The 129,974-nt window shown below is 42.2% G+C and overlaps 1 protein-coding gene across 3 annotated transcripts; it reads right to left on the bottom strand.

Annotated features, from left to right (window-relative positions):
• Window positions 1-29,748: 29,748 nt before the first annotated feature.
• LOC120059182 (vitamin D3 receptor A) lies at window positions 29,749-107,197 on the bottom strand. Of its 3 annotated transcripts, XM_039008033.1 has the most exons (10): window positions 107,102-107,197; window positions 106,482-106,623; window positions 56,123-56,270; window positions 51,495-51,625; window positions 40,974-41,158; window positions 40,654-40,753; window positions 39,625-39,808; window positions 33,495-33,649; window positions 30,483-30,599; window positions 29,749-30,312 (listed from the first exon to the last, which is right to left on the bottom strand). In XM_039008033.1, the coding sequence occupies exons 3-10, from the start codon at window positions 56,266-56,268 to the stop codon at window positions 30,059-30,061; spliced, it is 1,272 nt and encodes a 423-aa protein (XP_038863961.1). In that variant the 5' UTR covers window positions 56,269-56,270; window positions 106,482-106,623; window positions 107,102-107,197; the 3' UTR covers window positions 29,749-30,058. The 3 variants fall into 3 exon arrangements, with proteins under 3 accessions (XP_038863961.1, XP_038863962.1, XP_038863963.1); XM_039008034.1 differs by lacking the exons at window positions 106,482-106,623; window positions 107,102-107,197 and adding an exon at window positions 97,278-97,343; XM_039008035.1 differs by lacking the exons at window positions 106,482-106,623; window positions 107,102-107,197 and adding an exon at window positions 69,897-70,073.
• Window positions 107,198-129,974: the final 22,777 nt, after the last annotated feature.

A 129,974-nucleotide genomic window follows, 5' to 3' on the forward strand; every position in this document is an offset into this window, starting at 1 on the left:
CAGTCTAAAACTTTGAACATACACTGCTGCCATCTAGCGGCCAATATCTAAATTGCGACTAAACTGGAATAATACATTCTGGCCCTTCTCTTGCATTTCAAAGATGATTAAAATATATATAACAAATACGCATGTTTTTTTCTTTGTATCATATTTTACCAGATCTAATGTGTTATATTCTCCTACATTAATTTCACATTTCCACAAACTTCAACGTTTTTCCTTTCAAATGGTATGAAGAATATGCATATCCTTGCTTCAGGTCCTGTGCTACAGGCAGTTAGATTTGGGTATGTCATTTTAGGCGAAAGAGGTTGGCTATTGGGAGAGCGCTCTCAGACAGACGAGTAGGAGGGTTTGGGTCTGGTATTATGTGATGAATGACTCCATGTTGACTGGTACCAGGGGTTAAGTACTGACTCTGGCCTCTCGGAGTGCAACCTGGCCTCAGAGCATTTCGTATTATTCAGTAAATGTGACCAACTGCCTTGATTCAGTCTTATGTAACAACATTTGAAATTGTGTTTTTTACATTAGATAAAAGCAGAGACACAGAGCTACATCCCCTAACCCGGATGACGCTGGGCCATTTGTGCACCACCCTATGGGACTCCCAATCACGGCCGGTTGTGATACAGCCCAGGATCGAACCAGGGTCTGTAGTGATGCCTCTAGCACTGAGATGCAGTGTCTTGGACCGCAGCGCCAACAATATTTGATCTGAGCATTCTGTTCTAACAGTCAAGTACTCAAGCTAACTAGCTAACGTGAGAGAACTGCACACGGACCGTTTTACTCACTCTAGCAGGCTGTTTTTATGTTATCCAGAGTGTTGGTGACTGCAACTGTGCTGCTGGCAACAATTTACGCTTTTTTGCCAACGTTTACTGACACCGGCCATATTCAACGGGTGCTGAGCATTTGTACATTTGTCAGTTATTCTGCACTCTGGCACACTCAGACGAGAGTGCTCTGATATCGGAGTAGATAGCCAGAGGGAATGTACGAGCTACCAGAAGCTCCCAGAAGACATTTCTGGCAAAAACTGCATTTTGATAAAAAATTTAAAAAAGTACTTTCAAATAGCTCTCCTGTGAAGTAGTGACATACGCATAGTTTCCTGAAATGAGTCACAAATGTGAGACATTCCATTTAGTATGATATATTTCGGTATGTCTTCATTTGTGTATGTGCATCACCCATTTCGTATTATATGTTAAGAATTTGCTAAATGTACTGCCTGTTGTGGCCCAATACTGTATGTGACAAATTCTAGCTAGGTGGCTAATGTTAGCTAGGCTAGGGTTAGGGGAAGGGTTAGTTAACATGCCAAGTAGTTAATAAGTACAAAGTAGTTAAAGTTGCTAATGAGCTACAATCCTAAAGTTGTCTGTGATGAGATTCAAACTCGCAACCTTTGGGTTTGCTAGACGTTCGCGTTATACGGCAACCCATCCACCCCGACCAACCATCATAGTTTTGTTTTTGACTTAAGTAACCATCTTTCTTATGCAACCATACCAAACATAAAATATCATACTAATTTGAGTGTCACGGATTCACTTTTACTATGTTACGTCTCGTCTATGAGACCAGGCTGGGGAGTAGAAATCAGTTCAATGTCTAGTTTTGATTTCCATTTGCTTCAGTTATCAACTAATGTGAATTCAACGTGAAATCAACAAAACATTTCACCATGTCATTGGATTTAGATTATAAATTGGGTGAAAAAATATAGAATGAAAAAAATATACAATTGTCTTACGTTGAATACTTTTTGCAAATCCAATTAGTTTTCCATGTCGATTCAACGCCATCACATGGATCTTTGGGGTTGAAATGATGTGGAAACAACACTGATTCAACCAGTTTTTGCCCAGTGGGTCATGTTTTTCTCTTCCCTACAGAGTAGTGCTAAACTAGAGCATGGTTTCTCTCGCCACACATAATACTCTCTCTAGCACGCACGCACAGACGCACCCACCTATACCGAAGATATGAACAAACACACCCTGTGCATACTCAATGTCCTACTGTCCTCCTAATATTGACGTATCTGACAGACTATTAATTGACCTTTATTGTTATTACGTCTGTGCACATTAGCTTCATTATTTCATACCAGTAGACATGGTGTAGTACTTCTGGTCAGGAGGAAAATCATTTCCCCCTGTTACTGAAATTCCCATGGAGTCTGGGAGAAACAGAGGAAGGAAAATGGCAGCAAGGAACCAGAGGCTGGATCTTCCAGGGGCCACCAGAGCCAGTTGTCTCAGGGCATGTAGTGGCTGATTGGATAGTGTTCTCCCCACCGTCCGGTCGGTCCAGCCGTAAATGTAGAGGAGGAACATGGAGGGGTTTTAGAAAGCCATCAGGAAAGGCTTTGGTTTGGTAGAGACAAATGTGCTTTAGACACAGTAAGGTATTTGTGTGAGAGACTGTGTGAAGGATTGTACGTGTGTGTGCGTGGGTTGGGGTGGGTGATGGGGGATTGCTGTTCCAGTCAGCTGTGGCCTGTCTGTCAGAGACACAGCTATTTCAGATCCTCAGCCAAGTAAACATTTATCTTGCAAAATAATTATAACATCATGCAAACATGGTGATTGAAGAGATTTGGCAGATTAACACAGTTGCTAAATGCCATAAGCATGAACACACACAAATGATAATACACAGTGCCACCTACGTACACTACATTACCAAAAGTATTTGGACACCTGGTCGTCGAACATCTCATTGCAAAATCATGGGCATTAATATGGAGTTGGTCCCCCCTTTGCTGCTATAACAACCTCCACTCTTCTGGGAAAGCTGTCTACTAGATGTTGGAACATTGCTGTGGGGACTTAGTGCCCGACCTCACTTAGCATTAGTGAGGTCGGGCACTGATGTTGGGCAAGAAAGCCTGGCTTGCAGTCGGCGTTCCAATTCATCCAAAAGGTGTTCGATGGGGTTGAGGTCAGGGCTCTGTGCAGGCCACTCAAGTTCTTCCACACCGATCTCGACAAACCATATCTGTATGGACCTCACTTTGTGCATGGGGGCATTGTCATGCTGTAACAGTAATGTTCCTTCCCCAAACTGTAGAAACAAAGCGTTGTCCTGGCATCCACCAAACCCAGATTTGTCTGTCGGACTGCCAGATGGTGAAGCGTGATTCATCACTCCAGAGAATGTGTTTCCACTGCTCCGGAGTCCAATGGCGGCGAGCTTTACACCACTCCAGCCGACGCTTGGCATTGCACATGGTGATCTTAGCCATGTGTGTGGCTGCTCGGCCATGGAAACCCATTTCATGAAGCGACTGACGAACAGTTCTTGTGCTGACGTTGCTTCCAGAGGCAGTTTGGAACTCGATAGTGAGTGTTGCAACCGAGGACAGACGATTTTTACACGCATTGCGCTTCAGCAAAGGTCAGTCCCATTCTCTGAGCTTGTGTGGCCTACCACTTTGCGGCTGAGCATTTGACCAACTAACTTGTAGGAAAGGTGGCATCCTATGACGGTGGCATGTTGAAAGTTACTGAGCTCTTCAGTAAGGCCATTCTACTTCCAATGTTTGTCTTTGGAGATTGCATGACTGTGTGCTTGATTGTAAACACCTGTCAGCAACGGGTGTGGCTGAATTAGCAAAATCCACTAATTTGAAGGGGTGTCCACATACTTTGTATATAGTGTATTAAACATACATATTATAACAACTGCCCCCCAAACCAAATTCTCTCTCTCATGCAGCAGCATGAGTAAGAGGAGCAGCTGCAGAGCTCAGGCAGGAGGAGTGAGGAATGTGAGGGGGGGACAGACCCAGAGGAGGGAGAGACAGGGGCCAAGGCTCTGCCCAGATACAGTCAAGTTCCCCATTCACTAGGTTAGCAGCAGCAGGGTCCCACAGGGCTTGGCTGGGGGGGTTCAGACAGCTTTGATGGTGTGAAGCTGCAGACAGAGACTGAGGCACTACACACATCCCCACACTGTCTCACTTCACATCACCAATTCTGCAACTGCATAGAGGCACTACTGATGAAGTAATCAAACGACCCTGTCACGTGCAAAGATACAGGCATTTTAAGAAGCACAGTACACGTGGTACAGGACTGTTTCTGTTTCCACACTGAGCTAAAGGCTAGAGCTGCCACTTTTAAGGAGCGGGACACTAATCCAGACACATAAGAAATCCCGCTACGACCTCCGATGAGCCATCCAATAGGCAAAGCGTCAATAGCCACAACCCATAAGATTGCTAAATAGTTCATCAAAAACTACCTGGACTATCTGCATTGACACCCCCCCCCCCCCCCCCCCCTTTGCACGTAACTATTTTGACTCATCACACGCTCCTACTAATGCTTATTATCTATCATGTTGCCTAGTCACTTTACCCCTACCTATATGTACATAGGCTATCTACCTCAATTACCTTGTACCCCTGAACCTCATGTATGTAACCAAGTTATTGTTACTCATTGTGTATTTATTCCTTGTGTTATGTTTTTTTTTTTATTCTCTCGGCATTGTTGGGAAGGGCTGTAAGTTTCACTGTTATTCTACACCTGTTGCTTACAAAGCATGTGACAAATAAAATTTGATTTGATTCAATTGGATAAATCCATTTTTTTGCAGACTATCACTGCTCCTTTTTGAGGGACTTGTCTGCAGACAGAATGCTTTCAGAGGGGGAGTCATCAAAACAGGAAACGTTTTATGTTGCTGAAACATTCCTTTTTTAACTCTCACAGGCGAACTAAAATAAATAACCCACTTTAGGCTGTCTGATGCTGAACTGAAGGATGCGGCCCAAGGGAGAGAGAGACCAGAGAGACCAACCCCGGAACAGGGTAGAGGTCCCAGCACCTCGTGAAGTCATTTCCTGTAAGACAGCACAGCCCTGACTATGTGGCTGCTGCAGCCTGCCGTCTAGTGCCAGTCATGACTGCAGTCCTCCATACTGTAACATGTCTGGGGGCTACACCCTCATCTTCAGACCTAGCAGTAGTAGCACCACCATCTAGTCATCAAATACATCTGACTGCTCTACTATAATCTATGACCTTATTTTACACTTCTACTCACAGACTGAAGCTGGCTGATATTCTTAAGGCACCTTCGATAATATTTCCTAGCCCCTTTGAGAGGTATCCATATATACTATATCCGCTATAAAAATATGAATACTTTTTTTTCTCCAGTTGACCAAAGTGGGATTAAAATAGTTAATTTTTTGGCAAACAATCTACACAAAATACTCTGTAATGTCAAAGTGGAAGAACATTTTTAGCATTTTAATAGGAGTTAAGATTAATAGGAATTAAATAACTAAAATAGTTGGTGCAGGGGTGTTCAGTGCGCTGAGTCAATACATGTTATAAAACACCTTAGGCTGTGATTACAGCTGTGAGTCTTCTTGGGTAAGTCTCTAAGAGCTTTACACACCTGCATTGTGCAATATTAGTCCATTATTCTTTTCATAATTCTTCAAGCTCTGTCAAGATGTTGGGGATCATTACTAAACAGCCATTTTCAGGTCTTGCCATAGAATTTCTAACAGATTTTAGTCAAACTGTAACTTGGCCACTCAGGAACAGTCACTGTCTTTTTGGTAAGCATCTCCAGTGTACATTTATCCTTGTGTTGTAGGTTATTGTCCTGCTGAAAGGTGAATTCCTCTCCTAGTGTCTGGTGTAAAGCAGACTGAAGCAGGTTTTACTCTAGGATTTTGCCTGTGCTTAGCTCCATCTCGTTTCCTTTTATCCTGGAAAAACTTCCCAGTAATTGCTGATGTCAAGCATACCCATACCATGATGCAGCCACCACCACACTTGAAAATAAGAAGGCAGTTACTCAGTGATGTGTTTAAACCTAAAAGTGTATTCTTTTGCAGTATTACTTTAGTGCCTTGTCGCATACAAAATAGTGTTTTGGAATTTTTCCTCTCTATATTTGTATTATTTTCACTGTCATTTAGGTCATTATTGTGGAGTCACTACAATGTTGTTAATCCATTCTCAGTTTTCTCCCATTACAGCCATTGAACTCTGTATCTGTTTTAATGGCCTTATGGTAACATCCCTGTCCTGCAGCTCAGTTCAGAAGTACGACTGTGTCTTTGAGCTGTCTGGGTGGGTTAATACATCATCCACAGCATCCTTATTAACTTGACCATGCTTAAAGATGTCTGATTTGTTATTGTTACCCATCTACCAATCACTGCCCTTCTTCATGAGGCTCACCCTGTTCTTCGTAGTTGAATCTGTGCTTGAAATTCAGTACTTGACTGAGGTACAGATGTTGTATGCGTGGGGGACAGAGGAAAGGTTAGTCATTAGAAAAATAATGTTAACCCCTATTATTTCCCACAGAGTGAGTCCATGTAACTTATGTGATTTGTTGAGCCAAATTTTACTCCTGAACTAATGTAGGCTTGCCTGAACAAAGGGGCTGAATATGTATCCATCAACTATATTTTAGTTATCAAATTTGTATTAATCAACAACTTTGACTGTTGAGTATTTTGAGTAATCCCACTTTGTAACACAATAAAATGTGAAGAAATCCCAGGGCTATGAATTATTTTGCAAGGCACTGTAAAGGCCTACAACTGGAGACAATGAGGACATGCGGAACAAAATACGCACACATACAGAACCCCTCTATATGAAATGGAGCGGCAACTGTGGAAATTATTTTCTCTTGCAGCCAATCATCTGGGCCATTCCCAGCTCTGGAGACACACAGGCACATCTTTGTTTGTGCACGCTGCATGATTCTGTGTTTTCTATTAGTCACAGTTACACTATCTGGCCGGCCCCTACAGAGGACCGGCCAACCGTCCGCACCCTGACGGACAGCGGACTGCTGCCGAATACTATGATCTCTGAGGGAGATGACAAGTCATTGAGGAAACTGTCACTAACAGAGACAAGCCTCTAGATGTGACACTAAGCCAATACGAACCTGTTATCCCCAGCCAGGTCTTCATCTCATCCAGGAGCAGCAGAGAGACTTGACTCACCAGAAGATCCAGCCACCAATCCAGCGGCGACAGCCACTTCTCTCCACTCCATCTCCCAGCCGCTGCAGTGATATGATGACAGGCTTTGGAGGCTGGTCTGCAATTTGGAGCTGGACAGAGAGGAGACAGACACACTGACAGACAGATGGACACACTGACAGACACTGGCATACACACAGACTACAGACATTCTAATTATGGATAACTAAGAGTGGAATGGGCCTTTGATTCCTATAGAATTCTCCTTTGTTAACTCAGAGGTAAACATGGCACACAGTCGGCCAGTCCCAGACTGCCAGTTATCCAGGCTCTATTGGTATTTGTTGTGCTGCTCTGCTTAATGTGCCCCTTGAGGTAGTGGCCATGGATTCCTGAAATTAATAAGGATCCGCCGCTTTTTTTCAATTTTTGCCTGAAATGACATTCTCAAATCTAACTGCCTGTAGCTCAGGCCCTGAAGCAAGGATATGCATATTCTTGGTACCATTTGAAAGGAAACACTTAAGTTTGTGGAAATGTGAAAGGAATGTAGAAGAATATAACACAATAGATTTGGTAAAATACAACAAACAAAAAAACAACCGTTCTTTTGTATTTTTTGTACCATCATCTTTGAAATGCAAGAGAAAGGCCATAATGTATTATTCCAGCCCAGGTGCAATATACATTTTGGCCACAAGATGGCAGCAGTGTATGTGCAAAGTGTTAGACTGATCCAATGAACCATTGCATTTATGTTCAAAATTTTGTATCAAGACTGCCCAAATATGCCTAATTTGTTTATTAATAACTTTGTTCAAAATTGTGCACTCTCCTCAAACAATAGCATGGTATCACTAATAGCTACTGTAAATTAGACAGTGCAGTTAGATTAGCAAGATTTTAAAGCTTTCTGCCAATATCAGATATCTATGTCCTGGGAAATGTTCTTGTTACTTACAACCTCGTGCTAATCGCATTAGCCTACGTTAGCTCAACCGTCCTGTGGAAGGGACACTGATCCCGAAGAAGTTTTAACATAGTTCAAACCAAAAGTCAGAGCAGAGGAGGATTTTCCAATGACAGAATTCCTCTCAACCCACACATACTTCCTACAGTTACAGCCGTCAACATGTAATCAGCTGGTATGAAGAGCAGTGCAAGTGAGAGAAATTGAGGAAAAAGAGCTGCTGTTCCATATGAAAGTTACGTGACAGTTATACGATAAATAATTGGGATATCAAATGGACAATTACAATGTTCCAGTTTCTATTGTCTTGAGGGTGAGTGTTTTTTTACCATTTTTTGTGGAGTGAGAAGAGTATGATTCCCCATCATGCAATCTGAGCAAACCCCTGGGATACACATTTCAATCCCAATTCCAGTCCCCAAAAAAGACGTCCTATTTTTACCAGCGTTACACTCCATAGAGGGAAAGCACCAGCCCTGAGCTTTTGGTTTCCCCGCAGATATGTTGTCCTTCCAGAAATGAAAATAAACACACGGAAAACCACAAGGATAAATTTGGCTGCTTGTGTGGAAAAGACGTTTTTTCTGTCTCTGTGAATGCTCTCTTGCATGCATTCTTAAAAATAGATAGTTGAGGGGAAATGTTGGGGGGGAAAAGTAGTGGATGATTAAGTACATTAATGGCTGGCATTGAGTGTCCACAGAGACAAAGAGGGAATCATTGATATTTTGCTTATAAACATGCAAGGAGGGAGGAATACGCCGCAAAGCATAGATCACCCAGAACAGCTATGGTATACATGTAATTCAAAACTAACAAATGCCAAGTAAGAATTTAGGATCATATGAGTATCATAAGTCATAGTGTAATGCAAAAGATAGAAACAGAAGTGATGTTAAATTACACATGCAAAACTGTGTTCATCAGAGGAGGGTTGGCGCTCACTGGCTAAATAGGCTGCTGATGTTTGTTCAATTCTGTCTGCTCAGCGTTGGCTAACGGACACAGTATCACCTGTTGCTCCATATCTAAATGGGAATCCCATTGGGTAATGTGGGAAATGTCTCGCTGAAATAACTGAAACTGTCCAGCTTTGGTATCACAAACAGATACATTTTTTGACAAATTCCTCCCAGTGCAAGCCAGTGATATAGCAGCTACATGTACTGCAACTGCCAAGATAAATGAACCACTTAAGTAAATGAGGGATACAAAGTATATTGAAAGCAGGTGCTTCCACACAGGTGTTGTTCCTGAGTTACTTAAACAATTAACATCCCATCATGCTTAGGGTCATGTATAAAAAATGTCTAGTTGACTATTATTTTTTACTATCCAGGCTAGAAGAGATCTCTGTGACTTTGAAAGAGGGGTCTCAAAAGGAGCATAGGGTGTGTGCCTGTCTGTCACCAGATCTCAAACCAACGTAAAACTTGAGCCTGAGAAAGCGTTTTCCACCACCATCAACAAAATACCAAATTATGGAATTTCCAAACACTTGTAGAATCTATACCAAGGCGCATTGAAGCTAGTCTGGCGGCTCAAAGCCATTTAAGACACTTTATGGTGGTGTTTCCTTTATTTTGGCAGTTACCTGTATATTGTAGCTGGTGTGCAGGGTGGGGCCGGTATAAAGTATAGTCTGCCTCTTGGCAGTGACAATGGATGCTTCGCTTCTCCAGCTGCAGTAACAGTTGTCAGCTGCTCTTCCCGGATCTCCACGGTAACGTGAGCCACGCTGTTATCGGATCCAGGGAGCTTTTCCTCCCCGGGAAAGAAAAATATGTAGGGGAGGAAGAGAAGAAGGAGAGAGCGAGAGAGGGGAGCAGAGGGTTTGGTCATGGTCCCATGTGGGAGTATTTAATAACAAACATTAAAAATACCACAGAAATCCTTAACCACATTCCCACGGTCTGACTGTAGCTAGGCCCTGACAGCAGGGTTAGAAATACCAGCCACTGGACCTGCTCCAGAGTGTGCAAGCGCACACGCACGCACATATACTGTTGAGCGTGAAAAACCCAGCAGGTTTGCAGTTCTTGACACAAACTGGTGCACCTGGCACCTACTACCATACCCCATTGTAAGGCACTTACAATGTATTCGGAAAGTATTCAAATCCCTTAAAATTTTCCGCGTTGTTACATTACAGCCTTATTCTAAAATGGATTAAACACTTTTTTCCTCATCAATCTACACACAATACCCGATAATGACAAAGCGAAAACAGTTTTTATTTTAAGCAATTTTTTATTTTTTAAAACAGAAATATCTTATTTATGTAAGTATTCAGACCCTTTGCTATGAGACTCGAAATTGAGCTCAGGTGCATCCTGTTTCCATTGATCATCCTTGAGTTGTTTGTACAACTTGATTGGATTCCACCTGTGGTAAATTCAATTGATTGAACATGATTTGGAAAGGCACACATATGTCTATATAAGGTCCCACAGTTGACAGTGCATGTCAGAGCAAAAACCAAGCCATGAGGTCGAAGGAATTGTCCGTAGAGCACAGAGACAGGATTGTGTCGAGGCACAGATCTGGGGAAGGGTACCAAAACATTTCTGCAGCATTGAAGGTCCCCAAGAACACAGTGGCCATTATCCCTTTATTTGTATTTGTTAATTTTTTTGTACTTTATTTATAGATTTTTTTATTTATAGACTTCCATTGAAAGAGGACAAGGCGGCGAGCTAGCAGCGAGGCAAATGCTATTGCATTCACCTGATGCGTGGTAGTATTCTGGTCTAGGGGAAGTACCCCAAAAATGGCAGTGAATGGGTTGAGGCTAACAGTTGTATTACACATATGTGAGAATGCCTCAAAATGGGGTCCCAGAAGCCACTCAAAGATTGGCATGACCAAAATGTGTCCCACAGTCACTGGACACTGGTGTCATGTCAAACACTTGGTCATTATTTTGATATATTTTTGCCAATCTGTCATTTGAGTAATGGAGACAGTGCAAAATGTTTAATTGAATGAGCCCATGCCTTATGCAAAATTATGAGATGTGGATATACTCAATACTTTGTTACCATACATCGTCAGGTAGCTTGTCTTGCTCCCATGCAGATTTAAAATTTGCCAAGGAAGGCCGGATTAATGTTCTGTATTATGTCATATAATCTGGAGATTGTGCCCTTTAGATACGGGTTAAGATCTAAGCACCTCTCGACTGGACACCTAGTGATTTGATTGATTTATTTAGTGGGCTCGATACCTGCAAAGCTGATTACAGGTATCTAAAAAAGTGGCTATTGGGAATATTATGGTCAACCCTCAGAGCATCGAATGAGACAAATGTGTCATCAACAAATAGGTCACAAAAAAACACCAGACCATTCCTGTCAGAACTGGAATGCCGTGTCAATCTGTGATGCTGGGAAGAGATTGGCCTATTTTATTGCCTTACCTCCTCACGCCATTTGCACACACTGTATATATACTTTTTTTTTCTTTCTATTGTGTCATTGACTGTATGTTTGTTTATTCCATGTGTAACTCTGTTGTTGTTTGTGTAGAACTGCTTTGCTTTATCTTGGCCAGGTCGCAGTTGTAAATGAGAACTTGTTCTCAACTAGCCTACCTGGTTAAATAAAGGTGAAAAAAAAATGATTACATGTTAATGGAGAGACGCAGCTTGCTTGTTTAAGGCTAAAGTGATTTCGGGAATTGGGACCAGATTATAAGGGAGTTCTTGACGGTGGGATTCAAAACATGGGTGCCAAGCTACCTAAGGCTAGACACTGAACTCTCTCTTTCCATGTCTTAATAGGATACCCTACTAACATACTGTGAGCATGTTAAATACTAACAAGTTTGTACTCCCAAAGGACCACGTGTATTATTCTTTACTATTTGACTGGTTGGTCCGCCTTGGTGCTGAGTGGCTGCTGGCACGGGACCACAGGTTGTACAGCCAGTAATTAATACTGCAGGACAGGTATTAATTACCAAGCATTTGCCAGTCATTTTTCAGTGTTCTGGCTGGTTAGGATGTTTAACCGAGGATTACATTTATACAAATGTTGAATTATGTGTTTTCCAATTATTGTATATTTTTATGGATTTTAAGTCATCCCAAGTGGATGGGGTTGGTCGGGGGGGACATACATAATAGTGAAGACATCAAACTATGAAATAACACATATTGAATCATGTAGTAAACGAACAAAAAAAGTGTTAAACAAATTAAAATATTTTATATTTGAGATTCTTCAAATGTCCACCATTTGCCTTGACAGCTTTGCACACTCTTGGTATTCACTCAACCAGCTTCACCTGGAATGCTTTTACAACAGGCTTGAAGGAGTTTCCACATATGCTGAGCACTTATTAGCTGCTTTTCCTTCACTCTGGTGCCCGACTCATCACAAACCATCTCAATTTGGTAGAGGTTGGGGGATTGTGGAGGCCAGGTCATCTGATGCAGCACTCCATCACTCTCTTTCTTGGTAAAATAATCCTTATACAGCCTGGAGGTGTGTTTTGGGTCATTGTCCAGTTGAAAAACAAATGATAGTCCCACTAAGCACAAACCAGATGGGATGGCGAATCGATGCAGAATGCTGTGGTAGCCATGCTGGTTAAGTGTGCCTTGAATTCTAAATGCATCACAGACAGTGTCACCAGCAAAGCACCCCCACACCGTAACACCTCCTCCATGCTTTACGGTGGGAAATACACATGCAGAGATCATCCGTTCACCCACACCACGTCTCACAAAGACACGGTGGTTGGAACCAAAAATGTGGACTCCAGACCAAAGGACACATTTCTACCGGTCTAATGTCCATTGCTCATGTTTCTTGGCCCAAGCAAGTCTCTTCTTCTTATTGGTGTCCTTTAGTAGTGGTTTCTTTGCAGCAATTCAACCATGAAGGCCTGATTCACAGTCTCCTCTAAACAGTTGCAGTGTGTTACTTGAACTTTGTGAAGCATTTATTGGGCTGGTAACTCTAATGGAATCATACTCTGCAGCAGAAGAAACTCTGGGTCTTCCTTTCCTGTTTATTTATTTTTTTCACCTTTATTTAACCAGGTAGGCCAGTTGAGAACAAGTTCTCATTTGCAACTGCGACCTGGCCAAGATAAAGCAAAGCAGTGCGACAAAAAAACAACAGAGTTACAACATGGGATAAACAAACATACAGTCAATAACACAATAGAAAAATCTATGTACAGTGTGTGCAAATGTAGTAAGATTAGGGAGGTAAGGCAATAAATAGGCCATAGAGGCGAAATAATTACAATTTAGCATTAACACTGGAGTGATAGATGTGCAGATGATGATGTGCAAATGAGCTGGGTGGTTAATGACAGTGTTACTACACACTAGGACAGGGTGGTTAATGACAGTGTTAATACACATAAGGACTTGGTCTTTTACCAATTAGGGCTATCTTCTGTATACCACCCCTTCCTTGTCACAACACAACTGATTGGCTCAAATGCATTAAGGAAAGAAATTCCACAAATTAACAAGGTACACCTATTAATTGAAATGCATTCCTACCTCAGGTGAAGCTGGTTGAGAGAATTGAAATGCATTCCAGGTGAGAAAATGGCAAGAGTGTGAAAGCTGTCATCAAGGCAAAACCGTGTGGCTATTTGAAGAATCGCAATTATAAAATATTTTGATTTGTTTAACAGTTTTTGGTTACTACATGATTCCATATGTGTTATTTCATAGTTTTGATGTCTTCACTATTATTCAACAATGTAGAAAATTGTAAAAAAGAAAGAAAAACCCTTCAATGAGTAGGTGTTCTAAAACTTTGGACCGGTAGTGTATATTGTTTTATTATCCTTCAAATATGCATATTGCATAAGATACATTAGAGAACTGAGTTGGATAGAGCTCTAATGAGGTTCGGTTTAACATTTTGCTCTAGTCTAGGAGAGGTAGATGCAGCAAGGCCAGCATAGGGGTCCAAGGTTTTCTTCTGGGTATTTTCTTGTTTTTCTTTTTATTTCATTACTCTGACCTTTTCAGCACACTGGCCATGTGATTAGAAATGAATGTTAGTACGATTACTATGACTATGCCTAATTCACAAACTCCAGGCACCACATGCTTTATCACCTGGAACTTAAAAGGAATTAACCATGTGGTCAAGCATAGCCGAGTGTATGCTTATCTTAAGTCTTTAAAATTTCTCCAAGAGACCCATCTCCAGTCCAGCGACCATGATAAACTAAAGAGAGGATGGGTAGACCAAATATTTCACTCAAACTTTGGTGCTAAAGCCAGAGGGGCAGCCATCCTTATCAGAAAAGGCACGGTGTGTCTCCTCCAAAGTAATTTCAGATACTAATGGCAGATATGTTATAGTAATGGGGAAATTGTTTAGCACACAGGTTATTCTGGCTAACCTCTATGGTCCTAATTGAGATGACGCTCAACCTCATCGCAACACTTCCCGACCTTATCTATCATCATTTGATATTGGGCGGAGATTTCAATTGTGTATTACATCCAAGTCTAGACAGATCCAGACCGAAGCCCAACAATGTCATTTCTAAATCAGGTTCAGTGATCAACTCATTCTAGAATCCTATAATTTGTCTGATCCATGGAGGAGGAGCTATCCCACTGCTAAACAATACTCCTTTTTACTCCAGTCCACCACTCATACTCTAGGATTGACTTTTTCCTGCTGGAAAATATAATTCTTCCTTTTTAAACTAATAGCCAATATCACATCATCATTCTCTCAGACCATGGCCCTGTCCTGCTAGATATCCACTTTCTGGACAGTACCGTGTCACAACGAGCGTGGCGACTTGACCCACTACTACTATCCTGTAGTGCCTTTAAAAAATACATATGAACTCACATTGATGTCTTTTTACAGATCAACTGCACCCCTGACGTGTCTCACTGTGTGGGAGTCGTTAAAAGCATATCTAAGGGGCCAAATGATTTCATACACAGCGTATGACCAAAAAAACACACTAAAATCTTATCAGAGCTATCTCAACTCATTCTAGATGTGGACAACAGGTATGCCTCTTCTCCGACTCTAACTCTACAAAGAGAGACTGCTACACCAATCGGAATTTGACAATCTTTCCTGAAAATCTGAAATCTGTTTAGCAGCTGATGTAACTTCTACCAGTCCCAAAGAAATCAATCAAATCAACTTAAGTAATTCTACTCTGCTCTGGACATCCCCGGTCTCAATTCAGATGAACAAACTAACATGGATGCCTCAATAAGTTATGAAACTACTCTGGCAATCCAGTTCATGCAGAGCGGTGAAGCTCCTGGGCCTGATGGCTTCCCTATTGAATTTTATGAAGAATGTCTCCTCTAAACTATCCCCTATCCTCAGCTCAATGTGCAATGAAATCCTTTCTGGTCAGAAGCTGCCCCAGACACTTACCCAGGTGACTATTTCGGTTTTGCTTAAAAGGACAAGAATCCCCTAGACTATGGCTCATACCGCCCTATAAGCCTTTTGTGCTGCGATTATACAATTCTCACAAGGTCCTTTCACACCATTTAGAGACAGTGATGCCTAATATAATTAACTCAGACCAAACCTGATTTGTCTCAGGTAGGTAATATTTCTATAATATGCGCCGGCTATTTAATGTTGTTTATTCTGTCCACTCAACTCTACAGCCAGAGGTTGTCATCCCTCTTGATGCTGAGAAAGGCTTACAACCGGGTTGAGTGGGAATATCTATTTACAGTACTAGGGAGATTTGGGTTTGACCCGTCATTCCTTTCCTGGATTAAGATTTCGTACTCGTCCCCAGTAGTTTCTGTTCACACCAACAATGTTACCTCCAGCTACTTCCCTCTCCACAGGGGGGGGGGGGGGGGGGTGCTGCTGTTTATCCCCTTTCCTATTTGATATGGTTATTGAGCCTTTTGCTATCAGCCTGCGCGTGGACTAGAGGTTTAAGGGAATACTAAGGGGCGACTTAACTCACAAGGTGTCCTTATATGCAGACGATCTTCTTTTATACATCTCTAACCCTGTGGAGTCCATACCGTATCTCTTGGACATTCTCTGGTTATAAGTTAAACCTAACAAAAAGTGTGCTCCTCCCCATTAATCAGTTAGCAGAAGGAATTGGGTATGCCAATTTCCCATTTAAGGTGGAGCATCAGGTCTTTACTTATTTGGGGATAAAGGTCACAAGCTCACTAGGCTCTGTTTAAACATAACTTCAAAACACTCCTGGCGCGCACAAAGAAGTATTTTACAAGGTGGTCGTCTCTTCCCATTTTCATTAGCAGGTCACATTAATTCTGTTAAGATAACTGTACTACCTAGGTTATTGCACTTATTCCAAATGATTCCCATTTCCCAAGTCAATGTTCAAAACAACTGGACAGCTAACTGGACAGCTAACTGGACAGCTAACTGGACAGCTAACTGGACAGCTAACTGGACAGCTAACTGGACAGCTAACTGGACAGCTAACTGGACAGCTAACTGGACAGCTAACTGGACAGCTAAGTCAAATCCATTAATGAGAAAGGTATATCCTTAAGCCCATAAGTTTCTACATTTGAAAACAAGGATGGTCCAACTTGGGCCATCATGGAGTTACAGTCAAGCCTTCCAACGACTAGGCTAATTAGTACCGCGCCACCTAGCACCGAGGCTATCCGGCTGCAGCTAGTTGGTAAAAGCTAATTGTGCCATGTACTGTAAATAAAATACTATTCAAACTATATTGTGATGCCTTACAGAGAACATCCTCCTTCCCAAGAAGGTAGTGGAATTTGACTACGATGGTCTGGGTGGCTCCCCATTCTTCGATGCGGACTGTAAGCTTCTGTGGGTACGGTTAAGGGTGGGGGTGTAAACGAGACCTAGAATTTCCCGTACATTAGCAGTTTAGTTATGAACAGGGTAGGCCACAATCCGCCTACAGTCTCAAGCTGTGGAACAAGTCTCTGAATGTCCTTGAGTGGCCCAGCCAGAGCCCGGACTTGAACCAGATCGAACATCTCTGGAGAGACCTGAAAATAGCTGTGCAGTGACGCGCCACATCCAATCTGACAGCGCTTTGAGGATCTGCAGAGAATAACGGGAGAAACTCCTCAAATACAGGTGTGCCAAGCTTGTAGCGTCATACCCAAGAAGACTTGAGGCTGTAATCGCTGCTTCATCAAAGTACTGAGTAAAGGATCTGAATACATTTGCACAAAAAAGGGGGTATTATGGGGAATTATGTGTAGATTGACGAGGGGAAAAAACGATTTAATCCATTTTAGAGTTAAGGCAGTAACATAACAAAATGTGAAAAAAGTGAAGGGGTTTGAATACTCTCCGAATCTTTTGTCTTGCCCATTCACCCACTGAATGGCACACATACACAATTCATGTCTCAAGGCTTAAAAAAAAGTATTATTTAACCTGTCTCCTCCCCTTCATCTACACTGATTAAAGTGGATTTAACAAGTGACATCAATAAGGGATCATAGCTTTCACCTGGATTCACCTGATAGGTCTGTCATGGAAAGAGCATGTTTCCCAAATGTTTTCTATACTCAAGTGTATACAGACTGATGAGTTTGTCAATAGAAACACACAATCACTAAAGAGAAAGCAAGAACATACTCACAACACAACATACAGTTGAAGTCGGACTTTTACATACACTTAGGTTGGAGTCATTAAAACTCGTTTTTCAACCACTCCACAATTGTTTTGTTAACAAACTAGAGTTCTAGCAAGTAGGTTAGGACATCTACTTTGTGCATGACACAAGTAATTTTCCCAACAATTGTTTACAGATTATTTCACTCATAATTCACTATATCACAATTCCAGTGGGTCAGATGTTTACATACACTAAGTTGACTGTGCCTTTAAACAGCTTGGAAAATTCCAGAAAATTATGTCATGGCTTTAGAAGCTTCTGATTGGCTAATTGACATCATTTGAGTGCACTGGAGGTGTACCTGTGGATGTATTTCAAAGCCTACCTTCAAACTCAGTGCCTCTTTGCTTGACATCATGGGAAAATCAAAAGAAATCAGCCAAGACCTCTGAAAAAAATTGTAGACCTCCACAAGTCTGGTTCATCCTTGGGAGCAATTTCCAAACGCCTGAAGGTACCACGTTCATCTGTACAAACAATAGTACGCAAGTATAAACACCATGGGACCACGCAGCTGTCATACCGCTCAGGAAGGAGACGCCTTCTGTCTCCTCGAGATGAACGTACTTTGGTGCAAAAAGTGCAAATCAATCCCAGAACAACAACAAAAGACCTTGTGAAGATACTGGAGGAAACAGGTACAAAAGTATCTATATCCACAGTAAAACGAGGCCTATATCGACATAACCTGAAAGGCCGCTCAGCAAGGAAGAAGCCACTGCTCCAAAACCGCCATAAAAAAAGCCAGACTACGGTGTGCAACTGCACATGGGGACAAAGATCGTACTTTTTGAGAAATGTCCTCTCGTCTGATGAAACAAAAATAGAACTGTTTGGCCATAATGACCATCGTTATGTTTGGAGGAAAAGGGGGGAGGCTTGCAAGCCGAAGAACACCATCCCAACCGTGAAGCACGTGGGTGGCAGCATCATGTTGTGGGGGTGCTTTGCTGCAGGAGGGACTGGTGCACTTCACAAAATAGATGGCATCTTGAGGGGGGGAAATTATGTGGATATATTGAAGCAACATCTCAAGACATCAGTCAGGAAGTTAAAGCTTGGTCGCAAATGGGTCTTCCAAATGGACAATGACCCCAAGCATACTTCCAAAGTTGTGGCAAAATGGCTTAAGGACAACAAAGTCAAGGTATTGGAGTGGCCATCACAAAGCCCTGATCGCAATCCTATAGAAAATGTGTGGGCAGAACTGAAAAAGCGTGTGCGAGCAAGGAGGCCTACAAACCTGACTCAGTTACACCAGCTCTGTCAGGAGGAATGGGCCAAAATTCACCCAACTTATTCTGGGAAGCTTGTGGAAGGCTACCCAAAACGTTTGACCCAAGTTGAACAATTTAAAGGCAATGCTACCAAATACTAATTGAGTGTATGTAAACTTCTGACCCACTGGGAATGTGATGAAAGAAATAAAAGCTTAAATAAATAATTCTCTCTACTATTATTCTGACATTTCACATTCTTGAAATAAAGTGGCGATCCTAACTGACCTAAGACAGGGAATTTTTACTCTGATTAAATGTCAGCAATTGTGAAAAACTGAGTTTAAATGTATTTGGCTAAGGTGTATGTAAACTTCCGACTTCAACTGTATGTTGTGTCAAGATGGATCACACACACACAATAGTAAAGTGAGGAAGTGTTGATAGCGGTAGGTAGTACTGGTTAGCAATATCTTCCCTTTAAGGGAAGGCTTTTTGGCACTGTTTTCTCAAGCAGACACTTCCACCAGGCCACGTCCTGTCCTCCCTAGCTACAGATAGGAAGGCCGGACGGTGGCTTCTGTGCTGTGGGGTAGGAAACGAAAAGGTCCATTACTTTCCGCTGCTGAAACAATGCGTCTCAGGAGAGGCATGCTTGTCGTTTGTCTGGAGTCGGTCTCCCCAGCTCGTGCTGCGTGCTCTGTTCACCCATCATGCTACAGTTTAATAAACCCTCCATGGAACACAACATTCTGGGTTGAGGGTCCCTAGCATATACTGTAGACAGAAGAAAATAAGTAATTGATAGTTATCAAACCTTTAACAAGTGCTAGATGCTATCCCGTTTCCCTGGAGTACTTAGATCAAGTCAAATAATTAAATAGGTCATTGTTAGTTATCGGCTATCAGAGTGCTAGATTCTCCCCCCCCCCCCAAGTGGGTTGCAAAGTACATTCACGCGGTCGCCAGTGGCTCCATGACCCAGTAACTGGGATTAGAGATTCCTGCCAGGGATTCCATTTGCCCTCCCTTCATGTTTCAAATCGTGCGTCAGTACTGTTACAGTAGGCCTTTTTTCTCCCCTAACCCCCTCTACTCCTTAGCTGCACTGAACCACCCAGCGCCCCTCTCGCTCTGGTCCCACTCTGCTCTCCACAGCTCAAGGTCAAGGACAACCTCCCTCAGAGCTACCAAACTAGCCCTGTGAAACTCAAACTAGCCCATCTGGGCCACTGCGAGAGGAGCGATCAGGAGGGGGAGCCATAGGCTTTAACCCCTTTAGGCTACATTCTCCTCAGGGGTATTTTGGCACACTGCGAGGCATACTCCCCTGTAAAACTACTTCATGTGTAGTCCAGCGGAGGAATGTTGGACATACAGTGCATTCAGAAAGTATTCAGACCCCTTCTCCACATTTTGTTACGTTAGAGCCTTATTCTAAAATGGGATACAATTATCCCCCCCCCCCCTAATCAATCTACACACAATACCCAATAATGAAAAAGATGAGATGTTTCTACAACTTGATTGGAGTCCACCTGTAAATTAAATTAATTGAACATGATTTGGAAAGGCACACACACCTGTCTATATAAAGGTCCCACAGTTGACAGTGCATGTCAGAGCAAAAACCAAGCCACGAGGTCGAAAGAATTGTCCGTAGAGCTCAGAGACAGGATTGTGTCGAGGCACAGATCTGGGGAAGGGTACCAAAAAATGTCCGCAGCATTGAAGCTCCTCAAGAACACAGTGGCCTCCATCATACTTAAATGGAAGAAGTTTGGAACCACCAAGACTCTTCTTAGATATGGCTGTCGGGCCAAACTGAGCAATCGGGGGAGAAGGGCCTTGGTCAGAGAGGTGACCAAGAACCCTTATGGTCACTCTGACAGAGCTCCAGAATTCCTCTGTGGACATGGGAGAACATTCCAGAAGAAGAACCATCTCTGCAGCACTCCACCAAACAGGCCTTTATGGCAGAGTGACCAGACAGAAGCCACTCCTCAGTAAAAGGCACATGACAGCCCGCTTGGAGTTTTCCAAAAGGCATCTAAAGGACTCTCACCATGAGAAACAAGATTCTCTGGTCTGATGAAACCAAGATTAAACTCTTTGGTCTGAATGCCAAGCGTCACATCTGGAGGAAACCTGGCACCAGCCCTACAATGAAGCGTGGTGGTGGCAGCAGCATCATGCTGTGGGGATGTTTTTCAGCGGCAGGGACTGGGAGACTAGTCAGGATCGAGGGAAAGATGTATGGAGCAAAGTACAGAGAGATCCTTGATGAAAACCTGCCCCAAACAGCTCAGGATACAAGCTTGGAGCATCATACCCAAGAAGACTGGAGGCTGTAATCGCTGCCGAAGGTGATTCAACAAAGTACTGAGTAAAGGGTCTGAATACTTATGTAAATGCGATTAGATTACATTTTTTGCAAAAATGTCTAAAACCCCGTTTTTGCTTTGACATTATGGGGTATTGTGTGTAAATTGATGAGGGGAATTTAAAAAAAAAAAAAAAATTTAGAATAAGACTAACGTAACAAAATGTGGAAAAAGTCAAGGGATCTGAATACTTTCCGAATGCACTGTATTTATTCTGTTATACTCAGCGATATTCCAGGGAACATCTGAATCTCTGAGCAGAGCAGGATATGACTAATCATCTCAGAAGGGGACTGAATCAATAACTTGACTGTTAGCGGTTGGTTAAGCAATACGCAGGAATGTGATTTTATAAACACTTCCGAGTGAGTCCTTCATGAGGCAATCATGACGCACACAGATAATTAGCAATCAACACTGTGTTTCATAGCATCTGGCTAGTGTTTAAGGCACTCATAAAAACGAGATTATTGCCAACCCAAAGGCTTCAGTCATATGCTAGGGACCCTCAACCCAGAATGTTGTGTTCCATGGAGGGTTTATTAAACTGTAGCATGATGGGTGAACAGAGCACGCAGCACGAGCTGGGGAGACCGACTCCAGACAAACGACAACATGCAACAAGGCACCATCCAGTTCGACGTGTCCACTTCAGACCCCTTCAAAATCTGAGGTGGAGTTAAACAAGGAAGTGCTGGCACCCACCTCGCCAGCAACTTCACTTACCTTGGGTCCACCATCACCAACAGCCGCATAGGAAAAGCAGTCTCCACCTTTGGTAAACTGGCATACAGGGTATGGAACCACCACAGTACACACAAAGGTACAGGTGTACAAAGCTTGTGTCACCAGCTCGCTCCTGTATGGCAGCAAAACCTAGACACCATACTCACAAGAGCGAAGGCAAAACAACTTCCACCTGCACCGCCTGAGGCGAATACTGGACATCAACTGGAGAGAGCACAGCTACCCAGTATGTTCTCTCTGAGGCAGCGACGACTTCGCAGGCTGGACCACGTTCGTCGGAATTAATATTCTCTATACAGAATTGTCCGCTGGAAAGAGACTAACTGACCACCCACAGCTACGCTATAAAGATGTCTGCAAGCAAGACCTCAAGTCCTTTGCCATCAACGTCAACACCTGGGAAGATGCCGCCTAGGACCGTCTACACTGGCAGCAGGGACTTCGCAGAGGGCTGCAGACAAGCGAAACTAGCCTTAGCTCAACATAGAGAAGCAAAGAGGTAACAACAACATTCGGGCCGGCCTACAAATGTGACATCTGTGGCCGAGTCTGCCTCTCATGGATTGGACCTTACAGCCACATCAGACGCTGTGCTGAGACCTAACCCCTCAAGCCTGCGATGCCGACAAGTCGAGGCAAAGGAATTATTTTTTCTCTTGCATCTCAAAAGAAATATCCCAGAATTGTCTCTCCTTTTCTTCAACCATCTCTCTGCCTCTCCCAGGAAGTACAGACTCCTGTACATCGAAGTCATTCTCGATAGTCACATGGCAGAGATTGGCTTAATGATGTTTGGATGACTTTCATAAAAGAAGCCAAACAGCCGGCCTTCTCCTCCTTGTGAGTGCATCTGCTCAGCGATAATGGGAACCAATTTGAATGTGTAAAGGGCGAAAAAAGAAAAAAAACACCCACACACACTGAATTGCACTTACAAATCTCACATGTTAAACTTTCAGAAGGCAAGCCATATGATCACAACCACCAACCAACTACGTATGTGCACTGACAAACAAAACCCTCATTCATTTTCCCCACTCGGCCGTTTTCCCCACTGCTGATCCCTAGAACCCATTCATATATGCATGATTCACATTAGTCCCAAAATGACTGGGGAGGAGGGCCAGTTGACTGAGAGAAAGAAGTTGACTAAGCAGGAGACTAGCTCTCTCTACTGGCCAAATGGGACAAAACAAGAGCAATTATTTTGGTGAGGAAGGCATCAATAAACAGCAAGAGCTTTTGTGCCATGTATACAAATGAATTCAATGTTCAAGACTTATACAGGCCCTCCTTGAGGGTAACAAATATAGTATGTTTCTTCTTGAGAAAATAGGAAAATACACATGATCTTTGCATTATCTACAGCGGTTTATTTGTGATTTTCCAAAACATTATATACTACATACAATGCACATAAATCAATGTACAATGGATCAACTTAAGAATAAAAGAAACGTAAAAGATACAGAACGGGCGGTGATTGAACAAAGACAATGATAATACTATCAATTAGATCAATGACAAGGCTATGTTGAAAGACAGTTTGAAGCATTGAGTCTTGAGAATTACATGGTGTGCATGTATACAAGTACTTATCTTGGGACTTTGAGATCAATTACAATGGTTGATTACTAATGAGAAATGGTCTGGCTAGCAGAAGTCACAGTCAACAAAATTCCACATCCAACTAGTCCAAGAGTTTACCAGTTTACCATTTTTGGACCAACTTTTCACAAGATCAATTTAGATGCTACTTCATAAACTCAATAGTAACATATTGTCCTTTGAGAACGCATCAAGGAAAACGGTTAGGATTATAAACAAACATACAAAAGGAGAACTCGACCACTAGTGCTTGCTAACAACTATTTACTGGCATCCAATAGGAGTAAAGATTCAGAACAGTTCACACCGCCTTCCATTCCAGTGACACTTTCGCTACATACAGCGTACCAACTGTATTTGGCAGAAGTATACATAGGCTCTAATAACAACTACGTTAGCATAGTATGGCACTTAACATAAATGAGGAAGAATGGCCATTTGTTATATTTCACACAAATATACTGAACCACATCCTCTCTGCAGAGCAATGCACTATGATGGTCTATAGTAGTAAATAAAAACTGTCAGGTGTGACATGGTGTCTATATACATGTTATGTTAGCCTTACGTACGTCCCTAAATCATCACCTATGTTTTAAGAAATCTGTCTAAAGAGAGCCCCATAGCTTTAAAGATGTGAAGCATATTTGCGTCCGGTGGATCATTATTTGACATGTGCTTCCCAGAAGGGGTGAGCTGATAGTTATTCTCTAAACCACTAAAGATTGATTTGACAAAAGGAATGTAGTTGTGAAAAGCCACTTGAACAAGGTCTTAAAACAGAAAAAAAAAGTCATTTGTTTCATTAAACCCCTGATATTGTCCTAAAATAAGGCTCTGGGTTCTAGGCACACCAAGGTAACGGAGCTAAAATGTGCATTCAATGTTAAAAGACAAACTGTTTAATGACCCTGCGATGCCTACATCACTGCAGATTTGCTATAGTGATCATCAGTAATAGAATTCAGACGTAAGTCAGAGCACAGAGACAGAAACATGAGTATATCATTGGCAAAAACTGCTGGTGAAAGTGTGGACACCGAGTGTGTGCACATATTGTAGTTCTGTGTTTATTTGTGACATGTGTGTGAGCAAGCGCATATTAAGAGGTAGCAGATAATGATCACAGCAAAACGAAAAGATTCCAAAAGTGACCAATATGACTACAGACTAAAAGAGGCTTTCCTCCTCAGAGATATACACATTCCATCATCTCTTTTCTCATCGCCCTCTAGCCAAATAAAAACTTTGCCTCAAGAAGAAAATAAAGACATAGGAAGGGGGGGGTGAACGTATGATTATACACACACATCTTCCTTGAGTCCGAAACATTTAAACAGCATGCTTTGTTGGTAAAGCACTGTGCCACCATAGGGCTGTGTCTTGTACGTCAGCATTTTACAATAAAGACCTGGATTCCAGAACGATGAGCTATGAGTAAGAGGGGCAGTAGAACACTTTGCTGAGAGCAGCCCGAGCAAGCAATGGCAAAGACGCAAGACAGAGACAACTAAAACATCAAGACATGAAACGGTTATGTTGGGATCCTAAAACCTTTCATAAATCTTGACACTACATCATACACCTACTAACTGTGTATGATGTATGATTGCTAACTGACGCTAACTGAGGCCTCTAGCATGAGGAAGCAATGTCATAATATCCCAGCTACAAGCTGTCCAAACCAAGTTGTTAGCATAAATGCATTGAAGGCGACACTTAACAAGAGGGGCCATTTCAACCCCCCCAACACTAAGAGACGTGGAGTGGCGACAGCCCCCTCTTGATCTGTAGGCTTATTTTGAGATGTGTTGAGGTAAATCATCCAGCATTTGAGAAGTAAAAGGAATAAATAAAATGAATTAGTGTTAAAATAGATGAAACAATCATGCCAAAAATACATGTGCGGATGGGAGAGGTAGTTTGTTTTGGTTAACACAGCGCCTGGCGGCACAACTCTGTATACAATCAACTCTAACTGGGATTCAGGATCATGGTTGCAAAATTCCAGGAACTTTCAATAAAAGTTTTTTGCAACTCTATTCAGAATTCAGCTGGCTTCACACGTCACCAGAGGAATACAACAGAGCCACCAAAAACGTAGGCTGGACCGCTGTGAGCATCGCCTTATCAGGAATCTGTCTGCAACCATTTACAGAGCTTAATATTACACTGAAACAAGACATTTATTCCTTCTATGTAATATTTTTACCAAGTCAGGTTATTTCATGTCGGTAAACCTGACAAGGCACTGATCACAGAGACACTGCCTCAAATCAGCCATGGTGACTGCATGATATATATATTATTAGTCATACCTCAGCATCACCTATTCCTCTCAATAACAATACTGATCAGGACTGGACACAGCGGGAACCATTGAGTCAGACGCACTATGACTCATAGTTTTTTATGTGAAATGTTGCGGCCTGCCTCTTGTACACATGATTGTCTTGCTGTGATAAAGAAAAACAGACCGACACCCTGTGTGTGAAAACAATGGGATCCCTCTATACTGGGTCTGCAACGCATCTCTCTAGGCAGTTTCACATCAAACAAAGAACTTGACGAAAAACAGAACACTGCAGAGGTTTCCGAAGAGAAAGTCATGGCGTGTGTGTGGATGTATGCATGTGTGTGTGTTTGTCACTGTGTTACGTTTGGTTCCCTTCTATGCTATTATGAACGTTTTCAGCTTCAATGAGGTATCTGTTAAATGTTGAACTGAGAGTTTTGTAAGGCTACCGAGGTGAAGTTGCTGACCTGCGTCGGGAGAGAGGGGTGCAGTTTTTGGGGTGTGTCTTTCTGAGCCAGCTTGGCAGCAGGCAGATCGCTCTTGGAGGAGTTCCTCCCATTAGAGCCCCTGACCCCATCTTCCCTACATTCCTTTACATTGGTTTATGCATACGTGATAGGTAAAAAAAAAGCCAGCTGTCTCCACATGACCTGGCTTACACACAGTGGGGTCTGGACAAGGGCTGCAGTGTGAGAAAACCACTTTGGGCCGGGAGGAGGACCCATCAATATACGCTCTGCACACCGGTATTCTATGATTCTTATTCTAAAATTCATCATTAAATTTGCTATACAGTCTCAGGGTTCACTCCCGAGTCCAACTCCCCAAGCGCTCCTCGCTAGATCAGTTCAGTGTCAGTCACTTCCTAGGTAGGGGACGTCACCTATCGGAGTGACATATTCAAAGCCACTACACACGAATTCAGTCCCATCAGCCCTTGGTGCACTACAACCATTGAGTTGGGCCTGAATGGCTGCGGTCACGTTAAAGCTATGAAGAGTCCTGCGAGGCTGGCTGCTGTTCTACTGCAGAAAAAGAGGCGTTGGTTGGCTTGCTGAAGAGAGGCATGCCCGTCGCTACGGTGACTGATTGATTGGCCTGTATCCTTGTCAGTTTGAGTTGAGGCAGTGTTAGTAGTAAAGCGCATGATTGTGTTGTCTTTTTCCTGGTTCCAACGGTATGGTAGCTTTACAGAGCAGCTTTATAGAGCAGCAGGTTGAGTCAGAACGTCTCCTTGGTATGTGAGAAGGTCTTGACGCAGCTGAATGAACGCTGATTTTAGGAAACAATCTTGATTAAAATCAAACCAGTCCAAAGTAATGAGTTTGCATCAAAACAATTATAGATATATAGTTGTCAAAGCTTATTGAGATGTCAAAGAGACGTACAACATAAGAAAATAGTCCATCTCATTTTTGCATATATCTCCAGAGCATTCTTCTCAACTGAATTATCTTAGTATTTGCCATCTTTTTCCCTTATGTACAGAAATAACAAGTGGTATTTACAGGCAATGACCACAAGAGGGAGAGCCAGACCTGCAGAACACTACTGTGATACGCTGACCCTTCGACCTACTAAGCAAAACCAAACGTCTCTCAAAACAAAACTGGTGGGAGTGAATTTGTGATTGTATTTTATTGTGATTATAATTTGATCTAGCCTTAAAAGCATCTTCAAATTTGATTTAAAAGTTTGTGTAATTACTACAGTAATTATTACATCCTGACAGACAGGTTTGACTAAAGAGGACAACCGGTTTTTTCCTCCACTGATTGTAGGCTTGCATACAGTTGAAGTCGCAAGTTTAAATACACTTAGGTTGGAGTCATTAAAACTAGTTTTTCAACCACTCCACAAATTTCTTGTTAAACTATAGTTCTGGCAAGTCTGTTAGGACATCTACTTTGTGCATGACAAGTAATTTTTCCAATAATTGTTTACAGACAGATTATTTCACTTATAATTTACTGTATCACAATTCCAGTGGGTCAGAAGTTTACATACACTAAGTTGACTGCATTTAAACAGCTTGGAAACATCCAGAAAATGATGTCATGGCTTTAGAAGCTTCTGATCATTTGAGTCAATTGGATGTGTACCTGTGGATGTATTTCAAGGTCTACCTTCAAACTCAGTGCCTCTTTGCTTGAGATCATGGGAAAATCAAAAGAAAATTAGCCAAGACCTCAGAAAAATATTGTAGACCCCCACAAGTCTGGTTCATATTTGGGAGCAATTTCCAAATGCCTGAAGGTACCACGTTCATCTGTACAAACAATAGTACGCACGTATAAACACCATGGGACCACGCAGCTGTCATACCGCTCAGGAAGGAGACGCCTTCTGTCTCCTAGAGATGAACGTACTTTGGTGCGAAAAGTGCAAATCAAATCGCAGAACAACAGCAAAGGACCTTGTGAAGATGCTGGAGGAAACAAAAGTATCTATATCCACAGTAAAACAAGTCCTATATCGACATAACCTGAAAGGCTGCTCAGCAACGAAGAAGCCACTGCTCCAAAACCGCCATAAAAAAAGCCAGACTACGGTGTGCAACTGCACATGGGGACAAAGATCGTACTTTTTGGAGAAATGTCCTCTGGTCTGATGAAACAAAAATAGATCTGTTTGGCCATAATGACCATTGTTATGTTTGGAGGAAAAAGGGGGAGGCGTGCAAGCTGAAGAACACCATCCCAACCGTGAAGCACGGAGGTGGCAGTATCATGTTGTGGGGGTGCTTTGCTGCAGGAGGGACTGGTGCACTTCACAAAATAGATGGCATCATGAAGGTGGATATATTGAAGCAACATCTCAAGACATCAGTCAGGAAGTTAAAGCTTGGTCGCAAATGGGTCTTCCAAATGGACAATGACCCCAAGCATACTTCCAAAGTTGTGGCAAAATGGCTTAAGGACAACAAAGTCAAGGTATTGGAGTGGCCATCACAAAGCCCTGACCTCAATCCTATAGAGAATTTGTGGGCAGAAGTGAAAAAGCGTGTGCAAGCAAGGAGGCCTACAAACCTGACTCAGTTACACCAGCTCTGTCAGGAGGAATGGGCCAAAATTCACCCAACTTATTGTGGGAAGCTTGTGGAAGGCTACACGAAACATTTGACCCAAATTAAACAATTTAAAGGCAATGCTACCAAATACTAATTGAATGTATACCTTCTGACCCACTGGGAATGTGATAAAAGAAATAAAAGCTGAAAGAAATCATTCTCTTACATTTCACATTCTTAAAATAAAGTGGTGATCCTAACTGACCTAAAACCAGGACTTTTTACTGGGATTAAATGTCAGAAATTGTGAAAAACCGAGTTAAATGTATTTGGCTAAGGTGTATGTAAACTTCCGACTTCAACTGTACATATGTATTTAGCAAAGGCTAACTTCTCCCTGAGGCATGGCCGTTAGCCACCTTACTAGGTTAGTTTAGCTCATTTTATTTTAGCGAGCCAATAATCCATAATGAAAATGACCCAAAAACATGTTGCTCTTTCCTCTTATGAAGGCAAGAGCTTTTAGAGTGGCAAATATGTATATTTTGAAGGGGGCAACAGATCCAAATAGTTTCCAGATTTTCCACACATATTCCGTGTAGCCTACACATTAACCGATCCATTAATTGTTACTTAAACACAGATGTTAGTCCCACTACTAAACACTCAGTCAGAGCCTGTGCACAACACCCTCTTGTGGTCATTCAATATACAAACTTCAAAAATAGAAGGCCCTTCACACTCTACTCGGGGTGTGTCTGTGCGTGTATACATGCATTTCATTTTTTACAATTGAAACACCATGTCAACACATACACACATTCATATGCACACAAATAGGGCCTACATATCCTATAATATACATTAGATTACTCATCCTTTTGTTTTAATCGAAACAACCTTTTTTTTTTTTTTTTTTTTTTTAATATAGATATTAGCTTATGTATGTATATATATTTATAAATACATTCTGTTTGAAATTCCCTTTTCTTATCAATGGGAAATTCCAACCTTATCAAAGCCCCTCACTCCTCTCTTTACCCATTATCCCCTAATTAACCCCCCAAAACCTTCTCTTTGACAGTGTGACTATCAGGTCCTTTCAGCTATCCCCCTTCAGATACCCTTCCATCGCTGAACCTTCCATCCAGCAACTCAATGCCATCTAGGGGGTCCCTCATGGGGAGGGGTCAGAGGGGCTGCTATGACACCTCGCTCCCAAACACCTCCAGCACCAGCGGGGTGAGCTGCATGCTGTGCTCTGGCTGGAAGGACAGCGAGCGGTACTGCTTGGAGTGCTCCTCGTTGAGGCTGCGCAGGTCGGCCAGCTTCTGGATCATCCTGGCGTAGAGCAGCCGTCCTCCTGGGTGGTTCACCCTGATGTAGGCCTGGAGCACCTCCGACAGACGGTCCTGGAGAACCTCGATCTTAGCGTGATCCTGCACCCCAGGTCGATCTACAGGGAGGGGAGAAGTGAGGAGAGAGAGGCCCTTAAAAGGAGTGGTGGAGAGAGGGGAATGCACACAAAAACACCATACAAACAGATGCTGCACATGTGCGCACAAACATGTACAAAAGCATGCAAAGCACACCAACAAGCACACATGACAGCAAGCGGGTAGATACCTGGAGACAGCAGGCAGATGGCCATGAGCAGCACGTGTTCCTCCTCTTGGAGCTTGAGTTTCTTCAGGCCCACCTGGAACTTCACCAGTGGCTCCAACAGGTCCAGAGTGTGACCCGCTACAGGGAGGGGCCGACAGTGGGTAAGTGTGTGCTCATGTGGTTTGACACGGTACTCCATATTTATTTGGACAGTGAAGCTAAAATTTTTACATTTGTCTCGATACTCCAGGTACACCAAGTACTTGGACAAATTCACTTAGTGTATTAAAGTAGTCAAAGTGTAGTGTTTGGTCCCATATTCCAAGCACAAAATGACTACATCAAGCTTGTGACTCTACAAACTTGTTGAATGCATTTGCAGTTTGTTTTGGTTGTGCTTTGTATTATGCTTTGCCCAATAGGAACTGAATGGTGAATAAGTGTCATTTTGGAGTCACTTTTATTGAAAAATTAAATGTGGACATTAATGTGGATGCTGCCATGATTAGGGATAATCATGAATGAATCTTGAATAATGATCATTATACCCCAAAATAATAAAGAAAATTTCACCCCCAAAATGCTAACCTCTCACCATTACCAATAACAGGTGAGGTTAGCATTTTTGGGGGGGGTATGGTCTTTGTGCCTCTAACATTCTCACTCATCCGTGTTGCGTTGTGCCGAAAAGCTCTTAGCCGTGGTATATTGGCCATATACCACACCCCCTCAGGCCTTATTGCTCAACTATTCCTAATCAAGGTAGCATCCACATTAAAGCTGCAATATGTCCGTTTTTGGGTGACCCGACAAAATTCAACTTAGAACAGTGTGTTATAGATCTGTCTGTCATTCTCATTGAAAGCAAGTCTAAGAAGCGGTAGATCTGCTTTATGTGCGCTATTTCTATTTCCCGTTCTTAAGTTTCGTTTTTGCGTCTTTTACTTTCGGGTTTGTACACCAGCTTAACAGCAGAAAATACTATTTTTCTTTATGGAAAATATAATTCACAGCGGTTTACTTGGTACAATGAATTTTCGTCACAAACAAAAATTTGTAAAAACTATTCGAATTTTAGCAACAAAGAAATGGTGGAGCAATTTCTTTATAGTGCATCTTTAATGTAGAAGCATTCAGAAACATCATCTATTCTTATTTGTAATAAAAGTGACTCCAAAATGAGAATTCCTTATTTGCCATTAATTTTTATATTGGGCACAACCAAAACGAACAGCAAATGCATTCAACACGTTTGTAGAGTCACAAGCTTGATGTAATCATTGTGTGCTATGAATATGGGACCAAATACTAAACTCTTGACTAATTTAATTCACTGTTTTGTTATGTTACAGCCGTATTCTAAAATGTCAATCTACACACAATACCCCATAATGAAAAAGCGAAGAGGTTTGTGGAAATGTTTGCAAATGTATTAAAAATAAAAAACAAAAATACTTTTATTTACATTTATTTGCTATGAGATTCAAAATTGAGCTCAGGTGCATCCTGTTTCCATTGATCATCCTTGATGTTTCTACAACTTGGAGTCCACCTGTGGTACATTCAATTGATTGGATTTGGAAAGGCACATACCTGTCTATATAAGATCCCACAGTTGACAGTGCATGTCAGAGCAAAAACCAAGCCATGAGGTTGAAGGAATTGTCCGTAGAGCTCCGAGACAGGATTGTGTAGAAGCACAGATCTGGGTAAGGGTACCAAAACATTTCTGCAGCATTGAAGGTCCCCGAAGAACACAGTGGCCTCCATCATTCTTAAATGGAAGAAGTTTGGAACCACCAAGACTCTTCCTAGAGCTGGCCGCCCGGCCAAACTAAGCAATCGGGGGAGAAGGGCCTTGGTCAGGGAGGTGACCAAGAACCCGATGGTTACTCTGACAGAGCTCCAGAGTTCCTCTGTGGACATGGGAGAACCATCTCTGCAGCACTCCACAAATCAAGCATTTATGGTTGAGCAGCCAGACAGAAGCCATTCCTCAGTAAAAGGCAAATGACAGCCTGCTTGGAGTTTGCCAAAAGGCACCTAAAGGACTCTCACCATGAGAAACAAGATTCTCTGGTCTGATGAAACCAAGATTGAACTCTTTGGCCTGAATGCCAAGCGTCACATCTGGAGGAAACCTGGCACCAGCCCTACAGTGAAGCGTGGTGGTGGCAGCAGCATCATGCTGTGGGGATGTTTTTCAGCGGCAGGGACTAGGAGACTAGTTAGGACCGAGGCAAAGGTGAACGGAGTAAAGTAGAGAGAACCTTGATGAATACCTGCTCCAGAGCACTCAGAAACAGACTGGGGCGAAGTTTCACCTTCCAAGAGGACAACGTCCCTAAGCACACAGCCAAGACAACGCAGGAGTGGCTTCGGGACAAGTCTCTGAATGTCCTAGAGTGGCCCAGCCAGAGCCCGGACTTGAACCCGATCAAACATCTCTGGAGAGAACTGAAAATAGCTGTGCTGCGACGCTCCCCATCCAACCTGACAGAGCTTGAGAGGATCGGCAGAGAAGCATGGGAGAAACTCCCCAAATACAGGTGTGCCATGCTTGTAGCATCATGCCCAAGAGACTGGAGGCTGTAATTGCTTCCAAAGGTGCTTCAACAAAGTAATGAGTAAAGGGTCTGAATACTTATGTAAATGTTATATTTCATATATTTTTTTAATTAGAAATTTGCAAACATTTCTAAAAACCAGTTTTTGCTTTGTCATTATGGGGTAGTGTCTGTAGATTGATGAGGAAACTATTTAATCCATTTTAGAATAAGTATAACGTAACAAAATGTGGAAAAAGTCACGGAGTCGGAATACTTTCCAAATGCACTGTGCATAGTGCTTCCATTTCTAAACGGTAAAACAGATATGAAAATACCCTAAAATAAAAGGTGACATTCTGCACAGTTGCTTTATATGAAACATTTGATCTCAAAACCAAAAAGCTGGAGTATAGAGCCAAATTTAAACATGCAGAGGGGAGTGTACATCCAGTGTGTAGAGTGTGTGTGTGTACATGTATTTCACCCTTGGTGACGTCGTTGACGCAGTACTTGAAGTCAGGACCACCACCACAGCTCCAGGACATGTCCTCTAGGTTGAAGGACTGGTTGGAACGCAGCATGATGATCTCGATGGCACTGGATTTCAGCAGGGCGATCTGGTCCTCAGCAGTCAGCCCTCTGGAAACACACAATACATGTATTGAGCCAAACATGCAGATTGACAGGGTGCCCTCACCCCTCATCGCATCAGACACAGAGGGCCTTATCTGCTTTTATTTTACCTGATGAGAAACTGTGGCAATAGCAACCTATTTCTCTCAATGTAAAATTCATTCCAGATTTGATGGCAGAGGCGTAAAAACAGTGTTTCATTGGTACCAAAAGATGAGGGAATCGGCATAACAACAATCAAAGGCTGGAATCTTACAGCACATTGGAAATAGAAGAATGACATCGCACAAACTAAACAAAGTAGTTCTTATCCTTGAAACTGGAATTGCCTCATTGTCTGACTTAAACAAATATTTAATTGCCATCTTTTGCTCGTTTCAATTTTTTGTACACAGATGAATGAGCACTGTTTTCTAGAATTTTCTAAGGGAGGGGGAGACCGGAAAGGACAGTTGGTACAATGCATTTTATGGTTACCGGGACAACAGCGTTCCATAGTGCACTGCAGCGTGTGCTTCACTTAAATGTTGCTATTGGAGGCATGAGCACACAGGCTTTACCTCATCCAACCTTCCATATTCACACACCGGTACGAAGGTTAACACCAAATTAACGGGAAACTCTATCCGCTCTGACTCTGTGCCTATTCCCTTCTTATGATGAGTCATCATGAGCCACACTAACAAAGGCTGTCAGGCTAACACACAGTCAGCCAGGTTATTCTAAACAGATCCTCCGACACAATGGGAATCCTGAATACATGCAACACTGACTGACATGGCTGGAAATGGAGATCTGTTTACACCTGTGATATAACCCTTCGTCACAAATACAGGATTCAGCCATGAATGCTTTCTGAGGCCGAAGTCTAAATAACGTTTCTTACCCATTTCGTTTCATTTGATTAAAAAACAAGCATATGCTTGCCCAATGCAAATCAAAGTCACCTGTGTCGAATACAACATGTGTAGATCTTACCGTGAAATGCTTACTTACAAGCCCTTAACTTTTTTGAACTGCACTGTTGGTTAAGAAAATATTTACCGAAATAAATATGAGTAAAAAAATAATAAATAAAAAATATTATTTTTTTAAAGTAACAATAACGCGGCTATATACAGGGGGTGCCGATACGAATTGGAGTGGGTCTAGGGTAACCGGGAGGATGCTGTTGATGTGAGCCATGACCAGCCTTTCAAAGCACTTCATGGCTACTGACGTGAGTGCTACGGGGCGGTAATCATTTAGGCAGGTTACCTTAGTGTTCTTGGGCACAGGGACTATGGTGGTCTGCTTGAAACATGTAGGTATTACAGACTCAGTCAGGGAGAGGTTGAAAATGTCAGTGAAGACACTTGTCAGTTAGTCCACGCATGCTTGGAGTACACGTCCTGGTAATCCGTCTGGCCCCGAGGCTTTGTGAATGTTGACCTGTTTAAAGGTCTTGCTCACCTCGGCTACCGAGAGCGTTATCACACAGTCGTTCAGAACAACTGGTGCTCTCATGCATGCTTCAGTGTTGCTTGCCTCGAAGCGAGCATAAAAGGCATTTAGCTTGTCTGGTAGACTCGCATCACTGGGCAGCTCGTGGCTGGGTTTCCCTTTGTAGTCCGTAATAGTTTTCAAGCCCTGCCACATCCAACGAGTGTCAGAGCCGATGTAATAGGATTCAATCTTAATCCTGTATTGACGCTTTGCTTGTTTGCATCCGGATTAGTGTCCCGCTCCTTGAAAGCGGCAGCTCTAGCCTTTAGCTCAATGCGGATGTTGCCTGTAATCCATGGCTTCTGGTTGGGATATGTACGTACGGTCACTGTGGGGACAATGTTGTAGATGCACTTATTGATGAAGCCGATGACTGATGTGGTATACTCCTCAATGCCCTTTGATGAATCCCGGAACATATTCCAGTCTGTGCTAGCAAAACAGTCCTGTAGCGTAGCATCCGCGTCATCTGACCACTTCCGTATTGAGCGAGTCACTGGTACTTCCTGCTTTAGTTTTTTCTTGTAAGCAAGAATCCGGAGGATATAATTATGGGCAGATTTTCCAAATGGAGGGCGGGAGAGAGCTTTGTATGCATCTCTGTGTGTGGAGTAAAGGTGGTCTAGAGTTTTTTTCCCCTCTGGTTGCACATGCTGGTAGAAATGAGGTAAAACGGATTTAAGTTTCCCTGCATTAAAGTCCCCGGCCACTTGGAGCGCCGCTTCTGGATGAGCATTTTCTTGTTTGCTTATGGCCTTATATAGCTGGTTGAGTGCGGTCTTAGTGCCAGCATCGGTTTGTGGAGGTAAATAGACAGCTACGAATAATATAGATGAGAATGCTCTTGGTAGATAGTGTGGTCTACAGCTTATCATAAGGTACTCTACCTCAGGCGAGCAATACCTTGAGACTCCTTTAATATTAGACATTGCGCACCAGCTGTTATTGACAAAAAGACACACACCCCTGCCCCTCGTCTTACCAGACCTAGCTTCTCTGTTCTGCCCATGCATGGAAAATCCCGGCAGCTCTGTATTATCCATGTCGTCGTTCAGTCAAGACTCGGTGAAACATAAGATATTACAGTTTTTAAATGTCCCGTTGGTAGTATAATCTTGATCATAGGTCATCCATTTTATTTTCCAATGATTGCACGTTGGCCAATAGAACAGATGAGTGGGAGTTTACTCACTCGCCTACGAATTCTCAGAAGGCAGCCCGAAACCCCCCCCCCCCCTCCCCTTTTCTCCATCTTTTGTTCACGCAAATGAAGGGATTTTGGCCCGTTCCTGAGAAAGCAGTATATCCGTTGCGTCGGACTCAAGTAGCCAAGACTATCGATAAGGGTTTGGCTTGTGACACCTCTTTGAAATAAGTCTTAATCACCAAAACTTTATTAAACTAATCAAGTTTTGGATGTGCATAAAAACCCCTTGGGAAAAGTATTCAGACCTCTTGACTTTTTCCCCACATTTTGTTACATTACAGCCTTATGGACTGTCGTTTCTCTTTACTTATTTGAACTGTTCTTGCCATAATATGGACTTGGTCTTTTACTAAATAGGGCTGTCTTCTGTATACCCCCCTACCTTGTCACAACACAACTGATTGGCTCAAACGCATTATGGTAAGAAATTCCACAAATTCACTTTTAACAAGGCACACCTGTTAATTAAAATGCATTCCAGGTGACTAACTTATGAAGATGGTTGAGAGAATGCCAAGAGTGTGCAAAGCTATCAAGGCAAAGTGTGGCTATTTAAAAAAATCTCAAATTTAAAATATATTTTGATATAATAATTTAACGGATTCATACACGAAAAAACAGCACAAAATGTAATCAAAATGTTGTTTTAAAGTGTCCTATAGCTTTCTTATATAAGTACGATCAGGAATGTATTTTTATTTTTTTTAAACATTGAACCATATTTAACAAAGTGCTAACATTAAAAAAAAAAACTGTTACCGGGCTACCTTCAGACGGGTCTTGTGAGGCTTGTGGGCATCCTAGAGCAAAACAATCAACGTACGTGTTGGTGAAAGTCTCACCTTTCCATAGAGGGGTCATATTAGTGTGTAGCCCAAACTGTTCGGACGCTACAGACAGAAGTTGTCAGAGTCCCGTGACGCTTGTGGGGGTTGTAGAGCAAAATGGAGAACACCATTGTGTGTGTGACACGTAGGCCAAACCGTTCGGATGTTTTGATGAGAAGACCGATTTTCGGCACAAACACCACTGTAGCTTGGCCACCTTCCACCGCAGATGTGAAAGGCCGCCATTTGCGGATGCGGTGGATTGAGACGCAGCTCATGCAAAAAAACATAACTAGTTTAGACAGATTTTGTTGGGGATATTTATTATAATGCTAATTAGATTTCCACTTTAGATGGTGTAGAAATATACCAAGTCACTACAAAAATAACTTGAGTTGCTGGAGACGAAGGAAACCGCTCAGGGATTTCACCATGAGGCCAATGGTGACTTTAAAACAGTTACAAAGTTTAATGGCTGGGATAGAAGAACCACTGAGGATGGTTGAACAACATTGTAGTTACCAAATAACACTAACCTAATTGACAGAGTGAAAAGGGAGCCTGTACAAAATACATATATTCCAAAACATGCATCCTGTTTGCAACAAGGCACTAACGTAATACAGTGATCCCTCGCCACTTCGCGGTTCACTTATCGCGGATTCGCTATTTCGCGGATTTTCATAATGCATTTTTTTTTTTTTTTTGGTGCATTGTGCTCTGCATTCTGATTCGCTAAAAACTCACTCCCGCTTCTTGTATCAAAACATGCTACGAATTGTGCTATCATTTTGTCGTCTCGTGCAGTTATGTGTACGTACATAAAACAGCTTGGCAAATTTACATTAAGTTGTAAAAACAGCTGCCTATCACTATGTTCTTCTCCCGAACAAACACACCTGCACCGCGGGCTTCAGAAGAAGAGAACACTGCAGAGCGCAGTCAGGATGCAGCGGCCCAGTCTGAAGAGCAGTGAAACGGCCTACACGTGAGTCACTGTATTTGTATACATGTAATAGTTGCTAATTGTAAAAAAAAAAAAAAAGTTTTCTATTTCGCGGATTTCACTTATCGCGGGTCATTTTCGGAACGTAACCCCCGCGATAAACGAGGGATTACTGTACTGCAAAAAATGTTACAAAAAAAAAAATTACAAAGTGTTGTATTGGATTTGCCACAAACACAACACATTACATATTTTCAAGCATAGTGGTGGCTGCATCATGTTATGGGCATGCTTGTAATCATTAAGGACTGGGGAGTCTTTAAAAAAAAAAAAAAAAAAAATGGAACGGACCTAAGCACAGGCAAAATCCTAGAGGAAAACCTGGTTCAGTCTGCCCTCCAACAGACACTGGGAGATGAATTCACCTTTCAGCAGGACAATAACCTAAAACACAAAGCCAAATCTACACGAGTTTCTTACCAATGAAACAGTGAATGTTCTTTAGTAGCCAAGTTAAAGTTTTGACATGGAAATCTATAGCAAGACCTGAAAATGTTTGTCTCGCAATGATCCACAACCAACTTGACAAGCTTGAATAAATTGGAAAATAGTAAAATGAGCAAATGTTGAAAAATCCAGGTGTGGAAAGCTCTTAGAAATTTACCCAGAAAGACTCAGATGTAATCTCTGAAAAAGGTGCTTCTGGAAAGTATTGACTGAGGTGCGTAAATACTTACGTAAATTAGATAGATACATTTTCAAAAATGTCTAAAAACATGTTTTCACTTTGTCATTATGGGTTATTGTGTGTAGATAGGTAAAAAAATAAATGTTTTTATCCATTTTGAATTCAGGCTAACATGTAGAATAAGTGAAGTATGAATACTTTCTGAATGCACTGTGCATCTGGGGAGCAGATGGATAGGGAACCTTTATTGAACTGGCGTTGCACCTACTCTGTTCCAGTGTATTCCAGGAATACCACTGAACCATAGGTCTTTATTAAATGCCGTACATACTTTTATTTTATTTATTTTTTTCACCTTTATTTAACCAGGTAGGCTAGTTGAGAACAAGTTCTCATTTGCAACTGCGACCTGGCCAAGATAAAGCATAGCAGTGTGAACAGACAACACAGAGTTACACATAATAACACACTGTACCAAAGCATGTAGCTATGCAATTACCGAAGTCATCCACCCACAAATAACTATTACAAGCTTAATGGACAGTAGAAGCCTGACTAAGATCCAATTTCAGATTGAAAGGTTGTTGTGTAATGGCCTAATTAAAGATATATGGTGGAGCAATCATACGTCCTACACAATCCTTTTAATGTACTATATTAAGGCTCCTGGGCGAAGTTTCCACTACGTACAGATATAGGATCAGCGTCCACTTTCCCAATCCTAACCTTTAACATTAGTGGGGGGAAAACACAAAACTGAACTAAGACCAGAATCTAAGGGCAACTCCACCCTACACCTAGTAGGCACACAATATGCTAGAGTCCCACCTGAAGCCAGGAATCATCTTAGCGAAGCCGATGACCTTCTGGATGCTGTAGCTGACCAGGTCAGCCAGGTGGGGCAGCATAGAGAGCTTGGAGCCATCATCCTCACTGGAGTCTGGGCTGCCTGCACTGTCCTGGTACATCATCAACAGACTGCTGAAGTTCATCAGCTTGGTGTCCACAGACTCTACATACACAGAGAGAGAGTGAGAGAGAGAGCGATACAGAAACACAGAGAGAGCGCAAGAGACAGAGCGAGAGACACAGAGAGAGAAAGAAAGAGACCGAGAGAGCGAGAGACACAGAGAGAGAAAGAAAGAGACAGAGAGCGAGAGACACAGAGAGAGAAAGACACAGAGAGAGAAAGAGACACAGAGAGAGCGAGAAAGAGAGACAGAGAGCGAGAGACAGAGAGAGAAAGAAAGAGAGACCGAGAGAGCGAGACCGAGAGAGCGAGACCGAGAGAGCGAGACCGAGAGAGCGAGACCGAGAGAGCGAGAGAGCGAGAGACCGAGAGAGCGAGAGACCGAGAGAGCGAGAGAGTGAGAGTGAGTGAGAGAGTGTGAGAGAGAGAGAGAGAGTGAGAGAGCAGAAATATAATAGTTCATGGGGAATGTGAACAAATGCTTGCGAAAAGAAGCAACAGGTTTACAATGAAAGGTACAAAAGGCTGCAGCCAATTATGCCATTATGTAGTGTAGGAGTAAGGCAGGGACACACGTGTTGTTAAAGAACCTTGGTACACCTGGACAGTATGTTTGAGAGATTTTTCAAAAAGACACCCAGGCAGGCATTTTATAAAAGCAAATGTATGGTACACAGCAACTGTGTAACAAACATTGGCGTGGTGTGTGATTGTGAATTTTTCCACAGCCAAGTTACGGCCTTTGGTTTTACCCTATCACTGTAAGGAGACCTTTGAGACGTTTAATGCCAACACATCCGGCTAATGGAAAATGTGATTGTGGTGCATGTATACTGTGTGTACGGGTGCTATATGTGCGTGTGCATGCGTGAGCATGTGTCCCTCACCTGGTGAGTGGTTGAAGGAGTCTGAGGAGGCATCTGACAGAGAGTGAAGGGAGGCTGCACGACTGGCACTGCGTGTTACTGGGCCCTCTCGCACTGGGGGCTGCAAACACAACACATACAATTAACATAATGCAACATATTTTGATTTGTCTTGGAACGTGCACATAGAAGTGATTGATAAAACAGACCCATAATCACTTGAAATGAGAATGGCAAAACATTACATTAACATCATGCAATATCTGTGATTTAGTATATAAAAACAATATTGCAAAAGAAATGAGAACGTGAGCGGCTCGGCTAGTTTGACCAGTACTGACCCTGAAGAGTGAGAAGTCAGAGTAGGAGTCATCATAGGTCTTGTGGTGGGCCTCCACCAATGAGGCGATGACCTGGCTCTGCTCGTCATTCAGCCTAGGTCTCAAGGCCTCACGCGCCGCCTCTTCCTCCTTCCTCTTCTGGATCAGGTCCTTCTTCCTCTGCACCTCCTCATCTGTCAGGATGACTGGGGCAGAGAGAGGCGAAGGGGAGACGGGTGAGAAGAGGAGCGGTGGGGGAGAGAGAGAGAAGAACACAGCTAGCTTGATTGCCTCACACAGGAGCCTCAGATCTACTGACAACCGTGCTCGTTAAGTGACTGTCACTTGCTGATAGTTTTCTTCACACAAACAGCAGCTAGCTATGAGAGACTCTAGAATGTGTAGGCTTCTAATCTTCCAAGGAGAATACCATTAACACCACGAGTGCTGCAGTGTAATCTGAGCCGTGCTGTTTCTCAAACTAATCTGACAGACAATAATTTGACATGCCAATACACCATGTGTCAAACTCATTCCACAGAAGGCAGTGCCCACGGGTTTTTGCTCCTCCCTTGTACTTGATTGATGAATTAAGGTCAATAATTAATAAGGAACTCCCCTCACCTGGATGTCTAGGTCTTAATTGAAAGGAAAAACCAAAAACCTGCAGCCCTCCATGGAATGAGTTGATACACCAAAACTAGAAGATGATGAATCAAATCTGTACCAGACAGAGGCTAACAACTACAAAATAGAACTGTACCAGACAGAGGCTAACAACTACAAAATAGAACTGTACCAGACAGAGGCTAACAACTACAAAATAGAACTGCACCAGACAGAGGCTAACAACTACAAAATAGAGCTGACTCCTTTTAGTCGACTGATCGATTGTTTGATCGATAGGGTGCTGGTCGACCAAGATTATTTTAGTCGAGCAGTTGTTAATATATATATATATATATATATATATATATATATATATATATATATATATATATATATATATATACAGTACCAGTCAAGTGTGGACACACCTACTCCTTCAAGGGGTTTTCTTTACATTGTAGAATAATAGGGAACACATCAAAACTATGAAATAACAAACGGAATCATAACCAAAAAAAGTGTAAAACATAAGTAGCCACCCTTTGTCTTGATGACAGCTTTTCACACTTGGCATTCAACCAGCTTCATGAGGTAGTCACCTGGAATGCATTTCAATTAACAGGTGTGCATTGTTAAATTTGTGGAATTTCTTTCCTTATTAATGCGTTTGAGCCAATCAGTTGTGTTGTGAAAAGGTAGGAGTGGTATACAGAAGATAGCCCTATTTGGTAAAAGACCAAGTCCATAGTATGGCAAGAACAGATAAGCAAAGAGAAACGACAGTCCATCATTACTTTAAGACAATGATGAAACTGGCTCTCATGAGGACCACCACAGGAAAGGAAGACTCAGAGTTACCTCTACTGCAGAGGATAAGTTCATTAGAGTTAACAACCTCAGACATCGTCAATTAACTGCACCTCAGATTGTAGCCCAAACAAATGATTAAGTAACAGACACATCAACTGTTTAGAGGAGACTATGTGAATCAGGCTTTCATGGTCAAATTGCTGCAAAGAAACCACTACCAAAGGACACCAATAAGAATAAGAAACTTCCTTGGGCCAAGAAACCCGAGCAATGAACATTAGACCGGTGGAAATCTGTCCTTTGGTCTGATGAGTCCAAATTTGAGATTTTTGGTTCCAACCGCCGTGTCTTTGTGAGACGCAGAGTAGGTGAATGGATGATCTACGGATGTGTGGTTCCCAACGTGAAGCATGGAGGTGTGATGATGTGCTTTGCTGGTGACACTGTCTGTGATTTATTTTGAATTCAAGGCACACTTAACCAGCATGACCACCAGAGCATTCTGCTGCGATACGCCATCCGATCTGGTTTGCACCTAGTGGGACTATCATATGTTTTTCAACAGGACAATGACGCAAAACACACTTCCAGTCTGTGTAAGGTATATTTGACTAAGAAGGAGAGATGGAGTGCTGCATCAGATGACCTGGCCTCCACAATCACCCAGCCTCAACCCAATTGAGATGAGTTGGACCAGAGTGGGAACTCCTTCAAGACTGTTGGAAAAGCATTCCAGGTGAAGCTGGTTGAGAGAATGCCAAGAGTGTGCAAAGCTGTCAAGGTAAAGGGTGGCTTTGAAGAATCACAAATATACACTGCTCAAAAAAATAAAGGGAACACTTAAACAACACAATGTAACTCCAAGTCAATCATACTTCTGTGAAATCAAACTGTCCACTTAGGAAGCAACACTGATTGACAATAAATTTCACATGCTGTTGTGCAAATGGAATAGACAAAAGGTGGAAATTATAGGCAATTAGCAAGACACCCCCAATAAAGGAGTGATTCTGCAGGTGGTGACCACAGACCACTTCTCAGTTCCTATGCTTCCTGGCTGATGTTTTGGTCACTTTTGAATGCTGGCGGTGCTCTCACTCTAGTGGTAGCATGAGACGGAGTCTACAACCCACACAAGTGGCTCAGGTAGTGCAGCTCATCCAGGATGGCACATCAATGCGAGCTGTGGCAAGAAGGTTTGCTGTGTCTGTCAGCGTAGTGTCCAGAGCATGGAGGCGCTACCAGGAGACAGGCCAGTACATCAGGAGATGTGGAGGAGGCCGTAGGAGGGCAACAACCCAGCAGCAGGACCGCTACCTCCGCCTTTGTGCAAGGAGGAGAACTGCCAGAGCCCTGCAAAATGACCTCCAGCAGGCCACAAATGTGCATGTGTCAGCATATGGTCTCACAAGGGCTCTGAGGATCTCATCTCGGTACCTAATGGCAGTCAGGCTACCTCTGGCGAGCACATGGAGGGCTGTGCGGCCCCACAAAGAAATGCCACCCCACACCATGACTGACCCACCGCCAAACCGGTCATGCTGGAGGATGTTGCAGGCAGCAGAACGTTCTCCACGGCGTCTCCAGACTCTGTCACGTCTGTCACATGTGCTCAGTGTGAACCTGCTTTCATCTGTGAAGAGCACAGGGCGCCAGTGGCGAATTTGCCAATCTTGGTGTTCTCTGGCAAATGCTAAACGTCCTGCACGGTGTTGGGTTGTAAGCACAACCCCCACCTGTGGACGTCGGGCCCTCATACCACCCTCATGGAGTCTGTTTCTGACCGTTTGAGCAGACACATGCACATTTGTGGCCTGCTGGAGGTCATTTTGCAGGGCTCTGGCAGTGCTCCTCCTTGCACAAAGGCGGAGGTAGCGGTCCTGCTGCTGGGTTGTTACCCTCCTACGGCCTCCTCCACATCTCCTGATGTACTGGCCTGTCTCCTGGTAGCGCCTCCATGCTCTGGACACTACGCTGACAGATACAGCAAACCTTCTTGCCACAGCTCGCATTGATGTGCCATCCTGGATGAGCTGCACTACCTGAGCCACTTGTGTGGGTTGTAGACTCCATCTCATGCTACCACTAGAGTGAGAGCACCGCCAGCATTCAAAAGTGACCAAAACATCAGCCAGGAAGCATAGGAACTGAGAAGTGGTCTGTGGTCACCACCTGCAGAATCACTCCTTTATTGGGGGTGTCTTGCTAATTGCCTATAATTTCCACCTTTTGTCTATTCCATTTGCACAACAGCATGTGAAATTTATTGTCAATCAGTGTTGCTTCCTAAGTGGACAGTTTGATTTCACAGAAGTGTGATTGACTTGGAGTTACATTGTGTTGTTTAAGTGTTCCCTTTATTTTTTTGAGCAGTGTATAATATATTTCGATTTAACACTTTTTTGGTTACAAAATGATTCCATATGTCTTATTTCATAGTTTTGATGTCTTCACTATTATTCAACAATACAGAAAATAGTAAAAATAAAGAAAAACACTTGAATGAGTAGGTGTGTCAACTTTTGACTGGTACTGTATTTTTTTTAATTTTAAAATGGGACAAGACACCCGTCTGATCCACGCCTGGCTCAGTGGACTAATCCATTGTGGAGGCCGCGGGGATGGCACACCAACATTGACCGTTCCTATAATTTTCTAATCTACAATGTTTGTTTGGTTACGGTAATTTCTGTTAATGCATTCAATATATTATTAGTATTTTACCGTTGTCATTGTCGGAGTGAACACGTTGTTCCAGGACCGCACAACCTAGGCTACACTTGTGAGGAGCAAGTTGGTTTATTTCATTCCATTTAGGAGTTGTCAATATATTCACTGACTTTTGTTTGTGGTGCTCCTGTCAATGTTGAGTAAGGACGCGCAACTGATTATGCATAGAAGTATGCCCAGGCTACCTGGCTTGCGTACAAATGTGTGCCCATTTGGGGATCTGATATCTGTCCAGCTCTCTTGGTAACCACTCGGCGTGAAAGGAGAAAAAAGTATTGCTCTTATCTGGTGGAAACATCATAAAATAGGCCTACCCGATTACTTCTTATCGCTGGCGTAAATAGCCTACAGCTATGTCAGGAGCTCACTGGGCAGGAAACTCTGAGGGACCAGAATATTTTATACAAATGTTGCAAGTTTGCTAGTGCCAGCTTCAGGCCAGACCCAAGTTCCATGTTTCAGGCCATGTGTAGCCAATGTTTTTACCAGGATATTTTCTACCTGCAGGCTGCAAGGTTTATTATTGTTGGCTTTATGCAGGCTATTTTAACATAGTTGGCAATGACAATATACGTTTTAATAAAATAACACATAGGGTGTGTCTATATAGGGAAAAATACACATTTAAAAATGTAGATCAATCGATTGGTCGAAAGAACAAACTACTCTAGGTCGACCAGGACATTTCCTGAATGTGAATAGGGCTGAGAATTGTCAGGGACGTCACGGTATATTATTTTTATTTCACCTTTATTTAACCAGGTTTAACCAGATATCACAATACTTAGGTGCCGATATATGTATTGCGATTCTCACGATTCTATGTGTATTGCGATTCAATACTGTTATTTTATTGCGATTCTGCTGCTCTTGAATTACTTGTTACTTTAATTTCTTATCCGTATTTTTTAAAGCTGCATTGTTGGTTAGGGGCTCGTAAGTAAGCATTTCACTGTAAGGTTGTATTCGGCGCATGTGACTAATAAAATTTGATTTGATGTTCCAAACACCATATGTGTGCTGCACATGGACAAGATACAATATGAGAAAACGAGTCTCTCAGTAATGGAAATAAAAGTGCTGAAAACAAATTGGCTCTCTATGAAGGAAAAATATGGGAGTTTTGTTGCAGGTACAGCCAACTAGCGCAAAAATTATATTGTGATTGTCAAAACGATACAATATATCGTCAAAAATAACACCCCAATATGCAACTGTATCGATTCCCCCCCCATCACAAAATGTGAATCATCTTCATGGCAGGGCAATCTTGTCGTGCATGATGTTTTCTACAAACTCCTGCACACTTCATTAGCAAAAAATGGCTTTTACCACCCTCAGAAAATGTATTACGCAACAGTAAAACAAATGTTGCCTGTTTCACACATGGACAGATCGAATTCCTGCTAAACCAAGTCTGCCATTAACAGCAGCTGTGGTAAAATACATTTTATGTTTATGTCTATCACTTGCCAATAGTCTTCATTGAACAGCAGATTGAAGGAAACGTACATGATGTAGGTGATAAAACCAAAAGACTTTAGGAGCTGACTAACCACAACCAGGCATCTGGTTTGTGTTATATGCTAGCTTGTAGCTACCTATTGGACTATTCCACTGTGGCTAAACATTTTATTTAATCTATTGCCATATTTAAGGATTATCAACAATGGAGACAACAACATACAGCCACACTGTTCAGAACTAGAGTTGGACCAGCTTTACTCTATGATAGAATCTTATTTTACTACTGCTGCCTGGCTGACATCAGGCCAGAATGGGACACCGAGTAGCCCATCTAGCATGGCATAGTCAGAAGGACCGCCGCCGCAGCCAGGCAAGCGTGTGGTAATTTCCCAGAGTTCACCAGCAATCGTCTGCTGTGCTGTCTTGATAGTATTTCACAGTGCCTTTTTGTTTGGATGGCACAGCGGTGAAGTGTAAGACAACGGAGGCCAGAAAATTGAGCTGTTTACCACAAAATTGTCCATATTTATTAATTAGCCTCATGCCTGGATCGACATGGCAGAGGACTGAGCTGCAGGGTGAGAGAGAGAGGATTAAGAAAGAACAAAAGGAGAGAGAAAGAGGAGATAGGAAGGAGAGCGAAAGAAAGGAGGAGAGGAGCATGAAAGAGAGAAGAAGCAGAGAAAGGAGAAGGCAAAAGAAAGGAGGAGAGAAAGGAGAGAGAAAGAAGAAGGCAAGAGAGAAAGATGAGAGAAGAGAGAAAGGAGAGAGCAGAGAGAAATGAGGGAGAGGTGAGAAGGCGAGAGAAACGGGAGAAAGGAGAGAGCAGAGAGAAATGAGGGAGAGGTGAGAAGGCGAGAGAAACGGGAGAAGTAGAGCGGGAAAGAGGAAGGAGCGAGAGAGAGAGGAAGGAGCGGGAGAAAGAACGAGCGAATGAGGAGAGAGAAAGAAGTATAAATAGGAGAAATAAAAGGAGAGGAAATGAGAGCAAAGGAGTAAGAGAGCAGAGGGAGAAGGACATAGGAGGGAAAAGGAGAGCAAGAGTAGAGAGAAAGGTGAGAGAGTGAAAGAGAAGGAGAGAGCAGAGAGAAAGAGGGGGAGAAAGAGAGGAGAGAAGGTGAGAGACCTGGTCAGAGCAGTGAGGGAAGCAGCAACTTTAAAAGATGTGAATTTGTAAGCTACTTTATTAACAGAGCTGATAAAGTCCGAGGGAGAGACGCTCTAGCAGGTGTAAGAGGGGCCTTGTGGTGTGAGTAATGTGAGCGAGTGATACAGGAGCAAGGATGAGGGAGAGACAGCAACCAACCATACCAAGCAGACTCGCGCTAGTGTACTAACTTCTAGTTTGTCACAGCTAGGTTATTTATCATTCAATATGATTATGTGGTACCTGTTTTGACTGCATCAAACCGAGAGAAGCTAGCTAGCTAGTCTAACTAAGGCGTCATGCGCTTTCTCCCTGTCCTACAGATCCAAATAACACCTCCATTCAGATTATTAAGTAGCAGCGTACCTGTTGGCTCTTGGTTGTTGTAGCATATCTTTCATTTTAATTCATTTTCCATTGATTAGATAATCTTGTAACTTGCTTTGCCACTCAGGGAGGCTCTATGACTGTAGTTTCGCTTTGACTTGTGAGTGGCCGACAACAAGCCACTGCATAGGATATTCTCGTTGAGCAGTGGCGACATGCAGTTAACGTTTTATCCACAACTCTGTCCATCGCCATTGTAATCTGTGAAGCCAAAATGTTCCCAAACAGAACATTTTAATTATTTTCTTGGGGTGCGGACATCGACTCTAGGGTGTTAATACTCTGGGTCAGGATATTGTTAATATCACCACAACTACTACAATCCCTCTATTACTCAGAGAAAGTAAGGTAGGAGGCACCTCCATGCAGAATGAGCACAGAGGCGCTATTGCTGGCAACCCTTCAGCTTAAGGGAGCATGAGTAATTGTGTACTGCTCACTGATTTGGCAGGCTGCGCCGAGTGGGCAGGCCTGCTCTGTTGTCTTGGCACGAACACTAACAACTGCGGACAATGTGGCTGGATCCTCAGCCTGGCAGCGGTGCTTTGAAGAAGCAACAAAAACCTTTGGGGGCGAGGCTCGGATTGACCAATTACAGTGTTAAGACTACACCCACGGGTCATCAACGTCAACTGTCATTAACACACACAAAAACATGATTTATTCATGTGTACATACAGTGCTAAATGAGACACATACCGTAACTGTAGCAGTCCAAAAAAGAGGACCAACATGCAACATTTAAAGAACATTTTAACACTTTAAATAACCGCCTCCGCTTGTATCCACATCAAGCTTAGCACAGCTCGACAATTGCTCAGTCACCATGCTCATCCAATCGCAAGTCTCATTCTGTGCCACACCTCTGCCTGAAATGTTTCGTACCACATTGTTTTTTACATGAGTGAGGTCCACATGACTGGGGCATGCAGCGCCAGGCAGCTCCCTCCTCATCCATGACCCCATGGCCTGGAGCTATAGCACTTGTGCAGACAAAGAGGCCATTTTAGCGGTTTGGATCCTTTATATTTTCCAGGGGGCTCATTTAGGCTTGTGACTGTTTGCAGGCTAGGCTACAGGGCAGCAGCACCACTCTGTATCGGACCATTGTGTAACGGGCAGGAGAAAGAGTATCATTGTTGGACTGGTCTTTATTTCTCTCCCATCCCCTCCCACTCTTTCCCCTTCTCTCTTTGTCACCTCAAAATGCACAACTTGCCCATTTTCATAACCATGCGGATTTGTCGGTGTTCCGGCACAGTAAAGTGGAGGGTATTTCTTAAAGCAGGATTAATATAACTAAGCCAGTAAATTTGTCTAAATATTCTGAAACCACCACATATTTTCTAATACGGTACAGAATGTAAAACAGTACAACCCTGGTCTATTTTCTGGCTGAATGCAACCCAAATGTGACCGACCTCCTTGATTCAATCTTGTGTAGCAAAATTAGAAAGTGTTTTCACATTGGATAAAAGCAGACACAGAGAGCTACAAAATGGTAAATCATACACTATATTTGAGGAACAATGGGTAAGTAATTCTGCTTTGAAAGTTGCTAAACTTGTATCTTCACTTCTGAGAAAATGACCTTTGAACGTTTTGGTATCAACTGGAGAGCTCTTCTTTGTCTACACCCATTCACCATCGTTCACACCCTCTTAAGCTTTAGCCCGACCCATCTCTAAGGTTTGACACAAGCGTTCTATACTAACAGCAGCAGTCAAGCACCCACGCTAACTGGCTAACTACTTCCAGACACAAATGAGAGAACAGTTCACTGAACATTACTCACCCTAGCAGAGCTGGTTAGGCTGTTTTTATGTTATCCAGAGCGTTGGTGGCTGCAACTGTGCTGTCAGATTGTCCGTTCGTAAATTCAGAGCATTTCTCTCTCGGAGCTTTCAGAGCACACACTGGACACTATTTGATGAGGTGATCGGAGCCTTCTGACCTCACAACGGCAGTCAAGCACCCAAGCTAACTGGCTAACATTGGCTAGTTTGCTAGCTACTTCCAGACACAAATGAGAGAACACCCCACTCTGACCACTTTACTTGCCCTAGCAGAGCTGGTTAGGCTGTTTTCATGTTATCCAGAGCGTTGGTGACTAACTGTGCTGCTGGCAACAATTTAATTATGCTTTTTTGCTGGACGTTTACTGACACCAGTCATATTCAACGAGTGTTGAGCGTTTGTAAATTCATCAGTTATTCTGCGCTCTGGCACAGTCAGACGAGAGTGCTCTGAAATGGAAGTAGATGGCAAGACTGAATTTACGAACGCACCCGAAATCGTTTCTTGCATAGTGGAGTCTTTTGTTAAGACATGTAGCTAGCTAGGTAAACAATTAACCATAATCCCAACTCATGACGTTACTACCCTGCATGAATCTGCATGTAGCTAACCAACCAGGTTCAGTGTTAGCTAGCCAACATTAGGCTATAACTAGCCAAGCAAAATGGCTCAGATACGAATAATAAGATCATACACGTAACGTTAGCTAGCGAGCCAGCTAGTTAGCTTGTTAGCTAACAGTACACTTTAACTTGAAAGAAAATACTGTGTCAATTTGAAATGTCTAAAATCTGAAAATGTAGCTAGCTAGACTATCTTACCCATATCCATCATGGATGGACGCCTCTTCCTGTCACAGATGCCAAGGTTGCCCTTAGTTTGAAGATGTAATCCGGAGACAGGTGTTCTTCATCTCCTTAGCTATCATACTCTAATTCCACTGATTTCAAAACTCGGTCCTCCAGAAAATGGAGAGCAACACTTATGCAGTTCTACTATGTAAACATTAAAAATAAAAATAGCGTTAGACAGGATTACCTAAACATACTGACCAGCTCAAATAGACAGAAGCGTGCTATATGGCAGACCAATCCGAACTCATCTCTCGGCATGTCCAGCCCACTCATTATCTCAGCCAATCATGGCTAGCGGGAAGGTTGCTGCCTTTTTCTGTGGCTAAACCAACTAGGCTTATAAATTTAGTCATTTTATTCGTATTTACAGATGGCATACAAGTTTGTTATTAAGGCACATGAAAGTTCACATGTTCCAGAAGGCATTTCTGTCAAAAAAGGCATTTTGATTAAAAAAATTAAGATTATGTTCAAATGGCTCTCGTGTGAAGTAGTGACCCGCGACATACGCCTAGTTCCCTGAAACAGGTCAACAATACAGATATCTAAAACATAAAGAACATGTCCAGGCAACAATGACTATGCATGAATGTACAGTAAAACAGATTCTACTAACATTCTGTACAGTACACTGTACTGCTTTTTTACATTAGGCCTATATGAGCCAGCATGAGCCTAGCACTTAAAGTGCTGAAGTTACTGTATTTATGACCATTTAGCAATCAGTCTCTGAGCACTCACACTCCTTCATCATGCCGATGTCCACGCAGCGTTTGAGCCGGCAGGCCTGGCAGTGCCGCCGGTTGTCCTTGGTGATGGTGCAGCTGCCGTTGAAGGGGCAGGTGAAACTGGCCTTACGCTTCATGCTGCGTCTGGTGGGGGCAGCGAGACGGAGACATTGAAACCTGGCTCACTGACACGTTCAAATATACACAGACATATTAAAAACACTGGAATTTTTTTGCAAAATGGAGTCAGATGGGATTATTACTCAACTGGATTACATTTGCAGACACACAAACGGAAAAAGAAAGACACACTACCCCTCTCACAGAAAAAACTAAAAAAACATCATGAGCAGTCACGCAGCGTGTCCTTTGAAGATATTTGTTTTTTCCCCCATACAGCCTCCCATTTACAGCAAGCGCGCACGCACGCACACACACACAGGTAGACACACACACACAGGTAAACACACACACAGGTAAACACACACACACACATACATAGGTAAACACACACACACAAAGTTAAAAAATAGATCAACACACCAAAAGCATAAATAAAACACACCCATAGATAAGTACTTGAGTCCATATTGTTCCCACATATTCACACACTGGGGTACCTACAGGTGTCAGCTGACCTTTCTCCAAAATAACAAATTGGGAACGACAGACATGAGAGGACAGCTGACTTAAGAGTTAATCGTTGAGTTTAATGAGAACAGCATGATGCCTGAGAAAGACAGTCTGGCATTTTTCCTTCTTTCTTGTAGGAACTTTCTCTCATCCATATAAACTCAGCAAAAAAATTATACGTCCTCTCACTGTCATCTGCGTTTATTTTCAGCAAACTTAACATTTGTAAATAAATATTTGTATGAACATAAGAATCTACATCAGACAAACTGAACAAGTTCCACAGACATGTATGGAATAATGTGTCCCTGAACAAAGGCGGGGTCAAAAAGTAACAGTCAGTATCTGGTGTGGCCACCAGCTGCATTAAGTACTGCAGTGCATCTCCTCCTCATGGACTGCACCAGATTTGCCAGTTCTTGCTGTGAGATGTTACCCCACTCTTCCACCAAGGCGCCTGCAAGTTCCCGGACATTTCTGGGGGGAATGGCCCTAGCCCTCATGCTCCGATCCAACAGGTCCCAGACGTGCTCAATGGGATTGAGATCCGGGCTCTTTGCTGGCCATGGCAGAACACTGACATTACTGTCTTGCAGGAAATCACCCACAGAACGAGCAGTATGGCTGGTGGCATTGTCATGCTGGAGGGTCATGTCAGGATGAGCCTGCAGGAAGGGTACCACATGAGGGAGGAGGATGTCTTCCCTGTAACGCACAGCATTGAAATTGCCTGCAATGACAACAAGCCCAGTCCGATGATGCTGTGACACACCGCCCCAGACCATGACGGACCCTCCACCTCCAAATCGATCCCGCTCCAGAGTACAGGCCTTGGTGTAACACTCATTCATTCAACGTAAAAACGCAAATCCGACCATCACCCCTGCTGAGACAAAACCGTGACTCGTCAGTGAAGAGCAATTTTTGCCAGTCTTGTCTGGTCCAGCGCCGGTGGGTTTGTGCCCATAGGCGACGTTGTTTCCGGTGATGTCTGGTGAGGACCTGCGTTACAACAGGCCTACAAGCCCTCAGTTCAGCCTCTCTCAGCCTATTGCAGACAGTCTGAGCAGTGATGGAGGGACTGTGCGTTCCTGGTGTAACTCTGTCAGTTGTTGCCATCCTGTACCTGTCCCACAGGTGTGATGTTTGGATGTACCGATCCTGTGCAGGTGTTGTTACACGTGGTCTGCCACTGCGAGGACGATCAGCTGTCCACCCTGTCTCCCTGTAGCGTTGTCTTAGGCGTCTCACAGTACGGACATTGCAATTTATTGCCCTGGCCACATCTGCAGTCCTCATGCCTCCTTGCAGCATGCCTAAGGCACGTTCATGCAGATGAGCAGGGACCCTGGGCATCTTTCTTTTGGTGTTTTTCAGAGTCAGTAGAAAGGCCTCTTTAGTGTCCTAAGTTTTCATAACTGTGACCTCAATTGCCTACCGTCTGTAAGCTGTTAGTGTTTTAACGACCGTTCCACAGGTGCATGTTCATTAATTGTTTATGGTTATTTGAACAATGGGAAAGTGTTTAAACCCTTTACAATGAAGATCTGAAGTTAATTGGATTTTTACGAATTATCTTTGAAAGACAGGGTCCTGAAAAAGGGACGCTTTTTGTTGTTGCTGAGTTTACATCGGTTACATTATACGAAGCTGCATCAAGTAGCCTAGACTGAGTTATGATATGGCCGACCCATTGATGGGGTGCTTTCTGCGCTGCAGTAGTACTTTTATCACTATGAACCCTATAGGGGCTAGAAGTCGACCGATTAATCGGCATGGCCGATTTCAAGTTCTCATAACAAATCGGTATTTTTGAACGCCGATTATGGCGAATTACATTGCAATCCACGAGGAGACTGTGTGGCAGGCTGACCACCTGTTACGTGAGTGCAGCAAGGAGCCAAGGTAAGTTGCTAGCTAGCATTAAAACTACCTTATAAAAAAACGATTAAATCTTAACATAATCACTAGTCAACTACACATGGTTGATGATATTACTCGTTTAGCTTGTCCTGCGTTGCATATAATCAATGCGGTGCTTGTTAATTTATCATTGAATCACAGCCTACTTTGCCAAACGGGTGATGCTTTAACAAAAGCGCATTCGCGCCAGGGTATATGCAGCAGTTTGGTCCGCCTGGCTCGTTGCGAACTGTGTGAAGACCATTTCTTCCTAACAAAGACAGTAATTTATTTGCCAGAATTTTACATAATTCTGACATAACATTGCACAACCTTCAATGTAACAGCAATATTTAGACTTAGGCTTGCCACCCGTTCGATAAAATACGGAACGGTTCCGTATTTCACTGAAAGAATAAACGTTTTGTTTTCAAAATGATAGTTTCCGGATTTGACCATATTAATGACCTAAGGCTCGTATTGCTGTGTTTATTATATTATAATTAAGTCTATGATTTGATAGAGCAGTCTGACTGAGTGGTGGTAGGCAGCAGCAGGCTCGTAAGCATTCATTCAAACAGCACTTTCTTGCGTTTGCCAGCAGCTCTTCGCAATGCTTGAAGCACAGCGCTGTTAATGACTTCAAGCCTATCAACTCCCAAGATTAGGCTGGCAAAACTACAGTGCCTATAAGAACATCCAATAGTCAAAGGTATATGAAATACAAAATGGTAGAGAGAGAAATAGTCTTAAAATTCCTATAATAACTACAACTTGGGAATATTGAAGACTCATGTTAAAAAAACTAAAACAGCTTTCATATGTTCAAAGCAAGGAACTTAGAAGTTCGCTTTTTTACTTTTCTTCTCCAACACTGTTTTTGCATTATTTAAAGCAAATTGAACATGTTTCATTATTTATTTAAGACTAAATAGATTTTATTGATGTATTATATTAAAATAAGTGTTCATTCAGTATTGTTGTCATTATTACAAATATATATATATATATATATATATATATATATATTATATATATATATATATATATATATATTATATATATATATATATATATATATATATATATATATATATATATATATAAATAAAAATCGTTTTTCGGTCCTCCAGTAAATCGGTATCTGCGTCGAAAAATCATAATCGGTCGACCTCTAATAGGGGCGGCAGGTATACCCTATAGGGGCGGCAGGTAGCCTAGTGTTTAAAGCGCTGGGCCAGTAACCGAAAGGTTGCAAGATCGAATCCCCGAGCTGACCAGGTAAAAATCTGCCGTTCTGCCCCTGAACAAGGCAGTTAACCCACTGTTCCTAGGCCGTCATTGTAAATAAGAATTTGTTCTTAACTGACTTGACTAGTTAAATAAAAAATAACTATAAAACCTACAACCCTACAGTTTTTTAGATGTTTTTTATGTTCTTCATGGTTTCAAGAAATCAAAGGGAAAGAATTGAAGGGAAACCGCTCAGCTTTGAATTCAGCAGCGAACTGGTCGTCTATGACAAACTTGATTTTACTTGTAAAGATATACAGTGGCGTTGGACTCACTGATTACGTGCACTTGTTTCTATGATCGACTAAACTGGTTTACTGTAAACAAGTTTATAACAAGGCTGTGGTTTCTGACATCGTGTGCTGTAAAATAACAGCCACAAACGACAGATCTTGGCCACATTAATAAAGTTACACCCTCTCGGCCTATTCCTTGTCATTAAACAAAAATACATTCTCCCGTTCCTGCTCAAAAGACCAGCTTGCTCTAGCTTTAAAAAGATTCCAGATAATAAGCTTCCATATGGACAGCACTTTAGTTTGGCTTGGATCGGAGGCTGTCAGATCATTTCAATATTGCCTAATAAACGACAGTTTTTATTCCCGGACAGTGTGGTATGTCCTCCGCTGTGTGGGAAGTTTTGAGCCATAATAAGCCCTGGAGCGCCACAGGCTACTCCACTACATTGTGTTCATTAGGGCAAGCAACCGGAAATAAAAGACAACCCTGGATAACCCTTTCTGTTCCAAGTCAAACTGGACCCTCCAGCAAACCCATCCCATGCATAGTGTACCTGTCCTGGTCAGTACCCACCTGAAGAAGCCTTTGCAGCCCTCACAGGTCATGGCGTTGAAGTGGAAGCCTGTGGCCTTGTCGCCACAGACGCCACAGATGCGCGGCGCGTTGCGGTCAAACTCATCAGGCCCCACCACAGACGTGCTCACAGCCATGGTCTCCATCACTGCAATGAGAGAGGAGAGTGTGTTTGGTTAGCAGTGGTCTGGTGCAGTCCATCCTTCCCATGTGTGTGAGCAAGGCTGTATCAGACAGGTTGCATGTGTTGCAACTCAAATTATAGAGACAGGTGTTGGGGAAATCATCATAAGACACAAGACAAGAAACAGCCCAATGATTGTTCCTGTTATTAGCTCTGTAGTGAGTTAACGTCATTTGTCCCCGTCAATGAAAAAAACTGAAGTAATGCCCACCAGAGGTAACACACCCGAACCCCTTTTCAATCTCACTCTGCCTAATTTCCTTTGACAGCTAAAGATCCTCTGGCATTGTATGGAGAGAGAAGAGCAGAGAGACATTATATCCTAGTAGTGGTGTTACATATAGGAATTAGGGACCTCCCAGGAGGATGAAGCAGATCTAACACGGAACAGAAAGCTGGACCAAAGAAAAGAGAACCGGGAAGAGGTTGTGATTGACGGGGCGTGAGAAAGTGTCAGTCAAATCAGTCACATGGCCAAACTGGGTTTAGCCTGCCTGTAGGGCAGGGTTCCCCAACTGGCGGCCCGCGGGCTGAATTTGGCCTATGGGTGATTTTAGACTAAAAACACCAGCAAATGAGCTCCAAGTGGTTTTACATTTTCATAATCTGTTCCAATGTATTCCCACGCATAATTAGAGATGTGATTGAATATAAATGTAAGATTTTAAATAATGTTTGTAAAATTTTATAGCATTTATAATTTGTAATCATGTTCTGACCGCTGACCATCCGCACAAGAAATTTAAAAGATGTGGCTGAATGTAGTTGATCCCTGCAGTAGAGGATGGAGCAGGGAACTGGGAACAGGTCCAGGCAGGCAGCGTAGCGGTTAAGAGCGTTGGGCCAGTAACAAAAAAGTCGCTGGTTCGAATCCCAAACCGACTAGGTGAAAAATCTGTCGATGTGCACTTGTGCAAAGCACGTAATCCTAATTGCTCCTGTAAATCGCTCTGGATAAGAGCATCTGATTAAATAACTCAAATGTTAAAGGCAAAAGTAAAACCAGGGACAAAAAACATGGGATAAATCCATTCACCCAGATTAGCAGGGCAGGGTGATATGGCCTAAAAATCACCTCTCAATTTTTTTCTAATTTAAGAGTGATTCACAACATTTTTTAACTGTTCTCTAAATAAACGTTGCTATACTATTAAAAAGGTAAAATACACAGCATTTCAAACAGTCACCAATAATCAAATTAATTCTGGGCTTGTGACGTTACACCTAGGCTAAATATAGGCCCAAGCCTTCCACAACCATGAGACCCAGTAATAATTTTATCATTTTAACAAGCTATTTTTTTCAATATTCACTGATCTGGTTTTTAAGAGTCTATAAAAATGATCTTTTTGTTACAAATTTAACCAGAACCATGCATAACTTCTTAGAATAAGCATGAGGCTATATAAAATGAACACGGGTATTATACTGAACAAAAATATAAAACGCAACATTTAACAATTTCAAAGACTTTACTGAGTTACAGTTCAAATAAGTAAATCAGTCAATTTAAATGAAGTCATTAGGCCCTAATCGATGGATTTCACATGACTGGGAATACAGATATGTATGTCGGTCACAGATACCTTAAGATTTGCCTCATGCAAACATCTCCTTCGTATAGAGTTAATCAGGCTGTTGATTGTGGCCTGTGGAACGTTGCCCCACTCCTCTTCATTGGCTGTGTGAAGTTGCTGGATATTGGCCGGAACTGGAACACGCTGTTGTACACGTCAATCCAGAGAATCCCAAACATGCTCAATGCGTGACATGTCTGGTGAGTATGCAGGCCATGGAAGAACTGGGACATTTTCAGCTTCCAGGAATTGTGTACAGATCCTTGTGAAATGGGGCCATGCACTATCATGCTGAAACATGAGGTGATGGCGGCAGATGAATGGCACGACAATGGGCCTCAGGATCTTGTGTTTGTTGTCTGTAGCTTATGCCTGGCCATACCATATCCCCACCATTGGGCACTCTGTTCACAACATTGACATCAGCAAACTCCTCACCCATACACCACCGTATGCCCAGTACAGTTGAAAACGGGAATCATCCGTGAAGAACACACCTCTTCAGCATGCCAGTGGCCATCAAAGGTGAGCATTTGCCTACTGACGTAGATTACGACACCGAACTGCAGTCAGGTCAAGACCCTGGTGAGGATGAAGAGCACGCAGACGTTTTTTGACAGTTTGTACAGTAATTCTTCAGTTGTGCAAACCCACCGTTTCATCAGCTGTCCGGGTGGCTGGCCTCAGACGATACCGCAGGTGAAGAAGCCAGAAGTGGAGGTCCTGGGCTGGCGTGGTTACAGTGCGGTTGTGAGGCCGGTTGGACATAGTGCCAAATTCTCTAAAACAACATTGGAGGCGGCTTATGGTAGACAAATTAACATTAAATGATGTGGCAACAGCTCTAGTAGACATTCCTGCAGTCAGCATGCCAATTGCACACTCCCTCAACTTGAGACATTTGTGGCATTGTGTTATGTGACTAAACTGAACATTTTTAGTGGCCTTCTATTGTCCCCAGCACAAGTTGCACCTGTGTAATGATCAGCTGCTTGGTATGCCACACCTGTCAGGTGGATGGATTATCTTGGCAACATAGAAATGCTCACTAACAGGGATGTAAACAAATATGTGCACAATATTTTAGAGAAATACGCTTTTTTTTGTGGAAAATGTCTGGGATCTTTTATTTCAGCTCAGTATATAAAACAACCTCTCAAGCACAAGACCACCTGCTAGTGAGTAGCCAGCTAATCTTTATATTTCAAGTTTAGCCAATTTAGAATTGTTATGAACACACCCTTTGGTCCTTCCCTAACTGTCTGAACAGCATGTTACCTTGTCCACTTTGTTCAGATGTAGGCCACTTGATTTTAACCTTATTTCTCAGAATAACAATGAGTTGCCAATTCCTTATAATTGTGTTTATTGTTGCACATTTATAAAACACAGACTAGACAGCTAGTACAGTCTTCAGCTAAAAATCTGCTAACAGCACGTGGTACCACAATGATGGACGCGACAAACTGAGCATTTATTTTCCAGAATCAGTGTTCACTGATAGTCTCATTTTAGTAGTGTCTGCTCTGCTCGCAATTTGAAGAGTTGAGACATAAAATGGTTATCGATAGAAAAGGTTAACTTCTCTATTACAGTAAAATAATTTCTCAAAACGTTTGTGTCCATATGACCAATTCTGTTGGACCAAACCTCAAATTCAAATAGTTGAAACCGCTCGTCAGAGAGGAAGAAGAGATCGCTCATCTTTGTTGTTTTGAGTGGCAGGGGCTTAGTGTGTGTGTAAACCATAGAGGAAGAAGCAAAGCGAGAGGTTTCACTCTCACTATAATCTGTCCAAAATAAACCCAATGTGTTTCTATGGGCTTATTTTGGGCCTAAGCTTGTTGCCTGCCTTCCCGCCTTTGGACAACGACTCCCATTGTCAAGGCAGAGACATGAGCATCTCGTCAATATATACAGATCTCTGGTGTAAATGGGAAGGTATACAGAGAACAGAAAGAGCATAGGAGATGAGACCAAAAAGACAACACGAGAACAAGTGCACAAAAGCTCATAAAAACATTTAAAAAATATTACAGGCATTAGGAATATCGCACAAAAATAGATTTGAACTAATTTCATATAGGTCGCCCAACCCTACTGCTTAGGCATTCCCATCAAAATGCCAGACACCAATAACCCCCTTATACATAGAAAACAAGGACATGCCATTTCTCAATAGACAGTACTAGCACATTCTGAACCATAAGACTGAAAAACAGCAATAATAAAATTCTTATTTAGCAAGTAATGACCCATGTGTAACAGGGGTGTGTGTACATATGCATGGGGATTCAATGCAGACGCAGGATGTTGATTGATAAACATGGGCGACACACTATCAAATCAAATCAGACCATAACATAATTCATCGTTGTACTAGAGAAATCAACAAGGTTTAGCCAAGATGTGAATAATTGAACAGCTGTCATCTGTTTCTCTGCTGACAAAGGCACTGGTTGGTTTGAGCATTTTGTTCTTTCGTCCACGGCTCACCACAGGGCCAGAACAGAAAAACAAGTTGTTTTTCTTTAGCTGGAAGCTGAAAACATAATGCAGACTGGCGAAGCGAGTCCCTCTCTATTCCTGGAAGCAATCATTAGGTTGTTGGTCTGACTGGCAAAGAATTGCATAGAGACAGAGGTGCCTAATTTAAAGCCAGGCTGCCCCAATGGTAGACTATTCCAGCGTTGCCACTTGCCTGTCTCATATGAGATAGAGGACCAATCCCAAATCAAGCCAGGCCCCTACACCCTAGCCTATCAGAGGGCAAGATGGAATGATTACCATATTTCTTACACCTGCCAAATCCACTCAGATCTCCACAAGTGCATAGGGAGTAGGGCTTAGGGTCGATTTAGGATTGGGCCAGGGCTTCCCCATCATTGTGCCAATCATTGAAACAGGCTTTTAAAGCCCCATCAATCCCCAAACACAGAGCTGAATGGAAACTAGGACTAACTTTCCTAATAGTGCTGGGTCAATGTCAGTGTATGTGCAATTTCAACATCAGCTGTATTTTTGTTAGCTTGGCTGGTAGCTTGGTTTAATTTTCATTTTGACATGGATAGTGCCGGTTGTCCCATAAAACAATTCTCTGCTCTCTCCACAACATGGGGATAATCACTTTCTTACGAAACATGATCCACCCGCCAACAGTGCTGTGTAATGAATAGAGCAAGAAGTCAAATCTCAGTCAGGTCAATGCCATTTAGTCCTTGAGCAGATGCTCAACAAGACCCAGTAAACATCCAACTATCAACACATGTGGTGCAGCAATGTATGCTATTTCGCTGGATGGGGGCTCTTATGTAAACAAATGGAACAAGTGCAATAAAGCAACAATATTAAGCTAGTTTCATCTAATCTATGGAGGCCAGGAGACAAAACATGGATCCTCCACCCTGCTTTGACTGCATCTGTCTTCTGGTCTCTTGGCACGCACCATCCACTAACAAGTAGTACAGTGCCAGTCTTCTCTTTGTGAGTTCTTGCCATCACAAATCTGATGTTCCACAACAGACCTCTGACAGTGAACGACCGCCTGCCTGGAGTCTCACACTGAGAAGATAATGAAAAGAAAGGTCAGGGCTCCAGACTAACTTTCTCAGTTGGTGGCACCAGCCCATTAAATTAGTAATCACCTTATAAAATGCATTCAGCGCAAATTTTTGTTGTTGAAAAATCAACTACTGAGATGGTATGATAGATTTTTTTAAGCAAACATGTCCAACCTAAACGAGTGATTTTAATATATTTTTGGTTGACAATTAGGTTATTCTTGATATATTCTGTCAAAATAGCACTCCAGAATTTAGATTTTCTTTTTGCTCAATAGAGATCCATTTGCCTAAATGTTTTTGTGCACTAGCTAATAGGCTAATCCATTTGGGGATAATTCAAGACCTGAGGAAGTGGAAACTGAAAACACATTAGCTAGATCGGCAACTTTAAATAGTGCTGATAGTTAGCTGTGTAGTTGATTCATCTAGCAGTAATATCCTAAAAACATTTGCACGCTCTACAGCTCAAAGACATGCCAGAAACGTTGGTTTTTAAAACTGTGTCAATCGCACAATATTGAGTTGAGAAAAGACACTCCTCTCTCCAACTAACAGCATATTTTATTACTTATTTTTAACAGTTTTTCCCACAATTGCATTTTGAAGAATGCATTTCTTTCCTCAAAATGCATTGCACAGGGGAGGGGGAGGGAGAGGGAATGTGAGTAGCTCTCATCACAGCAGGCAGTCAGAGGCAGGGCAGGCACTTCCATTGCAGGAATCAATGCACTTTAATTTAGGTGTACGGTTTGACCAAATCATGGTTTTAGACGCCAAATGCTCGACATTAATGGTTGTCCGGGACAAGAAAAAAAAAAACAGACAAGAACATAGATTTAAGTTGTCCGAATGGCTACATGTCCAAAACAAACACAGACATGAAGCGCCAGAAAATGTAGCCAAACTTTAATGAGACTTTTAATTATATAAATATAGGCTAGACGCCAGTCATGTTTGACAAAATATAATGAAGGATAATTTACATTAACGTCGAAAAGACTTCATTCTGTCGACATGCTTGAGGCACAGTTCGTTCAGATCAAATAGTCACAAGACCGGAGAGTGAAAGACAGCGCCTCTTGTGCACCACACGTCACCCACATGGAATCTGGGCAGAGGCAAATCAGCATTTTGAAACTTTAACCATAAACGTAATTGTTTAAAATCGACATTTTAGGTCATTTTATGATGCATGTCTTACCTTGTTTCAAAGTAGCCTAGCCAAAATATAACTATAGACATGTTGAGGGCATTTTCTATTTTTTTTTTATAAACAATATTCAATATGTCATTGAAACCAGCATTTCTCTCATGTTCTATAGGTTTTCAAATCAATGTTACTTTATTGTCCAGCAGCCAAAGGCACAATCCTAATCATATTAGTAACCCATGCCAGTTGATGCATCTTTAGATCTCCCCTCTAACAGATATCTTCATCACATGAAACCGCTCACACGTGTGGTGAGCTTTTGAGAACTGTCAATATTTTAAGCTAAATGGTCTGATCTGTTGCATCAACCTCATTGCTTTACAATATTTTGATGTGGAGTGGTTGTATGATTTTTGGATCTGTCATCCCAGAACTGTCCCAGAGTGTGTTGGTCTTAGCCATCTTTTTTTGTAATCGTCCCAGGGACGACGGGACGCCCTTAATTTCAAGCCCTGGAAGGAATTATTTTATCAAGAAAAAAAAATTGGGTTGTACATTGTAATGTTGCAATATTTTATAGGCTTCCAAGGGTGTCCAACCATCCTCCAGGAGAGCCTTAAAGGGGAAATGTTGTATTTTGAGACGGCTCCATTTTGCATATTCAAGCCTAATAGGCAGAGTGTAACCTACATTTGTCTGGTTCTATGGAAAAAGGATAGTAAAGCATTGTATTTTGTAAAGTGGTTCCTTGGGTCATACAATGCAGCAAAAATGGTTTTAGACTTCAGCTTTCGGACAAGTTAAGAAATATATATATATCTTTCCTACTTGTCCAAAAGAACAAGTGGCAAAAAAAAGTTCGCTTCAAGCCTTGGTTTTGAGTGAGGTGACCAGCGAATTTGAAGCCTGCACTGATGCGACCAAATAAACATTTTACTCGCAGAGCCATGTCAAAGGGTCGCAAAATGCGACTAAATGGTCGCAGCCTAGAGCCCTGGGCTAGGTTGAATGTTACGTTGCTGTGCAATAGAGTTTGCTACTCAGGGACCTAACTATTAATCAGGATGATTATTTTAGTCACCAGTCACTACACGTTGTTCCTATTGTCGCTCCAGACCTGAGAAACAACCAACCTCAGTGCAGCTACAGGACATCACACAAGAGGGAAGAAAGCGCTGATGTTATCTAACCGGACGCTCGCTCATAGAGCAAACGACCCAGAAACCATTAAGATGGGGGGCCATAGGAAAGGGGCCATGTGAGAGTCGCATTTAGTCACAGACATAAAACCCAACAACGGGGCGAAGCCTTCCCCAGGCTTTACCCAAAAAATACACACAATGATCAGATTGGCTAACACAGCTACCGCGCCCCCCCCATGGACGCATTGCTCTGATAAGGTGCGGTTTCATTGGCCAAAGTTACACGCAAAAAAAACAAAGACCAGGTCACAGCACCATTGCGTGCTGCCTCACTTGTTGTGCATGTTATTGAAGCAACAATCATAGGGGCAGAATTGAGCTAAAGGGCCCAAAAAAAAGCAGGTGGGCGGCCTCCTATTCTTAGTGAGCTGAGGGCAGACAAGGAGCAGGCGAGGGTAAGACCTGGGTGAGACGCACACACGTGACACGCCAAAAAACACATGGTGGCATACGGGCCAAGTCATCAATCCTGGGCACTTCTGCAGCAGAGACATGGTTGTTTAACGATGGGCACCGTAAGCAGGGTTCAACACATGCCCAGCTGTACAGTCGTGGCCAAAAGTTGAGAATGACACAAATACCAACTTTCACAAAGTCTGCTGCCTCAGTTTGTATGATGGCAATTTGCATATACTCCAGAATGTTATGAAGAGTGATCAGATGAATTGCAAAGTCCCTCTTTGCCATGCAAATGAACTGAATCCCCAAAAAACATTCACTGCATTTCAGCCCTGCCACAAAAGTACCAGCTGACATCATGTCAGTGATTCTCTCGTTAACACAGGTGTGAGTGTTGACGAGGACAAGGCTGGAGATCACTCTGTCATGCTGATTGAGTTCGAATAACAGACTGGAAGATTCAAAAGGAGGGTGGTGCTTGGAATCATTGTTCTTCCTCTGTCAACCATGGTTATCAGCAAGGAAACGTGTCGTCATCAATGCTTTGCACAAAAAGGGCTTCCACAGGCAAGGATATTGCTGCCAGTAAAATTGCACCTAAATCAATCATTTATCGGATCATCAAGAACTTCAAGGAGAGCGGTTCAATTGTTGTGAAGAAGGCTTCAGGGCGCCCAAGAAAGTCCAGCAAGCGCCAGGACCGTCTCCTAAAGTTGAGCTTGCTCAGGAATGGCAGCAGGCAGGTGTGAGTGCATCTGCACGCACAGTGAGGCGAAGACTTTTGGAGGATGGCCTGGTGTCAAGAAGGGCAGCAAAGAAGCCACTTCGCTCCAGGAAAAACATTAGGGACAGACTGATATTCTACAAAAGGTACAGGGATTGGACAGCTGAGGACTGGGGTAAAGTCATTTTCTCTGATGAATCCCCTTTCCAATTGTTTGGGGCATCCGGAAAAAAGCTTGTCCGGAGAAGACAAGGTGAGCGCTACCATCAGTCCTGTGTTATGCCAACAGTAAAGCATCCTGAGACCATTCATGTGTAGGGTTGCTTCTCAGCCAAGGGAGTAGGCTCACTCACAATTTTGCGTAAGAACACAGCCATGAATAAAGAATGGTACCAACACATCCTTCGAGAGCAACTTTTCCCAACCATCCAGGAACAGTTTGGTGACGAACAATGCCTTTTCGAGCATGATGAGCACCTTGCTATAAGGCAAAAGTGATAACTAAGTGGCCCGGGGAAAAAAACATTGATATTTTGGGTCCATGGCTAGGAAACTCCCCAGACCTTAATCCCATTGAGAACTTGTGGTCAACCCTCAAGAGGCGGGTGGACAAACAAAACCCCACAAATTCTGACAAACTCCAAGCATTGATTATGCAAGAATAGGCTGCCATCAGTCAGGATGTGGCCCAGAAGTTAATTGACAGCATGCCAGGGCGGATTGCAGAGGTCTTGAAAAAGAAGGGTCAACACTGCAAATATTGACACTTTGCATCAACTTCATGTAATTGTCAATAAAAGCCTGACACTTATGAAATGCTTGTAATTATACTTCAGTATTCCATAGTAACATCTGACAAAAATATCTATCTGAAGCAGCAAACTTTGTGGAAATTAAATTTTGTGTCATTCTCAAAACTTTTGGCCATGACTGTACAAACGGATAATATGCTAATGAAATCACCAGACTTCCCTAAGTATCCCTGGATATGGGCATCCGAAACTGGATAACTAATATTATTCTCTTGCTCATCAAAGCAATATAATAAAATAAAATAAATAACATTATCCCTTTCCCCAGATCCACACTGCTGCAGCGACTCTGAACTTTGGACCTTGTTTTCGGCATTGGCTGGAAATGAATAGGCCGCCGTGTTGTTGGCAGGCTGACAAAAGTGAAAAGGGAGAGAGAAAAAAAACAACTTGTGGTTTAGAGTGGTATGGGGGGCCCCAAATCCCTTCGGCGAAGCCTCGTAGGGATGAATAACAGGAACATAAACTTGCATAGCAGCATAACTGAGCTGAGCAGTGCTGAGCTTTACGATGCCGACTGTCCACACCCCTCTCTCGCAACCATGGTGGAATGTATATCTGAATTCTACTAGCTATGTATTATTAGTAACGAAGCCAACTTTCCCTTTGATCAATCTTTTATTTACTTCAACAGTAAGAGACTGTCATTACATTAATAGATACATTTAAGAGCAAACTTTTAAAAAAGAACTGTAGTGCTTATGGTCTCCGAAACTGGACAGGATGAAGTATGGCATCTCTGACTGGGGTCAAGGTGTGTCATCTTGTGAGCACAAATTAGAAGAGTTGTGACCACACAAAATCTAACCTCCCACCCCGTCCCCTCTCTAAAATATGTTTTCAGCCCATCCTCCATTTGCCTTGACTTAATCAAGAGAGGGCTGTAGTTCAAAGTTCAGAGGCGCAACAACAGTCAGAGGATGCACACAGACAGAAACACAAATCAGATTACCACAGCAAAGAAATCCCTCTCTGTGGGAATGATTGCCTGAACTCTGATAAGTGCATAAAGCAGTTAACAAAAACAGACTGGCTTGTAACCTTTGGGATTTAAACTAGCGTGAGACATGTCCAACGGTATAGCCTATCGGGATGACAGGTTATCACAGTGCGTGATGAGCTGGCGGGAGATGAACTTCCTTATAGAGCAGCAAGCCATTTGTTACTCAAGACTGATATGTCAGCCATCTTACTCAGGCAGCTTTGACTGACAATTAGAGAGAATGGAGGGCAGACCGATAAGGTAAAAGGAGAGATGACTTGTATGTTCCCCACAGGGCACTAATAACATACCTGGTCAAAGGTTTAGATGTGGCAAAACCTCCTACCTTGTGGAAACAACTAGTCAAATAACTGCACAAGAGCACAAGCATGTACTACAGCCCTGTGTAATGCAAAGACAAGTAGTGTACTTTTAAACATCTGGGAAACAGGATATTGTTAATGTGTAAAATAACAAGCAAAAACCAAATAAGGCAAATTACTAGAGCCCGACCGAAATGTGATTTATGGGTCTGATACTGATTTTAGGGGGGCAAAAATCACCAATTACATCTGCCGATAGTGTGGAAAGAAAAAAATACTTTAAAATATTTTTCAAAATTGTGCTCCAAATGATTCACAGAATTTAAATTATGTTTTCTTAACATTACAATTACATTATTTAAAGAACATTTTGTGGTTTACATGATAACCACCAAAAAGCAACTTTATCCTCTATAAATATGAAAGTAAATACAAAACACTTCTTCAGTTTACCTTCTTAGACACATCTTTAAGTTATACATATCTATGGGGGTAGATAAGAATGTAGAAGTGTTTGTGCTGATGAACCACAAGCACACTAATAAACAAGGGCTGAATTAATTGAACTTGGTCAAAAGTAAACCTGAAACTTCACTTTTCACAAGATCAAACTATGCAGTGAAATCCTGTAACATGCGGTTCATAATGCCACCACTTTGCATTGAGTAGATTTACTAGTGCTTTACAACAGTCAAAGGTCATGTAAATAAACACTTTACGCTTGTTCGGAGATACTTTCGAGAGATGGGAAACTCCATTGTATTAACAGCCATTGTGTACGTTTCCCATGCATCGTGCAGTGCATTCTGGCAATTCTGGAACAAGGAGAGCTCTCCTTCAAGGACTGCATGGGAGTCAATTGGGCACTAGCTCAAAAAAAACTTTAGCATTAATTGTCAACAAGAAGTACAACGCATTTTTCAGAGATGAGTTAATTAACTTGTTCTCTGTAATATCGCAGAGTTCTGGAATTGTGACATTACGTACTTGAGGAAAATAGGCAGGTTTCTTGACTCACCCTGACAGACGCAATTGCCTGGCGATTAGCTCAGCAACCACGCAACACAGCATGACAATATGAACGCGACTGATCGAAAGTGCTGTGTGAGGTGTTTTACGTTCCTCCATTCATTGCCCAATGGGATTCCTATCACCTCTTTTCTCTCCCTCTCTGGCTTGTTATCACAATGTACTGTGTTATGACAAGCACAGGCTAGCTGTTCATTACAAAAAAATATTCTTACTGAAACCATAAATTACACTGTTATTCAATACAAAATGTACTGGCTATATATATTTCAACTGCAAATGGCATGCACTGATGACTGAAAACGTTAATGCAGTAAAATGCTTGCCTGCCACACTGGTTTTAATTTAGTTCTAATTTAGCTAGCTAGCTAACTTTCTCATCACTAATAATGCACATGGGCTGAATGATTTATCTGCGCCATCTAAATAAGCACACTAACATAACAGGCCCAGATGGTAACAGTGTTATTATTGTATGAAGGATGAGTCAGCGTTGACTTTGGCAGCAGTCTAGTGTTCGCACATAAGTAGCACAAATTGCAAGCTAGCCTGGCTAACTACCTTGCTGGCTAGATAGTGCCTAACTACCTTGCTGGTTAGTTAGTCAGCTAATGTTAACCAAGTGAGCATGTGATGACAGGGCTGCTTGTTTGGTGAAGTGTACTTTTGTTTATTTACTTATTGAAATACGCTGTCGCTGGCTGTGGCAAGCTAACCACCATGCACCACCGTCAAACCACCATGCCCACTGAGTCACGTTGGGACTTACGGGCTGAATGATGTTCATTGAGCAGCAAACGCACATTTGTTCATTCTAAGTAAATAATAGTTGTGCTTTATCGGTGGAATAAAGACGGATACAAATATTTCTGTGAAAGTCTAATAATCAGCCGATAATATTGTAGCGACCCGCATATCATAAATCGGTTGGGCTCTACAAATGACACAGCATTTCTGAACTCCTCATTTAGAGCAGAACTAGTAAAGTAGCCAATTTTGTTAGGAAAGGAATTTCAAAAACACCTGAAAGAGATTTACCAAAACTGCAAAATACAAGGGACTAGTATATTCATATTTTGCCGTTCTTGCAAATCCCCTTGACGTTGTTTGTTAACATATGTTAAGACTGTTAGTAAACAAAATAGCTGCTCATCATCAATATAGGCCTGTTGTAGTAAAGTGATCCTCCTGTGGGGAACAATGCCCCCTCTGCTGGAAAGCCACGTGGGGTCTCTTCAAATCAGATTTCAACACCAGTGTGACAACTCAGCTGCTGAGGTCACGCAAAGATCAATGGAATTCTGTCAATTACAGAATTGCAGTATAGAACCAAAGCATCAATGAAACACCCAGCAGACAGCTGCAGTGCATGAAAAATGAACTGAACTGACACACTTATAGCTAATGTCCGACTAGGCTAGATTTTACTATGGCCACCATCACTTTTCCCTGAAGAGTCACATTTAAAAAAAACTTGCCCATTAAAACCCAAGAGGCTAGGTACTCACATTCAAGTATTAGATGGGCTCACTAAGCATTCACCGAGTGGAGCTGTCAATGAGTGCTCAGTGCTCACCGTGTGGTCTTTTTCTGTCGACAGCTTGTGTTCACACATTCATTGGCCGGGCATTGAACACAGGCTAATTTAATAGTCCAATGCACAAAGATAAGCTCCCAAAGAAACTGCTCGAAAAGTGTTCACCTCCTAAAATAAAAGCTAGAATACCTTACATTACTAGGCAGAAACTACAAGAAATCCTTAAATGACTATAAACATAGAATTGATAAGTCAGACTTCGTCAAACTAGGTAAAACACAAGAGCACTGACCTGAGCGACTCAAAGAGGGGTCTGTGGATCCATTTCCTCTGAATTAGAAAATACAGTTTCCAGACAAAATCCCCCAAGGTCTGTGAGAAAAAGAGTATTATCCTCTCTCCTCTGCCTAACACTCCTTTTGGTGGCTCTCTTATTCTTTCAACCCCTCAGGTGCAGTAATGTCTCTCTGTACCGGTTCAGTAGTGATGCCAAAGAGGTGAGTGGTGTTAGTTAATGTTTAACATACTCATGGGGTCAGCAGTGCAAACTCCAGGACTGGCGTGGGCAAAAGAGAGAGGTCCACCAACATATGAGATGTGGCCCACAAATGTTCTCATAACATCCTGACATGCAATTCCATTCATCAAAATAAAAAGGACCATGAGCAAGGAAAGGCTGTAGTGAAACCGCAACAGTTAACAGACCAGCCTTTAAAACAAGAGTATGTACTTGACATTCACTTAAGTGGGGAAATAATTACATAAACACAGTAAGTAGGATGTGTGGACAGATCAAAGTTAGCATTATATTAACATAATGCAGCGTAACGGTATTATGGTGCTCCGATAGTTACGGTGAGATTGCTTTCAACCAATATTTGGCAAAGTAAAACTTACATTCTAGCTGAATAAGCCCCTTTGATTTAGATTTTTTTCTATGGAATCAGCTATAAGCTGGAACAGCCCACATGACATTGGAATGTTGTAGGTTAGCAGAACCATGTTCTGAAATGTCTGAAGAGTTTAGCTCTGCTTGTCGTGTGCACTGAGCCACCGACCAGTATGTTGTTACATCACCTGACCAATGGGAGTAGGGCCTACATAAAAATAAATTTAAAAAAATCACTTGACAGGAAGGTTTGGATTTTATTACAGTACTGCATTACAAAAACACAGGTGATGGAAAGTGTAGGGGAGTGCACTTAACCTCAAGACAAGACATGGCAGATGAGCCCTTCAAAAGAGAATCATCAGGCTATGCATCTCTATTAAAACACTGGCAGTGACATATGACCTTGGGAAACGCCACATTGTCTGTACAGCACCGAGACGTCAAGTTTGTGAGGGGGTTGAGGAAACTATACATTAAGTTCTCCTCAGCTAATAGGGGTGGACTCAACAAGAACATTGAGATTATCAACTTGGTTTAGAAGGGGAACAGATTAAGATCTGAGCTTTGTCCACTGCCAAATCTTCATGTTTGGCAAAAAAAAGGTGCCAAGCGTAACATATTAGCCTGTTGAACAAAAAGGTGCCTAATATGGCAGTAATAGCCCTACAGGCAACATGAGGAGATTTATGATTAGGAACACATTCATCTTCACTTCAGCCACTCAAAATAACCTAATTTAAGAAATTCCCTTCATTTTAGATCGGTAGATTATTGAACAATTACTAAATTGGTTGAGAGTTAGGGTAAGCATACCTATTAACCCTTGTGGTGTTCATGTTTTTGTTATTCACCCAATGTTCGCAGGTCTGACGGACCCACAACATTATTGGGTTTTTAAAACAATACAGCCATAACAATTTACGTAAGAATACTTAACTTAGATGTTGACTTAAATTACAAGCAATATAGACAGCATACATGGTTCCTATTTGCCATTTACCTCTGCTAGATCACATTTATCAATAAAAGCGCTGTTTGAAAAAACATTGGTGGAATAAATCATGTTATCATGAACAAATATAAATGAAACAAGGTTTATCACTATTGATGTTTATTGCGTTGAAATGAACAAATTGGAAGGACAAACTGTACATATAGTATTTTATGGAAATGATTAAAAAAAGTCCCATTGAACAGAAATTAAGGCCAAGGGACAGAATTTTACTGTGTGTTGCAAATGTATTTCTTGCACTTGACGCATGTGTATTGTGTCTTCCTGTCCTTCTTGGGTCCACACACGTCACAGCGCTTCTTCTTGTTGCTACCGGCTGCAAACTAGAATAATGAACACTTAGTTCAGGAATTTTACTCTCACACACACACCAGGGTAGGAGAGTTAGACACACACGCAACATCACTCACACTTACTTCTGGTATTGTTGTTGTTGGTTCTGTGGGTCGGGTGGATGGGGCATCCTCATCCTGAATCCTCCTCACGATGGCTGCAGAAGCTGGGGTCCTTGGGATATGTTGCCTCCTCTGGATTTGAGGTCTTACCAAATGCCTTACCCAGCTTCTCGAGAAAGAGACATTTCCTCCGGAGCTTCCCTCTGTTCCAATCTGGGTTCAACACCTTCCAGATGACAAACGTGTTGTTTGCCGAGATGTTCAAGATGTTGAAGAATATCACAAGTGGCCAGTGCAGGGTTTTCCTTCTTTTGCAGTTGTAGCCAGTCACCAGCTTGTCTAAATTATCCACCGCTCCTTTTGTGGCATTATAATCCATTATGATTTCAGTTTTTTGTTATGTTCCTGGCCACAGATTCTCCCATCACTATGCAGAGTACTCACGAGTACCACATTTCTGGCTTTCTTTGGCACGTAGGACGTGTCGGCCGTGAACACAAACTTAGAGGAATTGATAAGCCTGTTCCGTGTATTTAACAGCTGAGGTGGGAGCTCTGGCTTGTTTTTTCGTACTGTTCCTACCATCGCCAGCTTCCTCTTGAGGAGCTCCTGTCCCAGCTTGTGCTAAGTAAAAAAATAAATAATAATAAGTTATTGCATGTGATGTTGTGGCCACGGAGTCCCTGTGTCACATCCAGGACAACCTGCATCCTTTGGTTCTTCTCAGGGGCTCCTCCATCTCGCTTCCCCGTATACACTTGCAAGTTCCACGCATATGAAGCAGCATCACAGGCAGCCCAGATCTTGATTCCATATTTTGCGGGTTTAGACAGTACGTACTGCCTGAAGGGGCACCAGCCACTAAATAGCATAAGCTGCTCATCAACAGTAACGTTGGGCCCAGGGTTGTAAAAAAGGGGAAGGCCGACTAACCACACTGACCTGATTGCAGCTAGCTGGTCTCTCTGCCGCCGAGCTGGTCTGGTGTCTCGGTTATCTAAGCGTATAATCCTGGAAATAAATGGAGGTTTTCCAGAGACATTGTTGCACTGAAATGTTCTCTGCCAGTTTCTGCATCCCACAGGGATTCTGTGGATTCCCCACTGGATTTGAAAACACCAGCAAGGATAAGAACCCCAAAGTATGCATGTAAATGAATTTGGCCCATAGCTCTCCAAAAACACACATTCCCTCCAAATTAGAGCAGTGCAGAATGATTTTTGGGATGGTGTCTGGGATGAACAGTTCAAAAGAAGACTATGTCCTGCACATGAGTAACCGCCATCCGCGTTGGCCCTGGTTGTATCCTTATCCCATTGGTAGCCATGCGGGGTGGCTCATTCCTTCAGCAAGAAGACCATTACATTTCACAATTTTTTTGACATCCATATTTCTCCTCCTTCAGGCTGTTGATAAGCTGGTCCTGGGGCTGGCTGCTGATGGGCTGGTCCTGGCTGAGGGTCACTCTCATCCTCTTCTTCCAACTCACTTTCAGACTCCGAATTGACAGAGACACGATCCTCATATTTGGAGAATTCTTCATCTTCCAAAGTGGAAGACGCTCCTTCCACACCAGCTTCTCTCTCTGCTGAATTTTTTTTTTTTTCTCCCATACCGATTGATTGTGGTAAGGAGCCACACATGCTAATCTATTTATTTGTTGTCCCTCCCTCAATTTGCACCTGGCTGGGGTAGAGTGGGAATATACTGCATTTTTTTACAATATATCAAAATAATATGTTGTAATAACATTGTGCAGGTTCCCGCAAGACTGTGTAGTTTCACACACTACAAAGGTTAGAGTGTGAGAAAAGCGGGAGACAGGCAGGTTATTGGTGCTATGTTGAAACAGCCGGCACAGGGAGGAGGAAGACCGTGAAGGCAAACCTTTTTGTTTAATTTTTTACTTGTTTTCACCTACACACACACACACATTTTTATTACCGTCGGATCGATTGGACCTGAACACCACATATGTAATATAAATGTGTAGGGAGGTGCATAGTGTGCACTCAATGAAAATGTGTTATTTTGAATGTTCTTCACAGAAGATGAGCCAAGGCCAATGTGTCTCAGATTAATTATTTCTTCAATTGTATCATTTTTCTTTTAGTAATAATTGGATATATGTCCCACAGAACCAAACACCACACAAGGGTTAAGCCCATTTCCATTTTTGGATTTAAAAAAACTAAAATATAGGAACAAAAATCTGCTGTTTAATGTTTCAATTTATTCATCTGGTTATTATATCCATAACTGGTGTTATTATAATAAGCCAATCAGAAGTTTTATTATTAAGTTACTGATCATTGGTTAAGTTCCCACTAATGGCCAATTTCAAAGATGAAAAAAATAAAATAAAAACTTAAGACCCTCAGATACACATTACAGATATTTTTATACTCTCAGATATGTGATCATACTTGGTAAATTATTATTATTATAATAATATTATTATTAAGAGATTCATGTGCTGATACAGTAAATTCTCATGATAGCATATATTACTACTTCCTGCCAATTGAAAATATGGGTTTTTCATACCTGCATATCACACAGTAGCAACATAACCTGGTGAACTACAACAACATATCAGGCATTCACAGCAACTTTTTTTTAATGCATTTTGAACATTGCATTGTTATACATAGATGCCATTTTGTAAATTTGACATCTCTCAGGTGCGCTTAAAGGTACAGGAGCACAAAAAGCACTCCCTCGATACAGAATGTAAATGACAAAATACATATTTTTCAATACTAACTTTGCATAATATTGTAGTCTATAGTGTATATTTATACCCTAAACCATTGGTTTCCAAATATTTTATGAGTAGACTGCTATTCTGTATTTGTCACCATAAAATCACTCCTATTAAGCCCGGTTTGCATTGAAACACATGTCGATAGTGTATGATATCCCTAATATTTCAATGAACATGAGCTTAAATACTGTATCTTTACCAAGATTAGAAACAATTATGAAAAATGTGAAACCTCTGTACTCTATCCAAGACTGGGTGGACAGGTAGTCGATGCAGTGGGAAGAATATGATCAGGTTAGAGGGACAGAAGACCTACAAGTGAGGGACAAAAATGCAAACAAGTGAGGGACAAGAGATGACTATTGGGCAGCTACTCTTGCACTTTTGGGTGGGGGCATCGTCATATTGTTGTCCTTCATTCATCCAGGTGATTTTTTGTTGTTGATCTAGCACCGGTACTTTTAATACACAGTTGATAGGATTTAGGAAGACAAGTTGAACTAATTAAGAAGAAAAGCAGTACAGCAAATGTGAATCACCTTCCAGATAATTCATTTAAAGTTATGGTCTTTGTTGCATGGCTTCTTATCCACAGAGCGCCAGTGTGGGTACAGGGTTGTGTTCTGACCAAGCAACAGACCAACACCGTTCCACTAATCAGGTCTTGATTGAAGTCGATGATTAATTGAGTCAGGTGTGTGTGTGTACTGGTTGGCAAGAACAAAAGCCTAAGTCCACATTGATCTCTGTGGATACGATTGGACACCCCCCTCATAACTGCTACCTTCATGATGAACAGCAATGACCAGTTTATTTTAATACCTTTGGGGAGATTAATATACATTTGGATTATATTCATCTCACCATAAGAAATATAAATTTGCAAGTTTTGAACATCTGGAAATTACAAAAAATATATATATATTTAAGAGGTTGGCTTATTTGGAATACCTATGGTCTTAATACCTATTAAATTCAATCCAGACTTGTCACATTTTTTATGTCTTATTAAAATATGTCACATCTTTTATGTCTTATTAAAATTTGTGTATATATAAATATATATATACACACACGTCATAATACTAAGTCATGACTAATGTTTAATTTTATATCCACTTCTCTTAAAAAAATAAAAATAGGGTTATACCTTAGAAATGTCTAAACTTACATTTGGGCGGGCTTTAAAGGTACTTAGCTATCATTTTATTATGCCTCATTTAGGTTATGTACAGCTATAGGGCATGAGATGTACAGGATGCAATGTACATCAGATGGGCATTTGGGTTCCCATGGGGAGATGGGCCTTGGAAAGCTTTTTGTTACTTGAGGTCCCTCATCGCTCTCGTTGTCCCAGAGTCAAATCAAATTTTATTTGTCACATACACATGGTTAGCAGATGTTAATGCGAGTGTAGCGAAATGCTTGTGCTTCTAATTCCGACAATGCAGTAATAACCACAAGTAATCTAACCTAACAATTTCACAACAACTACCTTATACACACAAGTGTAAAGGGATGAAGAATATGTACATAAAAATATATGAATGAGTGATGGTACAGAACGGCATAGGCAAGATGCAGTAGATGGTATAGAGTACAGTATATACATATGAGATGAGTAATGTAGGGTATGTAAACATTATATTAAGTGGCATTGTCTAAAGTGGCTAGTGATACATTTTTTACATCAATCTTTCCATTATTAAAGTGGCTGGAGTTGAGTCAATATGTTGGCAGCAGCCACTCAATGTTAGTGGTGGCTGTTTAACAGTCTGATGGCCTTGAGATAGAAGCTGTTTTTCAGTCTCGGTCCCTGCTTTGATGCACCTGTACTGACCTCGCCTTCTGGATGATAGCGGGGTGAACAGGCAGTGGGCTCTGGTGGTTTTTGTCCTTGATGTTCTTTATGGCCTTCCTGTGACATCGGGTGGTGTAGGTGTCCTGGAGGGCAGGTAGTTTGCTCCCGGTGATGCGTTGTGCAGACCTCACTACCCTCTGGAGAGCCTTACCGTTGTGGGCGGAGCAGTTGCCGTACCAGGCGGTGATACATCCCGACAGGATGCTCTCGATTGTGCATCTGTAGAAGTTTGTGAGTGTTTTTGGTGACAAGCTGAATTTCTTCACCCTCCTGAGGTTGAAGAGGCGCTCCTGTGCCTTCTTCACCACGCTGTCTGTGTGGGTGGACCAATTCAGTTTTCCCGTGATGTGTACGCCGAGGAACTTAAAACTTACTACCCTCTCCACTGCTGTCCCGTCGATGTGGATAGGGGGGTGCTCCCTCTGCTGTTTCCTGAAGTCCACGATCATCTCCTTTGTTTTGTTGACGTTGATTGTGAGGTTATTTTCCTGACACCACACTCCGAGGGCCCTCACCTCCTCCCTGTAGGCCGTCTCGTCGTTGTTGGTAATCAAGCCTACAACTGTAGTGTCGTCTGCAAACTTGATGATTGAGTTGGAGGCGTGCATGGCCATGCAGTCGTGGGTGAACAGGGAGTACAGGAGAGGGCTCAGAACGCACCCTTGTGGGGCTCCAGTGTTGAGGATCAGTGGGGTGGAGATGTTACCTACCCTCACCACCTGGGGGCGGCCCGTCAGGAAGTCCAGTACCCAGTTGCACAGGGCGGGGTCGAGACCCAGGGTATGTGTATGCACTTCATACGCCTTCCACTAGATGTCAACAGGCAGTAGAATGTTGAATGGGGTGTCAAGCTTGATGTGAGACCGAATGAGAGCTTCTGGAGTGACAGGTCCGCTCTATTGGCAGTATTCAACTGCACACCAGGGAACCTCACATTGTCTTCTGAAATGCGTTAGCATTTCGTTGTGTATACCTCTGGCTCGGATTTTATTGGATACATATGAGAAAAACATCATAAAGTTGGATTTTCAACCGAGTTTGACCAGTTTATTAGACGTTTATTGGGACTTTTGGAATTTTTCGTTCCATGCGCTAAGAGTTCTTGGAAAAAAACAAAACAACGATTTATTCTGGAACTAGGACGCCTTGCACAACATTCTGATGGAAGATCATCAAAAGTAAGAGAATATTTATGATGTTATTTCGTATTTTTGTGGTTTGTGTTGGCTCCAACAAGGCGGAGAATTGTTGGGCGCTGTCTCACAATATTGCATGCTGTACGTTGTACTAAAGTTATTTTTTTTAAATCTAACACAGCGGTTGCATTAAGAACCAGTGTATCTTTCATTTGCTGTACAACATGTATTTTTTAGTAAAGTTTATGATGAGTTTTTTTGGTTAGATTACGTGACTGTCCAAAATATCTCCGGACAATTTGGTGCATTATGGCTACGTATTCACAATGTAAAACCATGATTTGTACCTCTAAATATGCACATTTTCGAACAAAACATAAATGTATTATATAACATGATGTTATAAGACTGTCATCTGATGAAGTTGTTCAAAGGTTAGTGATTAATTTTATCTCCATTTGTGGGTTTTGTGAAAGCTATGTTGGCGGTGAATAAATGGCGTTGTGTGTTTGGCTATTGTGGTGAGCTAATATAAATATATATTGTGTTTTCGCTGTAAGACATTTTAAAAATCGGAAATGATGGCTGGATTCACAAGATGTTTATCTTTCATTTGCTGTATTGGACTTGTGATTTCATGAAATTATATGATATCCCTGTGGCGCTAGGCTAGGCTAGTCAGCTTTTTTGATGAGGAGGATCCCAGATCCGGGAGGGTGACTCGTTAGAGGTTAAAATGCGTCGCGGAAGTTAGAATAACAATGATCCAGGGTTTACCAGCCCTGGTAGCACAATCGATATGCTGATAGAATTTAGGGAGTCTTGTTTTCAGATTAGCCTTGTTAAAATCCCCAGCTACGATGAATGCAGCCTCAGGATGTGGTTTCCAGTTTACATAGTCAAATAAAGTTCATTCAGGGCCGTCGATGTGTCTGCTTGGGGGGGGGGGGGGGGGGGGGAATATATGCGGCTGTGATTATAATCGAAGAGAATTCTCTTGGTAGATAATTTGGACCTGGATGGAGTGGTGACAAGGTTACTCTGATCTTTCCAGTAGTAGCCTATGGGATGGTCTGCAGAATGCATTTTAGATTTGGAGACTAGAGAGACATGGAATCAGAAGTTGAAGTGCAGAGGTTTGAATATATATCAAACTGACTACAAATGCATAAGAGACAAAGAAATCCAGTGATTGAGCGGAAAGGTGGTGAGACGAAAAGCATTCCTTGGGAACAAAAATTGGAATATATGCTTCAAAACTGTTTTAATCACACCAACTGAGAAATGTTCCTGGGTTGCCTCAGAACAGTATCGACATATACAATGACTCGGTGACTGAGTTAGCAAACCATGGATATATGGTAGCATTTGCACAAAACTGAAAGCGCAAACCACCGTATTTAACCACGACAAAGTGACTGGGAACGTGGGCGTGTACAAACCAGACCAGCTATGACCCCAATAAGGCAATCAAAACGGTACAGGGTCAAAGTGGAGTTGTAATTCATCGGCTCAGATACGGAAAGCATGTGACAGACTCCATACAATCACAATTACCAGACAAGCTTAACATCTTTGCCCGCTTCAAAGAAAAAAAGGCCACCGCTGCGCACAAAATCTGTTAGCTCTCGTTCTCCATGGCCAATGCGAGTAAGACATTAAAGTACAATAACCCTCGCATGGCTGCCGGCCCAAACAGCATCCCAAGCCACATCCTCAGAGCATGTGCAGACCAGTTGGCTGGAGTGTTTAGACATATTCAATCTCTCCCTATCCCAGTCTGCTGTCCCCACTTGCTTCAAGATGCCCACCATTATTCCTGTACCCAAGAAAGCAAAGTTAGGGGCCTCCAGAGTGGCGCAGCTGTCTCAGGCACTGCATTGCAGTGCTTAAGGCATCACTACAGACCCAGGTTCGATCCCAGGCTGTGTCACAAATGGCCCAGGGTTGTCTGGGTTAGGCCAGCTGGGAATTCTTTGTCCATTCACACTAGCGACTCATGGTGGTCCAGGCCCCTGCAAGCTAACTTCGGTCGCCAGATGGACTGAGTTTCCTCTAACACATTGGTGCGTCTGGCTTTTGGGTTAAGCGAGCAGCGTGTCAAGAAGCAGTGCGGCTTGGCAGCGTTGTGTTTTGTAGGATTCATGGCTCTTGACCTTTGCCTTTCCTGAGCCCGTAGGGGAGTTTCAGCAATGGGACAAGACTGTATGGGGGAGAGAAAGCAAGTGAACTAGAGGCGAAATAATTACAATTTAGCATTAACACTGGAGTGATAGATGTGCAGTTGATGATGTGCAGGTAGAGATACTGGGGTGCAAAGAGCAAGAGGATAAGTAACAACATGGAGATAGTAGTTGGGTGTGCTATTTACAGGTTGGCTGTGTACAGGTAGTGATCGGTAAACTGCTCTGACAGCTGATGCTTAAAGTTAGAGAGAGGGATATGACTCCAGCTTCAGTGATTTTTGCAGTTCGTTCCAGTCATTGGCAGCAGAGAACTAGAAGGAAAGGCAGCCAAAGGAGGTGTTGCCTTTGGGGATGACCAGTGAAATATACCTGCTGGAGCGTGTGCTACGGGTAGGTGTTGCTATGGTGACCAGTGAGCTGAGATAAGGCGGGGCTTTACCTAGCAAAGACTTATAGATGACCTGGAGCCAGTGGGTTTGGCGACGAATATGTAGAGGGCCAGCCAACGAGAGCATACAGGTCGCAGTTGTGGGTAATATATGGGGCTTTGGTGACAAAACGGATGGCACTGATAGACTACATCCAGTTTGCTGAGTAGAGATGTTTCTACAACTTGGAATTCACCTGTGGTATATTGATTGGACATTTGGAAAGGCACACATTGGTCTATACAAGACCTCACAGTTGGCAGTGTATGTCAGAGCAAAAACTAAGCCATGAGGTCAAAGAAATTGTCCATAGAGCTCAGAGACAGGATTGTGTTGTGGCACAGATCTGGGGAAGGGTACCTAAACAAAATCTGCAGCTTTGAATGTCCCCAAAAACAGTGGCATCCATTCTTAAAATAGAAGTTTGGAACCACCAAGATTCTTCCTAGAGATGGCCGCCCAGCCAAATTTAGTAACCAGGGGCGAAGGGCCTTGGTCAGGGAGGTGACCAAGAACCCGATGGTCACTGACAGAGCTCCAGAGTTCCTCTGTGGAGATGGGAGAACCTTCCAGAAGGACAACAATCTCTGTAGCACTCCACCAAGCACACCTTTATGATAGTGGCCAGACGGAAGCCACTCCTCAGTAAAAAGGCACGTGACAGCCCACTTTAAGTTTCCCAAAAGGCACCTAATGGACTCTCAGACCATGAGAAACAACATTCCCTGGTCTGATGAAACCAAGATTGAACTATTTGAATGCCAAGCGTCACATCTGGAGGAAACCTGGCACCATCCCCGTCGGTGAAGCATGGTGGTGGCAGCATCATGCTCTGGGGATGTTTCTCAGTAATAGGGACTGGGAGACTAGTCAGGATCAAGGGAAAGATGAGATCATTGATGAAAAGTGCTGTGGAGCAGACTGGGGGCGAAGGTTCACCTTCCAAGAGGACAACGACCTAATCACACAGCCAAGACAACGCAGGAGTGGCTTCGGGACAAGTCTCTGAATGTCCTAGAGTGGCCCAGCCAGAGCCCGGACATGAACCCGATCAAACATCTCGGGAGAGACCTGAAAATAGCTGTGTAGCGATGTTCCCCATCGAACTTGACAGAGCTTGACAGGATCTGCAGAAACTCCCCAAAATACAGGTGTGCCAAGCTTGTATCTTCATACAAGGCAGTAATCGCTACCAAAGGTGCTTCAAAGTACTGAGTAAAGTGTCTAAATACTTAAGTAAATGTGATATTCCAGTTTATTTTTAATACATATGCAAAAATCATACATTTCTACAAACCTGTTTTCACTTTGTCATTGTGAGGTATTGTGTGCAGATTGCTAAAATAAAAATCCTCACCAATTTTAGAATAAGGCTGTAACATAACAGAATGTGGGAAAAGGGTCTTAATACACTGTAAATAGTTTCACTTTCAAGAGTAGAAACATCGACACTTATACAATCTACATTTGTAATTTTATTTTCCAAACGATTTGTCGCTCAGTGAACATGCCAAGGCAAGAATAAATAATAATTGTAAGCAAGCATGGGCTTGGATCACGACATAAGACGTCGTCAGTAATGGAATAATTATACAGTGAGAGAAAAAGTAGGCCTACTAAACAACGCCAAGAAAACAGACAAAAAAACAACCATATGGCTTCAGCAACGTGTACAGAAAATAATTAGATTGAACAATGTCTAGCTACAGATTCATACATCATCTTTTGGAGAAGGGGAGGCTTGTGCCCTGAGATAAGTGACTGAGTGAAACGGAGTCGCGTGTGCCTGTCTTTGGAAATGATGTTTGTTTTTGGCAGGCATAGGGCTTACATGGTAATTTCAATAATCGTGTAACCGACGATTATGGATGAAGACCATAATGAAAACAAAATAAGTCATAATCGTTATGTTTTCTGGACTTCATTTAAGACTAACTTTACCCCAAAAGCAGTTAAATTACACCTGGTTCACATGTAACACCTGATAAAAGGAGAGAAGGAAAAAACAACCGGTTTTTTTTTGGTATGAAACAAACGGCTGACTTTAGACTACTGCAGCTGTGCAGTGGGGTCCATTTTCCATGGTAACAGACACTTTCTAACGTGACGAAACTTTGTTGCTCCTTGTTCAGCAACGTTTTGTAGCAAACGAGTATCATGAAATTCATGCACCAAAAACAGGGCACACTGACAGTCAGGAGCAGGAGAGAGTGAAAATGTGTGTGTGTGTGTGTGTGTGGGGGGGGGGGGGTTGCAATTCTAATTATTTAACTTCTCTAGGGTATGTGGGACGGTAGCGTCCCACCTCGTCAACAGCCAGTGAAACTGTAGGGCGCCAAATTCAAAACAGAAATCCTATAATTTAAATTCCTCAAACATACAAGTATTTTACACCATTTTAAAGATACACTTGTTGTAAATCCAGCCAAAGTGTCCGATTTCAAAAAGGTTTTACGACGAAAGCACACCAAACGATTATCTTAGGTCAGAGCCAAGTCACAGAAAAACACAGCCATTTTTCCAGCCAAAGAGAGGAGTAACAAACACTATAAAAATCAAACGTTCATTAAATCACACATGAAAGATACCAAATTAAAGCTACACCTTGTTGTGAATCCAGCCAACATGTCAGAATTCAAATAGGCTTTTCGGCGAAAGCAAACGATGCTATTATCTGAGGATAGCACAATAGTAAACAAAGACAGAGAAGCATATTTCAACGCTGCAGGCGCGACACAAAACGCAGAAATAAAAATATAATTCATGCCTTACCTTTGACGAGCTTCTGTTGTTGGCACTCCAATATGTCCCATAAACATCACAAATGGTCCTTCTGTTCGATTAATTCCGTCGATATATATCCAAAATGTAAATTTGGCGCGTTTGATCCAGAAGAACACAGCTTCCAACTAGCTCAAACGTGACGACAAAATATCTCAAAGGTTACCTGTAAACTTTGCCAAAAAATTTAAAACTACTTTTGTAATACAACTTCAGGTATTTTTTAACGTTAATAATCGATAAAATTGAAGACGGGATGATCTGTGTTCAAAACAGGATTAAAACCAACTATAGCAAGCGTTCCGGTTACGCACTTCTATCTAAAAGGAAACGTAATGGACTCTCGTTCAAGATGGCCGTACTTCTTCATAACACAAAGGAATAACCTCAACCAATTTCTCTAGACTGTTGACATCCAGTGGAAGCGGTAGGAACTGCAAGCATGTCCCTTAGAAATCTGGTTTCCCAATGAAAACTCATTGAAAAGAGTGACAAAAAAAAAAAAACATCTGAATGGTTTGTCCTCTGGGTTTCTCCTGCTAAATAAGTTATGTTATACTCACAGACATGATTCAAACAGTTTTAGAAACTTCAGAGTGTTTTCTATCCAAATCTACTAATAATATGCATATATTAGCAACTGGGCCTGAGTAGCAGGCAGTTTACTCTGGGCACCTTATTCATCCAAGCTACTCAATACTGCCCCCAGCTATAAGAAGTTAAGAACAAATTCTCATTTACAATGACGGCCTAGGAACAGTGGGTTAACTGCCTTGTTCAGGGGCAGAATGACAGATTTTTACCTTGTCAGCTCGGGGATTCAATCTAGCAACCTTTCGGTTACTGGCCCAACACTCTAACCACTAGGCTACCTGCCGCCAGTGACCGTGGTAATTTGACAGACAAATCACCGTCATCCAAAATTCCATGACTGTCACAGCCCTAGGCAGACAGGGGTAGAGTTTGTTGCACTGAAGTAACCGTCTGGGCCAAGACATCAGAGGTGGTTACAAAAACAAACAAGGGAAAGTTAATCAAATAAATGTGGGTTTAACCAAACAAAGTTGTGGCTGCACTCAGCAGTCTACAACAGATGCTGCCCCCATGGAGCAAACCAAACGGTCACGCCTCTCCTAATGCTTTACCACCGTCAGGACCCCCAGAGCCCCTTAGTTCCAACTGTCAAATTACCCTCAATATCTCCATGTTGTCATTGATTGCAACCATACTGATCTCAGGAACACTGGCCTCCAAAACATACTTAACACAATCCATCCCAAAAGATTAAGCTTTAAACTTGACACCTCATATCCGTCCACATCAGACTACTGTTTGGCAGAAAATGTGACCCATTTAGATAAGGTTGTAACGTAACAAAATGTGAAAGTCAAGGGTCTGAATGTTTTCCGAAGGCACTGTAAATGTCATGTGATCTGTGGATATGGTGCATAAGGAGTAGAGGATGGAGAGTAGGAAGGAGGGGCTTGGATGACTAAGGTGACCCACTCTGCCCTGATACCTATTCCTATGCTAGCCTGTGTGCTAGTGAGGTATGGTACACTTAGTACTACCATTTGCATGACCTCAACATTTTTCTACACTTTTTTTCCAAGATCTTTTTTCTTCCACATTTGCCTATCCCTACTCTTGTTTCTATTTCATCCTTTTAGGAAAATGAAGGAATTCATTAGCAATTCATTCAAGTGAGCTGCACTGGCAAATCTGAGATCGTTTCGATGAGAGCTTCATATCGATCTTTGTTTTGCTTGTTATCAGACTGCCTAGCTAAATGATGAAATCAATCTCCTAGCACCCCACTCCTTCAGTCAATGGCACAAGGCAGAGAGAACCAGTTTTCATGGTTGATCGTCACCTTTGCCTGGGGGGGTCTACATGCTTGGCCTCGTAGACCGGAGGACTCAGAGTGCTCCCATGATCATTAGTGGTGATACTTAAGGTAATGTTGCCATCATTACTTTCAACAACAGCATTTGCAGCAATTCAGATGGAATTAATTAGCCAGCCTTCACACTTTGTCTACGAGACAACGAGTCAGGTGAATGAGTCGGGAGGCAAAAATCTGCATGACTCAATGAAGGTATAGGCTGGCCTAGCTTATGCATTTGTATGGGCACTATTTGGATGTGCTGATTTGTTGTTTGTAGTCAAGCATGCCTACTATGTGGGTGCACTCTGCTGATATGTTTCTTGTGTTTAGGTACCCACATATGACTGTCTAGGCCTGAAACCGCTTTCCTCAATTTCCTTGCCAGTATCTGTTCATTCAGATGTGGACAAAATGGGGGATAAACATGTTGCCTTTAGACAGTTCCTGGTCGGAACAGAAGATGGGATAGAGTTGCATAGAACTACCTGTTGAGGTTATCCTCTGCTTTTGGCCTCCCCACCACACAAAAAGACCAGCTCACAAAATGCTATCTAAAAATGGACTAAATAGTCTACAATCTAAACACAACACCCCATAATGAGAAAGTGAAAACAGGTTTAGACATTATTGTATTAAAAATAAATACAGAAATACCTTGTTTACATAAGTATTCAGACCCTTTGCTATAATACTCAAAATTGAGCTCAGGTGCATCTTGTTTCCACACAGTTTCTACAACTTGATTGGAGTCCACCTATGGTAAATTCAATTGATTGGACATGATTCGGAAAGGCACACACACGTCTAGATAAGGTCCCACAGTTGACAGTGCATGTCAGAGCAAAAACCAAGCCACGAGGTCGAAGGAATTATCCGTAGAGCTCCGAGACAGGACTTTGTAGAGGCACAGATCAGGGGAAGGGTACCAAAAAATGTCTGCAGCATTGAAGGTCCCCAAGAACACAGTGGCCTCCATCATTCTTAAATGGAAGAAGTTTGGAACCCCCAATCAGACATTTATAGTAAAGTGACCAGACAGAAGCCACTCCTCAGTAAAAGGCGCATGACAGACCACTTGGAGTTTGCCAAAAGGCACCTAAAGGACTCTGACCATGAAACAAGATTCTCTGGTCTGATGAAACCAAGATTTGGCCTGAATGCCAACCCTCACGTCTGGAGTAGATGTCGACCGATTAATCGGAATGGCCGATTAATTAGGATCGATTTCAAGTTTTCATAAATCGGTAATCTGCATTTTTGGATGCCGATTATATTGCAATCCACGAGGAGACAGCATGGCAGGCTGACCACCTGTTACATGAATGCAGGCAGCAAGGAGCCATGTTAAGTTGCTAGCTAGCATTAAACTTATCTTATTTAAAAAAATATATAAAAAATCTTAACATAATCACTACTTAACTGCACATGGTTGATGATATTACTAGTTGAACTAGCTTGTCCTGAGTTGCATATAATCAATGCGGTGCCTGAAATTGTTTCACTTCTCATACGTTCAGTGTAAGCAGAGTCTGGGTATATGCAGCAGTTTGGGTCATCTGGCATGTTGCAAACTGTGTGAAGATCATTTATTCCTAACAAAGACAGTAATTCATTTGCCAGAATTTTACATAATTCTGACATAACATTGAAGGTAGTGCAATGTAACAGCAATATTTAGACTTAGGGTTGCCACCCGTTCGATAAAATACGGAACGGTTCCGTATTTCACTGAAAGAATAAACGTTTTGTTTTCAAAATGATTGTTTCCGGGTTTGACCATATTAAATGGCCTAAGGCTCGTATTGCTGTGTTTATTATATTATAATTAAGTCTATGATTTGATAGAGCAGTCTGACAGAGCGGTGGTAGGCAACAGCAGGCTCGTAAGCATTCATTCAAACAGCACTTTCTTGCGTTTGCCAGCAGCTCTTCGCAATGCTTGAAGCACAGCGCTGTTTATGAATTCAAGCCCATCAACTCCTGAGATTAGGTTGGCAATACTACAGTGCCTATAAGAACATCCAACAGTCAAAAGGTATATGAAATACAAATGGTATAGAGAGGAAGTCCTATAATAACTACAACCTAAAACTTCTTAACGTGGAATATTTTAGACTCATGTTAAAAGGAACCAACAGCTTTCAAATGTTCTCATGTTCTGAGCAAGGAACTTAAACGTTAGCTTTTTTTATTTTTTATTTACATGGCACATATTGCACTTTCACTTTCTTCTCCAACACTGTTTTTGCCTTATTTAAACCAAACATGTTTCATTATTTATTTGAGACTAAATTGATATTATTTATGTATTATATTAAGTTAAAATAAATGTGTTCGTTGAGTAGTTTCATTATAGCACACACACACATTTTTTTTAAAGCCTTTTTTTGGTCGTCCAATAAATCGCTATCGGCGTTGAAAAAACATAAAATCGGTCGACTTCTAGTCTGGAGGAAACCTGGCATCATCCCTACGGTGAAGCATGTTAGTGGTGGCATCATGCTCTGGAGATGTTTTTCAGCAGCAGGGACAAGGAGACTAGTCAAGATCGAGGCAAAGATGAACAGAGCAGGTTCTTAGACCGGGGTGAAGGTTCACCTTCCAACAGGACAAAGATCCTAAGCACACAGCCAAGACAACACAGGAGTGGCTTCGGAACAAGTCTCTGAATGTCCTAGAGTGGCCAAGCCACAGCCCTGACTTAATCCCGATCAAACATCTCTGGAGAGGCCTGAAAATAGCTGTGCAGTGATGCTCCTCATCCAACCTGACAGCTTGAGAGGATCTGCAGAGAAGCATGGGAGAAACTCCCCAAATAAAAGGTGTGCCACGCTTGTAACGTCTTACCCAAGAAGACGAGGCTGTAATCACTGCCAATGGTACGTCAACAAAGTACTGAGTAAAGGGTCAGAATACTTACGTAAATGTGAGTTCAGTTTTATTTTAATGACAAAGCAAAAACTGTTTTTTTAGAAATGTTTGCAAATGTATTATGGGGTAATGTGTAGATTGAGCTGAAAAAACAATTTAATCCATTTTAGAATAAGGCTGTAAGGTAACAAAATTTGGAAAGTCAAAGGGTCTGAATAATTTTCGAATGCACTGTACACATCAGAGCACTGATCGCTTTACTTACTCCATAGCGTTTCTATCAGATAACGCCAGCAGGCATTAGCCTATATATCAAACGCAGCTGGGAAAACGTTACGACAGGGAGCGATTCAGGTCAGTGAGTGGTATGCTGGGTAATTATGGGGCAATTCCACAGTAAGAGTGACAGACTCAGATCTTTCACTTTAAAATGTATGTCTAACAAAATCCAATGATTGCCAAGGTAAGCCATACAACTCAGTGGAAATTGTTAAAAGTAAGCATTGTGCATAGAGTTACGGGTTCTTTAACTTTGCAATCATTGCTTTTTGTGACAGATTTTAAAGTGAACAGTCAGTCTCAGTGTCACTCTATAACGGTGGAATTGCCCTATAGTATCACACACCAGAAAACTTCAAGCGTGAGAGTAGTATGATTTATAGCCAATCAGTTAACTAATCAGAAACTTTTGTTAATCCAAATTGCGATCAATGTTTAGGCTATGCATATCAGAGTGTCTAGCCATGTCGTACTGGCCGTGTACAGTAGGTTTGGTAAAGGGGCAAAAGGCCACCGACTATCTTCATGTACTTTTTGGAAGGAAATGGTTGTGATTGGTACTCCAGATAAAAAGCTGTTCCGGGCAGTCTAAAAATGGTGAAAAGTAGCACCCTAGAGGCAGAGCTCCTTGAGGTCCAGGGAGACAAAATGTATACAGGCTCCCCACCGAGCCTCAGTCCCTACCATCGCCAATTTGACACCCCTTGGCCTTCGATCTGAACGCACTGAGATGAACAGCAGGACAACTTGAAAAGGGAAAACCTGCACTCACTGAAATATTTGTTTTAATGTATTTTTTTTTTAGCAGCAGAGGTCAGAAGAAACGGGCGCATTTAGGCGGCAGCCTTCGTAAACGCTGGTGAAGGATACTGCCAAAACCTCTATTTTTTCTTACCTCGCTGCTAAAACAATAAATTAAAATCGAAATAATATTTCAGTGAGCGCAAGTTTATCCCTTTTTTTATTTTATTTTTTATGTATATTCCTTTAGAACCCAGCACCTGAAAACCTCCTGTCACAACAGACATTTGAGCAGAACACAATATTTTTATTAACAGGACAAGGCATCTTCAGTGTTCCCCATATTTCATTTAGCAGCAGTGAGCTGCTAAAATATTTTTAAGCCTTGTGACAATTGTGACATGGATTATGTAATGTGTGCCATTCAGAGGGTGAATGGGCAAGACAAACGATTTAAGTGCCTTTGAACATAGTATGGTAGTAGGTGCCACGCGCACCGATTTGTGTCAAGAACTGCAACGCTGCTGGGTTTGACACTCCCCAGTAATCACAATTGGTGATTACATAACTATGCATTGTTCACTTCCCCTCGCTCATCAACTCACCCATCATACTTCACTTCATTAATTTCATCTGTTGATACAGAAATTAAAATTACTGACGGTATAGTTTAGGTTCAGTTGAGGCAACTTGGGAGAAGGTGCAGATCGGCCCTACTGTCGGGAAGGGGGCAATTAGGGAAAACCATAAAAAAAAAAAAAATGACATACCCTCCTAAAACTTGTTATAACTCCAGTTCTGTTTGTGATATTAACATTTAAACAGCAGCGTGTTGAAATATTTAGGAAAAGTCAAGGACAGAGGGGGTCATGAGTTTAAAAATGGCAGAGAAAATGTTTTATAATCATGAGCAGTCAGAATGACTGCTTTAGTGGTTCTAGTGTTAAAGGGGCACACAAATTAACCATCATGAGTATAAGAAACTACGAAAATATTTCTAATAAACCCCATTTAAATATTTTTTAATTCTTAGAAAATAGATGATTTGCAGTAGGTCTGTAATTGGCTTGGAGTACTTTGCTTTCCACTCACTTTGTAGAGTTCACCTAATTTAAACCCTTCCTGGAGTCACGTGTCCAAACCCACATCTTCAGCAGACACACACCACCACTCCATCTGCTCAGGGATTCAGCCTGCCCTGAATCTCCCTCCACACAGCTCCACATTACATAAAAGAACAGGAAAAAAATATCTATTTCACCACGCAACCCTGGCATTAATTAATGATATATATATATATTTTTTTTTAATAGATGTGGAAAAAAGGCCTGCTACATCCGTTTAAGAAAAAAACACAAATCTACAGCCTGTTCAAGAAACTGACAGCGAGGAAGAGCGTGAGTGAGCGAGTGAGTGGGTGAGCAGACACAATCATGCTAGCTCAAATGTAGCCCACAGCTGAACTCAGGGGAGGAGATTTATAGCAAAACGTGGAAGAGGGCAAGTGGGGAAAGCACATAGATGCAACTAATTCAAGACCCACTTGCTGCACTTACCACACTTGACTAGGACAGCAGAAAAAGAACTCACACAGCAAGAGTCAGAGTTCATTACTGTACAGTGTGGGAGGTACCTGCAGGGAAGGCTACTCTGCTCCACACAGCCAAGCCCCAGACTACACATACACACTGGTGAATCCAACCACTGCTGCCTGCCATGGAGACAAATAGTTCTCTATCACAGAGGAATTAAAATCAGATTGACCCATCAATTAAAAAATAATAAATCAGGTAACAGTAAAACATTTGTTTGAACAGTGAATATCTGACTGTAAAATCTGGTACACCACTCTCTATCCAACAGAAGTGTAAACAACAAGGCCTTATGGACAGAATGGGCACAGCAGCAAACAGCTACATTGTCCCTCCAGTCCAGAGAGGAGCTGGATGTTTCTCTGTATTCCTCAGCCAGGCATGAGTCCCACATGAAACCTACGTGAGGGAGGAAAAACAACAACCAAGTCCATATGGGGAAAATAATGAGAGCGGGAGAGAGGCAGTTCCGAAAATCATTACCTCACTCTTATTTGGTGTTGGCTTAGTTTGTTTCTCCCTCCCGCCCTCACTCAGGGAAACGACTGATTGTCTGTGTTAATGCAGCAGCAGGAGAAAAGGGCACAGTTTTGTTGGCTCTCGGCAGGTACTGCAATGGGGGAGTGTGCTGCAGCCTGCCATCACATCATCCACTACTACTGCACCACCATTACACTACCGCTGTAGCCTACATCTCATAAAGCTGACCAGACCCAGCTGGCACACAGGACAGAGTTATGAGTGCAGATCCATTGAAGGATTTCAATTCCTGGCTAAGGGGAATTAAAGGAGTAGTTTACTATTTTACAACATGTTAGATGGTTCCTCACCCTGAAAGTAGGCTATGAGCCAGAAGAAATTCTACTCCATAGTTTGGTTCTTTAAACCGCCACTACAATATTCAGCTAAAAATCTAAAATGGCAGTGATGGGGGCCTGATATCACCTGTGACCACAATCACTGGAAATCAACTTCATATTTGGTTTGATGTTACTTAAAGGTGATTTGGCCATTTTAAAGCTTCAATATGTCAACCTGACCAAATTCACATAGAAATTAATGTTATAGATCTGTTACATGCACTATTTCTATGCTTCCCGTTCTGAAGTTGAGTTTTTGCATCTTTTACACCAGTTTTAAACTGCTGAATAAACAAAAATATTTTTGGTTATGGAAAACATTTCACAGCGGTATAGATTGTACAATGATTCTCTACACTATACTTGCTTGTTTTGTCACAAACTGAAATTAGGCAAACTATTTGAACTTTTGCAACCAGGAAATTGAGTGATTTCTGCATTTTGAATCAAAAAATAAATACGTGTTCACATGCTCCTATCATTACCATTTCATTTTAGGTAGGGTTGGCTAGAGTTAGCTGAAGTTTGTAGTGACTTTTTAAAGAAAACCGAACCATGGATCACAATTTCTCCCGGCCCATAGACTACTTTCAGGATGAGGTACATCTAACATCATGTAGTAAAATAATGAACTACTCCTTTAAAATACCTCACCTCCCTGCTGCATCTGGGTGAAAGCCATCCTGAGGCCTGCTCGCATGGTGCCTTCTATACTTTGACTCATATCCACGGGACGGGCAGTTTCAGGGTCATTAAATAGTGTGGATGAAGGGCAGGTGGGTGGCGGGCATGTTGAATAAAAAGGGGGGGGAAAAAAATGCTAAACTATAAATGTATAATCTATATATACAGGCTACATTTAGGTTTTTCTTTCATTATTTGTATCTGGTGTTAAAGCTTAGGCTACGCACTAAGGCCTAACTGTACACTCTCCAAATACACGCCAATTGACAAATGCTTTAGGGAACTTGGTCAGCAAAAGTGAACGTCAATCCACGATAAGAGAAAAGCTGCAAAGTGAAAAGTTGAAAATAAATAGAAGGGAGGGAAGGAAGGAAGGAAGGAAGGGACAGAACAGTAGCCTAATGTTTGGGAAAGATTTGGCGAACTCGTAAAAGATGATAACAGTGCCGGCCGGCTATGTTACTTGTGATGATTGTGAGGCGCTATACTAATTTGACAGTCAAAACGGGGACTTCAAAATGGCACATCAAGGGAACTATAGGCTACTGTTGAGATGGGTTAAATGAAATAGTAGCTTGAGATCTGGACACCGACTGTAGGCCTATAACCTCTCACATAGCCCAATATAATATTAACTCCAAAAAAAAAAAAAGTTACATTTCTTGCAGTAAAATGATAAATCAAATGTAAAATGACACAGGGACAGGAGTGGAGAAATAGGATTTATTCAAGGCATCTTGGGAGAACGAATGTGCATCATAAAAGCTGAGAATATTTCAACCACATAAAATTTGCATCTAAATCTCACTGAAATATTATCAGAAGAAAGTTGAGTCGTTTTCATAGCTTTTAATTTTCCTTAGAGGGATAACCCACTCGAAACCACAAATTATTGTGATTTACATGGTTAAATAAGGAAAATGAAGTAACATACCATGTTTTTTTTTGCATTTAATTGTGATAAGGTAGGAAGCAAAAATAATGACATTATAATCTCCCTCGATCTGGGGCTCCACGCAAGATTTCACCCCGTGGGGTCAAAATGATCACAAGAACGGTGAGCAAAAATCCCAGAACCACACGGGGGGACCTAGTGAATGACCTGCAGAGAGCTGGGACCAAAGTAACAAAGCCTACCATCAGTAACACACTACGCCGCCAGGGACTCAAATCCTGCAGTGCAAGACGTGTCCCCCTGCTTAAGCCAGTACATGTCCAGGCCCGTCTGAAGTTTGCTAGAGAGCATTTGGATGATCCAGAAGAAGATTGGGAGAATGTCAGATGAAACCAAAATATAACTTTTTGTAAAAACTCAACTCGTCGTGTTTGGAGGACAAAGAATGCTGAGTTGCATCCAAAGAACACCATACCTACTGTGAAGCATGGGGGTGGAAACATCATGCTTTGGGGCTGTTTTTCTGCAAAGGGACCAGGACAACTGATCCGTGTAAAGGACAGAATGAATGGGGCCATGTATCGTGAGATTTTGAGTGAAAACCTCCTTCCATCAGCAAGGGCATTGAAGATGAAACGTGGCTGGGTCTTTCAGCATGACAATGATCCCAAACACACCACCCGGGCAACAAAGGAGTGGCTTCGTAAGAAGCATTTCAAGGTCCTGGAGTGGCCTAGCCAGTCTCCAGATCTCAACCCCATAGAAAATCTTTGGTGGGAGTTGAAAGTCCGTGTTGCCCAGCAACAGCCCCAAAACATCACTGCTCTAGAAGAGATCTGCATGGAGGAATGGGCCAAAATACCAGCAACAGTGTGTGAAAACCTTGTGAAGACTTACAGAAAACGTTTGACCTCTGTCATTGCCAACAAAGGGTATATAACAAAGTATTGAGAAACTTTTGTTATTGACCAAATACTTATTTTCCACCATAATTTGCAAATAAATCCTACAATGTGATTTTCTGGATATTTTTTTTCTCATTTTGTCTGTCATAGTTGAAGTGTACCCATGATGAAAATTACAGGCCTCTCATCTTTTTAAGTGGGAGAACTTGCACAATTGGTGGCTGACTAAATACTTTTTTGCCCCACTGTAAGAGCTGTTGGGTTTATGGAAACCGCTGATTTGTCTGCACAAGGAATCCAACCCCTGGAGTTGGATCCCACTCTGTGTGTGGGTTTTTGTTTCGATGGCGCTTCAGTCATGTCAGGGAACATGTCCTACTAAAGCAAACATTTATGCAAACGGAATATGTGCATTGCAACTCCCACCGTTTCAATCTGGTTCTGTGCACCGCGGCAAAAGTGTCGGGACATGTCAGTACTTTTTGTGACACAGTAAACCAGCTACACACAATTATGATTGGATCCCACTGACATGCTCAATTCATAGAAGTACAGAAAGAGTTGCATCCCGATAGACCATGTATTGAGCTAGAAAAATCCAGATGAACTTTGGAGTTCAAAATCAGGGTCTGTGAGTAAAGTGCTTCTAGAGGTTCTTGCAGATTTCAGAGGCTTGTGGACAAACCAAATTAGAAGCCGATGCCCTCTTACGACAAATCCAGAACAATACGTTTTTATTCCTGTTAGTCACGTTTAGCAAATTGTTTGACACTAGTGATTTTGCTACGAAGTGATTACAAAGCTCTACATTATCTGTGACGGACTGTATTGGTTTAACTGAAATCCTCAAAAGCAGCTTTTGTACGTTCAGAGATAGCTTGAACTTTATCAAAGTCTCCCCTGAGTTAACTGAAGAGATGATTAAGCATGATATTAGTCATTTGGATGTGAGCGCATCACGGCAGCAAAAACTGCCTGTAAAATTGGCAGACAGTGTAGTCACAACTTCAATAGGGAAAACATCCAGCATCAAGAGTGAGGCAACTTTGGAATAATATTCTAGACAGACAGATTACAGAGTTAAACTCAAGATTTCAAGAAGACACATATGGGATCATGCGAGCGGCAGTCTCCTTTTCCAAAGAATCCCAAACCTCCGGCCTTAAAGAGCAGCTTGAAGACCATATGCGATCATTATGCAATATCAATTGAGGATGCTGAATTCACTGTTTTTATTCAGCAGTTGAGTCGCAAAATGAACATGGGAGAGTGACTTTTCCTCCATAATGAGTGTACTTGACAGCTGTCCTGATGATATTTTCCCTAATATAAACTGTTAAGGATCACTGTCACACTTCCAATGACATCATGCAGTGCAGAGAGACTTTTCTCAACAACTAGGATTTTAAAAAAATTGTCTTCGCACATCAATGACAAGCGCCCGGCTGAACCACTTCAGTTTGCTGTCTTTTGAGCGTGAACAGACAGATACATTGGATTATGAGGAAATCATCCCTATTGTCAACTCAAAGCCTCGCCGTCTGCGCCTTGTGATGTAGGTCACGCCTTATGATACATCTACTAAAAAGGTAAGGTACCATTTTATAGTACTACTGCCCGCCGTGGTATACCTGGTAGCATCAAATATAGGCATGTTTGCCCATCAAGATTAAAGTGCGCCTGAAGATCAGTTTTATGTTGTTGGCAACTGTCTTATTTTAATATGCTGGGATATGTAATTATTTGTATATGTAACGAGTTTGCTCCAAGTACTATGCACTAGTATAAAACGATTGTATTACGAAATAATATCGGTACACGTCGCAAAATAAATGTAAACAACAAGTAGGGGGAAAAAATGCCTTTACAAATTTTTCTAGGCCTATCCCCAAAAAGAATTCTGTCTACGCCCCTGCATCAAACACATGTGTTTGATACCATTTCACTTATTCCGCTCCAGCCATTACCACAAGCCCATCCTCCCCAATTAAGGTGCCACAGAATTCCTGTGCTTGGGTCTCATGTGTCCCTTTCAGATGGTTAAGGATTGCAAATGTACTAACATTATTGTAGGCCTACCTCAATTCCACGTCGCAAAGTTTACATTTCTTTCTCATTAAAACTGCCATACAGGACTTTGTTGCTGTTGCTTGCCTTTCCTCTGCTATTTTTCCAACGGATAACAACGTAGTGGTGGTGAGTCGACTTTAAAAATAATTGATTCCTCAACTCCTTGCACGTCGACTCACATGAGTGTAAAGATTAGTTTACGCTAGGAATCGACACCTAAGATTCAGTATTTTTGGAACGGAGGAGACTGTTCTCTGAAGTACGGCAGCTAATCAAACACATGTATCTTTCATAAGAGAGAGAAAGAGAGGCACAGTATAGCGTCTTGGTAATATGTCTTGCATGCTTCGCAAAATTCACCAAAGTAGCCTAAAGTTAGCCTTTTCCTCTCTGGTTTTATTTAAATTACACAACTTTCCCAGGCCTTTATAGCCTATTGTCTAGTTGGGCTATAACGCGGATAATAATGTTTGTGATAACTGCACTGTGATTTTAATTTTGTGGAGGGGACATTTCAGTTTAGAATTTTCATAACGTTAAGGATACCAATTTCGTTTAAACGTTAACACCCCGCACTACAACAGTGCAATTGAGCATGAGTGATGAGATTACAGACACATTATGCAATAGAGACAATAGCCACCCAGAGCTAAGGTTTCATGGTTTCCTGTGTTAACTAGCAGCATCAAAGAATAAGCATAAATGTCAGATGTCCCTAGTTCTCACAATATTTGCAATCACATTGTATCCGTTCTCTTTAGGTTTTCCATATGCATTCCAGAGGTACTCCATTTCAATAGTCAACAGCATTTTTTAAAGTCAATAACATCCCTGGGATGAAAGGTGAACACAGGAACGCAGCATGAGCCTAACTGTAGCCTGTGGTGTAGGCAGAAAGGTCACTGAAGCATAGTGGTGTCAGCTTTCACCTCCATACAGGGAACCCCACATACAGCAATCAGACAAATACATCATGCCAGAGGAGACTAAACAAAAAATGATATCTAACTACCCCATTAAGTCACTCGAATGTATGCTGCGTCACTGGGTAATATCTGTCATCTGATCTGACAGAGTTCCTAAGAGAGAAGAACGCGGGTGTTGGTTTAAAGCATACTATGGCTGGCAAACTACAAGCACAGACACAAAACAAACCTGACCCGAGAAGACCAGAGTGGCCCAAAAAAGCAATTGCACAGAACCAAACAGATGCTACCAAGGACAGAACAACAGGAAAACAGACGGAAACCCAGAGCAAGAAAAACATTTCAAAAAGCTACCTCATATTACACACCTCTGAGACAGACACCAAAATGAAAATCAGAACCAAAAACAGGAGGAGAGGAGACAGGAGTGGAAGGAAAAGGGAGAGAGAGTGTGGAGAAGAACACTTCAAGCTAAACATGCTCAGTCCTGTTCCATGGGCTTACCCCTGTGTTCTGTATTCACAGAAGATCCACAGGAGTCAGCAGCTCTTCTGTGCAGTAGTGGCGGTGGTGAGGATGAGGGGTGGGGGGGTCTGGGGTGCGCATGACTAGGACACAAACAGGAAGGGGAGGGGGCTGCAGTGGGGGGCTTGTTGTCTCGCAACCAATCCTATCCAGTGGACTCAGTTTACACCCCATCCCTCCCTGATCCACTCGACCCATGAGCTGCAGAGAGAGGAAGGAGGGGAGCGAGAGAGCGGGAGGGAGGAGTAGATACCCCCCTTGCGCTGGGCCTCTGTGAGGACAACCGGTCAGAGAGCGAGAGCTCAGACCAGAGTCCTTTACAAAACACAGCCCCTCCCTACTGCTATGCTCTCTCCAAGTCCAGGGATCATACACTGCACAGGACAAAAGCATGTGAATTCCTGCACTGCAAGCCCCAGGGATACACTTTACACAGCAGCACATCAACACTGCCCATTAAGGCTTAATGAGCACTACGAGCAAATGTTATTGTAGCAGTAAAAACATTAAGGTAATGGTAGTTAAACTAGTGTAATCGAGTAGCCAAAAGTAAAAAAAATCTGAAGTAATCCTTGTTCTCTGGTAACTTCAATTCCATGTTGTATGCACTGTGCAAGGCCTTTACAATTGATCGAGACACCTATTTAGAAAAAAATTAACACTATAAAACCTTTTGAAAAAGTCAATGTCCTCTCCAAGAGCGGTTTTGTGAAAACTTAAATTGTTCTCAATGGAGTACTTCAACTTGTCGTTTTCTCTGTCAGCATTGAATGCTAGCACAGGATTAACCAGCCATGTGGCTTCTGTCAATGTGCTTGGGGACTAACAGTGTCAAGGTGTACAGATCAGTCACAGAAAACCGCCTGGCTTGCCTGTTACAAACATTGGCCGCCCCTGGGGATCTCAAAGCCCCTAAGGCCGAGGCCTAATCACAAAACTATAACATCAGCGATTTTTCTAAAGGCCTGAATTATACCTACACTTATTTTGTTCCATTGCAATTACACTCATGTGGAAACCATTAGCCCCTTTTTCAAAGTAATCCACTACTCAGGCTGCAAGGCTACTGGAGTGTAGTGATTTACCAGTTAAATACTTAGACGTAAACTGCATCTTCAAGGAAAATAGTGAAAGACAGTGAGGCAAAGGGTAATAATTAATAATGGCATGGGTCTCTACTCATTAAAAAAACTGACCATTTTTATCTTGTTGAATGATCTCCCTCGTGTCACTCATAGCTGGGTGGTCCTACGCAATGTGCAAGGGGCCTTCCAGCACAGCAAGTTATTTGTTTGCAATGTGTGGTTGGGGGAACACAACAAATGACACACCTTCAGTTGTTTTCAAAGCATGTACACAAAATTTCACAAGCCTTGCCCATATGGGAGCCGTCAAGAGAAAGCTCACCGTCTGTACAGCAACACGTGCACTCACACCACAAGCCAGGGAATTGCTGTAGATCAGCAATAGCCAAGATACTTGGACGTGTTTGTTTATGGTGTTGGAAACATTTCTGCTTGACAGTTTGTACTGCACTTTGAACTAACCAGCTACTAGGGCAGAACTCAGATGATCTGGGAACACTTGCCGGAATGGGGGCCTAGTATGTAGGGCCATATAAAATGCACAATGAGGAGAACGCGGAAGGAATACAGACATTAAAATTGTATTCAACAATATTCAAAAACGTATTGGCACAAAGGGAATCAACTAAATGTATTGAAAATGTATTAATTTGCCCAAGTTTATCATAAGACATGAACAGAATGCATCAGTGATTTGTATCTCCTGCAACTTTCTGAAGAGACATTGAGAATTCCCCGTTTGGGTATGTGTGGTGCGCGAGTCTACCACTTTGTGTAGCCATTAGCAATGATGCTAATGAAAGTCTTCTGGTAGATGGAAACTCTTTCCCAAAAACCTTCTCAATTAAATGTTAACTACAAAGTAGCCTATGCTTACTTGGCAGAATGATATGATTATTTGCAAACTCCACCATCACATAAAATCTCTTTGATAACAACTCTTGCCTACAGTTTGTGGGTAAACAAAGATCATTGGCAGTGCTAAATCTTCTGGCTCTTTCCCTATCGAAGTGAACCTCTGTTCTGCTCTGAGGAGGTGAGGGGTAAAGGGTTTTATCAGCACTGCCTCAGAAAAGCATGGAGTGCCTCACAATCTGACCACATCAAACAGCCCAACCATGCCAGCCAAGATCTCCGCATGGTAATGGCTTCAGAAACAACACAGTGACTCCCAACGTAATATGGCCATCAGCCACAAAAAGTACCGTAGACAAAGTCTCTTTTCACAGAGGTATGAGATTTAGCCTATGGGTTAATGGTGCTAAAAACATCAAATTTACCCATACATCAGACCACAAATAATGCCAGACTACAACATTTAGGAACAGTCTGCGCTGCAGAGAACGCTGACAGAATCCAGACATTAAAATTAACAATATTTTTAAAAATGTGTTTAACTTTTATTGAAATCAACTAAATGTATTAACTTATTAGAAAATGCATTAAATTTGCCCAAGTTAAACATAAGACATGAATAAAATGCATCATAAGACAAAATGCAAAAGCACAGGAATGGCCGTCTGTGTGTGTGGTGCGTGCGCATGTCTACATGTGTAGCCGTTAGCAACGATGCTAACGATAACCATCTTCTGATTCAGACAGAAAGGCTTTCCCAAAACCTTCTCAATTAAATGTGAACTACAAACTTGCATATGAATCCAGTGGCCATTTGTTTTGCAAACTCTGCAATCACATGAGGGTTACAGAAACATGGCTAATGAAACAATATAGTCTCTTGCTGGTATACACTTCCATTAAAATAGTAACTACTCAAAAAAAACATTGTATATTTTTCCCAGACCTCAAAAGTAGTCTGTGGTTTTAGCAAGTGTTGTTTATTCTATTAAACAAGTGATTGACAGTGAAAACCTGAAGCAACAAAACAGAGAGAACAGAATATTGGGGAGAAATAAATTAAATGAACAACTCAGGCAAAAAAAGCTAATAGTCTGGTAAGGTTATGAACACTGCCATGTCACTAGAAATGTGTCTGCAACAGAGAATGTCTCTATATATTCACATACAGGAGGATGTAACGGTACCCACATAGCTACTTTAGTGAGTAGGGTTACATGCACACAATGAGAATGGTGGATAGTCAGATTAAAAAGGCAACTCGGCAACCTTTCAATCTAATATTCATTATCTCCAGAATCAAACCAGTGTCTGTGTGTGAAAACAGCACATTTGTAAAAAATAAAGTGTGTTAAAAAGTAAGTCATTTTCAAACAAAGATTTTCAGTGATATGGGGGGGGGGGGGTTGAAAATTGCAGGTTTTGAAAATCATTGTTTTCCACACTTGAAATATAATTAACAATTTTAAAAATCCATCTGTTTAAGATATGTTGCACATTTTGGGGAATATTCAGAAGTGGAAACTTTCCATGGGAATATATGCAATTAATATTTAGATACCATTTAAATGTAGAGGTTTTTATATCATATGGAGACAGAAACCTTTTACCTTACCATAAGTAGAGATAATTGCAAATGATTAAATCACTCCAATAGAAAAAAAATAATAATAATAATTTAGTTACGAACTGAACTTTAATTAAATGAGTTGACGCTTCACATGGGAAGATTTCACTGAACAAAAAAAAAAGGGAATACTGATAAGGAAATAATGATCCATTGCATCTCCCAAAAACATTTTCAACATACATCTGTAAAATGATAGTCCAGAAACTAAAGCTTTGGTTGTGTTCCTCTCAGGCTTCCATGTCTTCTTCCTGGACCTCCTCAATTTCCACCTCTTGAACATCAGACTCTGAGGCCCCATCTTCCAACCTTGTTGAGGATGGCTCGTTGTCAGGCTCAAAAAGCCTCAAAATTGCCCGGATGGCCACCAATTTCTCAACCCTAGTATTGGTCAGACTGTTGCTTGCTTTGGTGTGTGTGTTCCCAAACAAGGACCAGTTGCGCTGAGGCGGCTGATGAGATATGTTGGCACGACTCCCATATTGCATCTCCATCCCAAAGCCCTTCCTTGGAAGTGTACATCGCCAGACGCTTTTTGATGTATTTCAGAACTGCAGTTTCCTCTGCTTGGAGCAACAGTGAACTGGGCAGGGCAGTACAGATGTATTCTCTTACATCTGCAAGAGTCTGAACATCAGACAGGATGGCATTGTCTCCCTCAATCCGTGCAATGGCTACTGCTATAGGTTTCAGGAGTTTCAGGCTGCTTACTCTATCCCAAAATACATTATCCAGGAGGATCCTCTTGATGGGGCTGTCCATATGGGCAGACTGTAATATGGCCATTTCTTGGAGAGACTCCTTCCCCTCAAGGAGACTGTCAAACATGATGACAACACAACCCAACGGATGTTGCTGGGCAGCTTCAATGTTGTGCTCTTATTCTTCTCACGTTGCTTGGTGAGGTAGATTGCTGCTATAACTTGATGACCCTTCACATACCTAACCATTTCCTTGGCTCTCTTGTAGAGTGTATCCATTGTTTTCAGTGCCATGATGTCCTTGAGGAACAGATTCAATGCATGAGCAGCACAGCCAATGGGTGTGATGTGAGGGTAGGACTCCTCCACTTTAGACCAAGCGGCCTTCATGTTCGCAGCATTGTCTGTCACCAGTGCAAATACCTTCTGTGGTCCAAGGTCATTGATGACTGCCTTCAGCTCATCTGCAATGTAGAGACTGGTGTGTGTTGTCCCTTGTGTCTGTGCTCTTGTAGAATACTGGTCGAGGGGTGGAGATGATGTAGTTACTTATTCCTTGCCCACGAATATTCGACCACCCATCAGAGATGATTGCAATACAGTCTGCTTACTCTATGATTTGCTTGACCTTCACTTGAACTCTTGGTAGATAAAGCATGTCTGGTTGGAGGGGTGTATGTTGGGCGAAGAATATTCAGAAATCTCTTCCAATACACAATGCCTGTGAGCATCAGAGGTGAACCAGTTGCATACAGGGCTCAAGCAAGACATTCATCAGCATCTCTGACTACGTTCTTCCATCGAGTCAAAAAAAAAATATTCCAGGAGGACCCTGAGCTGTTGCTATCGATAAGGTGTCTGATTCATAATTTTCACCTCAAATAGAAGTAGAGGGTCTTTTGTCAGAGCTTGTTTGTTGCGAGTGCTGAGGGAACTTTATGCACTTGGCCAGATGATTCTGCATCTTTGTTGCATTCTTCACATATGATTTGGCACAGTATTAGCAAATGTACACAGCTTTTCCTTCTACATTAGCTGCAGTGAAATGTCTCCACACATCAGATAGTGACCGTGGATTTTTCCTGTAAAGATTAGATGACAAAAAATGTGAGTAAAAAAAAAAAAAAAATACAATTCCATGTACAGATAAATAGTTAAGCAGTTAGATTAAACAACTCCTTTATAAGATTTTTTTTTTAATGAAACATGTTTGGATACAGGTAAATTAACACTCAGTTAGCAGGCTCAACCAAGCTAAAACCCACGTGGTAGCACAAACTGACTAGCAGAAATTGTTAACAAGTTAGAAATTATTTAAACACACTTTGCTGTAGGCTACTATTTACTAGTTAACAACAAATCATGTGTCATAAAATATATTCACCCCACCCAGTATTGTAATCAAAACTTACCAGAAAGCATGTAGTCCTTGGCTCAGACAGTATAGTAGTGTGGGCTCAATAGCATCTCATTAGTGTGCAAGATCTTGAGAATCAGCTGCACATGTGATGGAAGAATGCACTGTGCATGCAGAGGGTTGCAATTCCATTGGGGATAGTTTAACCAAAATAAGCCACAATACCTCGAATTTCCTTATGTGTATCGTATCCCACAAAAAAAAGTTGACTGTTACAAGCTAACTTTGACGAATTTAAGCAAAATTCCAGGGCTTAAATTCCCATGGAAAATTTAGTGGAAAGTTTCAGAGAGTTTGCAAACCAATATCGCCCTTCCGCACCTGCGGTGAAAGGTGACAGAGCTACAGTGGTGTTTTTCAGACCATAGACTTCCCGAAAATCAGTCTTCTCACGAAAACGTCTGTAGCATCCAAACAGTTTGGCCTATTATGACCACTATTGAAACCAGAGACTCTCGCGAACACGATGGTGTTCTCCGCTTTGATCTAGGATGCCCACAAGCCTCGTATGAAGGCTGGAACCAGTTTTTATTTTTTATGAATGGAAGTATATGGAGATAGTTTAGTGTCTGAAATTAGTGTAGAAATAAAAAATGTAACATTTTAGTTCCCTTATCTTTTTTTGGGACCCATATAGCTACTTTAGTGCGTAATTAGGGTTTGTGGATACTCATTAAAAAGGGCAACTCAGAAACTTTTCAACCTCATATTCATTATCAAACCAGTGTCTACATAAGATTTTTTTTTAAAGAAGTTATAACTGATGATATCAAAAGTTTAAACATTTTAAAAGCAGTGATTTTCAAACAGATTCACAGTGATTTGGGGAGAAAGAAATACCATCCCTATGGCTAGAAACAAATTGCAGGTTTTGAAAATCATTGTTTTTCTTACATTTAAATCCTACCCTGCATTTTTTTAGGACCTTTCTGATCTTTTTTAACCACAGATAGAAACGTGCCCTTTTCACATATGTAGACAATTGGTTTGGTGCTGAGATAATGAATATGAAGTTGCAGAGTTTCGCTTTAATATAATAGTTTAAAAAAAACATTTACATGCTTTCAAGAATAACTATTTCCCCAATAATCTTGTTTACATGGACACATTTAAAAGCAGGCTACTTGATGGGACGTAAAAGAAAATCACCAATCAAAATAAACATTCTATCTACCACATTTTTGCAAAGCCTATTCGATTCGATTTAGGACAGACGTGTCAGAAACGTATGATTTATTTTTTGACTGTCTGTTTTGCCATGTACAAATAAGTAATTCAATGTGTTTCTATGGGCTATAGCAGCAAAGGCCAAAGTACATTTTAGAAATGGTAGATATTTTTTAAGTCGGTGGTTGTATTAGCAAAAAGTTATTACAATTTTTTATTTCAGCCTCCCGGGTGACGCAGTGGTCTAGGGCACTGCATCGCAGCGCTAGCTGTGCCACCAGAGACTCTGGGTTCGTGCCCAGGCTCTGTCGCAGCCGGCCGCGACCGGGAGGTCCGTGGGGCGACGCACAATTGGCCTAGCGTCATCCAGGTTAGGCCGGTAGGGATATCCTGGTCTCATCGCGCACCAGCAACTCCTGTGGCGGGCCGGGCGCAGTGCGCGCTAACCTGGTAGCCAGGTGCACGGTGTTTCCTCCGACACATTGGTGCAGCTGGCTTCCAGGTTGGAGGCGCGCTGTGTTAAGCAGTGCGGCTTGGTTGGGTTGTGTTTCGGAGGACGCATAGCTTTCGACCTTCGTCTCTCCCGGGCCCGTACGGGAGTTGTAGCGATGAGATAAGATAGTAATTACTAACAATTGGATACCACGAGATTTGGGAGAAAAAAAAGGGGGTAATATTTTTTTTTTTTTTTTAAATAAAATAATTTCAGCAGGACCGCAGTTGTACAGGAAAAACAATTGTTTTCAGAATTGACATTTTCACAAGGATCGACTGATAGTAACTCAATAAGTAGGTTTACAATTAGTAAGTTTACCCAATAAAAATGATATTAAATCGATTATGCAATAGTCATGTAAACACCATACTCTGCTTATCTTAAAAAAGGTACACTAGGCAGAAAACCACTGCCATTTCCTAGTTGCTAAAATTCAAATAGTTTGCCTAATTTCAGTTTGTGAGAAAACAAATGTAAAGAATCATTGTATCATTTAAAATCGCTGTTAAATATCTTCTCAATAACCCAAAATATTGTATTTTTCAGTTTTTTGAAGCTGGTGTACAAAACAGAAACTAAAAGATGCAAAAACAAAACTTAAGAATGGGAAGGTAGAACAGATGTACCTTTTCTTAGACTTGCTTTCAATGAAAATGACAGATCGATAAGTCACATTTCTACATGAATTTGCTCAGGTCCCCAAAAAGTTACATATTGCAGCTTTAATCTGCGTAAAGTCAAATTACGAGAGCATTCGCGGATTAAAACACCTCGTTTTCTGAGCAATCTTTCGAAATGATTACGACACATAATGACCTTAAAAATCGGCGTACCAGCGGTGCATTTGATCTGCGCGTGTGCTAGCACCAGCCGAGCCAGCCCCCCTCTTCAGCGTGAGTGAACTGTGTTCGGAACTGAATGCATGCATCTTAGAAGTAGTTTGCACATACAAACTTTATATGTACAAACTCAGAATCAAATACGCTTAGCAAAAATAACATGTTCGCTGTGGTGGAACGTTTATTTTGATTGCCAGTTTTCTGCTAGTGCCGAGAAAGTTACTTTTCGGTTTTCAAACAACTAATAACAGTTGCTTTGGGAAGCATCTACTTGAAAATACATGATCTAAGTGATTGATAGTTGGTATTCAGCAGTCATAAAAGTATGCCTCATTTACTTTGAAGAACTACAAAATAGTGATTTTGTCAGATAGCATAGGCAGCATTTCTATAGATATGAGATGACTTGGAATGAAATAGTCAGTGAATAAAACAAATATAATATACACAACTAAAAAAATTGAATTAAGTAAAGTAATGTGAATAAACGGTTAATAAGTGATAAGCAGTAATGAGCGGTCACTACCATCATGGGACTTTTATTAACCGTTTTATTCTGTCTTGTTACAGCATTCAACCCACATAATGCATTTGATGTTTAAAAAAAATTATCGAACCGAAACCAAAAAGCACTAATCACTCAGCACTATTTTCTGCATTTATCAGATTGCCATCAGGTAACCTGATTTCAGATGTGTTCATGTAAAAATGATTATTAGGTTCTTCTTGCAAAGTAAGTAAACGTTTTAATCTAACTATTATAATAATCGGACTATACAAAATAATCGCTTTTGTGTGCATGTGACCGCACTGAATGTTGTTGCTAGCAAATCCCGCGACCAGATATCAAAACTCAATTCAGCCTCGATAAGAAAAAGGAGTTGAGCGTTCCTCAACTAGCTGCATCACAGTCCCTGCTGTGGTGGATGAATCGAGTTTGTGACTAACGTTAGTTAACTAGCATTATGCAAACTTGCTAAAAAGCTATGTTCATACCTGATGTGGCATGTCACGTTTCTTTACTTTGCTGGGTAGGGTCTCGGGGACTGTTAAACTTGAAGCCAGGTCGAGAATTTTCCAAATGTTTGGTAGCTGGTGAACGTATTCTTCGTTCAATGGAAACTTTTCTGGTGTTAAACTGAAAGAAATGGCAATGAATCACACAAAACTTACGTAACCGTAACCGGCTAGCTATGAATAAAGACGATAAATCAAAACATGTATTATGCAGAACAAAATAGCTAACGTTAGGAGTATAACTCGCTAACAAGTAATATTGTAGCAAGATAGCTAGGTAGCCATATTAAGTATCTTGTAAAGTATATAATAATACTATTCACCAACATTACCAAATTAAACGCAGTAAAATTACATTAGCTAACTACATTGTCAGCATGTTAAAATATTAACAAACTAGCTGGCTAAAATGCCGCGAGCTACCCGCGCAGTTGCGAAGCGCCAGCAAAGTGTGCAGCGCTGCGCGAGCGAACCATTTTTTCAGTCTCAAACGCATCAAAACACATATTACTAAAAGTCAGTGCATCATAATCAAATGTATTTAAAACGTTTACATGTTATATAGACCAAATCGTAAGCTTATTAGTAAAACAACTTACATTAATCCGTACGGAGGTAAATCTTTAATCTACCCATAAATAGCTACGACCACCACTTCTGCGTTGTCCCGCCCCATAGCTCAGCAGAAAGGCATATCTGTAAGTATATCACCACAAGCAACCAATCATAACAAACATGTAAGAATAATCTCTCTTTTTATTGGGCAGGAGCATGACAGTCTCATCTTTTTGGTCGAATAGAACTCCTCGGAATTTATTGAAGCCGATGCACCCCTGCCATATAGGGGTGTGTCCTGACGTCATAGAAAACCAGCTAAGAGCTAAACAATTCGGCTGTTGTGAAGTTTGGAATTATGTGTATTTGGAGATTTCTCATAATGACTGAAAGGAGAATTGGAGAATGTTGTTGTTTTTCTACAGTGAGCTATGATTCTATCGCAAGAAAGAGACATTAACAATGTGGATACAAAAATGTAAAGTGTTTCTGGTTATGAATTATACATCGTCAAAGGCTGCATCAAAGCCTCTCTTCCTCTCTGCATTGAAAACGAATGCCACATCCCGAAGAGGAGGGGGATCAAGAGGTTAGGGAAACTGATTTTGTATGCAGCCCAGTGTTGTTGAGTTAGATCTTAATTTGGGGCACATGCCTTTCTGGAGGTAGTCTGAAGGAATGACTGTCAGACCTCTTTGTCTGTCAGTGATCATGTGTGAGGCTGCGAGCTGAGCTTGGGTAGGTTGGTTTCACTTACAAATAATGGAGAATTTCAGACCTTTAAACCAGAGCCACATCTTTGACCAGTAGGCTATTAGCATTTTTATAGCACCAAGTGGTTCCTCAAAGACATATTGTGAACAGTAGGACACATGCTCACTCATCACGCGTTGGAAAGTGGTGTTGTTGTAGAGTCACATGGGCCCCACTCGGACGGTTTCCTGCGACCTGGGTGTGTCTCTCAAATCTAACCTACCAGAACTCTCCTCACAAAGCACTTTGCAGATGGCGAGAAGTGTGTAGTGTGGAGGGGGCTCAGTGTGTAACAGTGACCGCATTAAGCTTTGTCTGCATACCTTGTGTGGGCGTATACATGTGTGTGAATGTGTAGGCAATGGTTAGTAGTCTAGTCTTTCAGCATGCTCATACACACAGCATATGATGGAGTGTGTGAATCTGGCGTGAGCGCCATTTGTGCTATGTGTACATGTAAATGAATATCTGGCAAGGTATGTGGGTTGCATGTGCAACAGAACAGGCATGTGTAATATTTTCCCTGTGCCTTTATGTGCCTGCGTCTGCACGTGCAGGAATCTAGGCCATCCCTGTGGCTTTGTGTCTGAGGGGCGGATCAGTGTATGTAGGGGAAGTGAGGCATGGGGGTGTGTGGTGGTGCCTGGGTCAGGGGTGTGTCCACTGTGTAAACACAGTGCAACTGAGGAACAGGAGACACTCTCTCCCTCTCAAATTCCACCCCATGCTCACACCCCCTCCATACACTAGGCATCCTCTCTCCCGAATGCAGACTCCACTGGAACATAAACAAGCCACAAATTCTCTGGATTCACCTCCATTGGTGGAAATTGCCGTTTGCCCAGTGCTCTTGATGGTGAGTGAAATGTGTATTAAAGGATGATGCACAAAGGACGTTTGCAATTTTCAGTCCATCATGTTTACTGTTCTGCTTTTACTGTGTTCACCACAAGGGCACATATCCCAGACTGTCCTATTTAAAAAGCCCCAGAGCCACAGTGAGTCCAGCTGGAAAAGCAAATAAAGCTCACTGACCAGGCCCATGAGTCTATGAATGCAGTCTTGAACTTGAACTCATGGTGAATGTAGTAAGTTTAAAATGAATTGAAATAGAGGCTCTATCCGCTATAAAAGTAATCATTTACCATTTAATTATCAATGATATGACATATTCCTAACACTTATTGTGACCTCTTGCTGCATTATGCCTTATTTACAAAAGCTGACTTCATTTTATACAGGCATGTAGGCGGCTTGGGTGAGTTCCCAGCCCACTTAACCCAAGGGAAATGTTTGATAGACAATTTCCACTTATTTGAGGAACATTAACAAGCAGCAGCTTTGTCTGAAAAGGATTCTCACCTATCTACGTATAACCCTTCCTCTGAGATAAAGTACAGAGAAAAACAATACAACACAAATCATCCTGGTAATAAACACATAATCAACCATGTGAAAAAATACTGGTAACTGCCAAAATAAAGGAAAGACCAACATAAAGGGGCGGTTTTGCAGACACAGATTAAGCCTAATCATAGACTAAATTGCACTTTTAAACTGGACTAACTGAAATGGCCTTAATCTAGATTTAAGTGAAGCCTTAAATGAAACCTGGCCAGAGGCAGGTTAAACTTCAGATGAATGGATGTTTGTCCCCAGGTTGACCTTGGCAATGGAGGAAAATTGACTACCTGGACTTTCAATGATGATCACAGAGCACCACCAAGGCCAGGCAGAAAGGCAGTTATAGACAGGAGCAACCCACTGAATGATTCTGATGAAATCAATTTCTGTGACAATTTCCGTATGTACAAAGAAAATGCTGCTGACATAATTCGTTTGCTTGAGCCAAGGCTTTCATCTGACTCTTAGGGGAAGGCTCATCTTCATGTAATAGGACCTGAGCAACAACGTTACAACCAAGCTCATATCGGCACCTGGGGTGTAGTGGAGCGCACGTTTGGTGTATGGAAGAGTAATTTCCAGTGTCTCAGAAACACATTGCGCTTTCTACCAAGAAGATGCTGCATTGTCATAATTCCAACAGCAGTGCTTCACAATTACCTCAAACAGCATGGCTGCCCAGATCCTCGCATTGAAGATGAGGATGACCCCCATGTTCTCATGGTTGAGGCAGAGAATGACAGAAATGGACTCGCCTGCAGAGATGCTTTTGCTATGCAGCACTTCTCCCAACAAAGATAGCTCAGGTGATTGAAACAAGTAATATTCAAAACATTTTTATTCACAAATGGAAATATCGGGACCCCGAACTGGTGCTGATTTGAGAAGAAGATTGGTACTACTGCTGCTTCATGTTTCTCTCCTCCTTCATAGCCAACTCAACATGAAGGATGTGATTCTTCATGTCATGCTCTTCTTTTAAATACATTAGTTTGCACTCATGAAATTCCATGGTCAGTTTCTCATGCATGCTCAGCTTCTGTCTTTGTCCTCCAGCCCGGGATAGTGACAAAATCTTCCCTCCTGGCTGCTGCAGATGTAGTGATTTGCCCTTCATCCTGTCTTGTCCCCTACGATCTAAGGTGATCATCTGCCTCTAGAAAATGATTACATTGCTGCATTAGAGAACATTATTTCTTCAAGAGTTGAGTTCCTTACATTATGTTTTATTATGGGAGTGCAAGAGATGACTTACAACATTACGTATTCCCTGCAGTCCGGGGATGGCACATGTTGAATTAATTTTTCTTACCAAATGAGAATTGGAATGGTCCCCAATCTGACCTGTCTGTGGTCTTACTAGGGGGTCAGCCACCAGTCTTGAAACACTCCCTATGAGCAACAGCATTTGTTTTCTTTTAGTTTATTTTTATGTTTTTCCACAGGACCTTAGAAATACAAGATAATATAGAAATGATTCGTAATTATGTATGATATTGTTTTGTTACATTTAAAAAATAATATCGATTTTTTTTGTATTACTTTTTAGTGATATCTAATTGGTAGTTAGTCTTGTCCCAACTCCCGTACGGACTCGGGAGAGGCAAAGGTCGAGAGCCATGCGTCCTCCAAAACACGACCCCTCCAAGCCGCACTGCTTTTTGACACACTGCCTGCTTAACCCGGAAGCCAGCCGCACCAATGTGCGAAGAAACATAGTACAGCTGGCGACCAAAGTCGCCCGTCACAAGAAGTCGCTAGAGCACGATGGGACAAGGACATCCCGGCCAGTCAAACCCTCCCCTAACCTGGACAACACTGGGCCAATTGTGCGACACTTCATGGGTCTCCCGGTTGGCTGCGACACAGCCTGGGATCGAACCCGGGTCTGTAGTGACGCCTATGGCACTGCAATGCCATAGGCGTGCCTTACACCGCTGCGCCACTCAGGAGTTTGTTACTGTCACAAATACATTTAGGCCCCACTGTGTTATTACGCAAGAAAACTAACATTTCAAAGTGATTTGTAAAAGTCAGGCAACAATAAATATAGCATTTTGTCTGAAGTTATTGTAGCATCCTTTTGTTAATTTTTTAAAACTTTATTAGAGTTCAATTCATTACAAATGGTAGTCCAGGCATTCTTTTTCTTATTTTCTGTTGATGAATCATTCTGTTTGTTCTCGATAATTGGGACAATTCACTTTGAGGGTTTTTTCAAAGTTTTCTTTTACCTCCGTCCATTGTTTGGTTTAGATGACTTGCTCCAATTCCAGTTAATAATCAAATTCTTATTTACAATGATGGCCTACCAAGGAGAAAAAGGCCTCCTGGGGGAGGGGGGCTGGGACAAAACACACATCACGACAAGACACCACAACACTACATAAAAGAGAGACCTAAGACAACAACACAACATGGCAGCAACACATGATAACACAGCATAGTAGCAACACAGCATGACAACAACAAAGCAGCAACGCAACATAGTAGCAGCACAAACATGGTACAAACATTTTTAGGCACAGACAACAGCACAAAGGGCAAAAAGGTAGAGACCACAAATACATCACGCAAAGCAGACACAAGTGTCAGTAAGATTATGTATTAATGTCCCATCCCTGGTTTTAGAAGCATCCTTAGGTTAGCACAAGGTCCACATTTTTTATCTAATTAGGCTTCACAAAAATTAACTGGGTAGTCCTTATTTACCTTAGCCTGAGACTCCCTAGTCTAGAACTAATTAGTCTGAAGTTAAGAAAAGTCTCAGAACGCCATTTTTTAAATCTGGATTAATTGAAGTAGAATTAGCCTGGTCCTGATTTAAATTAATCTCTGTCCAAGAAACCGCCCCCAAGTATCTTAATAGGGCGTTGGTCCACCACGAGCCAGGACAGCTTCAATGCACTTTTGCATACATTTTACAAGTGTCTGGAACTCTATTGGAGGGATGCGACACCATTCTTCCATGAGAAATTCAATAATTTGGTGTTTTGTTGATGGTGGTGGAAAATGCTCAGGCGCCTCTCCAGAATCTCACATAAGTGTTCAATTGGTTTAAGATCTGGTGACTGAGACGGCCATGGCATATGGTTTATATCGTTGTCATGCTCATCAAACCATTCAGTGACGCCTTGTGAACTGTGGATGGGGGCATTGTCATCAAATGGGGGCATAGCCATTTTTATTCATGACCCTAAGCATGATGGGATATTAATTGCTAAGGAATTGCTCAGGAACCACACCTATGTGGAAGCACCTGCTTTCAATGTACTTTGTATCCCTCAGTCACTCAAGTGATGCTGATCCATCACGACTGGTCTGCCGACGTAACCGCACGAGGGGGCTACAATAGACTTCTTCTGTCGCGACGTCCCTCTAAGGCCCTTCTTCTAGCCTGCTAGCCCCGGCTCGGCTAGCTGTCTGAATCGCCGTGTCTCCAGCCATCCAAGCAACTCACTGGACCCCTATGATCACTCGGCTACGCATGCCTCTCCCTAATGTCAATATGCCTTGTCCATTGCTGTTTTGGTTAGTGATTATTGCCTTATTTCACTGTAGAGCCTCTAGCCCTGCTCAATACACCTAGCTAACCCTTTAGTTCCACCTCCCACACATGCGGTGACCTCACCTGGTTTAAATTATGTTTCTAGAGACAATATCTCTTTCATCGTCACTCAATGCATAGGTTTACCTCCACTGTATTCACATTCTACCATACCTTTGTCTGTACATTATGCCTTGAATCTATTCTACCGTGCCCAGAAACCTGTTCCTTTTACTCTGTTCCGAATGTACTAGACGACCAGTTCTTATAGCCTTTAGCCGTACCCTTATCCTACTCCTCTGTTCCTCTGGTGATGTAGAGGTTAATCCAGGCCCTGCAGTGCCAAGCTCCACTCCCATTCCCCAGGCGCTCTCATTTGCTGACTTCTGTAACCGTAAAAGCCTTGGTTTCATGCATGTTAACATTAGAAACCTCCTCCATAAGTTTGTTTTATTCACTGCTTTAGCACACTCTGCCAACCCGGATGTCCTAGCCGTGTCTGAATCCTGGCTAAGGAAGACCACCAAAAACCCTGAAATTTCCATCCCTAACTATAACATTTTCCGACAAGATAGAACTGCCAAAGGGGGCGGAGTTGCAATCTATTGCAGAGATAGCCTGCAGAGTTCTGTTTTACTATCCAGGTCTGTGCCCAAACAATTTGAGCTTCTACTTTTAAAAATCCACTTTTCCAGAAACAAGTCTCTCACCGTTGCCGCTTGCTATAGACCACCTTCTGCCCCCAGCTGTGCCCTGGACACCATATGTGAATTGATTGCCCCCCATCTATTTTCAGAGCTCGTGCTGTTAGGTGATCTAACTGGGACATGCTTAACACCCCAGTCATCCTACAATCTAAGCTTGATGCCCTCAATCTCACACAAATTATCAATGAACCTACCAGGTACAACCACAAATCTGTAAACACGGGAACCCTCATAGATATCATCCTAACCAACCTGACCTCCAAATACACCTCTGCTGTCTTCAACCAGGATCTCAGCGATAACTGCCTCATTGCCTGCGTCCGTAATGGGTCTGCGGTCATACGATCACCCCTCATCACTGTCAAACGCTCCCTAAAACACTTCAGCGAGTAGGCCTTTCTAATCAACCTGGCCCGGGTATCCTGGAAGGATATTGACCTCATTCCGTCAGTAGAGGATGCCTGGTTATTCTTTAAAAGTGTTTTCCTCACCATCTTAAATAAGCATGCCCCATTCAAAAAATGTAGAACCAGGAACAGATATAGCTCTTGGTTTACTCCAGACCTGACTGCCCTTGACCAGCACAAAAACATCATGTGGCATACTGCATTAGTATCGAATAGCCCCCGCGATATGCAACTTTTCAGGGAAGTCAGGAACCAATATACACAGGCAGTTAGGAAAGCAAAGGCTAGCTTTTTCAAACAGAAATTTGCATCCTGTAGCACAAACTCCAAAAAGTTCTGGGACACTGTAAAGTCCATGGAGAATAAGAGCACCTCCTCCCAGCTGCCCACTGCACTGAGGCTAGGAAAGACTGTCACCACCGATAAATCCACGATAATTGAGAATTTCAATAAGCGTTTTTCTACGGCTGGCTATGCTTTCCACCTGGCTACCCCTACCCTGGTCAACAGCCCTGCACCCCCCACAGCAACTTTCCAAGCTTCCCCCATTTCTCCTTCACCCAAATCCAGACAGCTGATGTTCTGAAAGAGCTGCAAAATCTGGACCCCTACAAATCAGCTGGGCTAGACAATCTGGACTCTCTCTTTCTAAAATTATCCGCCGAAATTGTTGCAACCTCTATTACTAGCCTGTTCAACCTCTCTTTTGTATCATCTGAGATCCCCAAAGATTGGAAAGGTGCCGCGGTCATCCCCCTCTTCAAAGAGGGAGACACTCTAGACCCAAACTGCTACAGACCTATATCTATCCTACCCTGCCTTTCTAAGGTCTTCGAAAGCCAAGTTAACAAACAGATCACCGACCATTTCGAATCCCACCGTACCTTCTTCGCAATGCAATCTGGTTTCCGAGCTGGTCATGGGTGCACCTTAGCCACACTCAAGGTCCTAAATGATATCATAACCGCCATCGATAAGAGACAATACTGTGCAGCTGTATTCATCGACCTGGCCAAGGCTTTCGACTCTGTCAATCACCACATTCTTCTCGGCAGACTCAACAGGCTTGTTTCTCAAATGACTGCCCCGCCTGGTTCACCAACTACTTCTCAGACAGAGTTCAGTGTGTCAAATCGGAGGGCCTGTTGTCCGGACCTCTGGCAGTCTCTATGGGGGTGCCACAGGGTTCAATTCTCGGGCCGACTCCCTTCTCTGTATACATCAATGATGTCGCTCCTGCTGCTGGTGATTCTCTGATCCACCTCTACGCAGACGACACCATTCTGTATACTTCTGGCCCTTCTTTGGACACTGTGTTAACTAACCTCCAGACGAACTTCAATGCCATACAATTCTCCTTCCGTGGCCTCCAACTGCTCTTAAATGCAAGTAAAACTAAATGCATGCTCTTCAACCGATCGCTGCCCACACCTGCCCGCCCATCCTACTCTGGACGGTTCTGACTTAGAATATGTGGGCAACTACAAATACCTAGGTGTCTGGTTAGACTATAAACTCTCCTTCCTGACTCAAATTAAGCATCTTCAATCCAAAATAAAATCTAGAATCGGCTTCCTATTTTGCAACAAAGCATCCTTCATTCATGCTGCCAAACTTACCCTCGTAAAACTGACTATCCTACCGATTCTTGACTTCGGCGATGTCATTTACAAAATAGCCTCCAACACTCTACTCAGCAAATTGGATGCAGTCTATCACAGTGCCATCCGTTTTGTCACCAAAGCCCCAAATACTACTCACCACTGCGACCTGTATGCTCTCTTTGGTTGGCCCTCGCTTCATATTCATTGCCAAACCCACTAGCTCCAGGTCTTCTATAAGTCTCTGCTAGGTAAAGCCCCGCCTTATCTCAGCGCACTGGTCACCATAGCAGCACCCACCCGTATCACGCACTCCAGCAGGTATATTTCACTGGTCACCCATAAAGCCAATTCCTACTTTGGCTGCCTTTCCATCCAGTTCTCTGCTGCCAATGACTGGAACGAACTGCAAAAATCCCTGAAGCTGGAGACTCATATCTCCCTCACTAACTTTAAGCACCAGCTGTCAGAGCAGCTCACAGATCACTGCACCTGTACATAGCCCATCCAACTACCTCATACCCATACTGTTATTTATTTATTTATTTTGCTCCTTTGCACTCCAGTATCTCTACTTGCACATCCATCTTCTGCACATCTATCACTCCAGTATTTTATTGCTAAATTGTAATTATTTTGCCACTATGGCCTATTTATTGCCTTACCTCCCTTATCCTACCTCATTTGCACACACTGTATATAGACTTGTTCTATTGTATTATTGACTGTATGTTTGTTTTTTCCATGTGTAACTCTGTGTTGTTGTTTGTGTCGCACTGCTTTGCTTTATCTTGGCCAGGTCGCAGTTGTAAATGAGAACTTGTTCTCAACTAGCCTACCTGGTTAAATAAAGGTGAAATAAAAATAAATAAAAGTGTTTCCTTTATTTTGATAGTTATAATTGACATTTAGGCCTATACAGCTGAAGTCAGAAGTTTACATACACCTTAGCCAAATACATTTAAACTCAGTTTTTCACAATTCCTGACATTTATTCGGAGTTAAAATTCCCTGTCTTAGGTCAGTTAGGATCACCACTTTATTTTAAGAATGTGAAATGTCAGAATTATAGCAGAGAGAATTATTTATTTAAGCTTTTATTTCTTTCATCACATTCCCAGTTGGTCAGAAGTTTACATACACTCAATTAGTATTTGGTACCATTGCATTTAAATTGTTTAACTTGGGTCAAACATTTTGAGTAGCCTTCCACAAGCTTCCCACAATAAATTGGGTGAATTTTGGCCCATTCCTCCTGACAGAGCTGGTGTAACTGAGTCAGGTTTGTAGGCCTCCTTGCTCGCACACGCTTTTTCAGTTCTGCCCACACATTTTCTATAGGATTGAGGTCAAGGCTTTGTGATGGCCACTCCAATACCTTGACTTTGTTGTCCTTAAGCCATTTTGCCACAACTCTGGAAGTATGCTTGGGGTCATTGTCCATTTGGAAGACCCATTTGCGACCAAGCTCTAACTTCCTGACTGATATCTTGAGATGTTGCTTCAATATATCCACATAATCCCCCCCCCCCCCCCCCCCCCCATCAGACCAGAGGACATTTCTCCAAAAAGTACGATCTTTGTCCCCATGTGCAGTTGCACACCGTAGTCTGGCTTTATTATGGCGATTTTGGAGCAGTGGCTTCTTCCTTGCTGAGCGGCCTTTCAGGTTATGTCGATATAGGACTCGTTTTACTGTGGATATAGATACTTTGTACCTGTTTCCTCCAGCATCTTCACAAGGTCCTTTGCTGTTGTTCTGGGATTGATTTGCTTTTCGCACCAAAGTACGTTCATCTCTTGGAGACAGAAGGCGTCTCCTTCCTGAGCGGTATGACAGCTGCGTGGTCCCATGGTGTTTATACTTGCGTACTATTGTTTGTACAGATGAACGCGGTACCTTCAGGCGTTTGGAAATTGCTCCCAAGCATGAACCAGACTTGTGGTGGTCTACAATATTTTTTTCTGAGGTCTTGGCTGATTTCATTTGATTTCCCCATGATGTCAAGCAAAGAGTTTGAAGGTAGACCTTGAAATACATCCACTGGTACGCCTCCAATTGACTCAAATGATGTCAATTAGCCTATTAGAAGCTTCTAAAGCCATGACATTTTCTGGAATTCTCCAAGCTGTTTAAAGGCACAGTCATTTAGTGTATGTAAACTTCTGACCCACTGGAATTGTGATACAGTAAATTATAAGTGAAATAATCTGTCTGTAAACAATTGTTGGAAAAATTACTTGTGTCATGCACAAAGTAGATGTCCTAACCAAATTGCCAGAACTATAGTTTGTTAACAATACATTTGTGGAGTGGTTGAAAAACGAGTTTTAATGACTCCAACCTAAGTGTACGTACACTTCCGACTTAAGTCTATATCCAGCCAGCTGCTACATAAAGCCCATTTCATGAGTGTTGATTCATATTTTGTTCCAACTGTTAACCCACTACACATTGGGCCATATCAACAGAGAAACTGTAATATTCTGTAATTGTTTTGTAGAACACTGGAATGTACAATGATGCAACATACTACATGCAGGTTCCTTATTAACTGCAGTAAAATGATTGGTTGGGTGAAAGACATACAGAGAAGTGAGAGAGACGAAAAGAGGAGCAGCAGGAGGAAAGGAAAAGAGGAGAGAGAGGAGGTGGGACGACTCATAATGCACCAGAGAAAAAGGAAAACAACAACAATGTGTGTATTACTAGAGAATCGAGGCACAGCAGAGAGTGAAAAGGAAGGAGGCATGTTGTACGGCTGTTTAACACCAGTAAACTGCAGTGTCATTGCTCATCAGCCCCAGATCAATGTCAAGTGTTGCACAACAACTGACCCTGGGAAAAAACACGTCCCCGACCCCCATTGCCCTGGCTGTTCCTCCACCTCTGCCCCACTTGGCTCTGTGTGGAGATAAGGGAGGGGTTGGACACACAGCACAGCACCATGCATGTGAGAACTACCCCAGATCAGAGGTTAAGGAGCACACAGAACATGTGACCGTCCCTGGAAAAACATATAGCGAAGAGAACAAAAGAGAGAGTGGAAATGAAAGAGACATGTCAATCATAGACCCTAGTGTGTAAGTTTTTTCTGTTTTGAATTGATTAGCGCTTCCCACTGGACACAGACATCCGTTCAACGTCTAGTTTTGATTTACATTTAATTGAGATGTCAACTAATGTGAATTCAATGTGAAATCAACAAAACATTTAACAATGTCATTGGATGAAGGTAAAAAAAAGTGGGTGAAAAATAGACAAACATTCCCAAAAAGGTCTTTATAGTGATGATTTTTTGCAAATCCAATCAATTTTCCATATTGATTTAACATCCATCAAATTGAATTTGTTTGTTGAAATGACGTGGAAACAACGTTGATTCAACCAGTTTGTGCCCAGTGGGTTGTCACTTGGGTGTGGAGGTTGATATATACTCTGTTTGCACATGTTCATATTAACATGTTCATATTAACATGCATTGGCAGCACATGCTGTTGATATACTGTAATTTTGTACTAGCTTTTTTCCATAGGAAATAAAATACATTGTTGAGTGAAAGATGAAATGAGGAGTAATCAGGATATGTTTAAATGTTAATAAATAAAGACATACATTTATTTTATGCAGGATATTTGTTGCACATTGAGTCTAGACGGTGTGCGTAAAACGTTTGACCAACTTTTAATATTTCCCAATCATTTGACCTCTGCCACACAGACTAATGGGCGTGTGGAAAGAAATGGGCATACATTATCTCATGGGGGTGCCCTGATTTGTTATGGGATTGCCCTGCCTGCTAGGGCACCCTTGTAACTCAAACCGCAGTTATGTTTAATTTTCTTCTAAAAACAACAGGTGCATACTCTGTACATGTTCAAATGTTTAGTAAACCAAATACCTTTATCCCTTATAGTACAGAGTGAGATTTGTGACACAGAAACAATAAAGTGGGATATCATTACCCTGTCAGATGCACTTTCAGAAACATTGCAACAGCTGAGAAGAATGGTCTCTAGTTAACATGGCACCATAGCCTCTCATAACTGTGATCATGGAACATCTAAATATGTTCTGAATAGGTGGTTTAATATAGCTCAGTTGAACAGAACAACGTTTAAACAGTAGTTATCAAGGCTTCAGGTGGAATAACACAAAGTTGGTATCCAAGCTAGATGCAGACCATTATGTTTGTTATTGTAGATGGTCGGCTCTTTGAACGGCCCTGATTTATGCAGATGAGATTATATGGTATAGTCAGACATGTTCTCCTTAGGGTTGACTTATGATGAGGCATCACAGCATGTCATCCTGCTGGACGTTCAGACGTCACCTACTCCTCCCAACACTGTAGTCAGCTTCACATTTCTCCTGAGACTTCCTTCCTGCAGAGAAAGAGAGAATAGACAGAGGTGGGAAGGAAGAGTTGAGCTGCTACAGGAGGACTTTGGGTTGTACGTCTGAGCCTGTGTTTGGATCCAATTTAAAAAAGCAAACATAAACTGGCAACCCATGTCCAACTACCCCCTTAGCCAGGGTTATACTTAGAAAATTACACACTTCCCTGCCAAACCCTGCTGACACTGCCCTTGAAAAGTACAAGGGAAGATGAGACAGAGAGGTAAAATAAGAGGGCTCCCATCACAACTTGACCGAACACAAGTAAATACAACAGCACTCTGCTGTCTTATTTACCCTGGTTGTTTACAGCGCAGTAGAGAGATGGCCTCTTTGCCAAACCAGTGATGCAATGTGGACTCGTCCAATCTTTAAATGGCGGTTCGTAAAATAAGTAAACAGGCCTTGTGAAACTCTCCAGGCAACGCTATTAGCTTCTTGCCCGAGATGAGTAAATGTTTGACTAACTGTGTGTCCATCGTTGCTATTTATGTCACAGGGGCCCTTTGGAGGTGGCCTCCTTATGACTGCGACCTACCAGAGTTCTGGCATAATTTGCAGTGCCCAAGTAGTAGGTCTTATGTAACAGACGTCACAGATTAGCTGTCCCTTTTCCCTCCCCCTTCCTCCCCCTGGAGGCCACTGGCCTTTCTTTTTCCCTGTGTCTATGTCTATCTTTCTCATCTTCTGACGTCCTCCCCTTTACACTTATTGCTACTGTAGCAATGTTTTGTGATAGTTATTACTACATTTGCACACGCTGTATATAGATTTTTCTATTGTGTTATTGACTGTACGTTTGGTGAACTCTGTGTTGTTGTTTTGGTCACACTGCTTTGCTTTATCTTGGCCAGGTCGCAGTTGTAAATGAGAACGTGTTCTCAACTAGCCTACCTGGTTAAATAAAGGTGAAATATATATATTTTTTAATAGTTGAGTTCCTTGGTAGACATATTTGTCAAACATGATCGTGTTTGCAAATTCTCTTAAATCGTTCAAATGAGTGTGAAATGGTTGTCTCGTTCTTTCTTGTACTACACCTTTGATTCTCAATAGAGACTGGTCTGTCTCTTGTTACAATTCACTATTTACAGACTAGATGAAACAAGAGCCAAATTCACAATGGCCACTTACTCAAAGGATGAGATTACAATGTCAACTACAAACAAACAATAAATCCAGCTGAATCAGATACCATATTATCTCCACCTCTGATCCTAAGAAGCAAGAATGGGCTCACAGGCCTATGAAGTCCTCCAGATACAGTATACATCGGCATGACCGATTCACCCATGATGAAAATAGATATGCATCCTCACACCCCGCTGGCCACATAGGCATGGTACATTTGACAAGAGCACTATTGAGACTATGCAACACAAATACTCCTCATTCATTACTGAAGCCCGGCTTGCAATAAATCTCTAAAGCTGTTGTGTTTGCTCTCGACCTGACTTGACACAGCTAACATTCTAAGTCCACAAACTGTTCCCTGTACCAAAATCCCACAAAAAGGATTGTTTTTGTTTGCTCTATTGAGGTGTGTCCAGAGAGAGAGAGAGAGAGATGGAGGGAGGGAGGGAGGGAGGGAGGGAGGGAGGGAGGGAGGGAGGGAGGGAGGGAGGGAGGGAGGGAGGGAGAATGAGAAAGTCCATCATTCATTACCATCCACAATTTGAATATGAACTCTTTATGTAGCTCCATCCCAATTTGAGATTCTCTGGACAGCAATTACAGTTCCATGGCTTTTTCTAAGAACATTTTTAGTCGCTGGCAGTTCACTGACGTGTGATTAATCTATAGTAAGTGTATGTCTAAGTACATTCAATAGATATAGAAGTCTTCACTACAAGTAAATGTATACATTGGGAATAGACCTGAAGGTTTCTGACAGAAAGCCGTTCATCCTGCAAATGTAAACATTGTGTTTCTGTAGCTGCATTTAGACAGGCAGCCTAATTCTGATCTTTTTTCAATAATTGGTCTTTTGATCAACCAGATCAGCTCTGAAAAAGTGCTGATGTGAAAAGACCTGATGTGATTGGTCAAAATACAAATTAGTGGAGAAAATATCAGAATTGGTCTTCCTGTCTAAACGCAGCCTATGTCGTCTGCTTATGGTCCATTGTGGAATTGGTTTGCCCTTGTCTGAATGTCTTATTGTGAGTCTGTGGGCTTTGTAAGAGCCCTGGGATTCCAAGGTGTCGGCTGTGGGGGCAGATCAAGACAGCTCTGTTCTGGTTAATCAAATGGATGAGAGGAGACAGTAACAATACACACTTAACATGTCCAGCATCCCGGTGACAGGATGGAAATGCAGATTAGCAAAGGGTCTAGTAGGAGGTGCCAATTAGGCAAAAATGTTGATTAACACTCATCAGGGTCTTAGCTCAAATCAGATTAAGGATTGTCTCAGATACATTCTGTCCCCCCCACATTCTGAAATTGCATTTTTGTCCCCCCCAGTTTTATGAGAACCTCCCAAGTGGCACAGTGGTCTAAGGCACTGCATCGCAGGGCTAGAGGCGTCACTACAAATCTGGGTTTGATCCTGGGCTGTGTCGTAGTTGGCCGCGACCGGGAGACACATGAGGCGGCGCACAATTGGTCCAGCGTCGTCTGGGTTAGGGGAGGGTCTGGCCTGCCGGGATGTTCTTGTCCCATCGTGTTGTTGCAACTCCTGTGGCGGGCCAGGCGCATGCAAGCTGACACGGTCGCCAGTTGGATGGTGTTTCCTCCGACAAATTTGTGCGGCTGGCTTCCGGGTTAAGCAAGCAGTGTGTCAAGAAGCAGTGCGGCTTGGCACGGTTGTGTTACGGAGGACACGTACAGGAGTTGCAGCGATGGGACAAGACTGTAACTACCAATTGGATACCATGAAATTGTGGAGGAAAAGGGTTAAAACATTTTTATAAGATAAAATGTTAAAAATATATTGGAATGTGATACAAAACGAGGCAACGGTGTGCTTTAGGACCATGCAGACGCCGCCGAGCGGTCGGGTAGGCTGGTTGGAGTGTTTATCCCACAGGATAAATAATTTTCTAATAAGAAATAGTTATGTCTAAAACCAAAGTTGCGCCCCTGCCTCTGATGCACAGGAGATAGTAAAGAACTACATGTTTTGAAGACTGTAGATGTGCCCTGTAAAGATTCTAATTGACAGGGACATGCAGTAATTGATTTCTGGCCACATGTTGCTTCTGCCATGGCTGTGTTTACATAGGCAGCCCAATTCTGATATTTTTCCACTTATTTGACTTTTGACCAATCACATCAGATCTTTTCACATCAGATGTTTTTCAGCGCTGATCTGATTGGTCAAAAGAATAATTCGTGGAAAAAAAAGATCAGAATTGGGCTGCCTGTGTAAACGCAGCCCATGTGGTTGACCTTAATGGTGAATTGTGAAGAGGTCAAATGCATTTGGGTGGTATGGACACGCACACCAAACGCACACTAGTATAGGAGGATTGTCATGACGGTGTACATGGTAAGCCTTCGGCGATCAATGTAATGTATCCTAGTCCATAGACCCATGCTCATCTTCTAGTCTCGGGCCAATTTTTCCATAAGACAAAATGTTCCTCTTCTAATTTATGTGGATTGAGTGACATAAGATTATGCTATTATAACCCTCTAAACTGACAAAACTGTTAGTGTTTTCTAGTATGACACAAGACAGAGATGAAGATCATCATGTCAAAACAAGAACATGCCGGATGGACGCTGAGTAAATCTGTAGGCTCTAGCGCTCTCTGGTGGTAGTAACCTAGACTCAGACTTATATTTATAGTCATAGCGAAACCAGCTGCTATGATTGAGATATTTCTAAACAAGACACTTACTATAACACCAACCTGATTATCTAGGGCAGCGTTTCCCAAACTCTGTCCTCGGGACCCCAAGGGGTGCACGTTTTAGTTTTTGCTCTAGCACCACACAGCTGATTCAATGAATCAACTTATCATCAAGCTTTGATCATTTGATTCAGCTGGGTAGTGTTAGGACAAAAAACTAAATGTGCACCCCTTGAGGTCCCGAGGACAGAGTTTGGGAAACGCTGATCTAGGGCAACATAGATTTTGAAAGGGTTCTGTGTACCTACTTTCTTAATGCTGACTGATGAGCATCCAGACAATATTTTCAGTTGGGGTCCCGTAAAAGCTGAAGCATGGGCCCTATGATAAGCTGCCCTAGCCTGGTTGACCAGACAGATAGGCTCTTGCTGCAATTGGATCACTATCTGTCTGGTCAACCCAGCTAATCTAAAGCTACCCAAATGGGACTCATCAAATGTTGTCCTTGAGTACTGGTCAATCCCATGGTAGCATGCATAAAAAGACACCTGAGCGGAGTCCCCATATCCGTTTTTTAGGGGAAACGGAAGTTAGTTTGAAAGTACTGTATCCCTAAAAAACGGAAACATCCGCTTTTACCCAACCCTGCAGAGAGTGATCCCATGGTGATGGTGGTGTAAGGGCAGGTTTGCAGGTTGTGTTACCTATTATGGTCATGACAAAAACATTGAGTGAGGTGCCTTGTTTTCCATTGTCTCTCCGACGGCCAGAGAGTGTGTGCACTCATAAACATCTTGGAGCTCAACTAACTGTGAAATAGCGTCTTCTCTGAATTTGTTTGACTAGTCTTCCATTGCTAACATTCACTTCAAAGCTGATATAATATTTATATTATCAATGGCAACACTTGCCAGATATAGCAGCAATGGCACTTAGGTGTGTTGTAAAGGGACAGCACTTACCATCACTGGCAGGCCTATTCCGAATAGTTCTTGGTGTATATGTTTTGCAATGGCCTAAAGGTCTAGCCTGCTACAGTGCCATGGAGAGGGACTAGGATGATGAATAATGGATTCAATCACTTTCACACCTCACTTCAAACACTGGCATCATGATATTAATATTTTGTATAGAAACAGGCTAACAATATTTTAGTTCAGACTAATTTTAATTTGTATAGCAACTCTATTGTGCATCTATTCACATTTGCAGTGCAAATTTAGCATGGAAGAGCTAAACTAGCTATCTAGGTTGTTCGCATGCGCATGCATAATCTTTGATATGGTTTACTACTATTTAGCCAGCAGATCTGACCCCCTTGCTTACAGCTGCACTAGGGTCGAACAGCATTCCTGTGTAGATTAAGAGACCTCGGATGCGGCGAGAGATATGTCTTGGAAAATGTACCTCAATCCAGGGATGAGAAAGGCATGGAACTCCAAATTGTCCCATTAACCCAACTGTTACACCAAGAAGATTAAACGACTGTCCGACCCGAGTGCAGCTGTAACCAAGCGGGTTCTGATGGCTAACCGCTGTTGAGCTACTGCACATCATTGCTTTGAACTTAATACTACTCAGGTGAATCAAAATGTCAAACAGTAGAGTAGTTTTGTTCTGAATACAGGAAATAGAATGTTGCTGTGACCATCTTTTATTAACTTAAATTCAGCTGCCATGTTGTCATCCATTCCTAGTGTGTAATGGATAGAACTTTGGAGTTTGAATCCAGTGATCCGAGTTCAAATCTCGGTAGGACCTTATAATGTCACCCAGAGTTCTGATATTACCGGTGGTGGGCCGAAGCATCTTATCTGCTCTAGATCAGTCCCTAGTCAACAGATCCAACCCGCTGGCTTACAGCTGCATTAGGGTTGGACAAGCTTCCTGTGTAGATTAAGACACCACGGAGCTGGCGCGGAATATGTCTCGGAAAAAGTATCTCAATCCAGGGATGAGAAATGCATTGTACTGTCTCAGCCTCCAGTATTTATGCTGCAGTAGTTTGTGTCGGGGGGCTAGGGTCAGTTTGTTATATCTGGAGTACTTCTCCTGTCTTATCCGGTGTCCTGTGTGAATTTAAGTATGCTCTCTCTAATTCTCTCTTTCTTTCTCTCTCTCGGAGGACCTGAGCCCTAGGACCATGCCTCAGGACTACCTGACATGATGACTCCTTGCTGTCCCCAGTCCACCTGGCCGTGCTGCTGCTCCAGTTTCAACTGTTCTGCCTGCGGCTATGGAACCCTGACCTGTTCACCGGACGTGCTACCTGTCCCAGACCTGCTGTTTTCAACTCTCTAGAGACCGCAGGAGCGGTAGAGATACTCTTAATGATCGGCTATGAAAAGCCAACTGACATTTACTCCTGAGGTGCTGACTTGCTGCACCCTCGACAACTACTGTGATTATTATTATTTGACCATGCTGGTTATTTATGAACATTTGAACATCTTGGCCATGTTCTGTTCTAATCTCCACCCGGCACAGCCAGAAGAGGACTGGCCACCCCTCATAGCCTGGTTCCTCTCTAGGTTTCTTCCTAGGTTTGGCCTTTCTAGGGAGTTTTTCCTAGCCACCGTGCTTCTACACCTGCATTGCTTGCTGTTTGGGGTTTTAGGCTGGGTTTCTGTACAGCACTTTGAGATATCAGCTGATGTAAGAAGGGCTATATAAATACATTTGATTTGATTTGATACTTTTGAATTGTCCCATTATTCCAATTGTTACACCAAGAAGATTGAATGACAGCACATTTGTTCAATCTTCTCAGTGCAACAGTTTGGATAATCAGACAATTCAGAGTACAATGCATTTCCCATCCCTGGATTGAGGAATGTTTTCCGAGACATATCTTGCGCTGGCTCCACATGTCTTAAAGGCGCTGCATGGTCTATCCATTGTCTGCATTGGACGTGCAGCATTTACAGTTATACGACCTCTGCAGAAGTCAGGACATTCATACTTATTGCGCTTCGAGGAGCAGCACAGAGCTGTTAGCAGAACTGTTGCGAAGGAAGTGAGTTTGTGTTTATACAGGACCTCCCGCCCCCATCTACTGTCAACCAACCTATACTGAGCCCTCCGCATTGTTACAACATTTCCGAGGCCCACAGCGATGCGGTACGGGGCTCAATTTGGCCTCTGCGTGCCTCCGGAGGCTCAGGAATTGCGTCACACCCTCCATATGGAGTCTACGACCACATTTCCGGATTAAGCATAAATTGTCTCATAATCTACACAGGAAGCCTGTCCGACCCTAGTAAAGCGTTAAGCAGTGGGTCAGATCTGCTGGCTAGTCGGTCCCTGGTGAAGGAGGAGCTGGTTTCTACATATTGTGTATATTTATTTATACTGAACACATTTCCGTGTCCAGCGACTGTGAAGCCAACCCCCAAGAGGACAGAACCTCTTGATGAGGTTGCTAGGTGTTTGATTAAGGTCACTACACTACATTGCGTGACGGTTTGTACTGAATGATACATTTCCCCAAAATAGTGTGCACTGTTCTTCAACAGCTTTTTGGGTAGTGAAACTTAGTAAAATAAATATACAGTACCAGTCAAAGGTTTGGACACACCTACTTCAAGGATTTTTCTTTATTTTTGCTATTTTCTACATTGTAAAATAATACTGAAGACATCAAAACTATGAAATAACATATGGAATCATGTAGTAACTAAAAAAGTGTTAAACAAATCAAAATATATTTTATATTTCAGATTCTTCAAAGTAGCCACCGTTTGCCTTGATGACAGCTGTCATGTTCTGACCATAGTTCTTTTGTGTTTTCCTTGTTTTAGTGTTGGTCAGGACGTGAGCTGGGTGGGCATTCTATGTTGTGTGTCTAGTTTGTCCGTTTCTATGTATGGCCTGATATGGTTCTCAATCAGAGGAAGGTGTTAGTCATTGTCTCTGATTGGGAACCATATTTAGGTAGCTTGTTTTGTGTTGGGGTTTGTGGGTGGTTGTCTTCTGTCTCTGTGTTCTCTGCACCAGATAGGACTGTTTTGGTTTTGCCACGTTATTTTGTATTTGTGTAGTGTTCACGTTTCGTCTTTTATTAAACATGTTGAACACGAACTATGCTGCGTCTTGGTCCGATCCCTGCTACACCTCCTCTTCAGACGAAGAGGAGGAAGGCTGCCGTTACAACAGCTTTGCACACTCTTGGCATTCTCTCAACCAGCTTCATGAGCTAGTCACCTGGAATGCATTTCAATTAACAGGTGTGCCTTGTTAAAAGTTAATTTGTGGAATTTCTTTCCATGATGCATTTGAGCCAGTCTGTTTTGTTGTGACAAGGTAGGGGGGGTATACTATTTGTTTAAAGACCAAGTCCATATTAGGGCAAGAACAGCTCAAATAAGCAAAGAGAAACGACAGTCCATCATTACTTTAAGACATGAAGGTCAGTCAATACAGAAGATTTCAAGAACTTTGAAAGTTTCTTGAAGTGCAGTCGCAAAAACCATCAAGCGCTATGATGAAACCAGCTCTCATGAGGACCGCCATAGGAAAGGAAGACCCAGAGTTACCTCTGCTGCAGAGGATAAGTTAGTAAGAGTTAACTGCACCTCAGATTGCAGCCCAAATAAATGCTTCACAGAGTTCAAGTAACAGACACACCTCAACATCAACTGTTCAGAGGAGATTGCGTGAATCAGGCCTTCATGGTCGAATTGCTGCAAAGAAACCACTACTAAAGGACACCAATAATAAGAATAGACTTGCTTGGGCCAAGAAACACGAGTAATGGACATTAAACCGGTGGAAATCTGTCCTTTTGGTCTTATGAGTCCAAATTTGAGATTTTTTTCTTCCAACCTCTGTGTCTTTGTGAGACGCATAGTAGGTGAATGGATGATCTCCGCATGTGTGGTTCTCACCGTGAATCATGGAGGAGGAGGTGTAATGGTGTGGGGGTGTTAAGGTGGAAAATGAGTTCTCACATGTAGCTGTGGACGCCCCACTCATGAGCCCTATGATTTCATTTTGAATATCGTGTGACTTGTATGTTGCATTGTAGGGTATGGCGCTAAACACCTTGGCTAGTTCCTTGTCTTTCAAATGCTCCTTGCTTGATGCATGCCTAGCGAATCCTTTGGTACAGTCAATCGCATGCTTCCAGTTAGAATACCCAGCTTGGGTGAAGGCCTTGTCTGCGTTAACATTGGACCCAACACAGAACTTTCGACATGGGAAATGTTTTTTTTGCATCTGCAGCAACCAAGTATTCCAGCCACTCTCTTCCTATGACCAGTTGTTATTACTTGAACATTTTTAGACAGAAAACCTGTGGCTAGGGTAGGCTCCTAAGCTAACCTGGGCTGGCTTCTCTGTTCCAAGATTGTCAGGAACAATCGGAGGGGGCTGTGGAGCCATTATCCTGTTGGCGCTTGGGGAAGGGTGGGTAGGCTGTGCACACGGAGCTAACTGGAGCTCGGCAGTATAATTCTCTTACTATTAATGAACTAGCTTAAATATAAATTGTGTTCTTTACAAGGCCTACTTGGTACCACTGTTTTGTTCTGTTTGCATTCATTTGTTCTCATTCGCAGTTGTGTCGGTTGCTATTCAGTATTTCTGTTGCCTATCTCCGCTGTATCAGCACAATGGATCGTGCCCTACACACTAAAGCAAGGCGGTTTTGGTAATGCATATAGGCTTCAAGATAGACACAGTTTGTAATAGATGAATTACCCTATGTGAATGCAGTCGTACACATAGCTGTCTTACCAAAAGAATGCAAACTAAATGCCGAAAGTAGTAGCCTAGTTATTCATGCATCCAAACAAAAATCCTGAATAGCAGTTTGGCTTAGAAAACTGACACAACCGTGAATACGAACAAATTAATGCAAACAGAACAAAACAGCGATACCAAGTGGGCCCTAGTAAACAACACAATCTATATTTAGGCCAGTTACATTAAGAGTAAAAGAATGAGGCTCCAGTTAGCCCCGCATGCAGAGCCTACCCTTCCACAAGCGCCACCACGATAATAGCTCCACAGCCCCCTCCACCTCCGACTGTTCCTGATGATCTTGGAACAGAGAATCCAGCCCAGGTTAGTTTAGAATCCTACTCTAGCTGCAGATTTTCTGTCCAAAAACATTAATTTAATAACAACTGGTCATAGGAAGAGAGTGGCTGCAATGCTCGGTTGCTGCAAATGCGACATTTTGTTTCCAATGTCGAAGGTTCTGTGTTGGGTCCAATGCTAACGCAGACAAGGCCTTCACCCAAGCTGTATGTATTCATATATAGTATTAATTTATGTGTCAATATTGTCCCTGAGTT

This window comes from Salvelinus namaycush, chromosome 14 (assembly GCF_016432855.1).
Source record: "Salvelinus namaycush isolate Seneca chromosome 14, SaNama_1.0, whole genome shotgun sequence".
NCBI classification, from domain to species: domain Eukaryota; kingdom Metazoa; phylum Chordata; class Actinopteri; order Salmoniformes; family Salmonidae; genus Salvelinus; species Salvelinus namaycush.

Bases quoted from the DNA above. Each gene is read 5' to 3' on its own strand.
- LOC120059182 (XM_039008033.1), bottom strand. From the start codon at position 56,268: ATGGAGACCATGGCTGTGAGCACGTCTGTGGTGGGGCCTGATGAGTTT. The intron at 51,626-56,122 runs GTGGGTACTGAC...TGCCCCCACCAG, and splicing joins GGCTGCAAAGGCTTCTTCAG to ACGCAGCATGAAGCGTAAGG. The intron at 41,159-51,494 runs GTGAGTGCTCAG...TCTCTGCCCCAG, and splicing joins CATCGGCATGATGAAGGAGT to TCATCCTGACAGATGAGGAG.